At 43.9% G+C, this 144,179-nt stretch overlaps 1 protein-coding gene across 2 annotated transcripts; it reads right to left on the bottom strand.

Moving 5' to 3' along the window:
- Positions 1 to 47,048: 47,048 nt before the first annotated feature.
- On the bottom strand, positions 47,049 to 120,325 carry ST3GAL1 (ST3 beta-galactoside alpha-2,3-sialyltransferase 1). 2 transcript variants are annotated; one of them, XM_005143812.3, is made up of 7 exons: positions 120,261 to 120,325; positions 71,126 to 71,939; positions 61,267 to 61,463; positions 57,997 to 58,176; positions 53,749 to 53,794; positions 50,997 to 51,116; positions 47,049 to 50,490 (listed from the first exon to the last, which is right to left on the bottom strand). In XM_005143812.3, the coding sequence occupies exons 2-7, from the start codon at positions 71,435 to 71,437 to the stop codon at positions 50,317 to 50,319; spliced, it is 1,029 nt and encodes a 342-aa protein (XP_005143869.3). In that variant the 5' UTR covers positions 71,438 to 71,939; positions 120,261 to 120,325; the 3' UTR covers positions 47,049 to 50,316. The 2 variants fall into 2 exon arrangements, with proteins under 2 accessions (XP_005143869.3, XP_033921692.1); XM_034065801.1 differs by lacking the exon at positions 120,261 to 120,325 and adding an exon at positions 73,723 to 73,796.
- Between the last annotated feature and the right edge of the window lie 23,854 nt (positions 120,326 to 144,179).

Genomic DNA, 144,179 nt, shown 5'->3' with positions numbered 1-144,179 from the left:
CTAAAGTAAAATACCAAGAGACAAGAACCAGAAACTTCACTAACACAAACAAAATGCTTAATGACACACTCCAGCAGTCTTTTTTTCTCTGATGTGAAGATGTATATGGAGTAAAAACAATCAAGGGTGCTTTCCCCCCTCTTTTTTTAATGACTAAAAGGAGAGGCTGAAACTTTTCCCTGTGAAAGACCAGGTTGAAAAGAGAAGTGGTGGTTTGGCGTAGCAGAGCTAAGGCAGAGATCCTCAGAGAGATATGTATGTGAATAAAAATACCATGCTGAACACTGTATTTACTGAGACAAAAACAACCAGGCAATTCATGTAGTTGCCAATAAAGTCTGTAGCAAAAATAATAAATCAATTGTTCACCTTTAAGCACCCATGAAGACCAGGCACAGCTGCCCTTTAACGTATACAGGCTGTCTCAATGCCAAAATCCAGGAATATTAAGTCACATCCTTCACGTACAAAAAGATGCCAACAAGAAACCTTCTGGTGCAATGTGCTTGTTGCTCAGCTGTTTCCAAACACTTAATGAATTATTAATTTAAGGGATGTACTGTTGTTTGGTAGAGCGATGATTTGGAGACAGCAGATCCAAAGTCTTTCCCCAAACCTGCCATTGCCTTTTTTGGCCTTTCCTGGCAAGCAATTCAGTCTTTATGAGTTTCAGTTTGTCTATCCGCAAATAGAGTTAACATCTACACACTAATATATTAAACAAACTTAGCTTTTACCTCCATTCACAAGCTGTCCATGGGCAGTATGGTTCTGTATGTGAATCATCACTGGTGCATATATTTCTTTATATGTGCTGGTTACGAGCACAATATTGGTTATCTAAAACGGAAACATTGATAACCAGAATTGCCTTGGCTCACTAGTCCATTTTTTATGTACTTAAAGAATATAGAGCTAATCTTTCCTGAGCACATGGTGAGGGGGGCATGATGACACGTTTTTCGTTGAAAAGAAGATGTGCTTAACATGGAGTAAACAAAATACTTCCAGTAGTTTTGCAATGGGTTAGCATTGATGAATGAGAAACAAGTTAGTTTATGACTTCATCGGGGGCTGTACTGATAGGACAAGGGGTAATGGGTTCAAACTTAAACAGGGGAAGTGCAGGTTAGATATAAGGAAGAAGTTCTTTACTGTGAGGGTGGTGAGGCAGAAGCTGTGAATGCTCCATCACTGGCAGTGCTAAAGGCCAGGTTGGACAGAGCCTTGAGTGACATGGTTTAGTGTGAGGTGTCCCTGCCCATGGCAGGGGGGTTAGAACTGGATGATGTTAAGATCCTTTCCAACCCTAACCATTCTATGATTCTGATTCAGAGCTGCAAGCAGGGCAGTTTAGCATCACCTGGTTCCATTCACAGTTCAGTCCTAGTGTCACTCAGCATGTGACAGGCAGAAAGAACATCATAAATGCTCTGCACTGATTTTGAAGGATAATTACTAAAATCCCATTGGAGACCCGAATCCTACCTTGCACTGCACAGCAGTGGAGGAATGAAGAGTGGCAAATAGACAGCATTCCTCCCACCACACCAGCTGGAGACTTTCCAGATCTGGTGCTTAAAAGAGTGATAAGCAGAACATCAATTAAATAGGACATAGGCACAATTTGTACACCATGACCTGGAGAGGTCAAGCTCCAAGCCCTATCCTGAAGCTGAATCACCATGGTGCATCTTGCAGGCCACCCGTTGTCACCTCCCTAAGCAAAATGAGGGCAAGCTCTGGTTATGCTTTTCTGCCCATTTCTGTGTTTGCATTTTGTAGTGTGAGTAAAATTCAAGAGCAGTTCATACTGTGGCCCTGGGAGTTGTGGGAGTTGCAAACAGTAGACAATGGAGTCTGTGTTTATTTTGTGCCTCTGTGTTAATAAATCAAATCAACTGTACTCCTTCCACAGAGAGGGGAAATTTTCATCATAGCGTACTGTTATGTCTCACATTGCCATCTATTGCCATCTCTATCTTTAATGAAGATTTCTTCAAAGAAATTTAGTACTTAGACAAGTGTTTTAGCAGACTCAGCACTGTACCTGTTCTGGTTTATTGCACTTCATAGAAAATAACATCTGCAGGCTCCTACAGATGCTGCTTAGGTTGTACTGTTTCAATCGGAAGCCTCTTTTAGTAAACCACCAGAATAACCAGAGTTCTGGTTATTTATCACAAACATGCAGAAAACTGCTTTCACCTTATTTTAAGCTGAGTGCCTTAAACATATGCATCATCACAATGAATTTGTGAGACGGGAAAATATTGTAACCTCCATTATAGACTTAAGGGACCTTCAAACATCATCTAGTCCAACTTCCCTACAACAAGCCTTATGACAAAGGCTAGTGTCAGCACAGCTATAATTTTAAACCTGAGCATGCTGGTTTCACAGTTGGAGGGCTAGGAGGGGTAATACAGCTTCTTGTGCTGTCATAGAATCATAGAATAGTTAGGATTGGAAAGGACCTCAAGATCATCCAGTTCCAACCCCCTGCCATCGGCAGGGACACCTCACACTAAACCATGTCACCCAAGGCTTCATCCAACCTGGTCTTGAACACTGCCAGGGATGGAGCATTCACTACCTCCCTGGGCAACCCATTCCAGTACCTCACCACCCTAACAGTAAAGAATTTCTTCCTTATATCCAATCTAAACCTCTGCTGTTTAAGTTTCAACCTGTTACCCCTTGTCCTATCACTACACTCCCTAATGAACAGTCCCTCCTCAGCATCCTTATAGCCCTCTTCAGATACTGGAAGGCTGCTATGAGGTCTCCACATGTACAAGTTCACATTTTGCCCAGTGTCCCAATGTCAGGGTACATGGAGAGGGACCGATGAGCATCACTGCTCCCCTAGCCCAAGGGGACTCCATGGTCCCTGTTGAGAGGGCATACTCATGAGAGGAGACATTAAATCTGGGACCAGGGGAAAAGAAGAATGGGAGAAAAACTCTCTCCCCAATCCTTGCCTAAAATGCAAGATTCAAGGAATAACAGGGAGTATGAGAGAGCAAGATGCTCAAGCCAGTAAGGAGGTCTCCTATCCCTGAAAACAGATTTCAGTTTCCTTTTTGGATTGTTTATGCATTTTTCTTTAAAAGAGTCATTGGACAAAACAAACAAAAAGTGATAACAGGCACATAGGACCCATAAAGAGGAATTTCCAAGGGAAACTTTGTGTCAACTAGGAGCAAAATCCACGGGGGTTGGGAGGGGAAAGAGAAACCTCGGTAGGATTTTGTCGTTAAAAGCACCAGACAACCCAGTTTATGCTCAACCACAAAATATAGTGTGGCAAGAAGATTATGTCCCAGGGAAAGTCATGCCTCTGAAGGCCTTTTGTACACCCACAGTAGGACTTTACCCCACCCTTTGTAGGAAGGCTTCAAGCTTTCTTTAGGTGGCTGGTGGCAGCGTCCCAAGTCAACTGGAGGCCTTCAAGTTCAAAACAAAACAGAACAATCCCTTTCTAGGGAGTTTCTTCCCGTCAAGCATTTTTGTGAGGAGTCCAACCTCTCCCGAGAGATCTGGCAGCCAAAATCCAGAAACCAAATGTTTAAGAGCTTCCTTCGCCTCCTCAGTCGCCTTGGCTGTTCTGGAGGCGAGGCTGCTTTTGTTTGTGTCCAGGGTGACTTCTTGTGGAGGGCAGCAAGTCCCCTGGCTATGGGGCTGTATTTCCCAGGCCTCTTTGGGCTGTCAAAAGGAAGCATTGGCATATTTCATGGCTATCAGCTGAGGCCAGGGCTTTCTCTCTGACTACGGATGGCCTCCCCAGGACTGATTCTCCTTTGATTTCTTGCTCGTTGCTTGCTGTTGAGTGCCTCTTCTTACAGAGCAGGCTTGAAGGGCCACATGAACCTGGAGGGGTTTTCACACAGCACTACACTGTGCTAAAGTATCCTCCCAGGGAGGCATGTGCAATGAACTGCTGAGCGGGGTTTAAACAATGGCCTCGCCAATGCAGGGAATGGAAGCTGGCCAATATCTCTAGAAGACAGCTTTACTATGAAGAGGGAAAGTTTCCCATTTTGCTTCCCAGGACACCACAGGGGAAAGAAACCATCCCTGCCAAGGGCAGCCAGCCCGCCCCAGTGCCAGCTCTGGGGCAGGGACACAGCAGGGCTGGTTCTTGTTTTGGCTCCTCTATTGAGCTGGGAGACCACCACCATGCTGACTAAGGGTAAACCTCACCAGCTCTGAAACTGCTGGATTCACCATAAAACTGAAATGCCCAATGCTTCTAAATTTGCTGAACATCACAAACAAAGCCTTTTATCACGAGTTTTGTGATTTCTGTTACTTCGTGGTTTTGACCCTGCCTGCTTTAACCTTTTGATGCAATTCGTGACAGCAACAGGCATGGGTGAAATCCCAGCCCCACGTACCTCTGATCTTAGGAAAAGATCCATCATGGCACCTGTAGATCTCAGAGGATTTCAAAAGGATCTCAAGGACATTCAACCCTTATATCTGCCTTTCAGGGGGATACACAGAGATGTATAGCATCAACCCAAATGCTCCATGGACACACAAAGGCTGCAGAGACCTGACCCAACAGACCCATATGCCAGCCCACCTGCTTCTGCTGGGAGTGTTGAGCTTTCACAACACAGCCACCACTCCCCTGCTTTCCAGTATATTGGAATACCACTTACCCTTTTACCGGCATTGTCCTTTACCAGCTTGTATAAAGCTGGCAACAAAAATCAGTTGCTTTAACCTCACTGGTCTGACTGCTTATGAGGTCAAAAGTGTCAAATGATTTACATTTAAATTATAGTTAACACAAACTGAAAACTTACCAAGATGATAAAGACATCATTTTTCAAAGTATACGCATTTGTTCCTTACAATTATGTATGTATCTATTCTATGTGTGCCTGTTTGCCTATTATACATGCATGTAAATAATACACATAAATATATCCATGTGTGATGTACAACAACAAAATCTACTTCGTGAACATAAAACATTGCTATAACCTTGCATTGTCATGAGTCCAGTTATTGCAGTGAACTTTAGGAGGACATAAGTTTTGCCACTGCAGGATACTTGAGCAGCTGAGACTGCAGCAAAGTCTCTGCTTGCACGTTTTATTTTCACGGCCCATTATCCAAGGGTCTGCAGTACCCCATTTAGATCTTAACATTGAGTTTTATGGAGGCACTTGTATCTACAGACATTTTGCAGTCAAGTCTCTATACCGAAAGGAACAGAGCTGAAGCTCTTACAAAAACAGTGGACCTTATCCAAGCCACAAGCATGTCTACAGTGTAATATAAGATCTATCTGCTATGCTCTGATATTGGTATTAGAAAATCATCTCCCTGTCATGATTAGAACATAGAAGAAAAGGGGAAATATGGAGAGAATCTTAAGCTGTTTGAAGGGAAGTATTCTGCATTCCCTCTTAAAAGATTTTTGCTTGGCTCAAAGTATTATTTTGTTTTATTTGAAAGTTCTGTTCTCTTTGCCACAGAGATGTTTATTTAACAAGGCTGATGCTTTCTTTTTCTGAAGTTATATTAGCATTGCAGACTGAAGATTTAATGCAAACCATATTTTTATTCAGGCAGTGCTATATCCAAAGTTCATTTCTTGGCATCAGGTATAGCTCTTTTTTGATCTATGGGTCAGATTTTCAACAGATCTTTTATATTGATTTACACCTGCTGACTAGCAGGGCCATCATGTCTAACAAGCTGAGGCCTAAACTAAAGGCCAATATCTCGTTAGTCAACTACATAGACTGTCCAGTCCTGATGTATTTACGTGTTTGCACAGGTCTCAAAAGCAAGGGAAAAGAATAATATGACTCTTTACAATTAAATTAATATTGTGATTTCTCACAGATATATACTGAACCAGATGCTACAGGGTTTTTTTCTCCTGTTAGTAATAGCTGATTTCAGCGACACGGTATAATTCCAAAAGCAGAACCTCACTCATTAAGCATGAGTAGGGTGACCAGCACTGCATATGACACAGACAGTCCCTGCCCAAAATGCTTATGATCTCAACAAGACAGTCACAGAGCAGACAGTGAAAAACATGATGAAGGAGCTGGCTTAAGGGAAGAACAGCTATAAATTATTATAATAATAACAATTAGATTAGTTTTCTATAATTACACAAGAGACCGTTACCTGTTTGATGATACAGCAAGCATTGGTTTGTTCTCTGGTCAGAAAACAAGTTAGTGACAAAAGAGTATCCTAGCTGTCTTTCCTGGCTCGTAATGCCAATGGTATCTATCTGTTCAGCAGTTGACTTAATAAAGTCATCTGGCTTTTTGAAACAAGCAGGAGGGGAGGGCAGGAGCTTGATGGGTGACCTCAATTCGCTGATCTACAAGGCCAGTTTTTTAGACTCCACTTTTATAAATGCTGCAATTATCTTCTGAACATAATTCCAGTTACAATTCTGATTGGAAAATGGAGCTGCTTAGGAGAGCTTACAAGATGACATCTGTTCAACAACAGGCATCTGTGCCAGAACAACAAAACAGGGCTGCCCAATGCAGGGTGCTCAAGTGACATTCATGCACAGACCAATGTCTGTATGGCAGCACACCATGAACTAATACTGCTTCTTCTTCCAGCAAAAATTGTTTGCAATCCAGACCAAGTTGCACTCTGTCCCACCTCATAAGGCATCCAACTTCATAGAATCAGAATAGTTAGGGTTGGAAAGGACCTTAAGATCATTCAGTTCTAACCCCTGCCATGGGCAGGGCCACCTCACACTAAACCGTATCACCCAAGGCTCTGTCCAACTTGGCCTTTAACACTGCCAGGGATGGAGCATTCACAACTTCCCTGGGCAACCAATTCCAGTACCTCACCACCCTCAGCAAAGAACTTCCTCCTTATATCCAATCTAAACTTCCCCTGTTTAAGATTTAACCCATTACCCCTTGTCCTATCACTACAGTCCCTAATGAATAGTCCCTCCCCAGTATCCCTATAGCCCCCCTTTAGATACTGGAAGGCTGCTAGGAGGTCTCTACGCAACCTTCTCTTCTCCAGGCTGAACAGCCCCAACTTTCTCAGCCTGTCTTCATATGGGAGGTGCTCCAGTCCCCTGATCATCCTCGTGGCCTCCTCTGGGCTTGTTCCAACAGTTCCATGTTCCTTTTATATTGAGGGCACCAGAACTGCACACAATACTCCAAGTGAGGTCTCACGAGAGCAGAGCAGAGGGGCAGGATCACCTCCTTTGACCTGCTGGTCACGTTCCTTTTGATGCAGCCCTGAATATGGTTTGCTTTCTGTCATTAAGGAACGCTTTTAAAAGCACCTTATGAAAGAAATCTCCTTGACTGTGATGTCCAGCATTTCCTTAAGCAAAATGAGCTCTGCAGATTGCTATCCCCATGCCAGAGGGGCTTTTACAACTAGTTTTCAAGTATCTTTTGCTGAATCTTTGGACTTATTTTTTCCCCTTTTATTAAGAGATGACTACTGACGGAGTTGATTTCTCTGCTACCCCATCTCAATCCTACCCTTCCAGCCTGCACTTGCAATGTCCCTGTCTGGGTACCATCAGCAAGCCCACTAGTTACACACAGAATAGTAGAATCAGCTAGGCTGGAAAAGACCTTTAAGAAAATCCAAACATTATCCCAGGACTTCCCCATCCACCACTAAACCATGTCACTAAAAGCCTCATCTACATGTTTTTTGAACACTTTCAGAGGTGGTGATACCATCACTTCCCTGGGAAGCCTGTTCCATTACCTGAATGGGTCTATTTTCTCCATTTAGGCGAAGATGGAGCAAGAAACCCTTCCAGCCTAATTTTGCTCCTTGTGTTGTCTGTTGGGCTGCTTAGTGACTTACAGACATCTCCCACTGAATTTTATCATACTTTTGACTGTTCCTGAGGTTTTTCCCACCAGGGTTTTACAATTCCTGTCTTTTTTCTCCACTCCTGTCTCTCTGTTTCAGGGTAAAGTTCTGGTTAACAGCTGTGGATGAGAATCTGCATCTAATGACTCATATATGCCAGCAAACTGGTCAGTTCTGCACGTAAACAGGTATTGCAAACCATTGCAGTATGCACCCTAAGTAAAATGAAAACTATTCTCCTCTCCCCATCTTTCCTCCTCCATCCCCTGGCTCTTTCATTTCATTTCCTTTTCTGCTTGGTGATCATCCAACTAGGTAAGGACAGAGCTGTGGGACCAGTCTTTAACTCAATGTCCATGCTGTTTACGTGCTGCTGCTTCACTTTAACAACTGTCATGAAAAGGTCTGTTTGCTGTCATTCCCTTACTATTTACCATGAGCACTTCAACTGGCCTTAATTGGGACCAGATCCCATTACAGTGGGCTCTGTGTGAACATCTACAAACAGGACTGAAAGAATTTGAAATCTCTGCCAACCTGAATGCAAAGTCATCTGCTGCCAACAAGTTGTGAATTTCAGATGGCAGTGGTCTGGTTTGCAGGTAGATGTGGGCACATCCCCTTCCTACCACCTAACCAACCCTGCCAATACTACTCCCTCCAAATCCTGGGGCAGAATCTCCTGTGCAGGGAGAGCCCAAGAAGATGGGGTCTCTCTGAATCATACCTCTGCAAGAGACTGTAGGTTATCTGTGGACCTGAACTTCAGATGAGTTTCATGTCAGCCACCAGATTCACTAAACTTTTTGGGCTGGACCATTGCCCAGTTGCCTGCAAGAAACTGGTTATTATATTGTCCCCAACTCAGCCTCAGGAGTCTGGAGTGGAAGTGATTAGACATGTGAACTGTGGTTTGGGAGATGTACTCGCTGCCTGCCAGGGGACGTGCAGACAATCACGTAAAGCAGAAATGCACACACACGCACGCAGCACTGCTCTTACCAAAGGGATGAAACTCCTGTTGCAGCAGCTGTGACTCAGAGCAGCATTTGCATATCCTAGGTGAAGAAAAGGGACCAGGAGCTGAAGAAGGGCAGGATGATGAGGGACCTGCCAACAAGAAAGGCATATTCAGAAGTGGGTGAGGCTTTCCTCACCTGGGACGTGCTGCTCTGCACCTGGGAATGTCTGCCTGGCACAGCCCACTCTCCTCCCTACGTGTAGTATTCCCATGCAGGCTGATACAAGCAAGCAGGAGCTGTGGGATCTGGCTTTACCTTGTCTGGGTGAGGTAAGCCTTCTGGGGTCTGATTTCAGCCACTAGATAATGGCAGTTATCTACACATGTATTTTTACACCATTATACTCAAAGATCAATGTATAATTTCCTCTTTCCCAGGAGTTAGACACTATATGGCTGTTGGCTCTTTAGATTTTCTGTTAAAAGCATAATTGCTGAAACCCTGTGAAGTTTGAAACAAGATCCTGTATAATTTTCACACACCCACACACACACAAAGCAATTTTACTAACTGAAATTAAGGTTATTCCCCTTAGTTAACAGAGCCCATAAAAAGAAGGTTACTACATGAAGTGTAAACAGAGACAGGGGTGGAAATAGCCCCTGTTAGAGGCAGAAATAAATGTCACAGTACTTTTAAGGCAGATCATTCATTTAACAATGAGATCAGGATAAAATGGAGCATCACACTTTCACATGGTGGGAATTCTTTCCTTCCTTACTGCAGTGACAAACACATATGTCCAGCTACAGAAACATGTAACTAAAGGTGCTTATACTGAAAGAATTCATGAGGTGCAATGAAGCATGTTTCATTTCTGTTCCTAAACAAAGGGCCTGAATCCTACTTTCAGCTGGAAATCTCATCACCAGAGATGCCTTTTGAAGAAGGGTCAGGCCCTGCCCTGACAGGGGAGGGAAGGGATAGGGTGGTTTAACTGCCTTAACTAAAGCAGTCTTCTGAGGAAGGACAGGCAAACTCCCATGGAGAGGGCATCTGAGAAGTTTCTTTACGCTGCTGGTGTCTAAAATGCCAGGTCTGGTTGTACGTGTCTGCCCGAGGTGTCCCCACTAGTCTAGCATGTCCCAAGATGAAGCGCCTATGACTTGGCCAAGCTATGGGGTTTGGGGTGACAGAGTTTGCTGGGCAGCTCGGAAGGCTTAAGGACACCTGTAGAAGACCTGAATAGGTTGATCCATCTATGTGTGTCCTTCTGGCCTGGGTACTAGGACGGCTTGCTAGATCCCTTTGTAACAAGGGAAAAGGGGCTTGTGAAGTGCCTCAAGCCTGTAGTCACTGTCAGAAACCACATGGGTCCAACAAAAGGGACTCCAGTGTTACTGCAGACCTCTGTGCTGCAGCAGGTTTCATTCCTGCAGGATAAGCAGTGCTTTGCACATGATGGCAAAGGTTTCTCATCAAGAATGAGTGCTCTGTAATAAGGGTACCATGAGCAGGTTTCAGCGAGTCCACCTCAGCTTTTTAGGTCTTCTACAGAGATACCAGGAGACAAAAGCAATCCTGACATAAACTGGTGTTGTAGAGCTGCTGTGATGAAGGCCTCATAGTCAGGCAGCTTTCAAAGCGCTCTTGTCAAGAAATGTATAGAACAAATGTGAGAAGATGATTGTTTTAGCTACCCTCGAGATTCTGACATGGTAGTAACTGAAAACTGGCTCCTTTATGGCCTCACAGCTCTCCTGGGAGATACTGAAGGGTTTTTAGGTTATAGTCTGTTGTTTTGTTGCAGATGGCTTTCTCAAGATGATCTTACACATCCATGCTGGAGCATTCAATGAAGGTTTTACTATTCCCATATCTCCTTTTCTCTGTGGACACATTCTTTTGCCTCTCAATTTAAGTAGACTAGCTTTATTTCCTCATTGTTAATGCAATCTTTGCTCTAAGGGAATGTTGCAAGGGTTGCAGCTGGCTATTGATTTGTCTAAAAGAAATAGGACAGGTCATTTCTGTTCCTCATAAGCCTCGTGTTCCTTGTCACTCCAGAAGAGATGGAGAATGGAGGACCTCCTGTTTCTTTGTCTTACCATGCCATGTTTCTTCTTGGCTTCCTCCTGTAGCACGTCCTTCCCTTCATTGTGACCACCTTACTTATTTTTGGGGGGTTTTGGTAGTTTCTTCCCTTTCTGTGGGTGGCAGCCCTATCCCTCCCTGTTCTCTTTCTGTTCCTTTCCTTCCTTCCCTTTCTGAGGCCTTTGGGAATAATTTTGGCTGAAGACTTCTACAAGAAGCTCAAAGCCAACCTTAAACTGCAAGAAAAACAATCAAAATATCTCAAGATTAAAAAGGTTGAGACTCATTTAAGGTATGGAAACAACATGGAAAATTGCAGCCAAATGCCCTGAAATTTAGCAGCTCTCCCAGTAATTGGAAAGAAAGGTTTAGAGCCAAAATGTCAGGTCAGTGTGAAAAACAGAAGCAATCCCAGCTCAACCCATCACTGTTTCCATGCAGTTTGATGGAAATGTCTGCTCTGCATGGTCTGATCACCCATCACACACACTGCTTAACTTTACTTGGGAAGCTGAAGCAGAAGGTGTGACAATTCATTTCAGCACATGATCGTTGACATCCTGTACTTATAGTTTTGCTTTGATTTTTTTTCATATAAGACAGTTCTTTCCATCAGACTTTGCTGTTTGCCATGTAGGTACATATTAACCAGTCAAAGCTAATCATGCGGCTTAATTTCTTATCTTGAACATCTATGGTTCTCACATTTCACACATATATACAACAGAAAAGCAAATCCTGCTAAGTATGGGAAAAATACTTCCATTTGCAAGCAACATGCCTGCAGGCCTCCCTGCTAATGCACGTTTTCACCACAATTTCACCACAATTTCTCCACAGGAGGAGAAAAAGATCTAGGGCTGCTTCATTTTTAAATGAACAGATCCTAACAAAGACTGCTCGAGAGCCACAGACAGGTAGGTTGTCAGTCTAAAGGGCACTGTGGTTTGTTAGTGAATGTCTGTCTCTGTGCAAAATGCACATTGTAAAAATAAGACTGTGCACATGGAGTTTTGCCAGCAGATGTTCTGTGCTGTAATAGCACTTGCATGTTGGTGGTCCTCAAGTCTTTCCCATACTCCATCCAAATGTTCAAATCTCAGATCCTGGGCCAAGACTATAGGCTTCTCCCTTACAATGTCCCATGTTCCACCATGCACTGCAGCACTGTACCTTGTTCCCATCCTTTTATCCCATATGCCAAGCTAATGGATTCTGTAATCAGGTCCTCAGCCACACCAGGGAGCAATACCACTCAGTGGATAAAGAACTGGCTGGATGGCCGCACACGAAGAGCTGTGGTCAAAGGTTCAATGTCCGGCTGGAGACCAGTAATGAGTGGTGTCCCTCAGGGGTCAGTGTTGGGACCGGTCTTGTTTAATATCTTTGTTGGTGACATGGACAATGGAATTGAGGGTGCCCTCAGCAAGTTTGCCGATGACACCAAGCTGTGTGGTTCTGTTGATACACTGGAGAGAAGAAATGCCATCCAGAGGGAACTTGACATGCTTGTGAGGTGGGCTGATGCCAACCTCATGAAGTTTAACCATGCCAAGTACAAGGTCCTACACCTGGGTCAGAGCAATCCCAGGCACAGCTACAGGTTGGGCAAAAAGGACTTTCAGAGCAGCCCTGCAGAGAAGGACCTGGGGGTGTTGGTCAATGAGAAAATGAACATGAGTTGGCTTTAGTGTGCACTCACAGCCCAGAAAGCCAAGCGTATCCTGGGCTGCATCAAAAGGAGCATGACCAGCAGGTCAAAGAGGTGATCCTGCCCCTCTACTCTGTTCTTGTGAGACCTCACTTGGAGTATTGTGTGCAGTTCTGGTGCCCTCAGCATAAAAAGGACATGGAACTGTTGGAACATGTCCAGAGGAGGCCACGAGGATGATCAGGGGACTGGAGCACCTCCCATATGAAGACAGGCTGAGAAAGTTGTGGCTGTTCAGCCTGGAGAAGAGAAGGCTGCGTGGAGACCTCATAGCAGCCTTCCAGTATCTGAAGGGGGCCTATAGGGATACTGGGGAGGGATTCTTCATTAGGGACTGTAGTGATAGGACAAGGGGTAATGGGTTAAATCTTAAACAGGGGAAGTTTAGATTGGATATAAGGAAGAAATTCTTTACTGTTAGGGTGGTGAGGTGCTGAAATGGGTTTCCCAGGGAGGTTGTGGATGCTCCATCCCTGGCAGTGTTCAAGGCCAGGTTGGACAGAGCCTTGGGTGATATGGTTTAGTGTGAGGTGTCCCTGGGCATGGCAGGGGGGTTGGAACTTGATGATCTTAAGGTCCTTTCCAACCCTAACTATTCTAAGATTCTATAATTCTATGCTTGACTAACCAGATAGACAGTCACAGGTCACATTCAGGGTGTTATCTCTTCAAGCTAGGGCAAGACCATGGCAGTGTGCTTCAGGTGAGACATCCCTTCTAACCAAGCCTATTGCACAAGCCAACTCTTCACTCACATGCCTTGACATGTGGCTCTGTGTCCCACATGCCACTTTAGGTCCTTTGGCACCTTCCTTCAAACCCTTCTGCACGGTAACCAAGGCTGAGAAAAACTTGATTATGGGGGACAACTATAGAAAAGAGGAAGGTGTGAGGACTGATGTTCAGGATAAAGAAGGAGAAGTCACCAGATTGGAATGCCAAGCAGAGTATCCCAGACAGCAGCCACTGATGCTGGAAGGTGTCCAGAGATGCTCTGGCCAAAGACATGAGTGAAAGCAGACCTGTGGCCACTGCAAACACAGCTTCTGTTGTGATGGCATGGATGGCCAGCTCAGCCAGGGCTGGCAGGAGGCTACTCAGTAGGTTGTGAGTAAACAGAACAATTCAGTCTCTCTAATTCTCTACTAAGCTCCTCTTGCCAAATTGTCATTAAGAGTGGCAATGATTGGCTATCTGTATGCTTAGGAGGAGGTAGCCAGTGCTCTGAGTGACAGCAAGACCTGCTGGGGCATTGCAAACCTGCCATCACCCAGAAATGTTCCCTATAAGGGAGGGGAGATCTAATTGTGCTCCTGCTCTCTTATTCCATTTCCCCCTCAGTGCTGGTTCCTGAAAAGGGATCACATGTGTGTGGAGGTATTATTCTTACTGCATTTTTTTCCAGTGAATAGGTTCCATAAAACTTCCTTTTTTTCCCTCCCTCTCCGCATGACTTTCCTTGAAAAAATCCAATGGTTTTGTCTTCTTAAGTAGCAAAATACTTCATTTTCAATCCTGGAATCCCAAAGAGCAAATTTCCTGACATTATTAAAACAAATATGATAGAAAATAGAGATAAATATGGGGACCGGATCTGCTTTGTCAGGATTACGTTGTTTCTGTCCTAAAATAGCACATATATGATCAGCCTGAGGATATCTGTGAAGATTGAGACCGGCGGTCCACTTAAGCTCTTTCAGAGATGATTACAGCAGTGCTGCTGAAAGCAGGATAGAGAGGTCTAAACTAACAAAAACTCATTTGAGCAAAGAAAGGCATAAAGAGCAACGTGACACAGAGAGTGCTGTTTATTACCAGCGCTGTTCAGGCTAGTCAAGCATTCATATTTATGTGAGGGTGCAATGAAGACGGTGGATTCCTAAATCTGTAAACCAGAACTACAGGGGCAGGGATGGCTGCTGCTGGCATGATGAATCTGTGTCATCCACAGACAATTATCCACCTTATTACAACTTTCAGGATGTCAAAGGGGGGTGTAACAGAGTGCAAAATACATTGTCCATTCAGAACTAATAATAATACAAAGAACAAATGTTGACCTCATGTTTCAAACACCACAGGGAAAACTACTGGTGTCAATAGTGTCCGGTCGATAATGTTTCAAACACTGCACCACAGGGGTAAAAACAAATCCATTATATTTGCTTACAGCACAGTTAATCAGGATCCAAAGAATAATCACTTTCCACCTAAAAAGCCACATCATCTGTGACTGCAAAGACACACAGATGAAACTTTAAGGCTTGTGCTTTCGAGATATTTGGTGATTCCAAGAAAAAGCCAAGAGGACTATGTGATACACAAGAATTTGGTTCATTTAGCCAGTGAAGACACAGCTCATGTTGACAAAGGTATTTGATCAAATTTTCTCCCAGATTGGTCATCTATAAAAATATAATATAATATAATAAATATAATATAATATAAAAATCTGTACAAATGGACCCTTATTGCATGCATATTTCACCTCTCCATATATAGTTTTGCAGGAGATACTGCTATTTTAGTTCATATTATGATTCTTACCTACTCTAGATCAATACAGCAAAGTCAGCAAATATTTGTATTTTAGATCTGCCTTAACCTTGAAGTGCTGGGGAGCATGGAGATGATGCTTCTTGATGTGCTTGGATGCAACCCACATGTGGTCTGACTCCAGTTTAGGTGTGCTGGTCCTTCACTTCAGGCCCTTCAGTTGCCAAAACCAGGGTATGGGAGGGTGACTCTCAGCTGAATTGAAACATCACATAAATCTGTGCTGACAATTTCTGATGGTGTTTTTCTGTGCTGTATGGATCCAGGATGCTTCTGGCTGAAGCCAGGATGGGTGATGCTCAGTGTGATGCTCATCTGAGAGATGCAGATTTTCTCTGCCATAAAGGCAGAGTGAGGGGATCCCTGAGCAAGGGATTGGATTATGTTTTCTTTGTGTTTAGAGGGTCAAATGGTTGTTTGTCCATCAACAATAAACAAGGATATACCCAAGGAATAGCTGACTCCAGGTAATTTCTCTCCATATCAGAAGCAGAAATTGCAAGGCTCAAGCAGCCAATAAATGACATGCAACAGGGTGTGAAGCATTAGAAGATCATTGTTTTTATGCTTTTTAAAATCTACATGTTTGAACTTACCTCAGTTATCAGAACATAACTGGGAGAGGGACTGGAGCAAGCCAGTGACCTGCACTGACCAGAAGACCAGCTCTTGCACAGCAACATCATGACTTGGACACAGTCACTCAAATCAATCTGTTACATGAGGCATCAATATGTCATTGTTTCTTTTGGAATTTGCTCCTCGTACTGTTTATAATGAAGATTACAGAAAGCATATTGTTTTAGCCAGGACACAAGGAATCTGAGATGCTTATTTTTATCATAGTCCTCCCTACAGGTTTGCAATTATTTTTGTTGGCAAAAAGTGAATTAGATTTTCTTTTTAATAAAAGAAGGGAAAAGCCTCTTGCACTTCATATTTTTACTTGCAAAGTGTCAAAATCCCATTGTTCTGTTCTACCTTCCTGCTACATACTGAGTGTTTTTAGTGAAGAAGAGTTGCATCACATCAGATTTCTGGGAGGAAGTGAACTGGAACGCTGGAACAGAATCTGAGCATCCTAACACACTGAACCAACCTCCCAAAAGGATGCGCTCCATAGATCTTCAAATATAAAACAGCCAAATAGTGGACGAAAGACTACCAAACCAATGAACCATAATGTCAAACGCTCTGTTTTAAAGAAAGGAGTTGCCCACACTGTGGTTCTTGACAAGGCATAGGTTTGAAATGACACTGAGCCCCTTCTGAGCAAAAGATTAAATGAGACAGCAGATACAACACAGAAGTTCCATGTGTCTTCAGATGCAGAAAAGTAACCATGAGCTTTTTTCAGCACCTGGACTGTGGTTTCCCCTTGTGTTTATGATCAATAAACTGAAAGGACATCTAAGCTTTAAAAAGCATCAGTACCCACCCGCAACTGTGATTGCACAATCCTGGGGGCAGGCTTTTACTGCAGGTGAAATAGCTTTGCTAGCTGTAACCCTCCCCCCTTTACAACACAGTACCAAGAATTAACTGTTTGCGGCAGTTGAATCTATGTAATGAATAATCTAGTAAATTAAAATCTGTGTAATGAATAACAGCTATAAGTATACACTCAGCAAAATTTCACATAGAGGTAAAGGGCTTAGTCCTTTCAAAGGCAGAGGCAGTGGGAGAGTTGTCATGTTGACAGATGACACAGGGTCAGATGTTTTTCCTGTACACTGTTAAGGTGACTGAGTTGGGAGAAGTGAGAGCAGCTGAGAAGTGTCTCTTTTGGACCTCATCCTGTGTGATTTAGAAGCAGAATTCGTCTCTGCTAAGAGGCACATCAGTCATTTGCATGCAGTGCAGAAACACCTATGCAAGATAATCCATCCCATCCTTAAAGGAGTGTCTAAGAGGAGCTGAATTGTCCTCCCATGTGTTTACTTTCTCTACTGATTACAGAGGGAGAGTATGATTTTAGTTTGTGTTACACATCATATGTTTAGGTAGACAAAATTAGGTTATCTCATCCTTGAGATTCCTTCTATGAAATAAAGGGAGAGATAATCTGAGCACCTTTTATGAGACCATATATTGTAGTGAGACCTAGCAGCTAGCTTGTAAGAGGTGTGTGGAACAGGTGTCTGCTCTGGCTTTTAAAGTCTGAGCATCCCACATGGGGAGAACAGAGTGGAGCCAACCATGTCCTGGTCTGCATGTCCATGGTGAAGAACCACGCTGTGCCAGCTGAAGGGTGCCATCCTTCAGCATTTTGTCAGATCCTGGGCTGTGGCTGGGATTGTGAGGCTGACCACAGCGTAAATTAAAACCCAGGATCCAATTAGCCATGAGTTCCAAGTATTTCATAAAGCAACCGAGCATCTCTTTCATAAAATATGAAGAACAAAGAAAAGCCCTGGTGATGACATTAATCCTTGTCTGTGCCTGAATCACTGCTGCCAAGAAAAAAACAGAATCTACCTGAATGAGGTTGACAGAAATTGGACTGTTTTGTCTTTTTGCAGCAGAGAGGTGTGCAGATTTTATGTGTCTCTGCATGGAAACTGAACTCTACTCTCAACCCCCCCCAGCCTATTTCAGTTGTTCTTCTAAGTGCAATCCTACCCACCTTTCAGGAAAAAGAAGATGAGCTTCTGTTTATCGACCATGGGATAAGCCTCCATGTAGTTGTTGTGGAGGTGCTGGAGTTGCACCACCAACTCACACCTACATGTGCCTCCAGGTACCAACCTCATGCACCCATCTGAGCTTGTGGCTGCTGCAAGGCCAAGTGTCGGATGGGACCAAGGTGAGAAGGGCTGCCTATGGTGCAGTACATCCTGGGAGGGGTCTGTTAGGGAAATCTCCTGCCACATTACATTGAATGTGGCTGGAATTAGGTTGCTGAGAGTCCTTCAGAAACACTTTAATGTCCTTCCTTCTTGCGGGGAGCACAGAATTCCCTTCCCCTCCCACTCTCACTCTATGGCATTTGCACATATGCTTGAGATGAGGGTTTTGTTAGATGCAATCCTTATAAAAAAAACACCCAACAGTGCATGGAGGCTCAGTAAAGTTTAAAAAAGAGAAAAAATAGTAAGCCTTTAACTAGACAAGAACAGAGTAAGACATTCCTGTGTCTTATCTAAGATTGTATATAAACAAGAACATTCTTAATACTTTTTTAACAAAGCAAAGCAATTTGAACAATGGCTCTTTGATATTTGTAATGTGTAATGTTTTAGGGCTGTTTCCAAGCATCATAAAAGATAATTGTTTTGGGGTTTTTTTTTGACAGCAGATTTAGTTTCCAGGTACATTTTGTGTTAATAGCTAATTTGTTTAATATAAGTTTATTAAACATAGGATTCTCTAGTCCACTAGTAAAACCAAACAAGCAACAAAGTAAGTAAAATTAAAACATGGTAAGAATCCAAATGGCAACATTAATACTAAAGATGGACAGGGACTGAAATCTTACACGTAGTAAGATTTATAGTAAAACTCCTTATATTTATAGTAGAACTATAAGTATTTTAATTCCTTTTTTTTTCAATAGAAAAACATTAGAGCAAATATACTGAAATTTTAATTCCTTGATCTAAAATGATTGAAAACCCCTCATACCCCAGACACTATGAGGAAAATTTGGATTTAGAATCATAGAGTCATTTAGGCTGGAAAAGACTAAACCTTAACACTGCTGAGTCCACCACTAAATCTTGTCTCTAAGTGTCACATCTAGATGTCTTTTAAATACCTCCAGGGACAGTGACTCAACCACTTCCCTGGTGAACACCAACCTAATCAGTACAGCTTTTTATACCGAGTGGCCCTACTTTGATTTTGAGAAGGGCCTGATTTTGGCAGGATGAAAAGGGTCTTGCCTGACACAAAAAAAGGAGCAGCACCCTCTGCAGACTGAGCTGGTAGCCAGCATAGTGCCAAAACTGAGTGAATGTGGGGGAATAGGTACCTGATTGCCTGGGCAGAGCAGCTGAGTGCATGTGCAGAAGCTTGTCAGTAGACTGATTAACTGAGTGGTGCTCAACGGTTATTGAGCATCTACAATTACAGAAGTCCTGGTTTATATTTCTTGATCCTTTTTTGCCAAAGGGTCATGCGTAAAACATAGGTGAGTCACTTTGATTGTATCCTTGAAGCAGTCTGATCCTAGAAGGACAGTATGGCAGAGATTATGGATAGAATTAACTGACCAGGATGTGCAAAAACATCTGAGTGTCTGAGAGCTGCACAAAGACACATGGAGTAAACAATCTGTACTGAAGGGTGAGGATGACCAAAGGCTCCAATAAATGCCTGACAATATTAGGTTTGAGTTTTCTTTCCTGAGGTCAGGCTGTTCTTTGTTCTGGCAAATGTATTTAATGATATTAACTTCTAAGTACCCTCGCCACGCACTGCAACAAAGGCCAGGTCATCCTTTGATATTGTATCATGAATGGATACCTCCTTTTTTGACCAGTAAGTAACCTCCCACCCCACCCCAAATAAGTATGAAGTGTTCACCTCTGTGGCAAGAGCTTTTACTATTATTAGTAACTTAGAAAAATTGCTTTTGTTGTGTATTTATGTATATATGCAGACAGAAGGGTGTGAGCAGGTATGTGGATATACTCATGTATGTGCATGCAAGAAAACTCTGGTAAAATTAATTGCCTTGGCTCACAAACCCTTCTGGATCTGTTTACATTCCTGGGGCGAATTCCTTAATATATCTGTAGTTAAAGTGTTCCACAGGCTCTAAATGCATGGCTTTGCTATGCTACCTTCCCTGCACAGGGAATCGCTGAGAACATTTAGTGCCTGCTGAGAATAAACGTGCCCCTGACCCATGCACAACAGCAACATGTTAATACTCTCTGCTAATGCTACTTAATCCTGAGGATAATGGATTTCCTGCATATAATCTTTATATAGCATGGGTAGGGGAATTGTTTGGCTTGGAGAGCAGAGAGGTAGGCAGGAGAAGGAGGAGGGAAGGGAGTGGGAAGTGTTTAAATAGCTTCAGTAAAGGCCTCAGGGCTGATGGGGGACTCCCACTCACATGGGAAGTTATGCTGAGTGTTTGAATTGAGCGGGATTTGGCCCAATGTGTCAGATAATCTGTAGTGTTATGGGCTGGACAGAGCTCGATCAAGATAGCCTTAAGAAGCTGCTGTAGTCTTACAGATGAGGGGTGGGAGATTCCTTCCCCAGCCCTTGAGGCTGTATCAGTACCATTCCCAGTGGCCTTTCAAGGCCAAAATTATTAGCTGAAACACAAAGGTTTGGAAAACAGTAATCTGCCTTGCTCATGCATCACCAGTTTTCTCCCAGCAACCCACATACTGACCTTCTTCCATATGGGTTTGCAAATCAGGGCAGGTCAGCCCCATAAGGACCATGATTTCCTGTGGCCTCAGGTAACTGGAATGTGGACATTGAATGGCTGGTAGGTGTGCAGCACAGGGAAAAGATGCCTATGGGTCCTATCACTACCTGCCCTTGTAAAAAAACCATCTCTGGCTTTCTTGTAGCTCCCTTTAGGCACTAGAAGCTGCCCTAAGGCTTCTCCAGAGCCTTCTCTTCTCCAGCGGGAACAAGCCCAGCTCTATCAGCCTGTTTCCATAGCAGATGTGCTCCAATTCCCTGATCATCTTCGTGGCTCTACTCTAGATTCACTCCAACAGGTCCATGTCCTTCTTAAGTCGGAGGCCCCAGAGCTCAATGCAATACTCCTTTTATCTTGAGTATTTATAAGGCTAAACACTTCTTTACTTGGTGTTGGTTACTGCAGGGAGGGCTCTACAGTATCTCCCCACTCCTTTCTGGTTGCTCCATTCATTGTTGTGTTTGTAGCCACAACTCAAAGTACTTGTGCCATAGGAATAGGAGTTGACTGAGATGATGAATGAACCTGTGGAGGAGTGTCATGATTCAAACCCAGCCCACAGCTAAGCCCAGCACAGTCACTCACTCCCCCCAACCCCATCAAGATAAGGGAGAGAACTGGAAGAGCAGAAGTGAGAAAGCTCATGGGTTGAAGCAAAGACAGTTTAATGGGACAGAAAAGGAAGAAAATAATAATAATGGTAATAATAACAATAGAAGAATTAGAACATGCAGAACAAGTGATGCACAATGCAATTGTTCACCACTAGCCAAACGATGCCCAGCCAGCTCATGAACAGCAGCCCCTGGCTATTTTTCCCTCCCAAGTTCATACATTAAGTATGGTGTCATATGTTATGGAATAACCTTTTGGCCAGTTTGGGTCACTGTCCTGGCTGTTTCCTATCCCAGCTTCTTGTGCACCTCCAACCTCCTTGCTGGCAGGACATGAGAAGCTGAAAAGTTCTTGACTTAGTGTGAGCACTGCTCAACAACAACCGAAATATCGGTGTGTTATCAACATTACTATCATTCTAAATACAAAACACAGCACTGTGGCAGCTACTAGGTATCCCAGACAAAATCAAGACAAGGAGACAGTGCTAACTGCAGCATTGAGTCTCCTCCTTTTGTGACCGATGTCTACTGAATTCACTTTGTACATCTCCAAAATTAGAGCTGTTGTCTTGATACCAAGCAGGAGACAAACTAATACAAACTACTGTTCCTGCTCCTGTTCAGGAGACACTGCTGGCACACTTGGATGAACTTTCTTGCGGGTGTTTATTCAGAGCAGTCATGTGCTTGAGCAAAGATCAGTGATGATTCGTTGTTTCTTCTTAAAAACTCCTGAAAATCAGTTATTGATTAGATTCTCGTGATCACTTGGCATAGATTGCTGTGCTGAGGGAACTCCCACTTGATGAGATTTAGCTGGGAATATGTGAACAGCATCCTGAAGTTAAGCACTTCTTTACTGTACTTTGCTTTCTGCTCAGCAGGTGTTTATGAGAGTTCAGAATGTAAACATGACATTCTGACTTCAAAGAAGACCTATCCAGAAGTACATGGTAACCACTGAGCCATTTGTGTTCATCTGCCATCCTGTCCCTTTGCCACTTTGAAACATGTCTTTATCTCTCCTTTATATTTTAATAGTGGCCATAATAGTAACCACCCAGCTAGATAACCGCCCAGAGGTATGTGCAAGGAGTATGCTGTTCAGTGACGAAACACACAGGGTTGTGCAACTGCAACACTGAGAGGGATGAACAAGATAGCAGAAAAATAAAACTTTATGATGGAGTTAAAATGCCACAACTCAGCTGCAACTTGGACCTGTCACCCCAGGACCCGAGCTGGGAATGGATGAGGGAGGAAACAAGGTCAGATGGACTCCAGTGTGAGCAGAAGCCAGGTTCACATCAATCAGTGTCCCCACCACAATGCAAATACCAGCCCACATCACTTACCCAACCAAACTGCTCAGCTGCACTGTTTCTAGGGCAGCACTGCCCCCAAGGGCTTCATTGCCTGACCAAAGATAACTTTCCTGAAGGACACTGGTGTTTTGAAACCTTAGACAACCACTGTGTCTGCCCACTGCCCTTTGCTGAGAGGCCTGTTGGGAGCAGACACACATTTATTGAGACCTCGCAGGGCATTTCTCAGAAGCTGAAATGTCCGGTAACACGATTCACCATTCTTTAAAGAATCTGCCTCAGGCTGACTCAGTTAAGGGGAAGTTTTACTTCCCCCATGTTATTTTTAACCAAAGACAATGCACATTCTTGTACCCTGTGCTGGCGCTGGTAAGCGTGAGTAGGAGAAAGCAAGTCACAAGTGTTACTTACTAGACTGTTTGATTGTTTGACACCCTTAAAGCTGGGACAGCAAAGCTGCAGCCACAGCTAACTTTCAGGTTTTGCATTCCAGAAGGGGAATGATCAGTTGCACTAATGGCAGGTGGATGGGTGACCGCTGAGTCCCTGAGGACTACCCTGTTTGCTGTGTGTCCCACAAAGGCACAGGATGAGGAAGATGCTTTAGTTTTTAAAGTGTGGGTGTATTTTAGAGTTTAGAAAAGTACAAAGATGGAAAGAAGGAGGGAAGGACAGACAGAATGCAAGATGGAAGGACAGACAGAAAGCAAGATGGAAAGACAGGCAGAAAGAGAGAGAAGGATGGAAGGATGGATGGACACGCACATGGAAGGAAGGAAAGAAGGAATGTAAAGAATTTTGGGAAGCAAACAAACCAGCTGAAGCCTTCACACGAGGCCATGCTGCAGTGTTCACTGGAGTTTCTGTGGCTTCTGATGTCAATGTCATTTCAGAAGTGATAAGACATCCATGTAGGTCTTTAAATATGAATGAGACAAAGTCTGTGTGAAGAGTTTATGCTTCTATCTGCTGCAGCTAGGTAAAGCATACCAACCTGGGAAAGGGTTTGCAGTGTGTTTGCAGTCCAGAAACACCTTCTGCCTTTTCCAACTGTGTCAACTAACCTGATAAATGCCATTCACCCTTATGGTCCTTATCTCACAGTCTAGTTTTGTTGTTCCAGCACCCTCTAAACACAGCTGCAGGGTTGATCTTCTCTGTTTACTGATCCCTGCCCTTTTCTGCCATCCTTCACCCTATCTTTATGCTCCTGCTAGAGCAGGGCAAGCTCAGACAGGACCTTACCATGATACTAGTGGCAGTCCCATCTCTGATGCTTCTCTAGCTCCACACCAGATGCCTGTTTGCTCATGCTTCTTCGACACTAGCACTCTGCAAAATGCTTCTCTTCCTCTTCAACACAGTTTCTACCCAGAGGTCTCCCAGCCTGGAAAGTCTCTGCTAAAGTCTCAGTGATGAGTAACTGGCTAAAATTCAGCAGAGGAAGAGGTCCCTGGATCTCGGGAGACCTGGATCTCTTGATCTTTGAGGGCTGCTTCCTGCCCAGCTGCTGCACAAAGCAACCCCAGCTCCACCAAGCAACTCTGAATCAGGAAAGAAAAAGCAATTTGGAACTTGGAGTCCTCATTTTGTCATCATAAAAGAACCTTTTGATTTGATGTTTAAGGTGATCTTTTGGCACTTCTGTCTGAAATCACAGATTCTTTCCTAAGATAAACTTTGAATTCATTTACATCTGTATTTTCCCATGCACAGTGATTTCTCAGAGGTTTATCTCTGGGCTGTAATCACAACACAGGACACTAGGTTTGCAGCAGGTACACAGTACCTGCAGACTTCCCACAACATGCATACCCATATATACATACTCTTCTCTACCCCACCATTCACACCCCCCCCATTTCTTCTATACACTACAAAGAAAGATATTATTGACATTATTTTTTTATTAATTAACAACAATTAATATTTAATGCCATATTGTTGTGGGGATAGGAGTAACCTTAATAGAACCTTGGTAGACTGCTTGTGGTAGGCTGGATTAGGAGTCTGTGCTAGTGGACACATCCCACCCTTATGGGATTCATGGGGAGACACTACCCTCAGTAATATGGTACAAACAGAATCTTCCTGGCTGCCCTCAAAGAGTAGGACATCTCAGGTAAGGTATGAGAGGAGAGCACAGGCCAGTACCTTAGAGATACCATATCAGATAACACTGGAATCCTTTACATATTCAAACAGGAATAGACCCTGAAATAGGTTTGATCCACCCAACAAGTATTTCAGGCATGCATTTGGGATCCTGCAGGGAACAGCCCAGCCCTCAACAGGTGAGGCCCAATTCGTTTTTAATGGGAAAACGCCTGAGACAGAGTCCCTGGGTGGGAAGCGCTGGAGCCTGAAGAAAACGTTGCACTGAAATGCAAAGGATTGGTCTTGGTGAATAAACACTGTGAGGTCTGATAGACAATTATACACCTGAAAGGAATCACAGAATGGTTTGAGTTGCACAGGACCTTATGATAATCCAGTTCCAGCCCCACTGCCACGGGCAGGGACACCTCACCCTAGACTGTTATATCCAACACGCTGTCAAGACTGGCCTTGAACACTGCCAGGGATGGAGCATTTACCACTTCTTTGGACAACCTGTGCCAGTGCCTCACCACCCTCACAGTAAAGAACTTTTTCCTTCTATCCAATCTAAACCTCTGCTGTTTAAGTTTCAACCCATTACCCCTTGTCCTATCACTACAGTCCTTAATGAAGAGTCCATCCCCAGCATCCCCGTAGGCCCCCTTCGAATACTGGAAGGCTGCTATGAGGTCTCCACGCAGTCTTCTCTTCTCCAGGCTGAACAGCCCCAACTTTCTCAGCCTGTCTTCATATGGGAGGTGCTCCAGTCCCCTAGATTTTGAAATATATTCTAGGAATTTATCTTTTTATTGTATATTTCACAAAAAGCTGGATGTGATATTGCATTCTTACCTCGCTGCAGATAACCAAATTCTCTTGAAGTCTCTTGGAATTTTTTCAGGGAGGGCAAAAAGCCAGGACTTCGTATCACAGCATCATTTCTAGTGCACTACACAGTGTCCACAGAAATTACTTGTTCTAGCATTGCTGGCCTTAGTAGGATGCTCCATGCTATGAGAGACGGTAGCACACGCCTGCAGGTGCTGAGTAGGACTGAGATCAGTTTGCCTTCTATCCAGAGAGCCTGGATAGAACACAAACCTATAGAGGAGGATGAAGAAGAAGGATTTCTTCTTCTCCTGACACAGGTTTCAGTTTCTTTGGGCAGAGCTCTTTAGGAAGGATGAACGCAGCATGGCTGCCAGAACACTTGAGAGAAAGCCTGCTGTAGGCTACGTTTATTTGCTAGGTAACATCTACTGCAGGTAACTTGCAGCCTTGTTACACTTAAGTTTAAACATTTCCCTTCCTGTCACTGAAATTCAATTTACAGGCACATTAATTAATCCTAGCTGGGACTCTCAGTGCAAATTGAGAGACTTGGGGCTATATTTTATATCTTTTATCCTCACAGAGTGTATTTACATTGTAGAAAGGTCAGGCTTCCAAGAACTAACACTGAGGAAGCTTTGCATTTCTGAAGTGCTTGAATAGTACTATTCTAAGCCATTTGCTGCAGGTTTTGTTTCCACAAAAATGACATAATCATCATAAATAGCGTTTATTGTATGGCATTGTTCATGCCGTGGATTCATATGGTAATTCCCTGAAGCATCTGTTCCTCCATATTCATAGGTCCTTTAAAGGATCCCAGTCTACATGTATAGATCTTTGCACCCTAATATTTCCCAAATTCTGCCATAGATGAAGAGTTTATTTCTCATACACGTCAGTGAAATATGGAATACATTAAAGACACCTCAGCTAGATATCCTCTGAGTGATCTTCCAAACTCTGTCCTCTTAAAGGACATTTTGGAGGATGGGATAGAAGGAGGATGTAAAGTACTATGTGAGGAGCTAGGTGCTATTAAGTCTGCAGCTGTCTTGGGAAAATCTGGCATCCAGAAGCAGTGTTGGCAATGATAACACAGAGCCACACTCTCCAGAACCTGGTTAAGTGTTTTTCCTCTCCAACAAACCTTTTTCAGGCATAATTTAGACTGGAACTACTTGCTTATTTAAAAGAAATCAGACTGCTGTGTAGCTGTGGCTGTTATGACACCGTCTTTCAGTGCAACTTCTGATTTACAGCCTTTGGTAGGGTTTGTCTGGTCAGGAAGTTGGTCTGAGCTGGGCCCTGCAGTGCTTTGGTGAAGAAACAAAAGGAAATAAGCCACTTGGCAACTGATAAGCTCCTCAGACGTCAGCTGTTAAAACAGAAGTTTTATGCCAATAACTGAATAATACAATTTGTTGTCCTGGGATTTACAGAGTTTAGCTCTTCTTCGATGGAGTTGGTGCTGTAGTTACGTGTTAGGGTGCAAGGGGAAACTTGGGCTTCAATCAGTTTCAATTCAGTTTTCTATTGGCAGTTTTATATTGTCATTTGTGAATTACAGTAACATCCAGTCACTCAACCAGTCTGGTCACAAGGCCAAGACTTCCCATCCTAACTTACACAGGAGCTCTCCTTTTGAGTGTAAAGGACTTTTAATGCAGGCCAGCTAGAGTGGTAACAACATGAGTTTCATCCAGAGAACATCTGTTTTCCTGTCAACATGCAAAGAAATAGAGCTGGGATGTGAGAACAGGCATATCCTCTTTCTCCGTGCCTGGAGCATCAATAACTTTGTTATAATCTGTTTGAGGATGGAGCATATTCAGGAACTGGAGAAACAAAGAAGGTATTTTCTTGATACAGGCTATCACAACAGATGCACCCCAACTCAGAGAACCCCACTCATTCTGAAGTCAAATATACAGTGTATTACTAATTCTTCAGGCTCTTCAGAAATCCCTTATTTCTCTGTGTTGTGGTTTAAACCCAGCCACACAGCTTGTTCACTCACTTCCCCCCTTCATCCCCCAACTCCTGGAGAGTTGGGGAGGAGAATCAAAAGAATATAGCTCCCACGGGTTGAGATAAGAACAGTTTAATAACTAAGGTATAGCACAAATCACTACTGCTACTACCAATAATAATAACGATAAAGGAAATAACAAGTGAAGAGAATACAACACCTCACCACCTGCTGACCGATAACCCGCCCAACCGAGCACCGACCGATACCTCCTCCAACCCCCAGAGCACTAGCCCTTCTGGGTAACTCTCCGTTACATCCTGGTCATGACGTGCTATGGTATGGAATACTTCTTTGGTTAGTTTGGGTCAGGTGTCCTGTCTCTGCTTCCTCCCGGCTTCCCCTCCTCCCTGACAGAGCATGAGGCTCAGAAAGTCCTTGGCCAGACCAAACATTTGAGCAGTAACTAAAACCATCAGTGCTATCAGCACCATTCACAGGCTGAAAGTCAAAACACAGCACTGCACCAGCTACTAAGAAGGAGAAAAAATGACTGCTACTGCTGAACCCAGGACACTCTGCCATACTCTGTCTTCCTGCTGCTAAAGCAAGGCCTTTCTCCTAATAATGATCCATCAGGAAGAACTGTCTTCATGGGTGTTTCATGTCTTCACTCACTACTATCTATTTTCTGCTGTTCTCTGAAGATGGTGCCAAACAGAACCTTTCACCTTATTCACTTTTGCTCGACTGTTTTTGTACCCAGTGATTGACTGTAATTCTTTGTTGTGAACCCACAGCAGGGATTTCCCATTCAAATCCTGGGCAGGTCCAAGCTTAGCTTCTAATAGCAAAAGTTTTCAGTCCATTAAAGACAAGCTTTTCTCTCATTTTGGGGGGATGTTATAAAGAGCAGCAAAAAAGGAGGTGGCACTGCTATGTCTGTGAGTGAAGGACTATACTCTGCTTGCTGCTGGCACCTGTACAATCCCTATATGACTAAAAAGCCTATATCCTGGTCCACACTCATTGCCTTAAGAATCACTTTTGTTCCCCTTTGTCATGTGCTCATAGAGATTTCTTTCTCTTCTCACCCCAGACCTGCAGCCTTCAAGGAAGTGATTTTCAGAAGTGATTTAGAAGAGTTTATCACTTGAATAATCCGAATCTCTTAGCTCTGAGTTGCATCATGCTGTGCTGCTGTATCAGTATATGCATACTGCATAGATTAGGCATGGCTCTGGTATGAGGAAGCTGATGCATTAATCAAGATTTGTCATAGCCACCCTTGATGACAAAAGAGTCTCACCTTGCCCAGAGGAGCAAGATGAGTCATCAAATGTGATGACTTCACTCTACCCACACATGAGGCAGTGTTAAGTAGTCACATGTCTTTTCCTTGTGTGTTGGATGACAGTTCGAAAGGTGAAATACCTCCCATATGAGTTCAGGGGAGTACAGGGAGTTTTAAAGCAGAAGAGAGAAGAAACTTAAAGAGATTCATAGGAACCACTTAGCAGGAGGAGGAAGAGATGAGCATTGTTTTATCCAGACAAAGAGCCAATATTAAAGAAGGCGAAAGGCACATGAGAATTCGGAGAACTCTCATGGAAGACATGACCTGAAGAACCCAGTTTTTTATTTGGGTCTCAATTTGTGGTTTTCATCATAGAATCACAGAATCATAGAATCAGCCAGGCTAGAAAAGACCTTTAAGGTGATTAAGTCCAACCTCTACCCCAGCACCGCCAAGACCACCACTAACCCATGTCACTGACAGCCTCACCTACATGGTTTTTGAACACTTCCAGGGACAGTGATTCCAACACTGCCCCTGGAAGTCAATCAGCCAGCACCTTCAGGTCCTTTTCCATGAGCAGCTTTCCAACCACCTTTCCCCAAGCCTGGAGCATTGCAGGGGGTTGTTGACTCAAGTGCAGGACTCCACACTTTGTCTTGTCAAACCTCATACAATTGACCTCAGCCCATCAATCCTGCCTGTCCAGAGCCCTCTGTGGATGCTTTCCTACCCTACAGCAGAGGAGGGTATCATACCTATATGTGAGGAGAAATGATGAATTTAGAAACCTAGTGTGACATTCCTGTGTGTTAGTGCATGTGCATGTATGTGTTGCATATGCCCCTTGTGCACCTCCCAGAGTGGCAATGGTGATAAATGCTATACTGAACATACAGGATAATTGGCACGCTCCTCACCAGGCACAGGAGGTGGTGTATGTACAGATACTAAGTTTATATTAGGCCTTTACAGATGTGTCTGGAGTCCAAGGCAAGCCTAGTGCTGGATTTCTGCTGAGAATCCAATTAAAACTGAGGCCTGAGGATGCCTTGGGTCTGCTGAGGGTCTGATCTGGGGAATAGGATGAGAAAAATGAGACCTAAAAATGCTTTTCAGGTGGTTAACAGGAGTAGCCACCTCCAGACTGCTGTTCTTGGACTTCTAGTCCTTGTAGGTGGAAATGCACAGTAGGGATTGACATTGCCAGGAACTGGAAACTTGTAGCCTGATGGATCAGTTTTTCCCCATGTCTGGTTTCAGCTTTCCAGAAACAAAGTGATGAAAAGAAGCAAGGAGGAAAGTGCAGGCAAAGTTGAAGGTTAGCAGATTATAAACCTTGCTATGTTTGGTAAACTCCAGGCTGAGCTGTGCAGTGTTAGGAAAGTGAAGTCAAATTTTAACCCAGACAAAAAGCACAGTGGTGAATCAGCAAACAATTCCCTAAAATCGTGTCCCTGTGAGCACGTCCAGCTGAAACACCCCTGCAAGCACGTCCATCGTGTCTCAGAGGGCTGGGTGATACCTTTTCCTGGGACACATACCTTTCATGTGATATTTCTGAGTTCAGTGCTAAAAGAAGAACAATGCTGCCCGGCATGTTCCAACCTGTGTGAGCTCTGAACGTCTCATTGCCTCTGATGAGCTCTCCTATTTCATCCTCCCTTTCCCCTTCTTGACTGTGTGAATTAATATCTCTGTCCATATAAGGTGCTTCTGCTCATATCCATTGACTAAAGGTAGGGGTGTGCTTTGTTGCCATGTGAACATGTTGATATGTTCCTGGAAGAGAATGCCTTTTCTTGAAATGCATATAAAAAGAGAACCTGTCTCCAGGCAAGGCAAGCTATGAATGAACACTTCCTAGACACAGCAAATCAGATACGTGCCCATAGTACCCGGTTCTGCCGTGAGCACTGTGTATCAGAGGATTTCAGGAGAGGTTACAGTGTGAGGACATCTATTTGGAAAACCTTAGTGGGAAATCAGTGGGAAGTTATGACACTGGGAATTTACAGTCCTGACCCTTGGCTGTTGCAGCCATCCAGCCATTCTCCACTGACAGCAATACAGTCTGTGTGCTTATCTCACCTGCAATCATATGACTGAAGGTTCCCACCAGAAGTAATTACAATTAGTTCAGCAGCTAAGCACAAAAGGTGAATTGGTTGCAGAAGCATTAGCTGAATGTAGATAGAAATGTACCAAGTTGTTACTAGCTTATCAGCAATCACTGAATAGGGTAACACGTTGGTGGTTCAACCACTGTCTTTTACCAGCCACCAGGTTGATGCTACACACTCATTGTCTGAGCACCCGAAGGGTCCCCACAGTTACAACCTGGAGTTTCTCTGTGCCCTTGGGCCAGGTTCTCCCCTCACTGCTGGTCCTCTCACTTCCTCCTGCAGGTTTTACTATGGGAAAGGAGAATGAATGATCAGTCGTTCACCATCCCTGCACAGAAGTGTAGCCTCCCCTTCTGCATTCAAGTCCCAAGGATCAAGCAAGCTGCAGCACTGCAAGAGTGACTTGTGCACCATCACCCTCTCTTCAGATGCTCTATAGATTTCCTTGCATCAGTGTCTAGCTTGGACAAACACAACAGACCTGGGAGCCTCCACAGTAACCAGCAGCTGCAGCCACTTGGGATGAGAACTGGACACCTGGACAATACCTTGGCAGAGAATATGGTATTTTATAGGGGAGCACTTCGCACCTGCAGAAGGCTGGTTCCCTTGATTGCTTGAAGCCTCATGGAAAATGCTGAAGAAAACTTTGCATCAAGGGATGACTTTAGCTTTCTTATGAAACTTGTTTTTTTCTAAGACCAAGGTCTTCAGTCTGATCAATGACTTTGTATGGTTTTTGGGTGCTCAACAGGAAGCTTTTGGGTGCTATGGAAGAGCAATCTATGCAAGAAGACCATTAGCCTCTCATTGGGGTCACAGGTTTTCTCGGCACATTCTGTGGAGGCTGAATACTGTTTATGCTACAGAGCATGGACCTCTGCTTTTCTTTATTGTTCTGTTCTCTGTGACTTGAGTTAGAATTGTAGAATCATAGAATAGTTAGTGTTGGAAGGGACCTTAAGATCATTCAGTTCCAACCCCCCTGCCAGGGGCTGGGACACCTCACACTAGACCATGCCATCCCAGGCTCTGTCCAACCTGGCCTCGAACACCACCAGGGATGGAGCTTTCACAGCTTCCCTGCGCAACCCATTCCAGTGCCTCATGACCTTTATAGAAAAGAACTTCTTCCTTATATCCAATCTAAGCTTCTCCTGTTTAAGTTTTAACCCTTTACCTCTCGTACTATCACTACAGTCCCTACCCCTCAGTTTCTACCCTACCTCTGCCAAATGGAAAGTGGAAAATGGTTGACCCCTTTTTTTGGTGACATCTTTCCCTCTTGCTTACTCCTTTCTTTTGCCTCCTTCACTTCACTGCATAGAAGTAGCAGAGTTAAAGACCTGGTAACATAAAAATGTTGTTCCCTCTTCTTTTACTAGGGAGATGGGGCTTTTCAGGCAGCTTAACAAATAGCATTATGAACCTAAGGCTGGTTTTGCAATAGGTGGCTTTAATTTAGACTGGCTTTAATTTAGGCTGGAAAGAGAGGGAAATTCCAGAATCAATGCTAGGAAACTAATAACATCATTGCCAGGTCAAGAGAATTACTTCTCTCAACAGCAATGGCAAAATTTGTCCTGCAGAGCTCCACTTCTGTTGTTTCTGGCTGTCTGTGGTCAGACTCTTTCAGTTTACAGGAAGAACGTGTTCATCAAGCCATCCTTCCTTTCCCAGTACCACTCCTTTAAACTCTGCCATTCAGCTTTCAGGTTCAGTCAACATCACTAGGAGTAAAGACTGTAGAAGCATTGCTGCCCTTTCCTGGCCCTGGCTTTTACTTTGAGTGTGTTCAGGGCCATGTTCACAGTCTAATTGTCTGCTGGAGGTGATGTAGGTGAGTGGGGGCTCTGGGGCAAAGGTGGGAGGACAGAAGTCAGTTAAACAGAGCAGATGTAGCATTGCTTCTGGGCAAAGAGGATTTAAACCTGGCAAAGCATGTTCCTTATCAGTAGTGAGAGGAGGGGATTATGAATATGCACAAAGCTTTGCCACCGTGAACTTTTTGAACAGTTCCTTTAGGAGCTGTATTTTGAACACACACAGAGAAAAGCAACCAAACACAATGAGAACCTGCGGGGAGAGATGAAACACAAGAAAGAATCAGTGATAGGTGAGAAGGGGCATGGAGAGATCAGTACATCCCTTGTACAGAAAGAACCACGTAAAAAGATAACAGTGCTTTATATTGCCTTAATAACACACTTTTATAGCTGTCTAAGATCTGCATACTCAGCTGATTTACCATTGCAGTGCTCATAGACCACATTGCTTCAGGTTACATGTGAACAGGTACAGTTGACTTGCTCACAGTCACACATGTAGCAATGACAAAACTGGGAAAAACAGCCCTAAATCATCCCCTATAAAAAGCACCTAATCCAAAATGCCCTCTACAACAAGATTTGTTCACCTCCTTGCTCCTCTCCCAGTAAATGGAAGCACTTGCATAGAGCACAGGGAAGATGTATAGGCCACAAAACCTCCAGAGATCCAGTTTTTCCTGTGGTTCCACGTGAGCAGGTGGGATGGAAAGGAAGCAGGAGAGGTTTAGGGAGCATACAAAGGGTAAAGTGATACCAGGGTGGCATGGAGATGCATGCCTGCAGAACAGCACTGAAGCTGGGAGCATGCCAGACTACTTGGTGGGAGGGACTGTACTAAAAGGGTTGAATACTTTTTTCCTCTAGAAACACCTGAATTTTCCTCTCTAGGTGCCAAAGAATGTTGGGTAAGGCTGCTTATAGTCAGAATGGTCACAAGCAAGAAGTCCCAGTAATTTGAGAGAACAAGTGTATTGAATCTCCTTGCCAGTAGTTACCCATTAGATGAAAGTAAAAAGCCAAAACCAGGCAGGTATTGCGAGGGAGGAATAAATAGTTAAACAAGCAGAATGATAAACATCTGAGTTACTTATTAACTTCTGCCTTCTGTAACCCCAGCAGTCCTTAAGTTGGTTTACTCGGAGATCAAAACACAGAGCTGTGCCAAAAAGTCCTCAACCTTTGATAACACTTACTACATCTCTCCTCTCAACACGTGTCCCTGGGCGGAGACAGTGAGGACAGCACTGCCCTCTACTGATGGGTTCTCTGTTATTTCAATGCCTGCAACATTGGAGTACAGGTGGGTCAAAGAGAAATCTACACAGATGGAAATAGAACCTCTTCTTTGTGTGTCAACTGCCACAGGTTGAGAGAGAAGAGGAGGAATAATCGACTTGCTCTGTGTGCACATCCTCAAGCATCTGCTCCAGGATGTTCATTACAGATTGGATACTGGAGCAGCTGAGCCTTTGATCTTGACACTCCAGGGACACACTTATGATCTCAGGGCAAAATAGGGGCTGGAAGGAAAAGAGGGGACTTAAATGTTCCAGGAGCAACCACAGTGAAAGCAATGCAGCATGCTTGGCAGGGTGGAAAACAGACTGATGCTCATCTGCTCATCACCCTTTTCTTAAAGGGTGATTTCAGATATGTTCTTGCATCTGGTGTGGCTTGTTTGTCTTCCTGCACTTGGCTCCATCCATTCTGGAGTGTCCCCTCAAGCAATGTCTCTCCCTTGCTGCCATTCTTGATGTTGTTACTTGTTATTGCATCCTGTCACTTGGTTTAACTGAGAACATGCTGGTTGCCATCTTCAGGAAAGACTAAGTAAGGTGGCAATAATCACTGCAATTGGGGTTCAGCTGAGCTGCCCTAGAAGCTGGTTCTTCTTTATGATGGCTGACTGGAGCATACTGAGGGATGTGAGAAAACTCCTGAAGATATGTGTCTTTGGAGAGCGACAGAGCTGTCTGAAGAGGGACAGCTCTGCCCTGTGATGCACATGAAGCTCTTCCTAAGTTTAATACCTGTGTTTTTAACTAATATAGCTTATGCATAATGAAAGTTGCCCTGGCAAGCAACTCAGCCTTCAACACCCCAATCTTTGCTTCATTCAGAGGAGGTAAATATGAAGAAATGAGCAGAAGCACTCAGCACCATCAGTATGGATGGACACAGGCTCACAGGAGGAACAGGGTGTCCAGTGCTGGTGAGGGCCCAGCAGACAGAGAGTCGATGATGGACCACAATAACCTAAGCCAAGGAAAGCGTAGCTGTGCCTCTGGGGATAAAGGCTGCCCTGTGAATAGAGCCTGAAAGGATGCAAGTCTGGTTTGTGTTCTGTCTTCCTTCTGCTCAGCCTCTAATAATACCCCTAGTTGCTAAGCCAAAAACAACAATAACCATATAAAAATACCAACTCTTGTTCATCACCATCAGCTGTCACAGAAGTCAGAAAATGTCCATTTTCTGGGACCAGCTTGTTCTGCTTCTTGACCTGCCTTTGCTATGCTCAGCTTTAGTGTTTTTCCTTAACAATTCCACAGTAAGGCTTTATTTTCCAGGCCCCAAACAAACAGCAGGGAGCATGCTGAACAATAGGAGGCTTTGGCAGCACACAGGTTCCTCCTCTGTGCCAGAAAAGCTTCTCTGATGGCCCTGAGTTCCTCTTTACCCCCCTCTGCCAGGGGCTGACATCAGGGAAAGAGAAAATACAATTGAATGCCATCAAAAGTAATGTCCTGTTTATTTTCCTGCTAACAGAATTATTTTCAGGACATTTCAGAAATGGGAGCAAGGGGAGGGGTGGGAAGATCAGAACAAGCACAAGTTTGGATTTCATGAGCTGTTAGCAGAGAAGAACCTAGAATCAGCACCAAAATGCAGGTCAGGGACAGGATAAATGAAGCTGTACATATGTCATGTGTCCTTGCTTACCCTTCTGGGAGAAGACCATAAAGAGCTGGAGAGGTTTCTGCTCCAGAAGCAAGATGACGTGATCTGTTAACTATGTTTGTGACCATACTCCAGTTTAGTTATTACTGTGTGGGACAGCCTCTCCAGAGCAGTACTAGCACCAGCATGGATTTGTCAGGGGAATAAAAGTGGATTTGGGCTCCTCATGAGCGGTGGCTGCTGATGTTTGCCCTTGTGTCAAATGATGTGGTTGTGCAGCGGCACAGCCTCTTCCTTGCTCTTCCTAGGGTTAAGTTAAAGAAAATGGGAGAGTGAGGCTGGCATGCCTGTTTTCTGAAAGGGACAGGTCCTACTCCATCTCTTTTCACCTCTCCTCCTTCCCTACCCATAGTTGCAGCAGTGAAAATGAGGTGGCCTCTGTCCAGGCATGAGTGGAAATCAGAGGCCAAGTATGCTGCTCCTCACCATGTGGTCTCTGGACCACCTCTGCCCACTGCTGCACGAGTGATGTGCCTCTTCTGGTAACCACTACAGGCTACCCTGTTCCCACTGCTCTAATTCAACTCCCATCTCTGCAATTACAACTGCCGTAAGTGACGTGGATCAATAACGAACTGATGAGCCAGAGCCTTTCCCGAGGCTACTGCATGGAGCAGGGGATGAGGAATGGAACAGGGGGCTTCCCAGCTTTCAGTTCACCACCTCCTGCCTAGCCAAGGTCAGTAACAACCCAAAATTAAGTGATGCAAAGGGCTGATTCAGCCAGGACCTCCCACTGGGGCTGCTGCCTGCTCCCAGCTGAGCCCTATATGTCTGCCAGGCTGAGCTGACCACTCTGGAGATGATGGGGAAGGGAAGATATGGGGAGTGGATGGCTGACCTGTTACCTTCTCCTGACATCAGGCTGATATCGACCTTAACTGGGGATGGGGTCATGGGTAGGATGGGGAATTGACCTTTCTCTCACTTCCCCAGGCCAGTTCAGGGGTGTCTTACAACAGCTAAACGTGCTATAAAATGAACAGGCAATTTTCCAAGAGAAGGAGTCCTTTCTGTAGGTAAGAGTGAATGAAACCATGAAACATAATTTCTGTCCTTTAATACAGCACTGAGACCTACACTTCAACTGACCTTTTAACCCAGACAAGCTACTTATCTGTGTACTGTCAACTCCCTTCCTTACCTATTCCCATTTTGGTAGGGACTGCATTCATAGTGCTTTATCTCTCTACAATTATTTTCTAGCATAAATGGGTTTCCATTGTTCCAGTCCAATCACCTAGTGGAAAAGCAAACATGCACGACCCTTGATTTCCATCTCTCTTGCTAGTAAAGGAGAAATGCAAGACCTGGTTTCTGAGCCAAAGTTAACAGTAGATGACCAACACCTGCTCCATGTAGGGGAAGAACAGTGATGGTGATGTGAAAGAACATGGACAGGCTCTACCTGCCCTGGCAGAGTGCCCTTTCCCATTGCCCAGGAGTATGATGGTGGGATTTGGCTTTGAGCTGCCTCAGGTTGGGCCCATACTGATAAATAGAACAAAGCACAGGCTGAAACCTTGTCCCACGGTTGTGTCTTCTGCTTAGTTGCTTATACATGTATTTGCCTGGGTTTGGAGGCCATTCTCATGGGGCAACATGGGTCAAAGTGCAGTCAGATGGGTGGATGTGAGCTATGCTGCCTCATGGCACCAGCACCAGGGAAGGTCCATAGAATCATAGAATGGTTTGGATTGGAAAGGGCCTTAAGAGCATCTGCTTCCAACCTCCCTGCCATGGTCAGGGATGCCTCACACTAGACTGTGTCACCCAAGGCTCTGCCTAACCTGGCCATGAGTACTGTTCACTGCTGTGGACATCACCTTCAGCCCTAATCCAACCCCACTAAAGAAAATGGAAAGGTCTCCTGGTGGCTTCAGAAGTCTCTGTGTCATGTCTTAAACTGAATCCAGGCCAACATGGGATCAGACCAACTTCACATAAGCAGCTTTGGAGTGATGTCAGAGGAGCTATTGATACCAGTTTCAATAGCATCACAGGGTGAGGGCTGCTTGAAAGCCATGTCTGCGTGTCTTATATCAGGTCGATGAACTTGTAACTGTGAGCATGACACAGTCCAGTCAAAGTAAGATTAGAAATGTGGCCCAGACAATGGTTAATGACTGACCTATAGGGCACAAATAAACTACTGCAGTGTGAAATCTGTTAAACCTATGCTTAAAGCAGCCTGCTTGTAGGCTTCCTCCACAGATAAAGATCCTTTCAAAAGGGAATGAGACTTCATAAATCATTAATTTTTCCAAGGAAAATTTACATTTTGCTCTAGTGCTTTTTGTTATATTTTAAAGAAGGTACTTTCTTCTTTTTTCCCACTGCCAAAATTCTTCCACAACTCACAAATGTTCGGAAGGAGGGAACCAAAGATTGGGATAACACATGGAAAAGAAATCAAGCCCAAAAGGTAGGTGGTCATTGGACGTGTAAATATGTGCATATGTTTGAATGTCTCACTTTTTATATACATAAATGGTAGGTGTAAAATAATTTGGAAAATTGGCTTGTAATAGATGCCACTTCTTGACTGTTCTTGGTAGCACAGTGAGCATCTTTTGTCTTGGCTACAGGGCAGACCACAACTCTGATCAAGGCCCAGACCCTCCCGTACTAAGCACTAGACAGAAGTCTGACAAAAGAGTTGAATAGAAAAGATGCCAGGCTATGGCATATCTATACATGCTGTATGGCATTTCTATAAATCCACATCCAGAAAGCGAAATTCACAGAATGAGAGTTCAAGTGATGCCTTTTTTCCCCCGTTCTTTTTCTTCTAGGATGTGACAGAAAATCCTACTGACTGATGCAAACTGCTGTAACTTCAGCCTCTGGAAGTTGGAGCTGACCATCCGCTGAGAACATGACCAAGTAATAATGTGCTGCCTTTATCTCTGCACTGAGCAGGTTTGCAGAGCTGATGAATTTGGTTTGTTTAGGGGATTGGTTTAGGTGTGCTGTATGATTGCACAGGAGATGAGGGTCTGAAAGGCACTGCTATCAAAGGAAGCAAATACCTGAAACACAAAGAACTGAAGCTGCTCGGTACCAGCTGTGAGGCCAACCTTTGCTGTTGCAAACACAGTGATGTTTCTGTCCTTCCTGCAAAATGCAGCTTCTCCCAGAGCATCCAGCTGTTTTGGGAGAAGCTCTTTGCTGATGGGTCCTAAGAAATCTCTGCCTTCTGTCCAGAACTCTGCCTGGTGGCTCAGTTCAACAGGGCCATCCCTTTCCCAAGGCTGCCCAGACATAACCCCAACATTGCAAATCAACAGGAAAACACTGCAGAGCTGCAGTTCACTAGAGATTCCTAAAAGCTTTGGCTGAAAGAGCTCTCTAAAGGTGTCTAATCCAAGTGGGAATTTCCACACCAGCCGTGACTTTGTCTAGCCAAGTCTTGACATCATCCAAGGACAGAGGTGCAATTCCTTTCCTTGGCTGACCTTCCCACCCTCCTAGTGAGACAGTCATTTTCCCTAATGTCGTGTCTGAACTTCCCAAGCTGCAATGCATGGCCATTGTTGCTTCTGCTGCCATTTGATACTATGGAAATGAACTTGTCCCAGCCATCTTCACCTCTCCTTGACACATGGGCAAGGATATAAAAGCCAGACAGTACTTCTCAGCATTTGCATACATTGCTTGCTCTTATTGTAGAAAAGAAGGCACAGGGTATACATGCAGACCAGTTATTAACTAGGACCAAGCCATGTTCTGTGTTCAGTCCGTAGTCCATTCCCTGGCACTGTTTTAGCTCATGGCTTCTGATCTCCTCCCAGAGAATGCTGATGCTCAGCATGAGCCAAGGACTGTTCCCAAAAGACAGTATAGATGAAGCCATCCAGTATCTTTAAGCCACAGAGTACTGTACAAGCATACTCCATGGCACATCCATGCCCTTGGTCACAGGAGTGGGACTTGACCTATTTCATCACATCCTATTTTGATGTTTATATATATATATGTATATAAACATCTCCCAGAACATGCCTACTCTTCAATGCCAGCTGCCGCCTCACCCTTTGCATTCTCCAACATACTCTTCATGCCACCTCTGGGGATACAACATAAACATCCATGTTTGTGTCATAGGAATCCAACTCTGATGGTGCTGGTGCAGTACTCCCCTATTATTTCACATAATATATGTAAGGCTTAGTAATAATCCTTTTTTAGGTCACAGATAGAATATTTGGAGCATATAAGAGATGCCAAGTTAGGTGACAAGCAGCACAAATATGGTCAGTCTGCTGGGAAGAGCTAGTCCACAGCAGTGTGGGTGAGACCACCTCCAGTATGAGGTGTATGAGCAGTGGTGATGTAGCTACAGGAATGAATAGTGGGTTATTCATGGAAGGATGTCCAGAATTGATGAGCTGAGCCTCAGTGTGTTTTCTGTTACCATGAAGGAAGAATTGGGCAAACAACTCAGTCTCTTTCAAGTGCAGGCCAGCATGGTCACTGTAATCATCCTAGCTGCCGCTGAATGCAGGTGATCCAGGGCAGGTTTATTCTTAATGAGGTATACATTCAAGAAGGAAAGTCCATTTACAAACCTCAGGACATCCTTTCCCCACCTGCTCTGGGATTTGCCCACTCATGAGTTATGAGTAAGGACAAGCTACCACACCACTGAAAACAACTGAAAGCTGAACAAAGCAATAGAACCTAGGGCATCTGCCAGCCAGGCTGGTGAATTTTGCCCTGGGATACAGTCCTCCATCACCTGTAGTCAGGAGATAGCAGTCACTGGGCTCAGTGAAGGTCATCACACTCAGAGAGGGGAAAAGAAGAGCAAATAAAAACTCTTCAGCTTGAAAAGAGTGGAAATGGAAGCATTTCCCTCAGTTATATATTTTAATGGTGGCAATCCTGGAGTAATTGATGGTTTAAAAGGTCTTTTCCAAACTAGTTGGTTCTATGATTCTTTCAGCAGAAGAGGTGAAGTGGACCAATTGTTAACTGTAGTGATACCTCAATATTTGAATCTTGGGTACCTAATGAAGTGTTTGGATAGGAAATTTAAAACTGAAGGTAATAGGTGGTCAAATAGCACAACTTTAAACAGTGGAGCCACAGGCCTTGGGGAGGGTTCAGCATCACCATGGGAGACATATCTTTCCTATGTGGGATGAGTGTGCTGCACTCTATCAGTCTCTTTTATTGATCCTTTGGGCTTGGCACAAGCATCTCCTCCCATGAGCTGTGTGGGAGGAAGCTCTGCATCCATTTGGGGGAGTGATGGGGGATGCCATCATGCCCCACCCACTGAGAGCCCTAAGAGTGCCTGAGACGGATGCAGTTCTCCCTGCAGTGAACAGGCAATGGGCTTGGTGCAGCCACCCAGCAGAGCCTGAATTGGGCACCAGGACCCTGCTCAGCACTTTACCAAGTGGTACTCACTGATTCCCATGGGATGCTTGCCTCTGCCTTGGCTCTGGGACATGGCCAAGCATGAGCATATGCACTGCTGGCAGTCAGAAGTCAGATAGGCTTTCTGCTCTCATTAAACCCAGCTAATTAATTTGCACCATTGATTGCTTTCTACAATATAGCTGCCCCTCATTTAACATTTGGGTGCCACAACTGAAAGCAAATAAATCCAAAAGCTATGCAAATTGATTATATTGGTAGCATAACATGTAAGTCCTGTTAGAAACAACTGAGTTGCCTTTATGGTCCACAAAGGACATTTTGATCTGCTATAACTGAAGCTTTTTACATCCACAACTAAAAAGATTCCAGCATTACCACATATGAGAAATCCCAAATGTTTGTCCCTGGTTGGGAAATAAAGTTTCAAAATAATTAGTTTTGTTTTCTATGTTTGTTTTATTTATTTCTTTTTCAAATACAAGCATTTTGAAAGAGTCAGTACAAGAGAAAACACACACATAGCTGGGACCCTCGTCCCTTCTAAAGCAGGAAAGGAAAACTGCACAGATGTAAATCCTCAGGGTGTGAAGCCTTGTAGGACTTCTCCCATGTCGTGCTCCCCATCACTTTCATGGCCAGTGAGCTCCTGCATTTAGGTCTCATCCAGAGACTAAAATAGATAGATTTAGCAAATAAATTCCAAGCCTTATAGCTGTGAAGATAGCAATGTCAGGAGGGAAGAAGCTCTAACCTGCGATGTACACACAATGCTATAAGAGAGCTGTATGCTCCCGAAGCCACTGGATAACTCATGGGAACAGGAAAACAGCACTCTCTAGTGGGGAATTTATTAATATCTATTAGAAAACAAATCGCTGTACTGAATACTCCATGCTGTTGCTTTGTATCTCTGTCCATGTTTATTCTCTCATTGTTATGCATCCCCAGTCACTTGTTGCCCCTCGTGCCCATTAGCCAAGGAGTGAGCTAGTACCTCCAAGGCTGTCCCATTTACTGTTAAACAGCTTGGTCCAGTATCTGTTTCAGGAACCTCTCCCTCTGGCTTGCTGAGTGCATTTGGCATATTGTATGTTCACCCACGCCAGTGTGGCAGGGTGCAGGGAGGACACTTGGGCTAGTGACAGCATCGGTGAGGTGCCACATTAGAACAAAATTGGAGGGCTCCTTTCCTCTCTCCCTTTCTTTGCCACCCAGTGGAAAACTCCCATCTCCATTAAGAATGAGAACTCATTATTGGTGAAACAGAGACACTAATCAGCCATTAGTTGTAACCATTAATGAAAAAACTAATGAGGTGCTGAGATCCCCAGCACTGACTGAAATGAGTTAAGCACATCTCGCTGCTAAGAGACCCATTAATCTGTGTGCATGCTGATGTTTCCCATTCCTTTGCTTATTATAGGAAATAAAAACATTGTTCCAGCTTCATTTACTTGCATCTGCTGGATCTCTCTGCTAAGCTGTGAAACCATGTAGCTGTGAGCCAGATTTGCAACCAGTGACAAACAGCTAAGCTCCCTTGGCCTCCAAGAAGCCCCATAGAGAGAACTATCACAGGTAGAATGGCACAAACACCATGGGAAGCAAATACCATGCACACAAACACAAAACAGTGATTTCTTATTGCTCCTGACTGCTGGTTTAAAGTATCATTCCAGCTCCTACAGCAGCAAGAATTGAAGTGCCACCAGTGCACCTCACTCCCCGTGAAGCAGGCTTTTCACTTTGGATCATGTCATTCCTACTAGCGGTGACCAGTAATGTCACCTGGTTCCACCAGGTTACCTGTGGGATGGATGAATAATTGGGAGTAATAGTAACTGGTGTACATTTGAGCTACAGGTTTATTGCAGGTGCTGTTGGTATTGCCTGCTCTCAGACTTCTGGAAAGGTCTTAGCACCCCTTGAATCCATAGACTTAAGTCTCTATTTTAGTTTGGATGGAGTGGAGTTAACATTCTTCGTAGCAGCCCATATACTGCTGTGTTTGGGACTGGTGGTAAAACACTGTGTTATCCCACACCAGAGTTTTAGCTGTTGCTGAACAACATTTGCAATGTGAAGACCTTCTCTGTGCCTCACTCTGCCCATCCCAGCAACTCACCTGGGGTAAACAAGAGGTTGGGAATGGACACAGCTAGAACAACAGACCCAAATTGCCCGGAAGGTTATTCCATCCCATATAACATCAACCTTGGCAATAACAGGATGGAGGGAGGAGTCTTTCCAAGGTGAATGTTGCTCAGGCATTGTCTGGGCATTGATCTGCTGGTGGGAGGTAGTGAGCGATTGATTGGCTTTACATAACTTGTTTTTTCTTCTTGTTTCACTGATTAAACTCTATCTTGACCCATGAGTTTTCCTGCTTTTGTTCTTCCTGTTCTCTTCCCCTTCCCACACAGGGGAGAGGGGGAAGTGAGCAAGTGGCTGTGTGGGTGCTTGGCTGCAGGCCAGGGTCAAATCACAACCATATGTGTTCCCCAAAGCATCACCAGCCCAACTCACTCCTGGCTCACCTACTTTGACGGACTAAACACATGGTTAAAATGCTGTTTCTTTCCCCAGAGATTTCCAGAAGCTCTATTGCCTTTATTTCTATTTAGCTTGTCTTCACTTTTACTTCTATTTATTTCTATTTCCTCACCTACCTATTCAAATCAAATCCTCAAACAACAGAGCCTGTCAGCCTACAGAGCGTCACAACCAGCTCTTTGATGTTCCCAGTGATGAACCATCGTCTGCCTGTGCCTCCACTCCTGCAGGCACAAGCTTGGTGCCTCATCGATGTCTTGGGGAACTTGCTCACACATACCCACCCTCTGACATGTGAACATAAGGATGTGTTATACAAAGTCTTCCAACGCTCAAAGAAGAAATAGGAGTGGAAATCACTTTTTCCACTGTTTTCTACCACTCAGGCATATGCGCAGGCTGAACATATGCTGTGGCTCCAAACTGGATGTGCTTCAAAGCACAGCTCAAGTGTGGCCAGTCCATTCAAACACCCAGCCCCAGACTGCAGGTTTGGGCTGAGGCAGCAATGTGCAGCTCCCCTGGATGGTGACAGCTTTTTGGGACCAATCCCAGGAAGACAAGGAGGAAAACACAAAATTCCACATGAGATGAGATGCTGTAAGGTATTTTGGAGATTTGGTTGGGGTATCTTTGGAGGATGCCCTTCGAGGCTTGGTTTGGACATCCTTGGAGGATGCCTTTGTAGGCTTGGTATCCTTGGAGGAACATGATGGAGTTGCAGCATTAGTGGCATAGGACGGGATGCTTTTCTTACTGATTTAGTGTCTCTGTGGACAGGGAGATGGCTGGTAGCTGCTGTGTAACTCTGGAGTCTGATTATGTGGAAGGAGTAACTATTCTGGGAGATGTCCTGTCTTAGTAGGAGTGTTAATGTCACAGACACAGACATATTCCCATATGGATGTATTTATATTCTGCCAGCCAAAGGTTACCTTAGAAACTAAGGAGTAAAGCAACACAGTGAATTTCCTATATGAGAAAATTAAACTGAAAGCAGTGAGATTTACTTCTGCATAGAAGTACCTAACCTTGGAGAACTTTTCACATTTCATTTCATATTGCCTGGAGATAACAAGAGGTAATGAGATCTGCTTCCTGAAAGCCTGCAGGAAAGACAAGTGAAAACAGAGTTTTAGAGGTGGCAAAGGACTCCCTTGCCTTTTCATTCGTTGGGTTTAATTGCTATCCTGAATGTGAGCCATCAAAGGAACCTATGCCATGAACTGAAGCCATATTGTTCCCCTGTGGGTACTTTGTTTCTTCATTTGATGGTATAAGCAACGTCCCTTGTCCAGCTCCTGTGGTCAGTCCATCTGTCTGAGTGTTGCTGTTGTCGCTGAATGTCTTAGTGGTCTCGGGAGGTCTTCAGATGGTAATTTATGCAAATTACTGTCCTGATGAAATTATGGCAGACCTGGAAGCTGCATTTCAGTGCACTCCTTGTGCGTGGACCTGAAACCAAAAGTGATTTTTCAACAGCAAGCTGTTCCCTTTATATACAACACTTTGTTTTGCTTTGCTAAGGGTGACAGAGAAGAGAAGGCTGCGTGGAGACCTCAGCAGCATTCCAGTATCTGAAGAGGACCTACAAGGATGCTGGAGAGGGACTCTTCATTAGGGAGTGTAGTGATAGGACAAGGGGTGATGGGCTCAGACTTAAACAGGGGAAGTTCAGGTTAGGTATAAGGAAATTCTTTACTGCAAAGGTGGTGAGATGCTGGAGCAGGGTGCCCAAAGAAGTTGTGAATGCTCCATCCCTGGCAGTGTTCAAGGCCAGGCTGGATGAAGCCTTGGGTGACATGGTTTAATGTGAGGTGTCCCTGCCCATGGCAGGGGGGTTGTAACTGGATGATCTTAAGGTCCTTTCCAACCCAAACGATTCTATGATTCTATGAAATTCTTTGCACCTTCTCTCCACAGTGGCAAGTACGAAGGTACAGAGCCACTGTGAAGGACAGTCCAGTTCAATAGCCACCCCAGGTTAATACTGCTTTCTCTGTTTGGAACAACCCCGTGACCAGCCTGGTTATAAAAGCTCTGGGCAGAAAGGCTTTGGGACCTGGGATGAATGGGATAGCTTCTCAGACTTCTGTGCTTCTGCTTTCCATTCATTTAGACTGGATATAAGGAGGAAGTTCATTACTGTAAGGATGGTGAGGCACTAGAATGGGTTGCCCAGGGAAGTTGTGAATGCTCCATCCCTGGCAGTGTTCAAGGCCAGGTTGGACAGAGCCTTGGGTGATATGGTTTAAGTGTGAGGTGTCCCTGCCCATGACAGTGGGGTTGGAACTGGATGATCTTAAGGTCCTTTCCAACCCTAACTATTCTATGATTTTCAACAAGTGTGATGCTGGCTGGGCTGTATCCATTAATGGTGGTTAATATCTCACTTATGCAACATGTTTAGAGCCTGAGTTTAAAAGTAATATGTGAAGCAGCTCCTGAGGACTTGGTCCTCTGAAGGTCCCACCGGAAAGCAGCTCTTACTGTGACCATTACACCATTGCTTTACCTGAACAGGAGCTTCCTGAGCTCCTTACTGTGACCCTTACACCATTGCCTGTATCTGAATAGGAGCATGCCTGCACTGACTTCATGAGTTTCTACTGCTTATCAGCCAGGTTTGTCACATTTCAATGGGCAACTTGCATCACTGCTAGGCCATCTATCTGACTCATGCCCTTAATGAATGGAAATAGAACACAAGGCAACTGAACAGTTTATGACACCCACAACAAATAACTACATCTCCCCATGTAAAGCTATGGTCATACAGATGAGGTGGTGTGTCATGCTAAAGTGATACCTGATCAAAGACGTCCATCTCCTAGATGGGTTCTTCTAATGGACAGCTTAGGCCATTCATGACTAAAGTGCCTGTGTTATTGTAGCAGCTAAATTAGGCCCTTGAAACAGGGACCTTGGGTGGATCCTCAGCATCTCTCCTATGAAGGGAGCCAGGTCTGTCAAGAGAACAGTGAATTGAATTTCTTCTCAAGTTATGGCTTTTTGAGTCTGCCCTGGTTTCCCTTATACATATCACCTAAATAGAGCATGATCCATCAGGTGACCATACATGCATAAAGCTTAAGCGTTTTATCCAGAGAGTCCTAGAGCTGACATAAACTATACAGTGTAATGCCCATGACCACAAGCTTTCCAGCAGGCTGAAGCATGCTGATGTGACTGAAGAGGTACTGGAATGGGTTACCCAGGGAGGTTGTGAATTCTCCATCCCTGGCAGTGTTCCAGGCCAGGTTGGATGGAGCCTTGGGTGATATGGTTCAGTGTGAGGTGTCCCTGCCCATGGCAGGAGGGTTGGAACTGGATGATCTTAAGGTCCTTTCCAACCCTAACTATTCTATGATTCTGTGACTCTAAGAGTTCATTACACCATTATGTGACAGACGAGGTCCTCGGAGCTAATGTGAGTATTGTGGGAAGAAGTGTGCACAAACGCCTTTATTTTGGTTACAATACAAAAATTTATTTCAATTCATATCATACTGAAATATTAAATAAATAAAAAGTCAAAGAATGATTGAATGAGACTCCCCATCATCAGAGAAAAAGAATTTATTATCATAATCGATTGTGTAGTCAAAGAAAAATAGGAAGAAAATCTGGTCATGGGAGAAAAAAAGTGCTCAAGAGATTTGGCTTTGGTAAAAAACATAACACATATTCCAGGAATGCTTCAGAAACTGCAGTGGTGGCAAATACAGTACAAGAGTCTGAAACCTTGACGCATTGCTAAATGTTTTCCATTGTAGCTCTCTTAGACAAAATAAACCCAGGGAGTTTCCAGCAGGAACAGAGTCTTCCACATTGGCAGTGGGAATTAAGTCTTCCCTCAGCATCACCTGTTGGAATCCCCTTATTCTGAAGGCATTTGAAAAAGCAGCAAAATTGTGGAGGAACTGAGACAAACATCCGACAGAACAGTCAGTTGCCTTAAGGACTCTAGAAAATGTTCCTCTGGAATAGAAATGTGATGGCACAGACTATCCCTCATCCTGCAGCTGGAGAGGTTCACTCTGCTCTCCACATGCTCTGAAAAACGGGCATCAGTGGTACACAGTTACTGCTTGCTCTTGGCAAGAGAATTAGATGGGAATTGCCACTTATTCCATGATGAAGATACTAAATCTGCCCATGATCGTACAAGCCATGTTGGTTTACATCTGCTGTCAGAGGGAGAATATTCAGGGAAAACTGGAAATTTAATTAGGACAGCAAAAGGAAACGTTCAGAACAGCACAGGCTAGAAGACAGCTGATTAATTTACCACTGTCATTGATCCCAAACTGTCACCTGTGATAAAAAAACCCCAGATCAATAGGATCTGGGTACCAAACTACCATGAGAGATACCACTGGGATCTTCCATGGAGCCTTTTTCCTCTTATAGTTGCTTTGCTTGTATTACTGTGATATCTCACCAGAAGCACATTGATTAACAACAACTAAAACAGTGGGAATGCTTAAATCAAACAAACAAACATGGTTCAGGTAGAAATGTTTCACCCTTTCACAAAGGACATGTAGAAGACAGTAAGCCCATTGAATTTGCTGCATCTGTGATATGCAGGTGAGTTCTGCTGGCCACCATACTGGGAAAGGGATTCTTGACACGAGGATCATGAACAGGTCTCAGCATGAAGATGTGAAAATCCTGCCTTTTCCATATTGCAAACCTGAAGGGTTCTGTGTGTACAGCAAAGGAAACCCAGTTCTCTGTGCACATGTTTGGCATCCTTGGCTCTTTATATGTTGCGAGTCCAGTAATACTCATGTGGGCAGTTCATGTTGGCAAGTGGTGCCCAAACTAAGGATATTCTAGGATATTCTTACTGATCATGCCATTGTGCCATGAGTTCCAGTGCCTTTGAGGGGAGCTCACTGTTAGCAATTGGCACGGAAAAACAAGGGGACAAATCTTGGCATGAAGCACATCCCTGGTAGAAGGGCTGTGCTTTCACTGAGCTCGAATACTTATCTGCTTGGTCATACTGCCACAACTGGTGCATGAGAGAGGAGTCATTTAGATCATGATTTCTAAATTGCCACACAGCCCAACCACTGTAATATATTAAAAATGAAATATGCCATACATTAAAAATGAAATATGTCATTTTTTTTTTCCCAAGCCTGATTGAAAGTCCCTTGAAGTCTGTGGCAAGAACTCCCCTGGCCTCACCAGAGGTGAAAATGGGTCAGTAATCCATGAATCCTGTTTTTCATGATATCAAGAAGGATAAAAACCTGTTCTCTCTTCTTCACTACCTGAACTCTCTCCTTGGATTCATACTTTATCTGTCCTTGAGGATTAAAAGCATTGATTCCAGTGAAAATCAGGAGATACAAAATCTCTGCTGTCGGTTCCCTCCTCTCACTGCCTACAGGTACTGACATTAATACACTCCTTCCTCCAGAGATGCACATGATTTTGAAGTCTGGCTTACACTGTAGGATCAGCTTGTGTAGATTGTGTTCTTGTAGACGCTGCTACAGGGCAAAAGATTCCTGGTGTATTAGTAGCTGATATCCCAACCCATGATATTTCTTCCACTTTCAAATAGAGACTTTGTAAAGAGATATCACTTTCTAGAATTGTAAAAAAATAAGAGGAAAAAGTTCCCTTGGAACTTTTGGGATATTTTCCCGTAAAAAAGGTAAAAGTTACCTTTAAAAATGAGTCTTGTTTGTGTTTGCTCAGACACGATATAGGAGCTGTTGCTATTGGTTTTGACTACAAAAGTATACCACATGGAGGCTACACTTTGGTTAATTCCCCCCCCCTTATAAAAAAGTTTAATTTAGGGTTTCTCATCTTAAAAAAAGAAAATCACATCTGTTGCACAATTCGAAAAGGCACATATGAATGACTGAAAGAAAACAGTCCACATTCCAACCTTCAATCGATTAAATAAAAATGAGCATTCCAGAGTTATTTTCCACCAAATAAAAAAGGAATAAAGATTATATATAACCAAACAAGACAAACAAGTGGCTAAAAAGGCCATTTTTTTTGCTGGAGTTTTCAGTATTGTTTTCTGTCTCATTATGGCTGTATAGGAAGCAATATTAAATAATATATGATCGGGCATGATTTGATCCATGTTTATAAACATTATCAATGCAGAATGAGGCAATGGTTGAAATATTTACTACTCCAGGCAACTTCATCATGTTTTTAACTTGACACAGCATGAAACCAAAAGTAGTAACAGCAAACAGCAGAAACAGTTCAAAAAGAAGATCAACAGCAGAAGTGAATTCATTTCTTTGAGGTAATCCTTACTATGATGTTCACAGCTGCCCTAGCAGGTCTCAAGTCCCAGAAGTCGTTTTCACTCTTCTTCAAGGATCTCTTGCCTTACTTGAGGAAAGAATGGACACACAACCAGCAGCTGCTGTGCCCAGGTTTCCCCTAATGGCAACAGGCAGATCTTTCGTCAGTCATTCAGGAATCAAGCTGTAGAGCCTAAGCAGAGATTCATTTATTCCCACAACTGATTGGTAGTTCCCAGCTATCTGTGGATAGGAGATCAAGTGCAGCGTGAAAGCCGGTCCTCGGCAGGCTCCCTGCGGTGAGCATTGCAGCAGTGAGATGCTCCGAATCCACCGCAGATTCACGCGTTCAAACCTGGCTGGAGCCCACATCATCTTCACCGAGCCTTGTTCTGCTGCATGTTGGAAATTGCAGCCTCCACTTCTCCCCATGGCCAGGGTCATCTGCCCTTGAAAAAACTTATTTTTTCAATGGATGCGAGAGTCAGAGTTAAATTGAACTCAAAATCCCCATCATGGACACCTGTCTTGCGGAAAGCCCCGGCTGAAGCGTTGTTTTCCCAGTAGTGATGCCAATGTCCTTTGCTGTCTGCTCCAAAACCATACACATTCACCTAGGAAGTAAGAGGGAACTAGTGTTAGCCTGGGAAGCAATTGGTTTTCATCTGGAATATTGAAGAGACTCTCTAGATTCTCAGTTTATCTATAGGACCAGGGTGGTGTGCTAAGCAATTCTGCTGCATGAGATGATGCAACCACAGAATAATGGCTCAAGGCCTACTCAAGGGACATTACATCCTAAGCTATGTTGAGATCACCACTACACCTGAACTTGCAAAGAAAAGGAAATTTCTATTGTATTTGTTTAGCAATACAAAAAACATACTTCTGTCCCCTGAGTATGATGTTTGACCTCAGGTGATCCAAACACCATAATCCATCACTGTCATTTGAGCATACATGCATGTTACCGAGTACTCTGCATCTGTTCAAAGTGAATGGCAGAGAAGATGGAGGGTGGGAAATGAAGGCTGAGTGAAGGGCAAGGGCATGTTCCTGGCACTTCAGTATGAAATGTCCTGAGTTTTTATCTATATATCCAAACACAGACAGACTTTACCTCATCGCATACATGAAGTGCAAACATCAAAGACAGAAGGCCCGTGGATGGGTATCTTCCATGATGCTCGAGCCAGTTTTCATAGACATATTTCATAAAAACTGGATTATAAACCAGGATCTAGGCAAAATTGGAGAGAAAGACTCATAAATAAATACCCTGGGAAAAACAACAGTGGTAGCATGTCATCCCTAAAGGACATTGGGGTAGGGGAGTGCAGAAGAAAGGAGTAATAGTTATTCCTTGAGAGAAGGTGAAAAGGAAAAATAAAGTCCCATAGTTAAAATGCATTCAGGAACACTTCCCATGTGCAATTACACATGGGAAATGTGAATGAGCACGAATATTGAATTACACATGAATATTCCTTCCTTGGTCTTGATACCCTACCTGTTTACACTAGTGTAAATCCTGGGTGATTCCTACTGAAACCAATAGGTATGAAATGGAAAAAATAAGAGGAAAATTAAGCATTTATCAATCCCTGCAGCATCCTATTGTAATGCAGGTGAGTTGTGGGGAGCTGGAGGCCTGCAGTGTTCAAGACCAGATTGGATGAAGCCTTGGGTGATATAGTTTAGCGTGAGGTGTCCCTGCCCATGGCAGGGGGGTTGGAACTGGATGATCTTAAGGTCCTTTCCAACCCTAACTATTCTATGATTCTATGATTCTAAGTTTAAGATGCCATACCAGATTTAATAGAATCATAGAATCATTTAGGTTGGAAAAGACCCTTAAGATCATTGAGTCCAACTATAACTTCGGTGGGAATGTAGGAGCAACTGCATCTTCTGCACAGTATGTCAAATATATCTTGGTACCTCTGTAGATACAGATCTAAGGAAACCAAGGGTCAGGTGTAAACTTTCAGGTTGTATAGCATCATTTCCCCTGTTTTCCAAACATGCTGTTTTTCGACACATAAATTGCACTTGGTTATCCCCTGGGGAAACGATGAGATCAGCTAATGAACAGAGAGCACTTAAGATCAGACCTGAGTGTACAATAAATCCAAGGACTGGTGGGAGCCCTTGGTTTCAACACCCTTCCCTGAATGAGGAGGTTCTCTCCATGCTGTGTTTGCAATTAAGTGATGGCTTTCAGTGCTATCTCGTTAGCTGCAAGGCTCTTCCTTTAGCAGAGTCAGAGGTTAATTGCTGATACTGTATCTGTGTGTAATCGCTTCTCACAGGGTGTTCTGCATTGCATAGTGTGGGAAGAAATACAAGGCCCTCATCCCCCTGCTCAGAAAACTGCTGCATATCATCAGCCATAGCCTGGGCTGGTGCTACTCGACTGTGACATGAGTTTAACAACCTGCCACAGTGCATCTCACACAGGTTTTGCAGAGGTTACTGTGTTCCTCACAACAGCTAGGGATGTGCTAAGTGATTATTCAATGCCCTGTATAGGTCCACTGTTTGAAGCACAGAAATATGAGCTGATACTGGCTAGAAATCTCATTTGAAGACTTTGGAAAAACCTGGACTCCTTAATGGAGAACATGTGCTTTAACCTGTAATTTCAATGCTCTGGGGCTAATGACATACTTTATCAGCCCTTGAGACATTAGGAGCCTGAGCTCCTTAGAAAATCACCCTCTTCAAAGGCTGAGAGAATTAGATTTGTATTTTGCTGGAAGGTCTACAGAAGAAGAAGTGGTTTTCCCCTCCCTACATAATCTGTCTTGGTTATGTCCTCAAACCATGCAGCTACAAAAAAGTCTTTGCTTGGGGGGTAATGGTCCAACATGACCATTCTGCCCCATGGGAAATCCTGCCTCCAGCAGTAGGACGTGTCTATTAAACCACAGCATAGTTGGGCAATGGTCAATATGCATGACATGGACTCTCTTCTGACTGCTGTAGGGTGGGCAAAAGCTTTTTCCATCTTTCTTCGAGCTTCTCAGAGAAGTGAAATCCCCTGACTGATTGCCTTCTACACATCCACACAATGAAATCAAATGAGTCAGAAGTGTTTTGTTAGCCTTGAGGGAAGTGGCACGGCACAGATCATGTCCACATTGCTCAGTTCTGTCCCTGTGCAAAACAGGGAATATTCCCCGGTCTATGCTACTTGAACATTGCCTGGGAGAGTATTAATTCACCTGGGACAAAACCAGCATTGCCTTGGCCTAAGCCCAGTCTCCAAGCTGTTTAACTGGGTACAGGTAGCTATTACAGCTGTGGGCTATGAGCCTTCCTCAAGAGCCACTGATACCATCATGAATTCTCTCTCCACTGACTTGAAAACATGCAACTTTGTTCAGAGTTCACTTTGCTCCTTGTTATAAAGAACTGGACAAGGAGCGTGAAACATCCTTAGTTTAGTCAAATTACTTAAACCCTCCCCAAAGGCTCTCTCCTCATTAGTATATGAGCTCGAAGTGTCATTACATGAAGTGGGAACAGAGCAAACACTAAGGAAGGTGAGCACTGTTGGCCAGCAGTGCACCTTAAATGTCTTTGAGCAGTCCTAGAGGAAGCAATGCCACCTTCAGAACAGCGGTAATGCAACAGCATAGTCAGAGCATCAGTTTCTTTCCAACCTCAGTTATTCAGTGGTTGATCTATGACCTGAATGGCATACAGGAGCTAAACCTTTAGCTTAGCTGAGCCTTGTAATGTGTGTGGATTTTGGTTGCAGTTTTTATGAGTGTCAAAGGGGTTCCTTGGACTCTTTCAATGTCCCGAAGAGGCAAAAGACCTACAAGAGGATTAACAGAACAAAATCATAAAGTAGCATTGCTCACCTTTTCTTTTTTGACTTTGATTTTCCGTGGAACTGGAACATATGTACTGTTAAAAGAAAAAACAAACACAAACCACCAAGATTAGTAAGAACCCAAGGTATTAATATCTTCATGTATTTCCACAGAAGGAAAGAATATTCTTCAAGCACAGCAATAAATTCGACTTATTTGAAAGTAATAAATACAAGAAGTTGTTGGAAAATGAGGCTGCAATTAATAAATGCAGCATGAGAACTGAGCTGTTGCTGAAGCAGGTTTATAGGAAGTCATTCCATTTTTTAATATCCAAGTTAATTATTGACAGGAGGGCATCAAAGATTCAGTTGCGATATACTGTAAAATCCATACTACTTGAAACGATGACTTCTAACTCTTGGATCATGACTGTTGCAGTATTTGCACTCTAATGAACAGAAGGGTTTTGCGTTTGATTTCATGGCAGAAAAGCCTTTTCCCACCAGGGGGAGACTTTTCCCCTCCTAATCCCTGTAGCTCTTACATGATTTTCAGAGTAGGTGGTAGTAGAGCTCCTCTAATTTCTGTGGCTATTGCAACTCCAGCATTGCCAGTACACAGCCCCTCACCAGCAAGCTATTCCCTTCCTCCCCATGAGGACACTGAAGGCTTTGTGCAGTTCCCAGCATAAGACTTCCAAGTCATACCTTATGACTAGGTTGAAATCACAAGTCATGTCTCAGAAACAAAGTAAGTCTTTTTTTCCCCATATCATGCCCTGTGCATGCTGGCATTGCACAGCTCATCACGAGTGCTGGAAAAAGAGAACCTCCCTGAGTCTGTTTCAAGTGAAAATGTTCTAGTGAACTGGCCTTGTCATTGGAGTATATCCCAAAATATACTCTACATACTCTGTAGATGGGCTGTATTAAATTGCCAAAGTCCTCCATTAGTTCAGTCTAAATGTTTTCACTTGATTTTTTAACAGCAAGGTTCCTGTCATTAGGGTTTTGTTTCTCCTTCAATCACGGATCATCAGCAGTTTGAAACATTAGCCTAAGTCTTCCCAAACCAGTGGTGACCTGGCAATGTCCTCATCTGCTTAGGTACTTCTGAGCATCCCTGGCCTGCAATTGCTGCTCTGGGCTGGACGCAGTGTTAGAGGTGGTGGGTGGGTTCCAGCTCTCCAGAGATGTGACACAAGATGCTAATGGGGAAGAGACACCCATGCAGACTTCTTGATCTGCTCTAAGCAAATTTCCCTTGCATTTGCTTCCCACACCTGACCTTGATTAGCAAAGTCAGTAGGCTTGGTGACCCCATGTCCTTATTGTGGTTATGAAGACAAAAAAGGCTTCTTTGCTGGTAAAATCTCCTCATTATTATATAAATAAACTGCCTATCTTTTCTAATGAGGTGATATGAAGCAAACACTGGGTCCATATTTCACCGACATCTGGCTAAGGTACAATAGATGACCAGAGAATGGTATGCAGTGCTCAAGACAGCATTTGGACACAGCTCTGATCCAACCAGGAGACTACTCCAGCTCTTGCCAGATGATGTTAGTCACTTTAATCATGGGGTATTTAATTTTTCAGAAGCAATATCCAAGTCTTGCTGTCATTTGGCTGTAGAATTTCATACAACCACACAGAAACTAGTGGCACACTGGTTAAGACCAATGGAGACCTGTGTAAAACCTGGGCTACACAGCAGCCAGGGAGTCAGTGACCCAGTAAGTACCATGGGAGCAGGGAAAAGACTGAAGCTTGTGATGAAGGTGGCTACAAGTGGGAAACATGGAAAACACTTTGCAGGGCTCTACTAAAGTCTGCCATCATTACTGGCTGCCTTGTACAGGAGATTTACCCAAGCAGATGATGTAGAACATTCTAAGGAATACCCAAGTTGCTCTTTGCCAAATCAAGCGGAGATACGTGGAATGTTTTTCACTGAGGAGATTCCTGAAAGACTTGCAGAAGGCAAGTTGAAGCAACTGCACTAAATATGAGTGATGAGGACCTGAAGTTTTCTGTCCCACGAGGCTTTTCTTGGTCTTTTCTAAGATAATGCTCAGTCTTAGAGAGACACTTTGAAATCGGACATCCATCACTCAAATGGGACATGTCTGAGAGAATAATTCAGCTACCAATTCAATCTACTATTAAGGCTATCTGCAGTCTGGCTTTCATTTTGAACCGTAAAAATTACTGAATTATAATACTACGGGGAGAAGAATATGATTAATTTACAGGTTTTGAGTCTTAGGAAATTATTGCTTCATTTGAACGGGATACAGAAAATCAACATTGTGTAAAAGTCTAACCAATACAAGATTCTTATCTTGCTTATCTTGGGATAACTTATGTCCTTCTTAACCTAACCTCACTCAGTTGATCCTATGCAGCCTCTGCACAGGGCATAATGTCCACGCAGGTTGGGGTAAGGAGGTATTTCTTCTTTTCTAAAATACTGTATTTTAGATGTTTTTTATTTCATGCCTTCTCCCCTTTGAAAATGGGCAACCAACAATTTCCTTATATACTGTATCTTACATTGTGTGCTTAATGCGTGTTCACAGGTTTCTTCTGCTAGCTTCAAATCATGTGACATTTACTGTTATGATTCGTGTGTTTATGGTTTTCTGGTTTTATTATTCCAGCGTACGCCAGCTTATTCATTATGTAATTTCCTTGCTTTGAATGTGGTATTTCTTTCATATGGTTAAATACTCACACACTAATGGATGCCAGATGCTTACCAAGCCCATGTATACAATCGAATTATAAATATATAATACATCCTGTAGTTCATTAAGCAAAGATGTTTTTCCTTTCCTGTGACTGCCTTGTGGTCAACCAGCTCTATCTTCCTGACAGGCTAAGGGCTCACGCAACTTGCAGTGTAGACCTCAGGTCATAGGAAGAGCCCAGACCTTTCTCCTAGTACAGGGACAGGCAGCAGACCTGCTTAGAAGATGTGTGCCCAGGTGCAGAACCTCCTATACCTAACATAAGTATAGGCAGCAGCAGGTAGCTGAGCTGTAGGAGACAGTGAGGAGGATGCGGAGCATCAGGGAGGCTGAGAAGGAGCTCAACAGCTGGTTCAAAGTGCAGTCTGCAGTGGACCCATGGCCAAACAGATAAGAACTGCCCCACCAGCACACAAAGAAGTGTGTGTGAGGGGCAATAATGCAGAAGAAAGGATGCTTGCAATGGCAAGGACCTGTAGGGGCAAGAGCCTTCCTCCAGAGCCTGGAGTGCCCTTGCAGAACCACTTCACTGCTCTGCAGACTGAAGAGGAAAGACCTGTCATACCAACAGCAACACTGGGTATTGTTTTAGCCAGCTTTCTGAGTGGGCTTAGTTTTCTTCCAAGTTATGAGTAGATCCTGAAGACAGATGTTTTTCAACACAGCTTATGACTGTATATGCGAAGTGGCAAAAAAAAGGTAAAAAGACAATAAACCAGATTCATTACAAGTTAAGAGAATAAGAAGTGAAAAGAATCTAAAACACAAATGCAAAGAGAGAAAAGAATAAAAGAAGTAAAATTCCATTTGTTGTCCCATCAAAAAGTTTTCCTTAAAAACATGAAGCAGAGCTTATTCTCAGTCAACAGGGACTTACTTTCCCAAGTTTTTAATCTTCTGAGACTCTGAAATTGGGAAAAAAAATTGAAATGACTTGAAATAGTTCTCTCTGAATAAAGTAATGTGACCTGATGTGTAGGGTGCCACCAAGCAATCCTGCAAGACTGTGGCTTTACATCCAACAGATAACCTCGTACACGGTACAAATGTCACATATTTCATTCTCTGGATTAGGAAAAGCCAGCTTACAGGAAGGGAGTGAATCTGCTAACAAGGGTCCAGAAGAAACATGCATTTTGTTCACATTATGTGCTGCCATAAATGTATTAAATGGTGAACAGTGAACATTTACTTCTGAAAGCTCTCATAAAGAATTAGAAAATAAATACCAATGTGTCCCATTATTGGCAGTTAGAACATGTGAATTTAAAGCTAAGACACACAGGTGACACGCAAAACAAGTCTTCTCTGCACGTCTCTCTATCACATTCCATCAGGAAAGACAGACCAAACTTCTTTGCCTCAAAGAGTGCATCATCACGTTAAGCTGTTCCTAGAAAGCAAGTGTTCAGGTCTAAACTCTGACCTTAGAGGGTCTGTAAAGCTCCCCTAGGCCTTATTAGAAGCAGGGATTTGCCCAGTGTTATCTCCTAGAGCAACATGAGGTGCTCCCACCCCTTCTGCCTGCCCTTACTCACAAGTTGATGGTGCCTGTGGTGAGTGCGGTGACAACCCAGTGCAGGTCCAGCGTTTTGAAGGGGATCAGGATCATGCTCACGTTTTCTGCCAGCTCTTTGTAGCTCTCAGGGTAAACGAAGTGGTGCGTGGTCTTGCTCCCAACATCCGATTCATAGCCAGCTGTGGGGGCACGGTTCATTCTGCAGCCAAAAAGGAAGAAGGGAAGAGAGTGAAGAAGCAGGACAGGAATTAGGTACAAACATGCGCAACTCTTCCCCAAACAATTTGCCTGGGAAAGGCAGGAAAATGCTCCCATGGCTAAGCAAAGTGCTGTATGCAGGTTCTTCAGACACCCTTGACAGGGGGTAGGGGTCTTCAATGACCATCACCCATGTGGATAAATTAACAGTAAATGAAAGCTCAGCTGCAGTGTGGTTTTCCTTGGACTGAATGGGAGTGTCTACCAAGCAGATGTATCTCTGAGCACTTCCCTGAGTTCCCTTTGCAGTCAGCAGAGAGCTGATCAAAAAGGTGGTGACCATGAGAACTCATTTCCTTTAATCCTAAAGCTGCAGCCTTCAGTAGATAGGAAAACCATTGTCCTGAAGTCTATCAGCTTGACTTTTTGCAGCTTCATCCCCTCCCCAGTCTGGATGGGTATATTTATATGTCTAGGGTAAAGGTAACGAACCATGTAATGTGAGATGAAGCAAATATTCCTTATGGTTCTCTCATTAAAACACATCAAAGCCACAGTGACAAATCCAGGACCTGCTGCTGACACTTCAACTACTCAAATCTTACTTTGCAGTAAGTCCTCCAACTTCAATTCATCTACTTAGGGTAATACTACATACGTGTGGTGTGCTTTAGGTAACCCTAGGGTCACTGCATGGAGATCTGCTCAGGACCCACCAGGGCTCAATCAAAATGAATTGGCCAAACAGGGCTAGCTTATATTGGGTGTATCAGAGAAGAGTGTGTGTTTCTGAACTCAGGGCTGCAGAAATGTCTCTACCCTTGTGTACACTTCCGAATGCAAATCTGGGGACACACCAGCAGTTCCCTTCCTGATGCATTAGCTCCAGACAGGTGGAGATTTGCCTGTTTCTCTGGTGCAATGTAATGCAAATCAGAGATCCCTGACTAACCTTGCATGAATTCATGGTGCTGTTTAACACCATGGTGTAACCCCCAGGCTGGCTCAAACCAGAATGAGTTTCCCTGCAGCCCAGTGGAGTCTTCTGCAGAGACATTAGCACAAATCCTGACAGAAGTGCAGGGAGGACAAGGAAGATGTAGCTGACAAGGTGATGAGGAGCATCATACATTGCCAGACAACATGCAGATCTGGTCACTGATAACGGGAGAGGTAAAATATGATTACCAAGCCTGTTCCAGGCTGTGTTATGGCAGTGTTACCCCACATGAATTAGTTAAGTTTCTTCTAACTTCCACAAGAAGAGTTACTAGCATAGGCAGAATAGCCTACCAGACTGCACGGACTTGTTATTGAGTTAGCCTCTTCCCTGCCAGCCACCCACATTGTATTGTGTAGAAATACTAGCAAAGGAGGAGATGTACTATGTTTTATCTTGAGATTAGTCAGTCTAAGGTTTACAATACGGGGTTTGCTTTCCATCAGGACAAAGCCAAGGGTGGCATCTAGGTTATCTTACTCACAACCTGCCCTCAGGTCTATGTACCTTCCCCACCAACTTTGGTAAAGCTGCCTGTGTGACGTGGTCTAAGGCGCCGCTCACACCCAGTCTCAGCAGGAAGGAATGAGCTGGAACATCCTTCTCTCATGAAAGTAGACAGTTAAACAAAAAGCAGTGGGCTGGAACACGGTGTGTGGAAGGAAAGGAGTCCCCTCAGACTCACTGGCTCTTCTCAGTGCTTGGCTTTATTGCCCAACATGTGGAAGTGAGTATCAGGTCACCAGAGATTTTGTCTGTTGGATTAGCACACAGAGGGGTCACCTCCTCTGGTCACAAATTTCCACAGTGAATCCTAAAGCTTTGTGCCATCCCTTCAGACCAGGTTTGATAAATCCAAAACTGGCAGGGGTCCATTCCAAGTCACAGAGAGTTTCTCCCTTCCCAGGGATGTAGAGCTATGGAAAAGGCAAAGCCTTAGAGCAGAGGCACTGAGTGGGTTACTCTTTGGTTACTACTTACAAATATAGCTTTTTGAGCCTAGCAAAGCCTTTTCTGCATGAATCTGGAAACACAGGTCAGGTAAGATAAGAAAGTCCACACAGAAATGGAGCTGTCTCCATAGCAAAGGACACAGAGCATAGATGCACCTCCGCTGCCTCAAATTTGCAACCTGTAGGACTAAGGTCAAGGGCTCTTCACTTCACAGATCTGAAGACCAGGTTGGCTGCCTCTGCCTTCAGGAGGTTCTTTTGGCAGAGGACAAGGCATGCAACTGATGGAAGCAGGTCCCAAAAGGATTACTGTGAACATTTAGATGTCATCAGAAGACTCTACAGTGCGTTCAAACCACACTGGAAGCCAAGTGGCGTACGGTGGCTTAACAGTTCAAATACTGCTGATCTGCGGCTGCTTCTCTCTTGACATCAATGCACAGCATCCTACTAAAGATCGTTATTTCCCAGAGTATTTTCAATAGCAATTGCTCCCTTCCAGGCCTTCTGACCTGCACTGCATCACTCCCCAAACTGTGCTGTATTTACAGATGTGGTGTGAAAGCTGGACAATGCATTGGAGATGAACTTAGCCCTCACATCTTGGCTGCCCTCTGGGTGATTAGCTCTGTTCACCTGGCTCCTGCTTGTACTTCAGTGGGACAAAATAGCCAACCTTCATTGCTTGGAAAAGAAGAGGTGACTCAATACTTCACAAAGTAACTGCAGCTAACCAGTTTATCCCTGTCCATTGCAAAGTGACTTTGTCTTTCTTTGCCATCATTGTCTTGAGAATGAATCAGTGCAAGAGGTCAAATCTGGTACAATCAATAAGTATGTAAAAGAGCACTTGTGAGTACCTTCTGTAGTAACTCTTACTAGATATTTTGTGATTTTTTTAACATAGGAAATTATGGATAGTGCAGAACAAGCTACAACATCTATTCATTGTTCTTTTCCAAGCTAAAACATGATGTTGTATCTCCAACACACATAGTTTACATCCCTGGAACTTAGATTTGACCTAAGTACCAGATTTCACTAGATAGCCCCTGAAATCTCATTTGCTCACTTGTCCCCCAAATCACCAGTGATTCTAAAACACGAGCCATGTGGGGCTGGGGTGGTGCCTACTCACCTGAGCACAAAGTCATGGGAGTCAATTTCTTGGCCGTACTGTGACTGCCGCAGGTTCCCAGAGTTGCCCACAACAGCGCATCGTCTGCATGTGAAAGTGCCTCTCTCCTGCAGTGGGTCCCCATCCCCAGGAATGATCCCAAACAATTCCTTGAGGGTATCATTAATATTCTTTGGAGTTTTCTCTCCTTGCAGTTTCTGTTGGGAAGAAAAATCACTCCAGGTTACTAATACAGCTTTTATGTGAGCAAGATGTAGCTTCAAATGTCTGCTCAAAGACCATTCCATACCTACCTGCAGACACTGTCTCCTGTGCTCAGCTGGGAGCTGAAGTGTTAAAAAAACCCCAAAACCTAACAGAAAAGTGGAAAATCCCTTCTCATTAACTTTTTAAACTTGGTTCCTCTTTTTCCCTCTTTCTCCTTTGATCCCTACACCTCCTCAGTCTCTTTCTAGCTATGGTAGAACAGACAATGAGTTCTCCCCAAGGCTGACCTCAGCAGAATAAATGTTAGCCTGGTGTCTATAAACCTAATCCCACTTTGGGACAGATATCTTTTATTAGGACAAGTATAAGGTTTCTTTTAACCCTCCTAGGAAGGACTGCAGAGTCTCATTGAACCTGATAGAGCACAGACACCCCTTCATCAAATTTTGGCATATGCCAGAAGTAGAATTAGGATATCATATTGCTGTTGCTCTGTACTGCAGAGGAAGCAGCTGCTAGTGAACAGGAAACTATGGCAGAGTTAGCCCTGAGGGCTGGAGATGTGAAAGCATCCCAAAAATTCTCCAGGATGAAGAAAACCACCCGGACCTTGGTCATTGTGCCTGTTGCCATGGAGGGAAACTCTTTTGTAAGCAGCTCTGTGGTGCATGGTGGAAACAATGGCTAGGTCAGGAAGGTACAGGCAAGGTGCAGGGCAGGTGATGGTCACATACTCCCTGTCTGGGGCTCTGCTCTCTGAGGGCTACTACAGAGGTTGTGGGTGCTGGCAGAGAGCACTGCCCACCCTTGTGGTTCTCACAAAGAGAGAACGGCTCCCAACACAAAACCTGCCAATAGGCTCTGCCAGCCCAGGGCAAGGAGAGGCAGGGAGGGAGCGAGGAGAAACACCTTTTCCCACGACTCCCAGCAAGGGCCTGGGGTAATTTGGCTTTAGTTTCCAATGTGCTTCCCTCAAGGGCACCAGGAACTGTTAGTTTTCCCTGCTCTTTCTCTCACAAGCAAACACAAACAGATGTATTGCTGTATTTTTTGCTTAAATCCCCTGCTGTCTCTTTGCAGAGCTATATAAAGCAACCTTATTTGCACTCAATTCAACAACAGGTCTGTGGAGCTCTGAGCTACAAGGCAACACTGGGGCTAAGAACTTGAAACCAAGAAGACAAAGAAATGTGGCATACATAGGCTTACTCTTCCTGCTAATTCTTCCTAGCGTATGTATTCATGTATGGACTGCAGAAGGTGATGGGGATACAAAGTAATCAGGATGCCCTATCCATTGTTACAGACATGCTATGAAGTCCTTAGAATTTCTCCGGAGAGATCTTGTTAACAGTATTCCAACACATAAAGGAGGCCGGCAAGAAATGTGGACAGAGACTTTTTACAAGGGCATATAGTGATAGGACAAGGGGGAATGGGTTTAAACTGACCGAGGGGATTTAGATTAGATATTAGGATAAAATTCTTTACTGTGAGGTTGCTGAGGCGCTGGCACAGGGTATCCAGTGAAGCTGTGGCTGCCCCATCCCTGGCAGTGTTCAAGGCCAGGTTGGATGGGGCTTGGAGCAACCTGCTCTAGTGGAAGGTGTCCCTGCCCATGACAGGGGGTTGGAACTGGTTGAGGTTTAAGGTCCCTTCCAATCCAAACCACTCTGTGATTCTGTGATTATCACCACATTATTACACATGTGATTATTCATTTACCTAAATTCTTGTGCATTCATTACAAATCTAATCCAACCTGATTTTATTCTGAATATATAAAAACCACCTAATGTTAGAAAGTCTGCAGCCTTCCAAATAAGTGGAGACTTCATAGATGCCGCAGAGCATAGTATCAGTGGATAATGTAGAAAAACCTGACCCTTTTTTTAAATAGGAACTTGTTTTGAGTTATTTGAACACATGTGTGCATACACCCAAACTGTCTCTGTAAAGGTGATCTTTCTACTGCCTTTAAGAAATCAAAGGGAAAACAACCAAATGTGCACCAAAATATTAAGAGCATAGTTATTCTGCAGGGGGAAAAAGCAGGAGACAGACCCAAAACCAAACAAAAGAGCCAAACCAAAACCAAACAACCCAAAATCTTATTCTTGAACTGATTTTCTCTGAGAAAATTCAGATGAAGAAGGTAATTTTCAGAAAATTCTGAGTACTCGAACCCTTTTTTTAAGTTAAATTGCCTTTTCAGCCTGGATGATAGCATCAGGAAAGGAAAGGACATGGTGCATTGACACGTTTAATGCATTAAAATGATAAGAAACATTATCATGGATAGATACCTCCACTTACACAGAACAGGGATCTGCTTTTTCTTTCTGTTATGCTGCTCTGTCAGTCTATAGTAACTGTATAGCAACCAAGTTAAAACATGGGCACCAACACCAGGCTGAAAGCAGGACACCATCATCCTGTTGCTTGTATACAACTTCCATAGCAAAGATTATTATTACAGAGATTCCCTCAACGATTTCAAACAGGATGATGACCTGTGCACTGTGATGATGTTATTGCACTGTGCCCTTACTGCACAATAAGACATCTGTCCTTAACTCAGGAACAGAACAGAAATGCTCTGTTTTAATTTCCTCAATGATTATCTGATTGGACCACACTTTTCAGGCCTAATCTCCAGCCAGCACTGGTTCTAATCTTCAGTCTCTGACATCTCAGCAAAACAGAGCAGAGACAATGAAGCTGGTTAACTCCAAGGCAAATACAGCTTTTACAAGTACAGACTTACTGTTTGCCAGCTCCTTATTGCACAATGTTTACCTGACTTCCTGAAAAAGACTGTCTTAACAGCATCACAATTACAAGCCAATTATAGTTCACTTTCCCACACCAATTTTTTGTCCTTTTTTGGAGTAATGTGTCTATATCTTTACTTTTTAGTAAAGTAAAGCACTTTCTTTAGTTCTCACCAGTACTTTTTTAGCTCCCACCAGTCTGGCCTTTGCCATAAGTCAACTAAATCACTGGGTGATTTAGTGGTGAACTGGTGAACTAAATCACATGTTGAGCAAGGCAGAGCCATAGCAGTGCCACATGGCTCTTCTGGAACAGCATCCTCCCACCAAGTACTTTAGATGTGTATCAGGGATATGTGTATGGATTCAGCAGCTACAAGAGGGCTTAAATATACTGAAATACCTGAACCTTGTGTCCTCAGTGAAGTGGCTGCTCTTCTCAGAGACCCGTGCAAGCAATAGATGTGTCTAAAGATGTGGTTTAATCTCTCTTTCTTGAATACAAAAGGTATTTTAACCCACCTGGTGTCCACATATAAAACACCGTTAGATCACTTAACAACCCAGCAGCCCTCCATAAAATATCTGTCTGCCTCTTGGGAGTCAAGTCTTCACCTTAGGTTGTTAAAAACTGCAATTCAGAGCCCAGATTGAGACATTTCATAGAACCATAGAATCACAGAATGGTTTGGAGTGCAAGAGACCTTAAATCTCATCCAGTTCCAAACCCCTGCCATGGGCAGGGACACCCTCCACTAGACCAGGTTGCTCCAAGCCCCTGTGTCCAACCTGGTCTTGAACACTGACAGTGATGGCACATCCACAGTTTCTCTGGGCACCCTTTGCCAGTACCTCAGCATCCTCATAGTAAAGAATTTGATCCTCATATCTAATCTAAATCTTCCCTCTTTCAGCTTAAATCCATTGCTCTTTGTCCTATCCCTACATGCCCTTGTCAAAAGTCCCTCTCTAGCTTTCTTCTAGGTCCTTTTAGGTATTGGTAAACTGAAACCAGAACCTTTGAATTAGAAGTTATTATTAAATGACAAGTGTCCTAATCATCTTCACAGGCAAACTACCCTGTCCTCCTCCCAGCCTCACAAGCTCCCCACTTCACACACAGAAGTTACTAGCTGATTTTGCATTTCCTTATTTAAAAAAGCAAGAAAAAAGGCAAGTAAAAAGTTTATGCACTTCCTTTCTTTACCCATGAATGGCTTTCCAAGGAACAGCCTGTCGCTCATTCTCTCATCCCTGTGTGCACACCTCCACTAAGGGGACTTTGCTGCTTTTATAAACTTCCCTGAGCTTGCTGGTACCATCACATTGCCAGTGATTGCCAAGAAGCAATACCCAAAACTCGGCTGAGAGGATGCAAAGGGTGAGAATTCATCCAAGGCTGTTCAGAGCTAATAGCTTGGAGTGGTGAGGACACAGCTATAGGCAGGGGAACCTCAAGGGAACTCTCTCCTGGTACCTGTGCATCCTGCATCTATGGACAAGTTTCGCAGTGTACTAAATACACCTTCATGACCCCAATTTATGAACAGGTAGGAAATATCTTGCTTAACCTGTAACCACTGGTGTGATGTGGATGCAGATGGAGCGTGGATCGAGACACAACCTTTGTAGTGGACAGGCAGGTATAACTGTGGGTCCTGCAGCCCTGTGAAAGTACAGCCAGGCAGCCTGGGGAATTTGGTGTAGCAATACTGGTTTTTTGTGTCTTTTCTAATTTTTTAACTGTTTTTTAAATGATAAAGAGGGAATAAAGCCCCATGAGAATCTCTTTTACATAGCTACTGATTGCCTTGCTGCAGCAGCTCGGAGGCATTAATACTGATGCAGTGCTTCCCAGCTATAAGGCATTGAACAAAGATTAATCCTAGCAACAGCCTGGTGGGGCAAATCCAGGTAATCTCCATTTTGCAGATGGAAGGAGAGGTTAAAAGGAAACCATCAATTTTAAATATGCCTCCTTGGTCTGGAAAATATGGCATTATTATTGTCATATCTAATGTCCTGCAATTACTCTGCATCAGAGAGATTAAAGGGAAGAATATAGAGGCCTTCAAGAGTTTGGGGTTTGTTTAACCATTTGTGTCTGTCAAAACATGCATTCTCATACATGAATGTAATGTGCATACTTTATGTAAATATCCTACGATGATATGCATATATCAAATTGTATGAGTTCTGACTTCCATGGCTCATAGGTCCCCTCCATGCCACTCTAAGGAGCAAAGACCCTTCCTCCACCAGCTCTGTGTGCCTTTGTTTCTGGTTGCAGGATGCCTGCAGCTCTGCAGAGCACACTGCAGTGCTCAGAGGGACCCATGAGCCTGGATCACCTCCAGATCCATCTGTCCTCATGTGCCCGAGGCTGGTCTAAATGCCTTGCTTGCACCCTAGCAGTACATCAGGTAGTACCAGGTAGTATCAGGTAGTACCAGGTAGTACCAGGTAGGAGCGGGCATGTAGCAGGCACTGGGACTAGTGCCTGGGATCTGGGTTGGATTTGGTACCACCTTCTGCTACCTTCAGTGTGCTGAGCCCTGTGTATTCCTTTCAAAGTGTCACGGACAGCGTCCCAGTTTTAAAGGCTTCTGGTGATCCAAGAAGTTGGGCAGATTTCCTACAGAGAGCATTCAAAACGCAGGACTCAGGTGGCAGGTAGCTCTGCTGCTGTCCTAAAAATCAGTGCAGCACATGTATTGGGAATGCCCTCTTTGTTTGCCCTACAGTTAACAAGTCTTTAAGCTGTATATTGCACTTTTCCCTACAAACACAATGAGTAAAACCTAACATTTTGTTTTCAATAGGCTGATCGCATGGCCCCACGAGCTGAGCTTTCTTCCTAAAAAAAACCCAAAGCAAACCCCTCAAATATCATAAGACTCGAGATAAAAATTGTTATAATGTTTATGAACAATGTGCTACAGATAAGACTGCCAGGGAACTATGAGCCTGATTTCACTTATGACAGCTTTAATCCATCAACCTCAACAGGTTTATTTTGGATTTAGAACATCAGGTTCTGATCTCGTGTTTTTAATACCTTCTGACCACCAAAAACAATGCCAAAACCCCTGAGAATGAAACTAGAAAACTATAAATAAGTGCTATGCTGTGTTACAGCAAAGTTTCTTTGTTTGCCCTCGTTCCTTACATCCACAACACTTGTGTCATGGAACAACAATGAAAAGCTTGCAGGTGAACCGGCTCAGGGAGGTGGGGATGATAACATAAACAGCAAGAAATGTGTCACATAACATAAGGTGCAAAGCACCGAGACTCTCCCAGTCCCTGAGCATAAGATAAGGGAAAGCAGATGCATGGGTAGACAAGAGACATGCGAGTATAAGAGAAAAGAAAGAGAGGAGGAAGAAAGGAAAAGAAGGAAAGGAAGGAAAGAAAGCAGACTGGCAGCCATGTGAAGAGCTGTAAGCAAGTGAAACCACCCCATCCTTTAGCCCTAAATGTCACTTCATCTCAAATACTGGCTCTGAAATCAGTCCTCGCTTTCCTACAAGTGGAGGGATACTAATGCTTCTTACTAATACTAATGTTCCTTATTCACATATACAACAACAGGGTTAATGGGAAGGGAGGTCATACTGAGCCTGGTGACAGACAGCTCTCTGGCAAGGATTCTGCCTGTGTTTAGTCCAAGTGTATCACATGGGTCTCCCTGTGACAGGAAAGTCACAGCCTCATTGCAAACAGACCCAGTGCAGTCCCCGTCATCTCAGTTACAGCATAACGAAACCAGCACACTGTCTGAAGTCAGTTCCTCAAAGCAAACACAGTCATTTCTTGCATGAAATGATGTTTAAGAAATCTCAGGTCTCCTCACGCCTCATCTTATAAGTACAAATACAGTAAAAAATCACAAATTACTGAGTTGGCAAAGCAAGTGAGAGTAACACATGGCCATGAGCAACGTTTCATTTAAGACCGGCTGAAATCTCAGTTTCGCTTTGAAGAAGAGCCTAAAAATGAACAGTGAAAAAGGGAGTGCAAACAGGATGCACCTGGGAATTACTGTAGAACTGACACTGACTGTCTTTGAAAGGCTTACCCAAAGCAACATGTACATAGGAAACAGGCTGCAATGAGGAGCTGGGTTTACCCAGAGGCATCTTTCAGAGGAGTCAGGGCACTTTCTCCATCTACCATAGATTAGGGAATGTATTTTCAGTAGGGAACTGATTTCCAATAGACAGTGAAGTTTTGGGGGACACCAAAATATTTCACACAATCTGGTTGAAGGCAAGTTCTGGCTGAAAAAAAATATGGTGGGAAATATATAGAAATCTTATAAGTTTTATTTTTACCATCTAAGAAAAAAGTGCTTTGATTTTGTGTTCCAAAGTGGTGCATTTCCTTTGAACTTGACCTGAATTCCAAAAAAAAATAAATGAAAACAATAAAAATAGGGTCAGACAGCCCTGAAAATTAAACGAAAAGCTCTTACTTGGGGGTGGGGAGAGAAAAGAAAACACTTTTGGCAGTCCTGAAAGTCACTGTTTTTTAGTTCAGCTGAAAAAGAAACAACCCTCCCCCCCAAAAATCTGTTTCGGGTTGAGCTGAAGTGAGGTATTTGTGCCTTTCTGTTTTTTTCAGCCCCATTACAAAGAGAATTAGAAATTCAACGTTCTGTACTAGGAGTCCCAAGCTTTTTCTTCCTTTTTAATGTCTTTTAAGAGAGGACGCATTCAAACCTCATGTTTAAAACCCAGTGAGGTCTGAGTGCAGAATGCAGTGTGGTTTTGCCCAAGGGCGATGCGCAAGCCCTTGAGGACAGAGCAGAGGCACTGTGCCCACCAGCACAGCCTCTGCCCTAATGACAGGATTTAGGCTTGACTATCCGATACATCCTGTCTCCAGCACTTCCTCAGGGTGCTGAGTGATCCCCGTTTCTGCATTCAGAGGCACTATCAGGAGGCATTTCACAGCCAGCCTGAACACTCATGGTGTTCACCAACATCCTTGTCCTCTGGAACTGGGGTATCACTTAATCCCCAAAACCTGCCAACTGTTAGATCAGCTCAGGTCCCTGGTAAAACCTCACCCCAGGGCAAGTGGAACTAGGACCTGAGCTTGCCATCTTCCCTTCTCATGGCTCCAGCAAAGTCCAGCTAAGAAGTCATGAAATCATAGAATCAACTAGTTTGGGAAAGACCTTTAAGATCAAGTCCAACCGTTAGCTCAGGACTGCCAACACCACCACTAAACCATGTCACTAAGGGCTTCATCTACATGGTTTCTGAACACAGGAAATGTGGGGACCAGAAGGAAAAGTGTCTGGGGGCTGCAAGAAAAAACACAAATGATGGGAAATCTGAGTCATGGTCAAGGAGATGGTGAAAGGATAACATGGGGAGTATGTGAGACTCACAGCAAAAAGGAGGGTTTAATTTTAAAATGAGGGTATCATTTATGCAACAGTTAAAGCTGTTGTTTTGTGGCATCTCTTTTTCTCTGCTGTAAATGCAACAGCCAGCAGAGTGAGAAGTGATCAGATACAGCCTCATTCCCACAGCACTTAACACCTCCTCCAAACCTAAATGCCCTCACTGCAAAAGTGGGTGACTGCTTCCCCAAGGTGCCAGGAAAGGGCTGAAAGCCCCAAATTCGGTATCTAGGGTTGCTGTGCTCATTGCAGGCCATTGTGTGTTCAAAGAAAGGCACAGGGACACTGTTTTTCCAGAAGGAGAAAGCAAGTCATAATGAAACTGAGATTTGACTGGGGTCACTGCAGCCAGAACCTATGTGTTAGCAGCTCAGCAGCACTGGCCATTAGCAATGAATTTAATCAATGTCTTGTTTCAAGAGGGCATAAAAGGGGCTTTAATGAGGCAAAACATCGGGATACACCTTATTCCCTTATGTGCTTTTTGAGGAAGGCATCCTTAGCTTTCACGATGCGTGGGTCAGGCTCATTGAATCACCCTGCTCAAGGATAAGCTAGAGCTGCTCCTTCCCAGTGACCCACGACTGCCCTGGAATAATCAGGGACATCTTCAACTAGATCGGGTTGCCTAGAACCACATCCAGCTTGGCCTTGAATGGCTGCAGCGATGGGGCATCCATCACCTGTCTGGGCAACCTATGTCAGTATTTTAACCAACTTCACATCCAGCCTAAATCTTAGTTCTTTAAGTTTAAAAACTAAAAGAACCCTCTTTTAGTTTAAAACCATAACCCCTCATCCTATCACAAGAGCCCCTGCTAAAAAGTCTCTCCCCATCTTTCTTATAGGCCCCTTTCAGGTACTGAAACGCTGCAATAAGGTGTCCCCAAAGCCTTCTCTTCCCCAGGCTAAACAACCCCAACTCTCTCAGCCTTTACTCATAGCAGAGGTGCTCCATCCTTCGCATCATTTTTGTGGCTCTCCTCTGGACCCTCTCCCACAGGTCCATGTCTTTATTATCCTAAGGACTCCAGTGCTGGATGTGATACTCCACATCTTATGATAGGGAGAGCCCCAAGGGAATTACACACTTCATGATCTTGCTTTGCTACCTCGATAGATGGCAAAAGCCCTTTATACCATCTGAAGACACACAAGGTGGCTTACAAAGTCCAGTGTTTCCAAGGGAAGGGAGAAAATGGCAATATTAACATTTGCAAATTATGGATTCACCGCCTAAGTCTGCCAGGGACTTTTCTATCTTGGAGCAAGTGAATGTGTTTAGCCTACAAGCTAAACAGCAGCACAAACACCCACATTCTTCCACCTCTGCTTCCTTGTCAGCTTGAGATGGCAAAAGCTTTTGGCAGGAACCAGCTCTCACGATCTGCTCAGCATTGCTCGAAGCCTGACACCACAACCATCGCACAAACACCGAGCTGCATCCACACCTCCCACTTACCAGCCACCACCTGTAGCTGTCTTCTGGGATCAAGGCATTTTGTGAGGTCAGGAAAGGTTGCATAGTTGAATTAAATCTCTGATCAAACCAGAGGGAACGTCCCAGCTCCGAGATGCACGTGCGACAGCTGCAGGGTCTCTTGGGGTACTTCAAGAGCTTCTGGACTTGCTCTGAAAACTGCATGATGAGGTGCCTCGGGTCCCATGTGTTGGTGGTCACCTGGTGTGTGTAGTTCAGCAGAAACGACATTATCGTGATGAGCAGAAAGGCAAAGGTAAACACTTTCACATTCCTCCTCCTTACGAGGACCATCTTTCCCACTCAGGTTCTGCCGTCGAGCACAATGTAGGGTCCAATGTAAGGCAACAAGGAAAGGATGCTGCAGGCACCTGCCAGTTACCACCCCAGGCTTAGGCTGAACATACAAACTCCATCCATATGGGAAGAAGCTACATTTCCCCCAAAATAGGCTTCAAAAAGGCAAAGCTGGGTATTTCCTTTCACGTCCTCACAGTGCTTCCAAGTCTCTTCCACGGCTGATAGCTTCTCCCAGTAAACGTTCAACAAAGATGGACTCTTGTCCTTCCACGTTCCAGATTTAGAGGAGAGCAATATCAGCATTAAAATTTAGGTTTTCTGTGTGGGAGCAAGCCATAAATCAAAGCAAGCAGATTGTAGAAAGAAAAGGGTGGTTATTTATTTTGTATCTCGGAAGTTAGCTCATGAAGGATCGGATCAGATCATCCAGGGATGTACATTCCAACAGGCAGACATGCTTTGATGTCCATTTAAGCCATGGAGGGCAGTTTGCAGCCTGGAGACACACAGAAAAAAAGAAAGAAAAGCTATTGTCAGAATATTGCATTTTGCATTCCTCCCAACTTAAGTCCTCTGCTTTTCTCTGCCCATCCCCAGACTTGCCATTAGCTCAGAGAGCCCTTGACACAGCCACACCGGCTGTGATTTCTGCTGCGGTATTTGCATACGGGGAAGTTTCAGGGTGAACTTTCCCAAAGGGCAGAGAACAGACCTGTGGACACTGAGTCCCCTTCTATTGAAACAGCCTCGTCGCTCTGGCTGTATCTGAATTACAGTTTGAGCAATGACTCACCTCCTCCCCTTACGCTGACCTCAAGAGCCACAAGATACGCAGCAAAGTATTCATAACTCAAAGCAGCTGAACAAAAGCATTCGTCAAAGAAGGAGGAGCAGGATTGGGAAGAAGAGGAATTTGTTCCTCTCTCTTCCTCCCCACAATCAGCTTAATTTCTTAAGCAATGGGGCTGGACTCGTGATTCAAAGAAACCTTATATGTGCTGGGACAGACAGGGGAAATCAAAGTATAAATGGCCTTTGTTTCACATGGATTATTGCTATTTTTCCTGCCAAGGAAGGGTAGGTGAGGGCAGCCGGTGATCTCAGAGAGATCTCATGGGATCCTGAGCCAGGCAGAGAGGCAGGAAGCTGCTTTGCCTCAATGAGCCGGGGGACACAGAGGGACCCGGAGCTGCTCTCTGTTCCCCTCTGGCTGGCAGCAGTGATTTAAATGAGTTTTTAAAGTCAAAAAGTGGATCACTTCCTCCCACGATGCCATTGTTTTGTGGGGAAAAAAAACATGTTGTGGTTTTTCAAAGTTCGGATGTTTGCAAAAAGCCCCCAAAGTGCCATTGGTTAAATAACACCCTTTTGATTAAAAATAAAAAGAAGGAAAGCATCACAGAAGCATCTGTGTCAGAACACATGTAGTTTATGAACAAGCCCAGCAATAACCTCCTTCACTGCTCAGCTGCAGGCTTCAGACCAGTAAACAAACAGCAAAACTACAACTGTGACTGTTAAAACCCAGCATTCCAACCTATCCTGTGTGCCACGGTGATGCAGGATCCAAATCTAATGCTTATGCGGATATGGAGAAGTGCATCTGGTGGTCACAGCTCTGAGCTGGGTACAACATCCCCAGCTTTGCTGCTGAGGATCTGCAAGGCCAAATGGGGTTGGTCAGGGTGTCCTGGAGACAGCACAGGCCTGGTTTGTAGAGGCAGCATGTATATATTTACTGAGCCACATAAAACCAAATCCAAAGGCAGGAGCCTCAGACAGTGGTTTTAAGCCTTTGCTCTCCTTCATGTTTCTCATCCACAGCACATGATGGGTAGTGTGTGCTGTTCAATTAGCGGCTGTTTGCCAAATTCCTTGAGATTTCTTTTAAGTCTGGCTCTACAAATGCATTTACAGGAGCTCAAGGGCTGACAAGTGGGTCGGGCTGGACAACAAAGGGCTTTATTAACCCCGGATGCTTGGGATCACCTGCACCAGTAAATTAAACAGCACCAGGGAACAATCCTGTGCTCACTTTAGCTTTTTAGAAGGAAGTTTTGGGGCTAACCAGAAAGCTTCCAAACTGCTTAAGTTGGGAATCACAACCCAAAAGGTGGTGGGGATGCTGTTACTGTGCCTTGGAGAGGCAGAAAGGGAGCTCAAGAGCACAGTCCCCATTCACAGCCTTGTCTGCTCCAGCTGGAGGGCAGCCCCAAACACATTTGTTTTACTAACCTAGATGTTGTTACTCTAAACAAACCCATAGCCTCCAACCTTACCAAAAAACAATGCCAAATACGAGGAGCAGATTGATTCTCCCTTTATGAAGCAGATAATTCAAGAGCTGCGATGCTGGCAGGTGGAACTCCTACTGCTGTTAATGCTGGGCTAAGTCAGCATTTGTAAACACAGCTCCTGCTCTTCTATTATTAAGTGGAGGAGAGAGTGGGACTGTCCAGCCTTCCTTGGAAAAGCCTATAAAATGAAGTAATGTTCATTAAAGAAACAGTTCTGGCTTCCGAAACAAACATTTATTTCACCATTTGTTTTTATTAGTTATCTTTTTGTAAGTGAACTAAGGTTAAACTTATTTAGAATTGGGCAAAAAAACAACAACCAAAGCAAACCCCAAACAAACCCGTGTTTATGCAGCGGACTGCAGTGTCTCCAAATTCCTAATCATCCTGCCTTTTATAGCATGTGATGGGAAGGTGAGAAACCAGAAGAACTCCCAAGGCCCTTTTCCAGTGCGGAAATAAACACCGGATACTCTATTTTAGTGCTTGTTGCTTACAATTTCCTATGGATGCCAGTGTTTCCTACAGATACTCATGGTAGAAATAAAAGAATATATATATAACCTGACAGAAAGGTTCTGGGGACTATAAATGTGATTTAGGGACTGAGAAAAAGGAAGGCTGAAATGAATGGAAAATGCTTTCATCAAGTTCACTGTAACTTGGATCAGGACCATTCTTTTCCCTTCTTAAAACATACACTGGATCCAACCCAGACATCAGTACTTTCACTCTCCCCAGCATCTCACACTGCACCTCAGACCATCCCTGTGTCTCCCTCTGTTCACATATATCCATACATTTTCACAAAAGGGATTCCATGGGATTTGCCAATGGGAAGTGGGAAGGGCAGGGATGATGCCAAAGCAGCAGCTGGTGTGGGAAACCAGGCAGAGCTGCCAACTCTAGCTGCCGGGAATGTTTTACCTCCTGATACTATCTGCGATAGTTAATTTAAGTCATTGCACGTGAGCAGTGTGATACGAGCCACGCTCCTTATCAACACACCTCTGCGTGACCTTGGCATTGGTACATCTCTTAACAGGCTATTTTGGCCTCGCACCCAGAAAGTATTCCTGGGGACCTCACGTATGGAGATTTAAATTACGTGCCCAGCTCTCATCCCAGCTATGGTTCCCTGAGAGTTAAACAGAGTTACAGTACAGTGTGCAGCGACTCTGTGTCTCCAGCCTAGGCAAGCAGCAGATTAAGCTACCTTAAGTGATTGTGTGCTTAAGGTGTTATTTGTGGTCTGGATTTCTCCTGCAACATTCCCACCTCCTCCCCCTTCCTACATATACCCTTGTCCCCATGTGTGACATCCTTGTACACTACAGGATAACTAACTTATGCCAGGCTTAATAATAATAAACATTATAATTAATAATAATAAATATAATTTATGTTGCCAGTGGCATGCAGTGCAGAGAAAATGTGAAATGACAGTGACACAGGCAACAGCAGAGAGGGGCAGGTTCAGAAGATGGAGCATGTTCCTCCAGTATCTGTCCTGAGCATAACAGTGGGTCCAGTGTGATTAAATGGTCTTAAAGGAAAGCAGAGCTTAATGTTTTATATTATAAAATATATCAGGATCAACACATTGGCTTCTCACATTTTAGAAAGAAGGAACAGAAAGAGCTTTTTTTCCCTTTTTCTTTTTTTTTCTCCAGGGTAGATCTTTATTTTTGTTGTAAACTCATAATCTGAAGAATGTCTCTGGTCCCTTGCCAATTCAGCAATTAACAGGCAAGAATAAAACCCCATCAGTTCAATGGACTAACATAAAGCAATCCTTAACACCTTCAGGAAATATTTTTTGACAAATCCACCTACAAATGCAGTGAAATCTCACCGCACTTGTTCAGTTATGTGATAAAAGCAAAGCTGATCTGCACACCCACAGAGGAGCACAGAAAGACAACAGCAGGAGGGGCAGCCTAAATAATACCCTGTCCCAAAGGCTCCAAGGCCCATCCCAGGAGCCATCAGCCCATCAAAGTCTGCACCAGCCCAAAGGAGCACAATGGCACAAACATAGTTGGGAACCTGAAATAAGGACTCAGAAGAAGGGACATCCTGTCTGGGTCCCTCCCAGGGCTGGTCCAGGACAGCCTCAGCCCCTGTGTCCAGACATGAAGCCCACCCGGATGCTCAACACCAGAGCATGTTTGGGACGGAGGGTAGTTGCTGCCTGGGCACAAGGGACATGTTATAGGATACAGGGGAAAAGCATTTGGGGATTGCACACGACCTGTGTGGTCAGTCACACAATACTAGCAGAATGATTTATCTCTCGATTTCTCTTTTTAAAGAGATAGGTTTTAAATGGAAAAAAAAAAGGTAGAAAATAATAATGAAAAAACAATAAGAAATCACTGCACTCCCTCTCATCCCCTAAAGTTGTAAATATCCCTCTATACTAAGGTATAGTTTGCCTACTTTGCCAGCATCACTTTGAGGAGATCTGTTAGCTCACATTAGATGCTGACAGTTCAGGATCCAGCTTTTGCCTTTTGGCCAGTAACTCACATTAAATCCCCAGCGTGAAACACACTTCACTAGTCTGAAGTTGCCAGCATTATCCAGACACAGCGCATCGGGCAGAACAGCACAGAGGCAACACAGAACAGCATCCCTATACAGAGATATCTCCAGCTTTCTATTCACTGCCTGAATAGTCCAGAGGTCCCAAAGTCCTTTAGACACAAACCCCATCTACCTACCTTCCCCGATAGAAGCTGCGAAGGTCAATGCGATTAGCTGCAGCTCTCTCATGACTGATGGTGGCCATCACATAACCCTTCTACAGTCCGCAGTATTTTACAGCTGGAAACTGCATACTGCAAGGAATTGAGTTTTGCTGGAATTCAGCTTCAAGAAGTGCTGTGCTAAAAGGTCTTGGCAGCAGAACTGTTGAGTGCCCATTTTTCAGAAGCACAGCTCAGATCCCGCTCCCCTTGCAAAACCTCCAAAGACGAATTAGTTTCCCAGCTAAGCCACTCAGAGCTATGTTGTTATAAAGCCTTTTGGCAACACAAACAGTACAGCCTCAAGCATCTTTCCTTCTGTTTTGTGTCTTTCTTTCCACCCGCACTCCTCGTGAGTAACTACTTGAGCAACCCTCGGTCTGAAAGCCTTGGCCTCGGAGAGGATGGAAGGTTAAATCTTGCTTTACTACATCCACAGAGGCCCAGAGCAGTCTCATCCTGGGGCAGCAAAAAGCCTGTCCCTGGAAAGATACACATAAATTTCCGCCCCAGGTCTGTGCTTAGAGGAACAATGGAGGGGATTGTCTCACTCCAAACCACAGGCTTGTCTGCCCTGCCCTGGCTCATCGCTGGCTGCCTCCCACTGCCCGGAGCTGGCTGACATTTAGACAGAAACACTTCATTGGTCTGACACCTTGCCAGAGACCTCTGAGCATGAGGCTTCTGCTACGTGAGATAGACTGTGCAATTATGAGACAGCCTGGCAACCCGTCAGAGTTAAACATAGGGCAGAAACGTGAATCACACTTAACCAGATGATGCTGGGACCCCCTGCAAGACCTCTGTTGCACCTCCTCCAGCTCCAGGAGATCAGTCTTACCAAGCATAGAAGGCTGCATGAAGGCTGGACACATAAGAGGATGCTGCCTGTGCCCCAGCACAATTCCTGTGACTCCAGTTTGTTCATGGTGTGACTTCTCACGTGCTCCTGGCACCATGGGACAGGCAGGCAAAGGTTAGCCCCATCCTCAGACACAGAAAGCCACCACAGCATGCAATGCTGGAAAAGCACCAGCTGCCACATGACTTTCTCTTTTGCCATCCATAACTTAAACAGAACTGTGCTTTTTCCTTGGAGCTAACTGGTTCCTCTCTTCTGTGCATCATTAAATGCTCAAAGGGATGTCATAGGTGCTGTTGTCCCATGTGCCTACAGCCACACAAAAGCAGCCCCAAGTCTCACCAGTCATTTAATCAGGGAGAAAATGATCTGTAACTCTTCTACCCCACCCCTGATCATCTAAATCTGACTGCCACTATCAGGGTCACAGCATTGAAGTCAGGCAAGACAGCTGATGTATCAGTCTTTGATTTATTAAAATGCTCACCCCAAGCAAATCCAACTCATCAAGAAAATAAAACCATTCAGGGACATCTAAGCCATGAGGAAAAGTAGCTTTAGACAAATCTGAAGACAGCAACTCCTCCATGCTCCTTGGATTTGGAGCCAGCTACTAGTCTGTGTTTCATCCATCACAGTGAAGAAAAATAAAACTGGAGGTGGTTTATGGAGCATAAATGCATGATGTTTTAGGTGCCAGCATCTGAAATGAAATCATTACCTAATTGTGTCTTATCAGTGAGCAGGCTCGGGCTGGCCAGGTACATGGGAGTTCTCCCTGGTACTCTAACACAGCCTGCCCTGCCCACATGCATAACAGGTCCGTGCAGCCAGGGTAAGCAAACAGCTTTTTATATAAGATGTGTGTAAGATTAACAGAACCTTGGGTGGGGAATCTGCATTCTGTTGCCTCAAAATAAATCTTTATCTTGGCAGACATTAACAGGCATGTTGCTGAGTGGTCTGGAAGTGAAAACTCCTTCACAACAGTGCTTGAGGAAAGGGCTTTCTGGTTCAGAAAGGGTCATGAGCCTGCACGTACCCTTGAGCTGCCATTCCTGCCTCCTTCCACCAAGATGAAGATGTTTTGTCCTTCACTGCCTCCTCCTCCCTCACATACCAAGAGTCAACTCCTGTAAAGGGTGTTTGGCCTACAGCAAATATTGGTTTTATCCTGCCTGCGTTGAGCAACTTGAGCTCTAAATCACATTTAAAACCATCAGTGTTATGCAGCTCCAGCCCTGCTTTGGAGAGGATGAGGTACCAGTAATACCCTAGGGCCTGTAGTGATAGGACAAGAGGTACTGGTTTTAAACTAAAAGAAGTTACAGTCAGACTAGATACAGAGAAGAAATTCTTTACTGTGAGGGTGGTGAAACACTGGAACAGGTTTCCCAGACAGGTGGAAGATGCCCCATCCCTGGAAATATTGAAGGCCAGGTAGGATGGGGCTCTGAGCAAACTCTTCTAGTTGAAGATATCCCTGCTTATCACAGTGGAGTTGGACTAAATGACCTGTAAAGGTCTCTTCCAACACAAGCTATTTATGATTCTATGATCAGAGGGCTGGAGCACCTCTCCTATAAAGACAGGCTGAGAGAGCTGGAGTTGTTCAGCCTGGAGAAGACTCAAGGAAGACCTTATAACAGTCTTCCAATACCTAAAGGAGACCTACAAGAAATCTGGAGAGGGACCTTTTACAAGGGCATGTAGTGACAGGACAAGGGGAAATGGGTTTAAACTGACAGAGGGGAGACTGAGATTAGACATTAGGGAAAAATTCTTCCCTGTGAGGGTGCTGAGGCACTGGCACAGGGTGCCCAGAGAAGCTGTGGCTGCTGCATCCCTGACAGTGTTCAAGGCCAGGTTGGAAGGGGCTTGGAGCAACCTGATCTAGTGGAAGGTGTCCCTGCCCATGGCAGGGGGTTGGAACTGGGTGAGCTTTAAGGTCCCTTCCAGTCCAAACCACTCATGGATGACTGGCTAGAGAGATAAACTCAGGGTCAAATTCTTTCCTTCCGGGGGCTATAATGTAAGTAAGTCACTGTTTATGCAATAACTCTTTGTTACTGCGGCCAGGCTTGGTATCCTGTCAGACTCGTTGAAAAGTCCTGCTGATAATGTACCAAATGTGCCAGTCTAAACTTCTCCAGGTCATTACGGTGCCAAGGGAGTGCTCACCTTAACATCTGCAGACCATGAAGCAACCACCCTTTGCAAACGGGTTCATTGGTGTCTTCTTCATGGGATAAACTGGGAGAGGCCAGTGAAAAAGATGGTGAATTCAAACTTAATGGGCAGCTCCACTGCTGACCTGTTTGTGGTCCATTCCTTTGGCTCAACTCTCAGATCAAGTATTTTCGGATCAAGATACGAGCCCAAGAACAAGAGCAATGTCCATCCAAGCTGTGAACAGCAGTGATTACAGCTGAGAGGGTGGAGGCTGCCAGGTCTTACCAGGGATATGCTGAAAACCAACAGTAGGAAACTAAGCTGCTGGTAGTAACATCTTCCACAGCCTCTCTCTTGCCAAGTGATTTTGGAGGTGCTCTCCATCCTTGCACACAGTCTATTGTCAAGAAATGGCACCTCTGCTTCTCTAGTGGTACTTCAATTTCATTCATATCTTCCAACCTCCCTTCCCCACAAACACATTGTTGTTTTAAACAGCAAATATACTCCTACAAGCTCTTAAAAATATATTGTTTTCCTTTTTCATCCTGTAGTCTGCAATGCTGGACAGACACACAGGTTTAACCTGCTGGGCGACTATGGGAGCTTTTCTGTGGTAGGTCAATATCCACAAATGGGTTGGGATAGGACTTTTCGTGTTGTTTTTATATATAGGCTGGAACACTGAGAGTCTAAAGCTGGGGCAATGAAAACAATAACTACTGCGAAAATCCTAAGCTAAAATGCACTCACTAAAATTCATTCACTCTTATCTCTGTGAATAGCTCTACTTTGAAGAGCAGCTTAAAAACATGAAGCAGAAACTGGACACGTAAAAACTGCTGTTTGATCCCTGTTGACAACCTTTGATGGCACAGAGTCCACAGTGAACAGAGTGCCCTTGTAATCTCTCGACCTTCCCATGCCCTTAGGTTATTTGTAGGCTGGAATCAAAGCTCTGCTACCCTGTCCTTGGGAAAAAGGAGCTATCAAAGGGGTTTCCAGGACACCTATGTGTGTTTGCACCTAGCTCAGTTTTTAAATGGTTCATGATAGGTCAAATGTAGAGTTGGCAAGGAGATTTTCAAGCAGAGTTTACTTGATGGGGCTTTTGTGAGCAGATTGTCAAAACTGAATCAGTAGGTACAATTATTTTCTACTTTGATTTTCTGTTTCAAGTAATTTTCAAATAAGAAGCATCTTTGACATTTTAAATGCAAAATTCTAGTTTTCATTTTGCAAAAAAAAAAACCCAACAACCTCCTAGAAAATGTCTATTTATGGTAATTACAAGAAAGCAAGACACTGAGCAGTTCAAACTAAACTACAATTGTAAAGAGCTCTATTTTCACTCCTGCTAGGAGAAACGTGAAGAAAAATGTCACTTCTTTTAGGTTTTACCTTCATATTGGGCTATGTTTCTTTTAAAGTCTTGCTAATTCCCCAGAGACAATAAGAATGCTACTTTCAGGTAATCCAAATACAGAAAGACAAATAAAGGATGGCAACAGCAGTAGTAGAAATAGACGCAAGCTCTAAGTATTCTAGAAGCAAATTCCTGTGTGTGCATTAGTTTCAGTTTTATAGGATTACAGGCAAGGATACAGGATTATATGATATTATAGAACACTGGGAATGAAAGGTGGGAGGTGGTTTGACCCTGGCTGGACACTGGGTACCCACCAAAGCTGCTCTGCCACTGCCCTCCTCAACTCAACAAGGGAAAGAAAACACATTGAAAGGCTCATGGATCAAGATAAGGACAGGGAGAGATCATTCAGCAATTACCATAATGAGCAAAACAGATGTGATTTGGGGAAATTAGTTTAATTTATTACAAATCAAATCAGACTTGAAAATGAGAAATAAAAACTTAATCCTAAAACACCTTTCCCTTCTTCCTGGGGTTAACTTCTCTCATGATTTTCTCTACATCCTCCCCTCCAGTGGCACAGGGGGATGGGGAATGGGGGTTGCTGTCAGTGCATCACGTATCATCTCTGCTGCTCCTTCCTCCCCATAGGAAGGACTCCTCACACTCTTCCCCTGCTCCAGCGTGGGTCCCTTCCACAGGGTCAGTCCTTCAGGAACAGGCTGCTCCAATGTGGGTCCCTTCCATGGAGCGCATCCTTCAGGACTTCCTTCAGGACTTCCTCTGTGCACTACCACTCTTGTTGACTGGGCTGCCCATTGTATGCTGGTTTCAGCTGGGACAGAGTTAATTTTCTTCCTAGTATTTGGCACAGTGCTGTGCTTTGAATTTAGGGGCGTAATGTTGATAACACACCGATATTTCAGTTGTTGCTGAGCAGTGCTCACACTAAGTCAAGGACTTTTCAGCTTCTCATGCCCTGCCAGCAAGGAGGACAGAAGGGCACAAGAAGCTGAGAGGGGACGCAGCCAGGACAGTGACCCACACTGGCCAAATGGATATCCCACACTATATGCTGCTATGCTGAACAGTGAAACTGAGGTAGCTGGCTGGGCAGTGGTGACCCACTGCTTGGGGACTGCTGGGCACTGGTCAGCAAGTGGTAAGCAAATGCACTGTGCATCACTGGTTCTGTATATCCCTTCATCATTATTAGCTTTCTTTCCTTTTCTGTCATATTAAACTGTCTTTAACTCAACCCACAAGTTTTACCTTTATTCTAATTCTCTCCCCTGTGCCCTTTCCCTGGGGGGAAAGCGAGTGAAAGGCTGTGTGGTGTTTAGCTGCCTGCAGGGTTAAACCACAATTGGATAGTGCTGAGTCCATCTTGGAATTAACTGGCATTGGGCTTATCAGACATAGGGAAAGCTTCTATCAGCTTCTCACAGAAGCCTTCCCCCTGCTACCAAAACACTGCCATGCAAACCCAACAGGACAGAACTCAATCACATTGACAGCAGGCACTTTTCTAGACTGTCTATGAGTATGCAAAACATTCACCAATTTCTTGGTTAAAACTGCAGGGAAACATATGTCTATAAATACAGTAGTTCACATGGAACATACTTCAAAGAATATGCTGTAAGGAGCTGTGATTTCTGATATTAAGAGAGTGATTAGTACACTGCAGAGACCCTCATGGCATTATAATTCTAAATGCAGAAAAAGACTGGATGATAATGATAATATTGATGGCATTGTCAATAATCCCTAAAATCTTGGGAACATATTTCTCTGCCCATGTGAGCATCTCAGACTCTCTTTGCTGGGATTCCTGCCCTGAAGCAATACCAAGCAGCTGCTGGCAATGTGAGGCTGTTAACTGGAGTTCACACTGATGGGCTCCTCATTAAACCAACAGCATTTCTCTTACAATCGATGACACCGACTGATACGGCTCTGCATTAAACATTTATTCATCAGACAGACTGAATCCATTCTGGAGAAGGTTTAATGACACCACAGGGATTTTCTCCTTCATTTACCTGGGATTTATGTTTAGTCTTTCTAGGGCTACAAAAGCGTCAAACTGCCCACAATTAAATTCAGAGGTGTTTTAGCATCTGTGCATAGGTCTGGACACAGCAGTTGGGGCAAGCCATGACAAGGAAAAATAATACTTAGTGTTTTCCATTTATTGTTCACACTTGTGAGAGTTTGGCAGCCACAGTAAGTTTATAATATCAATAATACATTAATAATATATCACAGGTACAACTAACACATTTGATAACTACTATACTGTGCTACAAGCCAGAATTACAAAGCCGCAAGGCACGTACTTTGATTGATCACTTATACATCACTAATAGGAGTACTTGACCTATTTGGATCCAAACGTACTGTGTGCTCCTGCTCCCAGCCCAGGTGTCACCCTGCCTCTGTGCATATGGCGATGTTCCCATTCCAGCTTTTGTCCTACATCTACAAAGGTGTTGGCAGTCAAGAATGAAATGAATTGATTCAGATTGCCTTTTATCCAGAAGACTATCAGATCTTTAATACCCAGAGGACAGAAGTAGCTGCCCAGAGCAGGCAATATGAGTATGGCCTTTTGGTACCCCATCAGTGGGAGCTTTGCTTTAGACTATGTGGTACCCTGGGTACAGAAAAAACCCACAGCATTTCAGTGAGGAAGATATTTTGTCTTTTTGTCTGGACTTTCAAAGTGGTTTTGGAGAAACAAAGATTAGCACACATCAGAGGGGCACAGAAAAGTCTTCCCATAATCCTGAATATGAAAATATGTCAAGAGCCGCATGCAAAATGGATTTGCATACATCAGAGCTGCACATACAGCTGTTGGACTGGGCATCCTGAAGTACATTAAAAATGTTAATGCTGAGTTATGCGGATGCTGATAACTGAATGCTGGAGAAACACACGCAGACATGCACAAAACTATGGTACCTTTTCCACTTGTCTTACTTAGATTGTTCAAACACGAAAAGAGAGACTGCTAAGGTAGCCAGCAATCCTTGAATATTCAAAGGCTTTCTGGTTCAAAGAGAAATTCAAACTATCACTCATCCATACAGGAATAAATACCAGAGGAAGGGTTTGATTTATCTAGTGCTAAAATTTCAATTCTACAAAGTCATCAACACTATCAACCACTGATTCTGTAAAATCAGGAGTTTTAACACAAGCAAGCAGTAATCAATTTGATGTTACCTTGGTCTTCCACTCTGTGCTGCTGCCAACCACATCCTACCTAGTATATACCAGGTCACAGCAGGCCAGATGCTGAAAACATCAGCCTGGATTTACTCTTCTACATATGATGAAGACTGGAACAGGGAAGACCACTGTTCTTAGGCTCTGATTATCAAACCACGATGGGAAAGCCTATGCTGCTTACATTCCCCCAGCAATAATTCCCAACATCCGCCCAGCTGGTGGTACATTAGAAACTAAGAACTTTTAATCCTGCATCAATGAAAGATTAACACCCATCCCACATGGGCTGTTTCCTCACATCTTCAACCTTGGGCTCACCATCCTTATGCAACCATAACAGCACTGCGGCAGCACAAACCCCACAGAGCAGCAATATCCAAAGCTAAATTCTGTTCTCTGGTTCAAGATCACCTCTCCCTTTCAAACACTGAGAATGGGATCCCACATTTATCGCAATAGCCTTTCTCTATCTGAAACATCCCTCCAGTTTAGGTGGTACAGATAAGCTTTCTCTTTCTGTTGCAAGCTTTTGCACATACTATGTACTGCAATGAATATACGATACTGTTCCCACTCCAGTGACAAGTTTCATGATAACTTTTAAAACAGGCCTTACACAAATATCACCACTTACTCTAGCAATAAAGCTCCTGGCAAGTTTTAATGGGCACAGTTGTTAAAGGCTGACAGTCCCCACTGACTGCAGGCAGCAGAGCCCTGGGGCTTTGGGTTTTCTTTTAAATGAGCCACCAATTTGTGTCAAAAAGTTTGCTTTGTAAGTGGAAGCTACAGGATTTTTATTTGTGTTTTGCCTTTATTAAGCAATTTCACCTTTAATTAAAACCTCTCAAGGATTTGCCAGGAACTATACACCAAGAAACTCTTTAAAATGCACTGTTGCCCTTGGCTTTAAACCGGGTAAGATGAGTTTGTAATCACTTTTATTACATCCCTCTTCCCTAAAAAAAAACCCCATAAAGTAAATGCTGAAAAATAATGACTGCATCCAAGGGGAAGTCATTACAAATACAGCTTAAACATTCCCAGAGGAGAACTGACCTATGACTTCTTATGGAGGAGCTGTTGCATGAGCTGAAGGGTATTGTTGTTTTTAAGATGCTCTAAAAGGGGAATGTTGAACAGAACATGGTAGTTGTTGTTGCTGGGGTATTTGCATCCTTAGGAAAAGATGGTGGAAACCAGGGCATCCTGTGACTCAACAGACTGATGGATTGCTCCTAGGTCTTTGTTTAGAAGATCAAGTTCCCTGTGACTGGCATCGCTGCTGCAGAGATGTTTCCAAACTTTCAGCTGATGTAAATGGTTCTCATTTTACAGCCTGTTGTATTTCTCACTTCTGAATTCCATTGACCCTGCTCTGATTTACGTGCATGGCAGATTTGGTGCATCACTGATTTGTCTACGGAACAGTGAGGAAAGTGTGGGAGAGAGACAACAACAGGGCTCACAGTGACAGCAAATGGCATACAGAAGGATAAAGACTTTGAGATTCACAAATACACACAGTCATCTCTGCTCACAGAGCTACTGTCAGCCAGAAAGGCAGCCAAGGAGAGGAGTGCTTACTTCTCAGGCAGCCATCCAGTGAGGTGCATCTCCAGCCTGACACCCGAAACTGAGGTGGTTTGGCTTTAGTTCTGGACATTCGTTCATAGCTGGGTGAGGTGCTGAGAGGTTTCCACTCATGCAAAGAAGGCATCCACCAGTTACATGTGACTGTTTTAACATGTTTGTCTAACTCTGCCTGAAAACAGCCTGTAAAGGAAATTCTCCTGCCTCACCGAGTGATTTAAAACCATCCCTTGCTTAGAAAACAGCTAAAAGGAAAACCCTTCCCCAAACTCTCTTTTAATTGTTAAAGAAAGAAATTGAACCAAGACCAGCATTCAGTTATAACACTATGCTGTGAACCTTTCAGCTCTGTATCAAAACCAGACTCTTTGGAAACGCTCCAGAGCATCGCCTTATAGTGCTGATCAGCATCCACATGTGCTGAAGCTGCACCCTGGCTTGCACAGCCATGTAGGGGTACAAGTATCATAGAATCATGCAATATGGAATCATTTAGGTTGGAAAAGACGTTTAAGATCATTGAGTCCAACCACTAACCTTACACTGCCAAGTCCACCACTAAACCACGTCCCTAAGTGCCACATCTATACATCTTTTAAATACCTCCAGATGACTCAACCACGTCCCTGGGCAGCCTGTTCCAGTGCTTGACAACCCCTTCAGGGAAGAAATTGCTCCTAATATCCAATCTAAAGCTTCCCTGGGCAACTTGAGGTCATTTCCTCACATCCTGTTGCTTGTTACTTGGGAGAAGAGACTGATCCCACCTCACTACAACCTCCTTTCAGGTAGTTGTAGACAGCAATAAGGTTCCCCCTGAACAACCTGAGAAATAAAGTCCCTCAGCTTCCAGATACACATGGCCTGGGAAACAGCTTCAGCCTGTAATCCCATCCCTCATTTACAGGCCATGACACTATGCTGGGAATGATAGGGAAAGTCCTGGGATGCACTGGGCCAGGTGGGGAGGAGGACATAGACTGAGCAGACTGCGCACAGCCACATACATGTAGCCCGTAGGGACAGCAGGGGCTATGCTTTACCTAAGGAGACTGATTCTGCTCTTTTGCACATACTCAAATGGTTAAAGCGTTTCTGTAACTTTCCTTTCTCCTCACCTTTTCACCCCAAGGTAGAGGAAGAAAGAGGAGAAGGTACTAGGAAAGAGGATTTGCCTGGATTAGCTGGGGGCAGGAAGGGTGTGGGAGCAGGTTTACTGCCCTGCTGACAGGGCTTACAGTTGGAATTAACCCCTTATATGGGTCATGTTGCTGTGTGCAAGGAGGTAGGGGTCATGCAAGGATGTATCCACTGTCCAAATTTCTGCTGCTCTGAACCAAACCAGCCTCTCACAGTGATAAAACCCTTTTCTATAGCAAGGGCTGAAACAAATGAGAGGGATATTGCCCCTCTTCCTCCTCATGGCCTGTGTTAGAATCACAGAATAGTTTGGGTTGGAAGGGACCTCTGAAGCTCAGTTAGTCCAAACCCCTGCAATGAGCAGGGACAATCTTCAAGTACATGAGGTTGCACAGAGCCCCGTCCAAACTGGCTTTGAATGTTTCCAGGGATGGGGCATCTACCAACCTGTTCCAGTGTTTCACCACCCTCACAGTGAGGAATTGCTTCCTTATATCTAGTCTGAATCTAACCTCTTATAGTTTAAAACCATTACTCCTTGACCTATCACTACAGGCCCCAGGGTATTACTGGTGCTCTCTCCAACTCATCCTTTGCAAAGGGCTGGAGCTGCATAACAGTGATGGGGCAAAACATGATTTTCAGCTCAAATTGCTCAACACAGGCAGGATAAAATCAGCTTTACATAAACAATGGGGGTGAGCTCCACATTCAGTGACCCGGCTCCATAGCATCATTACAGCAGACAAAGGGAATGAAGAAGTTTCTGCAGCCCCATCAGTGCTACTGGAGAGGAAAAAAACCCCTTTGCTGCCCAGATGCCCATCAGCAACATTCCCCCATGTGCAGGTGAGGCTCCTGCAGGCAATACCTGCCCCAAGCCCAGAAAACATGGCTTTGTGAGAGTGCACATGGCATGCAATGCCCTCCTGTCCCCAGGCTATCTAGCCCTGATGTGTAAAGTCGGCTTGACAGGTATTGCACGTTGCTTCAAATTGGCCAGACATCTTTAAATGACTGTAGAAATACCAAGCTAATTAAGAAATGAAGACGGAGCTGTCTTCCTGATGAGCAAGCAAAAGAAATGAAAGACACCAATAGTCCCAGACAGTCAAGAATTAAAACAAAATTAAGAAAAATACAATAAATCCCTGCCAATGCCACACTTGAAGTGACAAAATCTGGGTGGCGTTTGAGGCTGCACGGTGACAAAGCACACAGTGCTTTCATTTGGGCTCTAAGTTCCCACAGATACTGAGCATCCACCCCTTGCTGGTTTCCACAGTTTTAGCCACCCATCACCTCCATGAAGCAGAGCAAAATCCCTCAGGATTGCTGTTCCTCAAAGGGAGAAACCCCCAATCTACCCCTGTTTTCAGCTTTGGCTGCCAGCATCTTCTGTCACACTCATACACAGACATCGCACACCCCCAAAGACAGGGCTTCAATATCACTTTTGAAGCGTGTTGGGAAGGTATTACAGAATAGAACTTATCATCATCACTGCTGGTGTCACCTCCTGACCCACTAAGGCTGGTTTGCTGCGGGAGGATTAACCTGGGACCAAACCAAAAGAAGAAGGTGGCACATAGGGAGCTGCTTCAAGCCCCAAGACAACTCTTTACCACAAGCCTTTTTGACTGTAATCTCTCCAAATACCACCGTGCACAAGACATGCAGCTGCCAGCTCTGCTTTATACACAGAGAAGGGGTAACCAAGCCTGCGGCCATCCATCTTTATCACCCTTACAGAGCTTGAGGCAGAGACGCAACATCCATCCCCTGCTCCTGGCTCCACTCCTTGCCTTTCCCACTGCATTCAGCATTTCAAAGATAAATCATTCAACCTGGGACAATAACAGAATGTTACTTTGCCCTTTGCAGCCCCCTTCACACCTCTTTTTCAGGGCTGTGTTTCAGCCTCCAAGCAGTTGTTAGGCAGCTGTCCCTGGCAGGGGTAAGAATTAGTTTAAGATGGAGCTGGCTGCTGTTCCCATAGATCTCTGCCAAGTCTCTATGTGCTCCTTCCCTGATGCTCAAGCGGAGCAGCCGTTCGGGGTGGGTGCTTTGTGCTTGCAGCAGGAGGAGGGGGTTATTAGGCAGCCTTGTAACAGATTGGGTTCTGGACAAGGGAAAAGCTTGCTGGCACAGCGGTCAGCTGTCAGGGACATCGCCTGTGACATGACAGGAGGCAGTGAGAGCCTAAAACAGACTGGGGGAAAAAAAGGCAAAGTCCTTCAATGCCATCTGTTTAAAGGCAAGGAGGGAGAGAGGAGGGGGAAACGCATGTGGAACTCTTTATGAGATACAGTAAACCACAGACAGAGCGAGCATTACCAGCTGTGCCAGTGTCTGCAAAGGGCTGCAGGGCCCCCCGGCAGCAGCAGTGCTGGTTTGCCTGGCACCAGCCACCACAGTTACCTGCTGCTTCTACCTGCACCTTGGAGACACCATGTTATTGTCACCCACCTTGTTATTGTCACCTGTCCTATTCAGGATCATTTTGTGAGTGTGACAGAGGTACCTATTATCAATTTAAGGTTTTAAGTTGTTTGTTTTCTAGCTATGCCTCTCCATGTGGGCATATAAGCCCAGATTTCACATACTGCCTTGCTATAGGGCATAGAAGCCACACAGAATAATAGAATAGATAGGGTTGGAAAGGACCTTAAGATCAGCCAGTTCCAACCCCCCTGCCATGGGCAGAGACACCTCACTCTAAACCATGTCACTCAAGGCTCTGTCCAACCTGGCCTTGAACACTGACAGGGATGGAGCATTTGCCACTTCTCTGAGCAACCTGTGCCAGTGCCTCACCCCCCTCACAATAAATGCATCTACTCCTCAGATTCACACAACACCATGCTCACTGAGGTTGCAGAGATGTAAATACGGTGCTTACTGTGACATTACCCACAGGTTCCTTATGCAGATAGTGGTGTTCCTGCAGAGGGCAATACAAGTCACCTAGGGATGATGGAGCAGGTGAATGGAGATGGATAAGCTCTTGAGTTGTTCCCCACAAACAGCTGGGACGAGAGCTAGGACACACACCTCGATCCCACCCTTTCAACTCATACTTGTAATTTCAAAGTTAAATTCATCCACTGAGCAACCATGGGGCTTGCTCCCTCCATTGGCAATGTGGGGAGCCTTGCTGCGGTGGTTTGACCCTGGCTGGACAACAGGTGCCCACCAAAGCTGCTTTGTCACTGCCCTCCTCAGCTCAACAGGGGAAAGAAAATATAGTGAAAGGCTCATGGGTTGAGATAAGGACAGGGAGAGATCATGCACCAGTTACTGTCACCAGCAAAACAGACTTGACATGGGGAAATCAGTTTAATTTATTTCCAATCAAATCAGAGGAGGGCAATGAGAAGTAAAAACTAAACCCTAACCTCACCCCTCCCTTCTTCCAAGGCTCCACTCCTGATTTCCTCTACCTCTTTCCAGCATCACAGGGGGATAGGGAATGGGGGTTGTGGTCAGTTCATCCCATGTGTTTCTGTCCCTCCTTCCTCCTCAGGGAGGGCTCCTCATACTCTTCCTCTGCTCCAGGGTGGGTCCCTCCTGTAGAAGACAGTCCTCCATGAACTGCTCCAATGGGAGTCCTTCCACACAGAGCAGTACGTCAGGAATAGACTACTCCAAGTGCAGGCTCCACTCTCCATGGGGCCACAGGTCCTGCCAGGAGCCTGCTCCAGCACAGGCTTCCTACTTAAATACATTATCCCAGAGGAGCTGCCACCATCACTGATGGGCTCAGCCTCAGCCAGCAGTGGATCTGTCCTGGAGCTGGCTGGTGTTGGCTCTACGAGACATGGAGGATGCTTCTGGCACCTTCTCACAGAAGGTGCCCTGCCACCAAAGCCTTGCCACACAAACCCAATACGTTTGCCTTCTCATTTACTGAGCTCCTAATGTGGACACAAAAATTAAGCCCCTAAAGAGAGGCAAGGTGAATAACCCAGGGTGCAGGGGAAGGATACAGTAGGTGACAACAACCACAGAGATGTTTTTCACTGCTGGACCTGTCAGTGTATTTTGAGCCTGCTCCAAGTTCCCATGAAGCCAGCTGCGCCTTCCCAATGATTTCCACCAGCTGCTTTTATCTGAAGTCCCTGTCTGAAAAATTCAGGATTGATTTTAAGATTGCATCTGTTTATAACAGGGAACATTAAATGCAGGTCAGCTCCTATGCACAAAACAATAGGGACAAATAAATGCAAAGCAACATAACGGGGGCAGGCACTTTCTCTTTAGATCTACTCCATTCCCTTCAATGAGAGCTCCAGAAGCAGGTCCTGCAAGAAGGATCTTGCTCTAGCTAGAGCAAGGGTCCTGTGAAGGACTCTCGATGTGCCTTGTCAGAGCTGGTTCAAAGCACAAAGCCAACAGAAAAGCTTCTAACAACGTGTGCCAGCATCTTTTATCAATCACCAAACTGCAAAGAGGAATCAAAAGGCAGAACACTAAATTCTGAGTTCTGCCCTTCATAACATTTCCCTTTATAAGAGAAAAAAAAACCCAAGCCTATAATCATCAGGATAATTGCTGACTTGGATTTGAAAGCAGATAATAAATGGTACGTCCATCTTTTAATTATTAACATAACTAGGCTTATTGCATAATACCTGCTTATTTTTGGCAAGCAGCCCTGTCTACCTGTCTCAACAGCACATTACTGAGTTGGCAAGAGCAGGAGCTTCTGAGTGAATAAGAAAAGTTCTTCAGATCAAACTCTCTTGCCAAAAGTTTCATCTCAAAAAGCTGGGTCACCAATAACAAAATGTTTTGAAGGAGAAAGTCCCCTTGTTACAGTCCCCTTCACTGTAGCTTCCATTCCATTTGGCTACATGTGATGCTTGCAGTTTATTTATCCCACAGATGATTACAAAGAACATTTAGTAGAAAGGATTCCTCTGCCACATCACACACTCGGGATGCTGAGATGACACATCTCCTCCCCCTGTCTTTGATCAAGACAAGACCTGTTGTGCCAAACCTGGGCTTAGACTCTCAGAAAATGGTCCACTATGGCTATGATCCTGTGCCCTGTGCTGCTTCATGGAGCTGGAAGTTTGATCCTGGACCATGCAGAGGAAGAATCCCTCCAGAACACCCTGATTGGGCTTGGCATCCATTTCATCCCACCACCAGATCTGCAACACTGAGGACTTCTTGCAGCATCTGGATGGCTTCTCTCTGCTGTTCAGTGCTGATTGTCAATAACTGGATAGACTGCTGGTATAGTTTGAACAACCAGTCCCACTGTGCCTGTCATCCAGTGTTTATAATCCTAGTCTCATAAAGCACCCAGCTGCTGGTGTTGGAATGATAAATCAGCATTTCAGAATTTACTACTGCTTCCATGCAGTGCTATCAATCACATCCAATATACATTTTATAGTGCTTCCTTTCGACTTAACCTTAACACTGTACAAAGCATAGTGTTGGGGCTGAGAACACCACCAGCGTGTATCTGAATGTGAACAACTACAATTGAGTTTAGGGCGATGTGCTGGATCTGTATCTCTGAGTGGAGCTCTCAAGCTTTTATGAAGACAACAAAGCTCCTGCTCCTCGCCTTGTGATGCCTTAGCCACTTGTGTCATAAAGCTGATAGAAAGAAAAAGACCAAACACATTAACCTTTCTGACTCTGCTTAGTCTAGTTTTCTCCTAGCAGGGGAGAGTCAACACTGCATGAATACATTAGCACAACAAATAAGGCACTAGTTGGCACTTCAAGTGGCTCCTAAAATCTCTTCACAACGGTGCAATATGCTGTCAGCACGACAAGCCAAGAACCACATGCCTTTATTCCTCATTCACTGAAGAGATAGTGGGCTCATCGAAGGCTTTGCCCAAAGGCAAGAGTGGTCATAGCCCCTCCCTAGGCAAGTGCTGCTCCAAGATGTCCTTTTCCTGTGCTCTGAAAAACATTTCTACTCCATAAATTTATGCTGTGGGTTCAAATGTCTCCCAGAAGCTCTTCCAGCTATAAATATGATTTCACCCTTCAGATGCTGCACTGGCAGCAAAATCAAAGCTTCACCACTGCCCGGACGTTCCAGTTTGAAAACAGTCTTTTTGGCTAAGATTTCTCCAATCAACCTAATTCCCACTTGTCAATCATGATGCTCTGCTCACATGAAGGCAGCACTCTTCATGCTTTGTCTACAGAGAAGCAATCCCATGATTTTGATGCTCTAGCCAGCTTTTCCTCAAAGGTAGATTTCTCTGCGTGAATCATTTACACAGGACTGTTCTCTCTTTTGACTTGCTATTGAACTGTCTAGGAGACAGCATTTAAATGCAAGAAGGCAAAACAATAGTATTGACTGTCCGTTGTCCGGGTTTATTTAATTCTGTAAAGCAAACAGCTTGTGTGAAATGCACTCCAGGTAATAAAATCGTATTGCACATTTGCTTATAAGAGGGTCACCAGGGAAAGCAAATGCGCCTATACTCAGCAATAAATATTTGATTCTGTGTTGCACAGCAATTATTCAAAATGAAAGAGACTATTGGATCCAAGACTGCTGCCCTTTAGGACTCAGCCTGTCAAGTCGCATTGCTCTGTACTTTTTATCCAAGTGGATTTCATCTCCACGCTATTATTGCTGGGTAATATTCAGGTCTTTAAGTCCAAGCTGCACCCAGCTTGAAAAGCATCATTTGACTACCTGCCTGCCCTTTCTTTGTTATAGGCAGAATTGCTTTCTTAGTATTACTTTTAGTTATCAATATGCCATAGAACATTAAAGGAGCAAAATTTAAAACACACAGATGCTTTTTTCTAAGAGGTCAGAGAAAGACTGAGATTTCAATTTAATCACCCCTAAAATTGCTTCTTCCTTAGCTTTAAAAATGCCACAGCTTTAGTCATCACAGGGAGGTTATGATCCTATTCTATATTTATTTTCTCTGGTTTTTGTGCAGACTTAGAAAAATACCAGATTCCTGACAAATTTCCAGTCGTCTGAAATTTAACAAGGAGTCATTAATATATTTTACACATACATCTCTCTAGAGAGATATTCTCAACGTTTATCACCTATCTAGCCTGCACTTGACAGACTTTTATATAATGCTCAGCCTAGGGAAATGTAACGAAATTCCACAGAGCTTAAGCGCATGCAGAGATGTGTGCCATTTCCCCTTAAAGTAAGATTTAATCAACGCAGTGCCACCTCAACCCTGACCAGATGATCAGTCAAAGCAGCTCTGAGTAATATCTTGGGAAGTCTGAGCCTACAGACAATTACAGACCACTTAATCACAAAATTTAATCAAGATAATAATTAGGCGCTGCATCCTGTTTAATGCACGAGGATGTGAGCCTTCCAGCTCCCGCTGCCAGATCGGAACTGAACACAGGAATGGGGGGAAGAATCAGCAAAGTCAACAGACTATATCCTTGATGACAGAAGGAAAACTGAACGCGAACAGCTTGCCAAATCCTTCAGAAGAACTCCAGCACTTTGTGCCAGTAGAAAACTCAATCCTACAGGATTCTTTCATAGATCTATTTAGAATCATAGAATAGTTAGGGTTGGAAAAGACCTTAAGATCATCTAATTCCAACCCCCCTGCCATGGGCAGGGACACCTCACACTAAAGCATGCCACACAAGGCTTCCTCCAGCCTGGCTTTGAACACTGCCAGAGATGGAGCATTTCTTCAGAAGACCAGCTTAATACCTTTTATTTGACCAGGCTTGAGAGATAAAGCCCAGGGTCCTGGCACAGTCACTGCTTTACTGATGCTTAGCAAGCACTTTTTGCTCAGATAAACCTTGCCCTGCACAGTGGACAGGAAAGGAAAACCTCTATTAAGTGGCTTTTTCAAGGTCAAAATGAAGACTACAGATCTGCCAGCCATCTCAGCCACTGTACTACACTGCCATGGTTGGGTCAGCCTTGTAGGGCAAGCAAAGAGTTACAAGACTCTAGGTAATGAATTGTTTGAGGTACCACATATTTACTGTAAGCTAAGCAAAGTCACTTCCTGGGATAGATGCTATTAAGAGGATTTTTCCTTATTTTCCTTTAACTTCAAAGTGCCTCATCAGGCTCCTTGTTAGAGCCTAGTGACATCCACCCATCACTGAGCTGGAGAAAACAGCAGCAGCAGCAATGCATCTGTAAGCATTATAAAGCTCAGAAACATGAAGGCTTCGAAGAAAGAGCAGAGGGGTGTAGAAAATGGACTTAATGACTCAACTCCCATTTCCAAATTATACAAACTCCCTGGGTTAAAAATAGGATGAAAAGGAGATTTATCTTCTCCCCCCTTTAAACCCAGTGGGGATACTGGCTAATATTTAAAGTGAGTAGCTTCTCATAGCGGGCCGCCAAAAACCAACTCTACAGAGTGATAGGGCGGTGAAATCTTTTCTTTACACATATAAGACCTTAACAAAGAAGGAAATGGAAAAGAAGTAGAGCTGAATGATGGTAACATTTCAATCTTCAGAGCCACTGTTAGCTACAATGAGCCTCTTTTGTAAATTCAGCGTCTTGAGCTGCAAATACTTATCAAGAGTGTTATTATCAGCAATTGTGAGCCTGCGAACAAGAATTCCCACTGTATTTTAATGGCTGCTGGCCACATCCATCAGAAAGGGGACTCTAACAGACATACAGTTATCATTGTTCAATTTTTAATGAATATATGGCATTCCCATTCATTATTTAAGTGACATTCAGATGTAGTTTCAGTCAAAGCTGCCTCTTCATAAATGTTATTAGCTACAAATGTGCCTTTAGTAAAATATTACACTGCGCTAAAATAAAGCGTTGTACTGATAATCAAAGGAAAATGAATGGAAGGAACTAAAATCCACAGTGATGCAGTCTGAATCCATGCACTAAAAAACCTCCTTGATTTTAATAGGCAATTTCTCAGAGCCCAGCACCGGAATGCAGAGTCAGGCACACACTAAGACACAAGAAACACCTTCTCCAAACTCCTGAGGCTCACACACAGGCTGCTACCCGATTATCTGAGTCAAAACAGGTCTATCTGTGGTCAGTTTGACCACAACTCAATAATACTGTCTGCACATCCAATATACATGCCCCTCTGGACAGTTTTACATTCATTACCCAACAGTTTGCACCGCACACTTTGGAAAACACAGTGTATATTGGTGTTCGGGCTGCTGAATGTGGTTCAGTGCGGTTCAAGCTCTGCTTTTCTCATGGGTGCTTGTATATTTTGATAAACTTGTGTGCTGAGGTATCTCAAATTAAGCCCTCAAATGAAACATTCCAAATCTCATCAGGTTGCAGATACTGGCCCCAGTCTGCTCACTATCCAAGCCAGGAGCAGCTATTTGTTTCCTCTAAATTAATCCCAGCTCAGCAAGACACTTAGGCACACATCTAACTTTATAAAGACAGAGTGGGTTTCCCACTCACTTCAATAATGCAGATGCAAATGCTCTGCTGAATAAGGTTTATAAAAACCCAATAGCAGTCAGTAATAAATACTGTGACACACAAGAGCTGCTCCGCAGCCAGGAGGTTGGAGCACTCTGCTGGGATCTGTAATGCAGTGTCCTCACTAGAGCCATGGGATTATACTCATTTCCCTGCATCCTGCTCTATTCCCCAGGCTGAGAGTCACACACAGTCCTCCTCCTCGCTCTGTCTGGGAATGTGTCTTTATATAGAAGGTATCCATTATACAAGATTTATCTTGGGTTTCCCTGCCCTGCTCTCCTAACCGTGCATTTGAGATGAAAATACTGTCAGTGCCTCAGCTGGGTGTCTGAGACAGAAGGGGCAGAAGCAGGGATAGTTTATTTGCTAGAGCAGGAGGCTTTCCTTCTGCAGCAACTCTGTATTACATTGGGTTTATTTCTACCAGGACAAAAGAGCAAACCCACACTTCATTGGAGTTGTGAACCTGTCCCCACTAACAGTATACATAGAGCAGGCCAAAAGCAAAGGTGAAATTGGGCCCTGCTAAACCTGGCCAGCTCTGATAGATGCTGCTCCAGGAAAAGGGCAGAGAGATAACAAGGATGCCTAAGTGCAAACCTGTGTACCTAAGACCTTCTGGTTAGCAGCCCTCTTTCCACAGCGGAACCTAGACTCTGCAGGGACTTTGTCTTAAAGGAAAAAAAAGACAATAACAATAATGATAATAATGTGCCCAGAGGTAATAATAATAATAGCAGTAATGATGATAACAATAATAATGTTTCTAGAGTTACTTGGTGGTAGTCATAGTAGCAGTTGTAGTAATAGTAATGATAATGTTCCCAGAGGTACCTGGGGTGATGTCCCTGCACAATGCATCTTGGCAGGAGTGAGTATTTGACATCTATCTCATGGCTGCACACAACAGGCACCTAAGCATAAGCATTCATTTCTGCTTGTGTTTCTTTGGGGTCTCCGCATTGTATGTGTTGTGCCCAACGCACGTGGACAAGACAGGCTTTTGCAGAGAAGTCAGTCACAAGCATCAGGTTTTATTCCTTCCCACCACTGAGTGTGATGATCAGGATCTCACCTGCAGGACCAATAATCTATGCCCTGAAAGAAGATATCCAGTATTGCTTGGGTTTTATTTGGAGGGGAGCAGAAGCTTGGGAGGTACTTTTGGGTGAAGTATGCTCAAGATGAAAGATCTGGAGCACAGGAAAGTAGCCTCCATGTAGCCTTGAATAAGGCCTTCAAAAAGGCATGACTTCATGCACAGAGAGGTCCTGTGGAGGATCTGGCCCTGGCTGATGTACAATATATGTGATACTTAGTGACTGAAGGAAAAGAAAACAAGCAAAATAATCCCCTAAAATTAGCCATTTTATAGCTTTAGGAGATGGACCATCAGCATCAAGAAAGACAGGGACATGGAGAGTTGCTCTAGAGCTGACTGCAGTTTTCTTAGAGTAAATCTGGATTATTGCAGCCAGTTTTGGTGCATACTCATCCTAAAGAAACACATCAATTTCTCCATGCACAGATAATGCAGCTTTTCCTACACTTCAGCCCTTCACAGATACCCACTGTGTGATCCTGAAGGTTTAACTTCATGAAGAAGTTGCAGTGGGAGGTGGTTATCCTCCAGCCTGGTTGGAATCTATCACTGCTGTCATTTTAAAGGGCAATTGTGAGAAGGCATCTCATCCAGGCTGAAAGAAACAGCATCTTCATCTTAAAACTCCTTCTGTTCTGCAGGATTATTTCCATGGAGTCACAGGTAAGAAGCATCCTCTCCACCGCTGCTCTCCACCAGTTAAGATGCTCTCCAAAATTTACATTTATATTTCTCAGTGCCTTTGCTAGATTTAGAAAGGAAAATTAAAGCATTATTAGGGGCTACAGGGTCAGGTACATACCCAGCCAACCAGCTGGCAATGACTCCACATGGAACAAAGAGATCCCAAAACAAACTTTTAATGAGAAGGATGGCCAAAAGCCAAGCAGACGTTGCAGAGGATACCTCATTAAAGAAATTGATAACCCTAAGTCAGGTCAATCTGTTTAAGTAACTCAATGGCTTCACTCAGATAGGAATAGATCTGTTTAATTTGCCTTCAGAAAAGCAGCAGCACAGTGGGAGCGGAGGAGGAGATCTCATAGAGAGCCATAAGCTTTCCATAAAAGTTGGTAATCAGGGGAAGTTGCATCTGTGGTTTACTCACTTGGAAGAGAGACATCTCACACACAGCGAGCTGAAACACAGTTGTAGGCAGTGAGAGCAACCACACACAAGGAGTGGATCTGCACTCAGCAGCATGTGCTAATACTGTGGGATCTTCCCTGCACAGCCGCAGCCTGCATGGGGAACATGGGGCTGACCAAAAGAGCCAATCTGGCAAATGGGAAAACACTAAATATAAGGTGTGAGCCAGAAACTGATTTCTTTGTACAGCTTTGCAGCATTTTGGTGAGCTTCAGCAGGGAAAAGCAAGATGATTTGTCCCTGGCCATGGCAGGGCGATTGGAACTAGATGATCTTAAGACTCTTTCCAACCCAAACCATTCTGTGATTTTCTTCTGGAACAAAAAGCTCAGAATATGGTTCTTGTTTGGGAAGTCGAGCCCAGGGGCCCCAAGTGGGAAAATAAGTTCTTACAGTTTAAAAAGACCATGCTGTGAACCAAACAGCACCACTTTGCCTCCACCAGGATTTCCGCTCTGCTTTTATTCACCCTTGCTGACAGCACGGTTATCACTTCAGGATTTCCATGATGCTGAGTACAGCACAGCAACCAGTGCGCTGTGCATCCAGGCTGCAAACTGCCAGCAGCCCAAACAGCATCTTGCTAATGACTGCTCCTTATAGGGCACCGTATCAGCAGTAATTAGCAAACTGCCGCTAAGCTCAGACCTCTCATTTGCAGGTATCCGGCTCACCTCACGGATATGACTATGGGGCTTATTTCATCACTAAGCAGACAATAATGCCTTTAAGTAATTGCATGGTTTTGTAATAGGTAAATAAGGACTTTGCTGCAAAAAAAAATAAAAATAAGCCTATCCCTGCTTTTGTCACCAGCAGATCTCAGCAGTAACCCAATAGGAGGTTTTGTCATGCTTGGACTTAATTTACCTTTTAGAGATAATGTATAATAAATTATCATAATGATTAAGAGCCAAACAGTGTAAATTGAGTCCCTAACACCCAGGCTTCAAGTGAACCTTGAGCTTTATTATGTATGAGCATACACAGTGATGAATAAGTACGGCTCTCACAGGCTTTTGTTCCTTGCAGGCATACTTTGAGAGGTCTGGTGCATGTCAGCAGCCCCAAACATTAAATACCTTTCACTTGGACCTCAGATATCATAAGGTTTTGAATTCTTTATATAGACCTTCTGGTCTCAGCACTGGAATCACACCTTGAAGTTTTTCTTGCTAATAGGGAAGTTAGAAAACAAAACGTGAAGAGAGAGACTCCCACATTTCTACCCAACCAGAAAAGGAGGCATTTCAGTGAAACACCATTAAGATAACCATGACATCATTAATCTTATCAACACAACAATAATCCACAAGACTAAAACTGGCAACTACAGTACCAAGTGAAACGCATTTGTCTAGAACAGAGTAGGTTATATTTTAACCCTGGGAAAAGGCATGTCATCCCAATTGAAGGCTCTCCTGATTTTTCTAGAAAGGAACCTGATAGGTACATGCTTAACCAGGGATGTGAGGATCACAGTGGTTGTGGCCACCTCCTACTGCACCAAAATCACCTGCCTCATGGGCATAGGATCACAGAATGGTCTGGGTTGGAAGGGACCTTACAACTCATCCAGTTCCAACCCACTGCCATGGGCAGGGACACCTTCCATTAGACCAAGTTGCTCAAAGCCTCATCCAACCTGGCCTTGAACACATAACAAGGACCTCCAATACCCTACCACACACACAAACGTCCCCTTGGGGATGAAACGAGATCAACCCAAGAGCTACACAGGCTGGAGGGATGAGGATATTACCCAGGATTTTGGTTACATGATTACTATTGACCATTAAGCTGTTCTCCTCTGGCTGGATTTGTTGTTGACTCAACAAAGGAAAGCGCAGAGGGCTGAGTACCTGCCAAGCCTGTGCAGAGCCATTGTGCCAAATAAGAAAGAAAAAGGCAGTATAAAATCAGAAGGAATCCACAGACACTTGCTTTCCCTTACACCTGCAAACCCAAAGCTCTCTTCCCTTTTCTCTCAATGGAAAGCCTGAAAATGCAGAACCTTGGGAGAAAACTACCCCCCATGCTGTGCGTACATAGTGGATGTTTAACAATCCTATCCCAAACTTCACTGCCTGAAGTCCAGTATAGGTTGATTCACCCTCACCTAGGAACTTGCACTTGTTCTTATATGGAAAATGAATGATAAAGCAATGAGAAAGGGGAAAAATCAAACCTGATGAATGCCCACGTTCCCAGGAGAGCCAGCTCTGAGCAGGTGGACACAGCAGGAATCGTGTCTCAAGAGCAGCGAGAGATGCATGATCTGGATCTGCAGAGAGCCTGGGTTAGTCAAATGACTTTTTCAGGGCATTTTGCCAGAATGAAGCAGAATGAAGCAGAGATAATCTGCTGAAAGAATGCCCCATACAGCAGGGGAACAGACAGATGCTTCCTGTGCATGAGATTTCAGGGCAGCATAAGATCTGTATCAGGACACACATTCAGCTTGGTCAGCAGCAGCAGGTCAGAGGGGGGAAATAAAGGTAAAAATAATGCAGAACATCACAATGCAAACACAGAACTACAGCTCAAGTGCTTTGTGTTGGGAAGTTGTCACTCCCTGAGGGCTGGCACGGAGAAACAGCAGCAGCCAGAGCACTTGGAGAACCATCCCAATGCAAAGCTGCATGCAGGCAGTGAGTAACCTAGGGGACTGTGCAAACCCAGGCATTCCTGAAAGGCTCAGTACAAACCTTGGAAATAAGGAAAGCATCACTGGGAAGCAGACTTGGCATTCCCAGCAAGTTGAAATGCAACTTTTGGTTTCAAAGCTACCAAAACCAACCCCAGCCTGCTAACATGCTATACAGCAGAGGTCTGTTCTGTTTGTCTTTCTGGAAGCATCTGTATTTTGAAAGCCTAAAGGTCATCCATCACGGTCATTTCAGACCTCAAAAGTACTGCCTGCAGCTTAGGTTTGGTTTGCTGGGGGCTTTTTTAAGTAGTTCCTTAAATGCCTCAAATTCAGTAACTAAGTAAATAGTGTCGCTAGCAGACTTCTGCCTTCCTGTGGTCAGACTTTCCAGTTATATCATGCGCTCTGTAGCAACATCGTTCCTTGCCTTCAAGTGTTTCAGCATCTCAGAGGATTTTAGATCACATCGTATCTAGGGCTATAGCTGTCCATTGAGTCACACATACTCAAAACACAATGAGTTGAACACAGAGACACACAGAGAGGAGTGCCGTGCGACAGAGGTGTGATGAAGAATCACAATCCAAAATCATCTGAACAAGGAGCATGTTTTCACATCCCACAGCTGCATTTGCAAGGCAGTGGTCATAGAATCATAGAACAGTTCTTTTAGTTCTCTACGGAATGAGCAACAGAATCACAGAATCATAGTTTTGGTTGAAACAGACCTTTACAGGTCATCTATTACAACCTTCCTGCAATGAGCAGGGACATCTTGAACTAGATCACACAGACCCACATCCGGCTTTATTCTTTCACATATTTAGTTATTAGCAGAGAACAGAAATGACGTTTCTATACTAAAGAAAATTCACTTTTACATCCTCTCATCCCTTCGTGAGAAATGCCAACAAAAGCACTCTTTTCACAGTGACAGTGAGCGCGTGTGAGGGCAATGGGCTGTCAAATTCAAGACAAACGTGTTAGAATACCAACGATGACTTGCATACACAGCAGAGCTATTCTACTGAAAAAGAGCTCACGAATCTGCTACTATAAAACATCAGATAAAAGGATCTGGACAGTGGGAGCAAAGGGGAATTGCCACAGAAATTACAACTGATGAGGAAAAGCTCCATCCCCAGGCTATCACCAGCAACTGGGGCTTCAAAAGACCACCAGAAAGTTGTGAAAGGCTCTTTAAGATACAAAAAGACATTCTCCTCCTCAGCCTTTTGGAGACAGCAATACAACCCAAAGCATATAGAAGGTTCAATACCTGGCATATCAGTAACCCTGCTTTCCTGGGTTACTCAGAACTGTAGCACAGAGGCAAGTTTCAAGGTCAAACAGACTTTGACAAAGCAGCAACACCTCACTGGAACTTAAATCATAAAATCACACAACAGTTTGGGTTGGAATGGACCTTCAAGGCTCATCCAGTCCATCCCCCTGCAATAAGTAGGGACATCTTCATTTCAGGACATCTTCCATTTCAGGTTCCCCATGTTTGCCCTTTGGCATCGGGCTCACAGCATGCTTTCAAGCAGGGGACAAGGCCAAGTATTAAATACTTGAGGCAGTTGTTTTCTCATGTGGAAAACAAGCACTTTGGGGTTCACTCACTGCATGTGAAAGCACCTGGGTCTGAGTCAGTCTGGACCTCTCATCCATGAAAGGGTTTGCAGGGGGAAGACACCAGCTGGGTTAGTTTTTGGCTAAGCCATACATCTTAGCATGAGTGATTATCTGGGGTTTGATTCAGGAATCCAAATCCTGGGGTTGCAGGGCAGCTCTGAGTCAATTAGGCCAGTAACACATTTTTATCTTCTATGAAAAGAAGAGCAGATCCTATTAATTTTGAACCATAAAGAAGCTTCTCCCTCTCTTTCACACTCATCTACAAGTGACAACACCTATCTGCTGGATGTTTTTTTCAGTAGATTATCACCAAAATATGTATTTTTTCCTTTTTTTGTTTTATGGGTTAAGAGAAGCTTGCAGGCACAGCTCTGACTTTCAGTGAGGTGCACAGAGCCCAGTGCTACTTAGGCTATGAAAGCCTCTCATCAGCTTACGTGATGGACACAGCCTCAGGGCTTCAGCTCTCCCCAGAAGAAAACCACAAAACCACTATCACCTCTCTTGATTTAGATGCCCCAGCTTCTACCCTCTGGCACTTGCAGCCCCTAGCAGAGAGGTTAATGGGATCTCACTCCTATCCACGCTGGGACAAGACCCATGCGATCTTATGTCACACCTCAATGCCTGAGCAAGCCACCAAGGCTTCTTTAACTGTCAACAGGGATGAAGTCCCACCTCCGCAGCCCGTTTTTTCTGCGTTTCCTCTAAAATGAGACAAATCACATGCCAGAGTACCTATTTGTCTTTGTGACCTATAAAAGGAGGACAGATATCCAGCTCTGACAGCAGTGCATGCATTGCAGATGCTTGTGCTCAGTCAGATACATCCCACACTGCTCTCCCGCACTCTAAGCAAATTCCCAACACAGAAAAACACTCCCTGCTCCAGAATTGCTTACCCCTTCCCCATACTCTCATTTCATAAGGTGAACAGTTTGTTTCCTATTAAAAGAAACCGAAGTATTCTTCAAAGCAAACGAAGCCACAATTCCTTTGGCAATGCCAGAGAACACCCTTCTGCGAGGTGATTCCTAAATCATGGGGTCTCAGCAATGTATTAGTCCCAGGATCAATACTGACAATAGCTCTATCAGCCAGCACCACTGATGATGAACAAGATTGGCCCACGAGAGCCACACATGAGACCTGCAGAGACACAGAAACCAAAGCCCTACCCTCAAGCACTGAAAGACAGGGCTTGTTGCCAAACATAAACATGATTTTCCTTCATATCTTAGTCATGCCACATGTTTTTGCTCTCACTGTACTTCCTAAGGAAATGAGTCCCAGAAGCCAAGCTTTTTTCCTTGTGGTTTGTTTTCCCAGCTCCTCTGAGCACTGACTCCATTTGATGGCTTTCCCTCACCCATTTTGTCCTCTCTGCCAACCCAGGACACCCACAAGTACAGTGTTCTCAGCACTTCCTCACCTGAGAAGCCACAGAAATGAATAATAAGGACATGCCTGAGAACAAAATGTACTGAGCTGCCATGGTTGGGAAGCCCTGAGAACTCAAACCCCCCTTTCCCCAGCACAGGCACCATTTCCATACCTCCATATATCCCTTCCGAGTGCTGCAACCAAGAGGAGACAGAGACAATGCTGCTCCAGGTTTCATCCTACTAGAGAAGAAAAGACAAGTGTTGTGGTAGCAGCTCCCTTCACTCTCCATAACAAGTGATGCATGAGAATAACATCTCTCTGGTAGGTACCAGAGTAACTGCAGTCCACATGGCACCTCAGGTTACAGAGATGCCTGGGCAGCAGTAATTCCTCTGTGCACGAGTTTTTCTGCTTGAAAACACCTCTGCAGCTACTTTGGGCCTGGCAGCCCTCCAAACTATGATCCCATGGGGTGCTACTGCACACCTGGACTGAGTCAATCCCATACCCATGCATCTTTCACTGTTCAAGGGTTACCATGGCTGGACATTCAAGGACACCTCTTTACCAAGCAGGGCTACCAAATCCTGCTGAGGGACATGTACACTCACCACACTGCCAACCAGATGCTGGTTACAACGAGTTGCAACCATGTCTACTACCTATCATAGAATGGTTTGGGTCAGAAGGGACCTTAAAGCTCACCCAGTTCCAACGCACTGCCATGGGCAGGGACACCTCCCATTAGAGCAGGTTGCTCCAAATGACATCCAAACTAGCATTGAACACTGTCAGGGATGGGGCAGCCACAGCTTCTCTGGGCACCCTGTACCAGCACCTCAGCACCCCCATAGTAGATGAGCCACATTCATTCTTGTCATCTAGCATATGATGGGTTTAGAGGTTGTGGAAAACAAAAGCCATTTAGTTAAGACTCTCATACAGAGAGAATTCAGATATCATAAACTACCTGTCCAGCAAAAGGAAGCATCCTTTCTTTTTTAAACAGGTACATTTAGGATCAGGTAAACATTAAACACTCATTTCCCCATCCAAAACAGTGGAGTATCTAGGAACATTACTTAGGCATATTTTACCATCACATCAGTCATGTTTGCACAACACGGGATATCATATGGAGAACCCTTAAAGGAAAAAAGAGCCCATAAGCACTATTTATCCTACTGGAGTCTCTTTATACTGCAAATTCAAAGGTTCCCCATATGTCCTCATGACTTTAAACTTCTGGTGTCTGTGACTTCCCCATGGAATAAGCCCTCTGCATGTCAGCTCTTTAGCAGTAGATGCCTAAGGAGTGCCAATACTTCAAGTACACTGTGCAGGCCTATTCAGCTCTCATCCAAAAGTTTTTAGTGTGACAGCACATTTATAAAGGATAGAAAAGACACATTAATTAAAACAAGACAAGCTCTGAAAGAGGTGCAAAGTAGCAGCTACAGTCTACAGCAAAAACCACACTAAACTGGAGTTCCCAGCTGTTCTGTTGTAGAGAAACAAAACCCTGTCTTCAACCCAGTGTCCTATCCAAAGTCTACCCCCTTTTGCTCATGTTAAAAATGAGCAGTCTCTATTTACCTAATGTCTATCAACAGGATTCCCCAAAAGGCTGGGATCAGAGATAATATCACAGACTCTTGTTGGAACAAAGACAAAGTAAATGTTATCTTGTTTCCCTCAAACTCTAGGCCAGTGCTCAGCCTGTGATTATATAGTAGGAATAAGTTCAGATCAATACTGTCACCGAAACCCATCTTTTCAAAGCAGTGCCTACAGCAGCATTGCAGGTAGAGGGGCCAGCTGTTACCAGATGTTGGGAAGCACTTGTGCTTGCATCAACAGAATGTGCTACAGACATATTCTGGATATTTCATAAATAATAGACAAGTCAGCCAGGAATGGTTTTCCTTCATCATGGATGGGTTGATAGATAGTTGTGTGTATGTATGTATCTTTATACAGATATGTCTCCAGGTGCATATATATATCCAGGTGCATGTGTGCATATATATATACATATATATAATATATATATTTCCAGGTGTGCATATATATACACACACAAACACATGCATCTGCTTCAAGAGGTACCTTGTGTAGGGAAAATCTGGGCTCAGCTTGCCCAAATGCTCCATCTAAACCTGCTTCTATTTTTCTTTCCCATACACTAAAAGGTAAGAGAGGTGTTCCCATTATTTCTTGTTGTAATCTGGGACCTTGCAGTGTAGACCTTGCTAGTTTTTATTATTCCCACATGTGGCACAGTTCCTTTCCCATTGTTATTCACTGACATATTGTCACTGCAGGGGATAAAGGAAGGAGCAGGCAGAGCAATGACACGAAACACAAGGTTTTAACCTGAAGTTTATTCCTTTTTGGCTGTCGGAGGCTGCTTGAAGCATGAATCCACTTCTGCTGTTTAAAACCGGAATTACCCAAGTGACTCACCTCTTGCTGAGAGAGGGAGCACTGGCTTGTTCCACTTGTCTGTGCTTACAGCAAGAACCTGATTCCTGCAATTTATTCCTGGGCCTGCCATGGACTGCATTAGGGGAAATCACAATAAAACCTGGAAAACTTGACAGCTTTAAACTGCTGCTTCCCTTCCCAACAGACTCTCACTGTGCAGACTTGTTTAAGTTCAAATACTGAGGCTGAGACTTGTGCTTACACTGTAAACCTCATTCACATAGTCATTAGCAGCACTAAATTGGAAGAGAATCTGCTATGAAAGTTAGTCATCTGGTACCCTGAAAAAAGTGCTGGCATGGTTGTTTGATGTTCTGAGAGGGGCTGCTACTCCAAACATGGAGATACCAGAGCTTTTCAAGTCCTGCTCATTATTTGCTTTGCAATGACAAAGGAAACAGTAAGGGCTTTAATCTGTAAATAATCTTTCCTTCGGGGATCTGGGAACAATCTACAGGACAGAACATTTCCTCCATGAAATGTTTCATTAAAGTGCTGCTCACTTAATAACAAGTTTGGGGAGACAGAAAAAAAGAAAAAGGAAAAGAAAATAAGTGATGGATTTTTATGCAAAGCCACAATTCCTGCACCTCTTTGCTGCTGCTCTGCTACAAGCAGCTTGCTTGAGTTTCAGATTTGGCTTTGCATAAGAATGTTTCACAGAACAAGAGGGGCGAAAAAGATACTTAAGCACAAGGGAAATTTTAAGAGGGAAAATACAAGATAAGGTGGCCAGATGAGCAGTTAAAAGCTCCAACACCTTCATCTTGGAACATCAAGTAAAATGCATCTACTTCCATGCAGATTGTGCCCCTCTCCTAAAAGTACACCCCTCCTTGGTGCACAGATATTCAACCTCAGATCAAGGCATTCTCAAGGGTTCTTTTTCTTTCAGCCGCTTTCAGTCACTTCCTCCACTCACCCTCACTCTGTCCTACACCCCTTGATACATCCGATACAGGGCAGCACATTGGATTTGAGTTTTAGTGCTGTACATCACCACAATTGATCAGATTTCAGCAAAAAGACTGTGTAATGATGATTTCAGAAAGAGGGAGGATTCATTTTTCTGTGATATTGCAAATCAATCTTCATTTTAGAGTAATTAATTCCAGCAGCTACGAGACTGGCAGCACAGACGCTATCACTTCAGGTACCCAGTACTGCCCAGGTACCCTGCAGCAGTGCAAGCTACAGGCTTTGTAACTAAGATTTATGATAGGACTCTTCTGTCCAGTAACCACCACGAGTGAGACAGTACAGGTTGCCCAAAGAGGTGGTAGATGCCCCATCTCTGGAGACATTCAAGGCCAGGTGAGATGGGGCTCTGAGCAACCTGATGTAGTTGAAGATGCCCCTGCTCATTGCAGAGGGGTTGGACTAGACCTGTAAAGGTCCTTTCCAATCCAAATCATTCTAAGGTTCTTTTACCCCCAAGTTCAGAAGCAGAGGACTATGACTGCAACTTACAGGAGTAGCAAATACAAGAACAGCACCTAAGGGAGCCCCACTGCTTGTCCAGGCAATATGGGGTGAAATCCTGGCTACAGCAAATTTGGTAAAAGCAACATACAGAGGAAGGAGCTCAACAGTCTGATTTGCAGTGGCTTGGTTATATTAAGGATGCTGGAAAATGCATTGATGATTCTGGCTAATAATTAAGACCGTCAAACTAAAACTTTGGGTCAAATCATGTTCCCATTTTAGTTCATTTAGATCTGTGAAAATGAACTGAATTACTCAAGATCCTTGTTGACGTAATAAAGCTGGTCATTTTGGCATTGCAGTCCACGGGTACTCATTACAGAAGCTAAACCACAAGCTTGCTCCAGATGGTTTGTCTCTATAACACAGCATATATCCAAGGCACTTCATAAACTAATCACCTACTGATCATATCCCTTCAATTAAAAATTACTCAATATTTCCAAGTGCTGGCAGTCATTTCAGAAATACCAGAAAATTATGAAGTGCTTGGCCAATAATACCCAGCTTTTCCTACATTATGGAAATGTCAACTAAACAACATTAACCAGTTTGGTAACCAGTTTATATCTGCCGCATGGCGTATTTGGAAGTTCCTCCACCTCTACATCTGTTGTGGCCACAGCCTTAGTGGGACCTGCTGAAAGCAGAGATGAATAGGGAAAAAATGTCGTTTATCCTACAGTGGGGGTACAGATGGAGAGAACTTTTAGAGCAATCTGATTCAATCAGATGGCAAAAGCTGTAAAGGAAGCTCCAGCATCACTCCTTTGTGATGATGCGGGCCTAGGTTGATGAACACATTGCTGCTCAGGAGAGAACACAGGAGGGGAAAGGTTTGCTGAGCAGTGCAAGGTTAACCAGGAGCTTTCATTCCCCACCCTAAATCGCACATTTCCTTACTTGGCCATGCCACTTATTCTGATTTGTATCAGGTGAATATAGAAAAGTAGAGAGATGTGGACCTGAGATTATGAAGATCGCTTTTTTTTTGTGGAAAACAGAAAAATACAGAGGGTTCAGTGCATGGCTTTACGAGTTCCTTCTACAAGGTAAAGACACAAAACCAACTAGGGTTTTTATTCTTAACTCCTCAGAGCATAGCTCACCAGCTATTTCAGTTTGAATCAATGAAGTCTCTTCTCCAGGAATGCAGTCATTAGCTCCTCGAGTCTCTGCTGATAGGCAGGCAGGGTTTACATTACTCAGGGCTAACAACCTGGGGTAACTAGCAATAAAGCTAAATTATGCCTTTGATGAAGTAGCACACTTCCTTACTCATTGTAAAGAAAATGAAGTGTATTCTCCAGTAAAATGGTTGTGCATGTCAAATTTAGCTCAATATACTTAACGCTGTAGCCATGCTTTCAGCCAGGAAAAGGTGGCTGAGCTTCACAGAAGGAGCAGATGTTTGTATGGGATAACTGAACCAGTGCGAGCAAAATCTTCCTGTACTGCTCCTTTTTGACAAGAATTCACTGGTTTTTCACTATGCTGGGTGAACTGTGGGCTGTAGGTGTCTCATGGTCCACAAACACAGGATGCTCCATGGTCATCTAAACAAACTTGCATGCACCTTGTCATTCCCTTTGGAACTACAGCTTGCTTGTCTGCTGGGACAGCTATCTACAATCACTTCCCAGAGACTGTAATTAAGGTATTTGATTCAGTCACTCATGTCCCCTATGCTTTTAGTGTTTAAAAGTATTAATAACCCTAATTGCTATATAGCTATGTAACTAGTACTGTAGTTAAAAGCTTAGAGCATCTCAAATAGTTATGGCAAAGAGACAACTAGCTATTGGAAGATCAAAGTGGATAACAGAATTCAAGGATAAAATGTTCAAAGGGAATAAAGCAGGCCAACACATGAGGCCACCCATCTTGCTCCCCGACATAGCATGGCTGCCTTCAGGAAGTTCAAACCCTATGCAAGTGTGTCACTACACCAAAACTGTGTTTTGCAGCAAAGACAAATGTGACTTTGAGAATATGCATATGTAACATACATATATGTGTATGTATGCAAAACAACATATATAACATACCAGTTTCCTTTAGAGCAGTCCTGGGAAAAGGTGTATTCAGCTTGCATTTTACTATGTCATACAGACAAACATGACATAAACACAGCCTTAAAAATGATCATGTAGACAATCAAAATGCAAACAGAAAGTGTATTAATTTGGGGCTGTAAAGAAGTTGGCCATCACAGTGCTTTCCCATCCCAAACCTGTACATTTGCCTTTGGTACTTCTCAGTGTGCACCTGCTGAACTTGTGCTAATAAAGATGGATTTTCTTCATAGCAAATAGATAAGCCATAGTTTTTCTTCCAGAAACCCCAGTATTTTCAGCTAACAACTCCCCCTTGTTCTAGGTTGCAGACCTTTTCTTACAGATGCCACTCGTAACTAGAGGCCTGGGTGTACTGGCTTATTTTCACTTCACTGCTAGCAACTGGAGTCACTGCAGGTCATTAAAGAGACTTGTCTGGCTGAACAGCTTCCAGAATTGCAATGAAGCAGTTACCCGATATCTTCAGGAGAAAAGTGCTATGCAAATAAAGAGCACTGTGTTTTATCAGAGGGTCCTCTGATTACTATCTCTTATTAGTCCAGTAGAGGTAAATGGATTCTAACCTGAGTTTTTGCAATAGTTTCCTGGACAGAAAGCCTTTAGATCAAAGTAAAGAAGCTATAGTTCATTTAACTTGACAAATTTAAACAAACTGTAGGAAGCCAAGCTTCTTTTCTCATATTTACAGGTCAACTGCCTTGAGACAATGTCTGAAGTACAAACAGACTTTCAGGGCCAGATTCTGACTTCATTCAGCATAGCATAAACCGGGAATAATCCCTTTAGAGATTAGTAGGAGCGAGATCTGATTCAGGCTCTCGGAATTAAGCACAAACCATGTGCTTGCTGGGTTTATTCTAATTCTGCTAAGCACAAAGCAATTCTCCTTCAGCACGTCCCTCTTACTCTGTATAAAGCTCCCTGAGCTGAGAAGCACAGGAAGCGCTACTGATAACACCCAACAGAAAATGTTTGTTATTGCAAAATGCTTCTGCTTGCAAAGTTATTTAATAATGCTTGCAATTAAACAAAACAACAGCAAGCAAAACACAAATGAACAGAAATCACCAGAACAACCAACGCTTCAAATGACACAGGCAAAGTTGTGTTTAGAGATCCCTCCAGACCCCCAAAACATGAAGTGAACTACAGCTACCCTCTTTTACAAGAAACCAACACATTTAATTACTCTGATTTACAGCATCTGTCTCTCATTCTGGGTATAAATCGAAGGAAAACATAAGCAGAGCTTTTGCCAGATGCATTGCATATATCCTTAGGAAGCATCCCAACAGGAATTCCAGTATTGGTACAAATGAATGCAGTATCATCTTAAAGTCACTGTGTCCTTCCCCTGCCACCATCTCCTTTGAAAGTACAGGCAATAAAAAGACAGACACGCCATGAAGTCCCTTGCTTATTTTTAGGTAAGATCAAAAACCAAGTCACCACACTGATGAAACTGTGCATCACTGTGCAGCTATACCAAAAGGACAGATTTTCCATTCATCGTGCTTATGGTACATCCCTGATAACATACCAGTTTGCATGGGCACCTAAAGAATCTTGCTGAAAGAGGCTAAGTCTCTATCCTATTTAGATCAAGATACAATTCTCACAGGTGATGGGGAACTATGAAGTTACGCACTGAGGATAGCATGAGCCTGCATAAACACTATTCTCATTTGATGTGGAGTAGTTTAGTCTCTCTGCTATGATGGTTGCACTGTTCATGCCTCCCAAAATAGCCTTCTGAGCAGAGTGAAGGACACCTTTAATTCCACATGCTAGCTGTGCTACTCTATTCTGCACAAACAGCTTTAACTCTCCCAACACTCAAGTTGCTCTGCAGGTTCCCACTGTATGCCCTGAAGATCACTCATCAGGGCATGAAATCTTTCACCAGGTACTGTTGACTAGGATCCCCTGGCCTTTGAAGAGGAAAAAAAAGCCTTGTAACTATCTCATGTCCCAAGAATTCTGGGCAGGAAGCTGAAATTCAATAGGAGCTATAAGTAGACCACTAAAGGCAGTCAGACCTATGAAAGCATTTCCCTTGGGAAGGGGAAGCTAAGTTTGTAATGAAGAAAACTTCATTTACTTTCCACTGGACTTTGGGACAGAGATGACCAATGGCTCTGTTAAAAGTACTCTGCTATGATGATTGAACAGTCCCATTTGCTTTGCTTTAGGTAAGAAAACCATCACCCACAAGCCCGTTCATACAAGTGCAGCGTGTATTAAAGTTTATAAGAAGGCACAAGCTTTGTAAGTCTCATTAAGCGGATGACAGCTTCAGCAGTTGATTCGAACACACGTGCCGAGCACCATGCCTGTGCTGACTCAGAAGGAAGCATGCTTCCCACTCTATCTCTGCGAGGTATTTCGGGCTTGACTTCAACAGTCTCCAGGTAGTGAGCGGATCAAGACCTAATGAGCTCATTAGATATGACAAGCCTATGCTCAAGGTTACTGTGCATGACCCTGTTCTTTCTTGGAGAAAGGTGAAACCGTCACACAGCATTTGTTACTGATGGGAGACAGGATTAAACCCAAAGCACAGCACTTGGTACGAGATGCAGAAACACCTTAATTTCCTTGGAAGTCAATACTGTGGGTGCCAGCCAAAGCAACACTGCCATGTACCTGCTCAAGATAGCAATCAGCTCACAAGAGAGTATGGCAGCTGGGAGACCTAAAAGATTGGTTCCGACAGTTATAAAAGCAGGAGGGATTTTAATATTCAGGTAGAGTGTCAGTGGCCAAATAACAGAGTTTCTGCTTCTAAAAGCCACACCTGTCAAATGAAACTTGATTAGATACAGAAGTAAAAATGGTATCCAGGTTTTGACAAATTCAGAACAGTTCCCTATGTAGAGGTGAAGGAGATGCTTTTCAGGATGAGCAAGTCTCTCCTGGTCCTACCCTCAACATGACCCTCGGGCACCAATGGCAGAATGCCACATCTCACAGTTCAAGTGAGGAGGATGCCAGCAGCACAGGAGCAAGTGGCACCAGTTTGAACAGCACCAAGTTTCACCCTGCAGAAGAGGTGCCTTTCTTCCGAGAGCTAGGTTACATGCCAACCTGGTAATCCCACCTTCAGTGTGCACACCTCTGCCAAGCAAGCAGGGAACTCCCATAGGAAGCACAACTGGATGCCTTGAGGTCTCTTGCTCCATCTCCAGTCTGTTCCACGAGAAGCAGTGTTCAAGGCCAGCTTGGACATAGCCTTGGGCGACATGGTCTAGTGTGAGGTGTCCCTGCCCATGGCAGGGGTTTGGAACTGGATGATCTTAAGGTCCTTTCCAACCCTAACTATTCCATAACTCTGAAACTCCTCACTGAGGATGCACACAGATACCTTCTGCATCCATGAATCACAGCCAGTAGATTTCCATGCAAGACACTACAGCATGTAAAAGCTGTCCTGGCAGGCAACAGCCAGACTCATAATGCTGTTTTCCAAGTTCAGAGACATGCCAAAAGTGTGGTTAGTGGCTCTGAGAACAACCTCAGGGAAGAGCTGCACCTTGATGAAATGCCATTTCCAAAATGAAGCTGTGCTGGGGTTTTTTCTTCCTAAAACACAGAGACTCTCCAACTTTGTGTGTGGTAAAACAGATCAGAGAAATGGCATTTTGAGCAGAGCTTCTTTAGGAATTCACACACACACCAAGAAGAAAAGCTGGATGTGTGGGTCCCTGACAGCATGCCAGAGGAGGATCCAACTGCTTTCTGCTGCACTAACATCTAACTCGTGGTCAGGCCTGTTCCCACAGGACAACTGTTCTTTCTTCCAAAAGAACAACTTGAAATGGGGCAAACTTCTCAGGATTGTTTGTCGATTAGTGTGATGACAGTCCCCACAGAGAGCACTGGGGTATTTTAAGCCACAGAGACAAAGGACTACTATCTAAACTGGGGTGGGCGAAGCTCTTCTCCAAGAAACAATAGAGGCAGTGAGCACTTCTGGCTCAATCTGGTCAAACTTCAGCTTTAGATAGCGGGATTCACTCAAAGCTTTTACAGGTAATGAAAAAGTGTGTGAGCTCCTTTTAAGCTGGCAGAAACAAAGCACAACAAATGAGTTCCTCTCCTGTGCCAGCAGCAGGTCAGATGGCAGCATAGGAAACAAGCAGCCTTTTCTCCTGGTGCTCTGTAAAGCAGACAACCCCGCTCCAAACAAGCTGGGGTGATCATAATCATCATAACCTATCGATTCTTCTCCTTCCAAACCTTCAGTTTTCCCCCTCTTACCTAAATAAAAATCCCAAAACGACTTGCAGTTACATAGCAACACGCTCTGCAAACACACTCAACTCAGTATTGACAGGAGACTCTCACCTTGCAGAGAGCAACATACCCTCAACTCCTTTGTTTCATTGCTACCAGCAAACATTTTAGCCACTTTTGCAATTACTGTATCACCTTGTAAAAATACAGGATTGTTGGAAAACACAACAGCAATCATCCAACTCCTCCTCACAAACACTTACATAGCTGCTCGAGGCTTGTTTGAAGTACTGGTCATTTTACAGGGCAGTTACAGGGCTTTTGGAGGAGCCCAGGTAGGGCACAAATCAGTATCTTAATGGGTATTCACACCGGCTCTTGTTGGTGTAACTTAACTGTCTGAAGGCACTAGAACAGGCTGGATAAGGGAATAGCGATTGACGCAATCTGGATTTATGCAAAGCATGTGACACTGTCTCACATGACATCCTTGTCTCTAAGCTGGATGGACATGGATTTGATGGATGGAACACTCAGTGGATAAGGATTTGGCTGAATGGACATGCTAAAAAAGTTATGGACAACAGTTTGGTGTCTGAGATCAATGACAAGTTACATTCATTAGGGGTTGGTATGGGACTGAAGCTGTTTAAAATCTCTGTTGGTGACATGGACAGCAGGATTGATGCACCCTCAGCAAGTGTGCTGATGACACAGCTGTGCGGTGTGGTTGACACACTGGAGGGAAGGGATGCCATCCAGAGGGACCTGGACAGGCTCGAGATGTTAGACAATACCAACACCATGAAGCTCAATAAGGCCAGCTGCAAGGTCCTGAATATGAGTTAGGGTGTGATAAACACATAAAATGTATTGGCTTCCACAAATTATAGGTGTGGTTATGTGGATACAACTATACGAGTTTACAGCAACAAAAACAAAGCTCCATAAAGACACAACATCAGACAACAAGTTAAAAAAGGCTCAGAACTCTTGAGCAAAACAGAGTCACATAGTAAAAGAATCTGTAAACGTAAAGAAAGAGGGGGCTTGTTATGAGAAAAGCTAGTGCCCGGAAAATATAGAGTTAAAGTACTTTTTAGCTTAAGTTAGGTTGTAGAAAGAGAACAATATTTATGTTGTAAGTCTGTGGAATTTAGTGGCCCCACTAAACGTGAGTTAATTGTTTCACACCATCCTTTTGCTTATCAGTTAGTTCAGAGACAGAGCCTCCCAAACATCTGCTCGCTTGGGACACTCCTTGTCTGCCCATCCTGCAATAAATTTTGCAGGAAGGTCACACTGGTTTACATCTTTGCTAGTTACCAAAATAATTACAGATCTGTCTGGTTTTAGTGAGTTGTGTGATTACTGAGGCGTCCAACTGTGCCAAAGGTGAAAAGGACACTGTGAGGAAGACTGCTTACTTCATCTTGAAGACCCCTACTCATAAGAAGAAGACTGCTTACTTCATCCTCAAGACCTCTGCCCACAATCATCGGAGAGCAGTGCGCAGACACCAAAAGGAAGATACTTATGACAAGAAGTTCCTGGAACTAGTTATAACATTCCCCACCTATATGTAGGAATTATGAATACGTATGTGACTAACGCAATAGTGAAGGTATATAAACCTGTAACAAATACTAATCACTTGTGCCTCTGGCTCCGGTTATGCACCCAGCACTGCTTGCTTTTACTTTATTGACTTTGTCCCTAAATAAAGCCTTGTTATCTCCTTTAGAGGGGTGAATTCGTACCTTACAAGGGCAATGACAAGCACAAATACAGGTTGTGCAGAGTCCAGACTGAGACCAACACTGAGGGTAAAGACTCGGGGGCATTGGTCCACAAGAAACAAGACATGACCAGGCAACATCATATCTTTGTATGGGAGAAGGATGTTTTTCACTGTTGTAAGTAATTCACAAGGGGTAATGGGTTAAAACTGAAACAGGGGAAGTTTAGATTGGCTATAAGAAAGAAGTTCTTTACTGTGAGGGTGCTGAGGCACTGGAATGGGTTGCCCGAGGAAGTTGTAAATGCTCCATCCCTGGAGGTGTTCAAGGCCAGGCTGGATGAAGCCTTGAGTGGTACGGTTTACTGTGAGTTGTCCCTGCCCATGGCAGGGGGGTTGGAACTGGATGATCTTAAGGTCCTTTCCAACCCTAACTATTCTATGATTCTGATTCACCAGCTGACATGTAATTTTGAGTTTGCGTATCTGACTTACTCAGACGTCTATAATATAAACGTGACAGACAGGCTGTGATGTAGTGAGGCAAGATTATCTCAGAAAGGGACAAAGGTAACTCTGCTGCACTTTGCTTTATTCCATGGAATTTACACCCATGTTTTGACCTGTATCAGTTATCCCAGAGCAGTTTAAAAGGTTGCTGCTTCTCTTCTCCTTGTAAGCTTGATTGTGCACAGGCTGCTTCTAATTCTCCTAATAAGCATTAAACTGAGAAGCAGGGAAGATCCTTTATTTACTTGAAATGCACAGAACTGTCCCTGAAGAGAAAATCCGAGTGAACCTTCCAAAGAATAACAACTTCAATACAGAAAGAGTTTCAAAGACACCGGAAACAAAGACCCAAATTCATGTATAATATCAGTATTGCCATCGGCCAGCACAAACTGTCTTGATGCAGGTCACATCAAATTCACAGGAAGTTTCTGAAGGCAAACTTTCCTCTCAGCTCTTTGAAAAGGAGTAATTCTGATTACCTGGGAATCTGAACTGAGCTGGAATTCAGTAAACCAAAGAGCAAGAATACCTCATTTGATCAAAACCATCATTATCTTGACCTGCCGGTGTTTAATTCAGGTTTGCTTCTATTTTTTGGTGACAAAAATGAGGAAAAGTTTTGTTTCCATTGAATTGAAGCCGTTTAGCAGATATTTTATGGCTTGTGGATGCCCAGGTTACAGTCCTGCTCTATGCCAGCATCATATTGTCTTTGAAAAGAAATAAGCAGGCTGCAAGGAAAAGACAAGGACAGGAAGGAACGAAATGTATCTCCTACTTCACAGATTATCTATGGAGAGGTGGTGTTTCAGATGAGACACTGACAGTCCTATGCTGCCTCCTGCAAAGTACAGAGTACGTAGAAGATACAGAATATGTAGAAAATTAACTAAGTTTGGTATGAGAAAAGGAAAAAGTTAAAGAAACTTTACATGCAGCATCTGGCAGTGTTAAAAGAAGACAAAAATTGCATCCTTATTCAGAGTTCCCAGTGCTGCGAAAAGCTCCACCAGGTGGTGGGATTAACAGCACTTGAAATATGCTGTGGAGCTGCATTTTTTCTTACTCCTTTGCTTTTAAAAGCACGTTTCTGCTTCACCACGCTTTTGAAGATACTTCCAACAGAAGCGCCTAATAAAAACGTATTACTGCTATCATTTAACAGCAGTGTTTGCAATGTGCTTGGCATAAAAGATGCTGTTATAACCTAGAAGATGGGACTGCCATCTGCATGACCCTGATTTCCCCTCATATTGCTCCCAGTTTTACATAAACAAAAAGCAAACTGATAAGCAGATACAAAGTCATATATAGGATTATGTTTAGCTTTAAAAGCTACTTTCCTCACTTGAGATGCCATCACCATTACTGAAATCATCAAGGTTGGAAGAAAAACCACAGACAAGGCTGCAAGTTCCTTTCTGGCTGGGATGCGTGAAAAAACTCACTGCCTCCACAGCACAACCAGAGTGTGCACTAACTGAGTGACCAAAATAAGGAATCAGGGTTTTCTCTTCTTTTGCTCTTTCAGAGACTGTTCTCTTACATGCTATTAGCAGAAAGGTAAAATAAATGTATATTAGACAGAAGAGGACTTTAAAAATCTAACTGTTACTTTAAAGCTGGTTTGGCAGGACCGCAGACTAAGACTTTGTTGAGGCACAGGATTTAAACCTGCTGCTGCTGCAATGTTACCCTACAGCCACACCAAAATAGAGTAAATGAAGTGAGAAACTGGCAGAGGAACAGAGCACTAAGTTCACCATAGACCTCCACCGGGGCTTTGCCGTTTCCAGGATAATCAAGGAAACAAATGCCTTTAACTAACAAACAAACCCACCTTTTTTATTCACATCAGCCATTCCCACCCCTATCCCCGACCACCACCTGAGCATGCAGTCAGATTAAAAACAGTTCGGGTTTCCAGATAAGCCCAGAAGGAAACCCCAAGCGCAGCTGTACCCTGCAGATAACCACCCCACCATTGACATGAGCAGGAAAGAGGACCCAGGGCCAACCCAAACTTCTCCTAATGTGAGAGCAGCTCTGTGAAGGCATTATAAACCATGGACTGAGCACCACTGGCTTTGGATTGAAGCATAAACATTTAGAAGGGGTGAATGCAATGGCCACATAAGACATTGGAGGCATGGGACACAATGGATGTAGCGATTCAAGTATTTCCAAACAGATGCTTCACACAGTGCCACCTCCTTCCAGCTAAAGCCTTGTAAATAATATACAGGAGGAGTGTGCTACTAATTGAGTATCTGATGAACTGCCAAGGAAGACTCCAGTTAGAGGTGACTCTTCATTTCAACTTACTATACTGAAGAGCACCAACATAAATGAACTCATGAGGACAGGATCAAAGTAGAATTGAGACTTTTTTATATCCTTGAATCTCCTGTCCATTTTTCCACACCAAAATTTAATTTCCTTTTCAAAGAGAGCTTCTGGAGCTTATGAAAATTGACCCAAAAGATTACAAGGGCTTTGTCACCCTTCCAATCTCTCTGAAAGATCCATAATTAGGGAGTTTTCTTCCTCTAACACGTGTGCCCTGCAGGCAAATATACAATTCAGACTTACAATTATATGAATGAGTTATTTCAACGTACTGGATACACACAAGCCCAGCCGCTACAAAGAGTTGAAAAATCTCTTGTGTCTCAAAGGAGCAAACATGCATCAAGGCACTTCTTCTACCGGTTTGTTTTCATTTATGCTAAGACTAAACACGGTCACGGCAAGGACTTGGGATGTACGCTTGCCACAGAGATAAATATACCACATGCAATAAAAGCACACCTAAAACCCAAACTGCTGACCTCAGAGAGTAGTTATTTATACTCCACTTGAAATTAATTCTGCAAGCAGAGATGTGCGAGTACCTAAGACAGCAAGTCTGCTCTTTTCTCTCTAACGGAGTAATGCTGGCTCTTCCCTCCCTCGGAGCACAGCCTACCCAAGGGGGTAAAACCCCAAATACAGCCACGAAACCCAGGGTACAGGACCCGGCCAGGCTGGTCCCTCCTGCCGTTCCCCGCTTCTCAGCGCCCACCCTGCATCACAGCGGGACACGACTGGTCCCCAGGGGATGCTGCGGGACCGGTCCCACCGCCACCGCTGCCCCCCAACCCCGAGCGCTCGGTGTTGTGCGGGTATCGCCTCCCTCCGGAGCTTCCTCAGTCCCTCTCCACCGGGGAAATCCCGACTGGATAGAGGGAAGCTCCCCGCTCCGAGCGCCGGGGCACCCGCCGGAAGATGCTGCGAGCTCCGCCAGCGCCGCCGCTGCTACATAATCATAATGATTTACGAAAACCCCAACAACTTCAGAGCCGAATGAGGAGCTGGAAGGCAGGGGGGAGGCTCCCACCGCGCCTTCTGCAGCCGGGGAGGGGGGGAGCGGGAGGACTTCCAGGTAAGCGGGGAGGAAGGAGGAGAAGGAGCGCAAGGGGGGCCCGGTACTCACAGCAGAGCCTGGGGAGCCCGCAGGGCACCGAGCCCCATGGCCAGGAACGGGCGGGCGGACGGACGGACGGACGGACGGACGGTCTCTGCTGCCGCCGCCGGAGCCGCTGCCTCGCTGTCTGCCTGCGGTGCCCGCACAGCCTCTCCGGGTGCCCCGTCCCTCCCCTTCCCTCCGCGGCGGGGCTTCCTGCCGCTCATATAGCGCGCCCTCAGCCACGTGGACGGCGCCGGGGGCTCCGCCTGCTCCTCCTCGGAGCCGGGCAGGGCGGTACCGGGGCGGTCTCACCCCCCCATTCACTCCTGGTTCTTCTCCATCCCCTCCCCATCCACCCCAATCCCTTCCCGTTCCCACTCCATCTCCTCCCGTTCCACCCGCCGGGCTGCGAGCCCGAGCGGCTCTCCTGGGAGCGGCGCAGGGATAAATCCGGGCTCCGAGGTGCGCTCCGTGGAGGGTCACCACCCAGGAGCACCGCTGTTCTCTCCACCCCGAAGTCCCCCTAGCTGATAATGGACTTTGTGGATGCTGAAGGTGATCGCAGGAGGGAAAGTGGGAAGAAATTGCATGCTTCTCAGAGCAGAAAATACACGGTGCATCATTAATCATAATAAAACATAGCACATAATCGATAATACCTTATTTTGGTCCAGGTTCAGACATTAAGGTGACTATAAAGCACCGTGGTATTAAAAAGAATGCAGCATCATTAAGGAATTCCCCCAGACAGAAACATTCCACTGATGAAGTGTCTGCTAAAACTATTTAACAACATAATGCTGTTTTTTTTAGTATCGATGTGGAAAGACTGAAGCTGAGACAAGAAGTGGGAAGGTTATAACACCTCCAGAGAAGCAAATGATCTCTCTGGTCTTCTCCCCCGCCAGCAGTGTAACATGCACAGTGAATATCTACAGCACATGTCAGAAGGGAAAACCTATTCCTGAGCTCCGAAAAACATGTTCCTTAATACTGGACAGCCAGTGCGTAACTCCTTTTGTGAAGCAGATGAGTCTATAGGCTATTAATCTACTTACTGAAACTGCCCACGTTGTTGGTTTATTACATCCATGACAACATACTTCCACTGGAAACTGTAATGTGTTACGTAGGAGCTGTAAGTTGTCAATCATCACTCAGCCTGTTTCCATAGAGTTATATTAGCAAAAGCTTAAGTGTGAATTCAGGCCAGTGTCACAGTGTGTGTAGATATTTGCATCCGGGTTTGAGTACCTGGGACAGGCTCAGCTTTGTGCTTAGGAGCATGAGCCCACACAAACCATCACTAAATCTCATCCCTGGATACTGCAGAGCAACATAGTGTTGTACTCTTCATAAACAGGGCTTGGAAGGGATTTAATCTAAAGTAACGAGGGTAAAAAATAACCAAACCCTAGTCTTCTTGTGTAAGGAATATATCAACACAAGGAGGTAGTGTGTGAAGGAAAGAGTGCATTAAATAGCTCTTCACTGCTTTTTCCCAGGAGCTGCTTGCCACTTTGCTGGAGGTGGGATAAGGCTCTTGAAGAACTCCAATTTGATCACCTGTGGCAGTTTCTGCACCCCTTTTTGACTTGATATTTGCATACTTTCAGGTAAATAAGTTGAATTTCCTGCTTCATTTCTTTCCTGGTGATTGTTGGTGAGTGGGACTCTTTATGGAAATATCACTCACCAGCTAAGGCTGTACATCAAGTTTGGAGATCTCTCCCAGTCACTTCTGAGGTGATGGAGGGAGTGAGAGAATGATGTGGGCTCAGAAGAATATCCTATAAAAGCAACAGTGCTTGGGGAAAGGAGAGTCTGAGCAATCTGCATTTCACTACCTGTTGTGTACACATGGTCTGTCCACGAGATTAACAGAGAAAAAGTTGATCCTAGTGAAACAGGTGATTTTCCATCATACTGTACATAAAGCTTTCTGACTGTGTCCGTAGGTTGTAGCAAGGGAAGCACCCTGCAGTCAGGAGCATCCTGACTGATAGTTAACCAAGACGACAGGGTGCCCAGAGAAGCTGTGCCTGCCCCATACCTGGCAGTGTTCAAAGCCAGGTTGGATGGGCTTGGAGCAACCTGCTCTAGTGGAAGGTGTCCCTGCACATGGCAGGGGTTGGAACTGAGCTTTAAGGCCCCTTCCAAACCATTCTATGATTCTATGACTGAAGAAATGGAGCAGGGGATAATATGAAGCTTTCTCTGCATTTTCAGCCCTATTTCTCTGGAGTACACAAGGGGTAAGTTATGCTGCACCCCTCCAGCCACCCCAGCCTGGGTTACAAGTAGAACATATGGAAGCAAGCTCTGCAGTGGCTGCTTTCTGTCACAAAACCTCCTTTCTGCAGAGCAAGGCAGAAAAGGAGGGTGCTTGCCCCAAGGGTGCCTCAGGAGGTATGACACAGCGATACAGATGGAGCACAAGGATGCACAGTTCACAGAGGGGTTCCTCAAGTCTATGCTAGTGCCTGGCTCAGCCAAGAGCAAAGACCAAGACCAAATCCTCCTGAAACAGCAGGTATGGAACCTATTTCTCTTTGTTATGTTGATGTTACGCTCAATTAACCCCCATGGATGCTCTCAGCTTCACTGATGCACCCAAAATGAGCCTGCAGGTAACAAGTGCTCTCCAGTAATGCCTTAGTAATTACAGCAGGGTCCAACCTGGAGGACTGGATCCGCTCCCCTTTATACCATATAATTTCCCTAGCAAGTGTCATTTAGATGTTTTGGGGAAAGAATCCAGGATTTGTTTCACAGGCAGTATTTCCTCAACAGCTCAGTGAATATGAAATACTTTGAACTAACCATGCAAATCTCACTTGTCTTCTTATGAGGAGAAATGATATATATTCTAAACTCTGGGCCAGGGCTTTCAGCTGTTGATAGGGGATAACTATGCAGATATCAAAGGAGCTGTATCAGCTTTCACCAAGTGGGGATCCAGCTCTTTATTCATATTTTAACATTCAGAAGCTGTGCCTAGGTAAAGCATTTTTTTCTATGTATTTTTAAGTTCCAGTGTTCAATTTTATAGCTCTTCCCTCAGTAGCAGGATTGTTTCTCAGTAGTCGATGTTTAAAGGCCCTTCAAGGCTGAAGGAATTAAGAATGAATAATTTAAAGCTGGTCTGTGATGCAGACTTTTTTAACATATGTTTTACAGGCCACGTAGAACTCCTTTTTTTGTCTTGTCAGTAGATATTTTACAAACATGCTGTGCTGGAACCAAAACCCTTTCTTATTTAAGACTCAGATTTGAGCCCTCCTATGCATCGGCACAGCGGCGTGCTGGAGTCTACAAGCCATAACAAGGAAATCATTATCACCAGCACTGATCAGAAAAGACAAGAAATGAAGCAATTTCACTGTTATTTCCTCTTAAACATACGGGTGAACCAGGCATGGGCAGAACTATGGCTCTTCCATCTCAGAAAGCCTCATCCCAAGGCAAACACAGATGAACTGCAGTTTGTTTAACCTAAAGCTGCAGAAGGGCTGGTCCCAGGTGGTGCTGGAGAAGGAGGCATGAGACACGTTGGTTTTTGGCTAGCTCTTGAAGGTTGTCTGGGCTATTGCTTTGTCAGCATCCTGTTACCTTCGTAAACAAGGTAATGCTAAGAACGTCAGCTTAGTCACTCTTGCCAGTTTTAGTAAGCAATAGTAATTGGTGTTAAATGATTCACTAATGATTCACCTTTTATGGATTTCATTTCTTGTCCCTTCCTAAATCCTTGCAACAGCAAAGGAAAAAGGCGCTTGCTCTGCAAATGCTCAAAATCAGCCAAGGTTTCAGCCTTATGGACTGGTTTCCATACTCCTCATTGTTTCCCTGAATTGTCCTGTGTTCCATTTCTATTTTATTGTTACTCCAGATTTGCAATTAGAAAGAAATTGTTTTGATCATTTTAAAAGCTCTTTGGGCCCCAAACCAACTTCAAATACTTCAGCAAGACGTAAGGGTAGGCACTGCACTGGGAGAGCACAGATTTGGGCTTGTGTTTGCTCTCCCGTCATTTGCTTTTCCTTCAGTAGGTAATCTGTCATCTTTCAATTTAGCCAATTGCCATTGTGTCTAGGCCAAGAAAAAGTTAAATAGAAAATCCACATTTGGTGTGTACATGGTTGCCAAGAAGCCATTTCTTCTCGTCTGTGTAAATAAATAGTCATTCAGAAATGACTGGCTTGTTCTAAGAGATGTGATAAGTGCTGCCACTGCACCATGGGAGGAAAAAGAAGAGGACCAAGGAGTGTGGCCAGCTAGTGCTCCATCCCCAGCTTCGCCCACTAGTTCTGTCAAAGGGGACCATTCTTTGAACAGGACAAAATGTCATTGGATAAATACTGACTCAGTTAACATAGCAGGTGTGATTAGTGACCTAGCTGGTTATGTCCCCAGTCCAGGACCAAGCTCCATTCAGTCAGCTCACTTTATGAAGCAAAGTGATTTACTGGTCGCTCTGTATATTCCTAAGTAGCCAATAATTCATGTTTATTATGTATTCTACAGAGACACACCTAGTGATTGACGTGAGTAACTGTGGAAGAGACTACTTCCAACAAAACTTCATGAATGTGAAACTTACAGTAGTGACCACAGACTCCACACAATTTGGTTCTTCTCACTGGCGAGAGGGACAGATGGACTACGTATACCTTATCTCCACTGAAGACATAAAAGATGTTCTGTATTTGAGTGTTTCAGAGGCACTGCCCTTATTTTACGTAACTTCCTACAGTTTATACACAGTGAGTACAAGCTTTATAATGCTCTCTGATGGCAATGGACTTTGCCACGAATGATTGATAGACAGTTTTATCTTGTCCAGTTGAGGTGGTTTCTTGCTTTTGGGTTTTTTCCTATTGCAAACAACACCCTGCACTTCTGACAGGTGTCACAAAACTGTGATATTCTCCCCTGAACCAAAGCCTAAAGGCAACTAGTACAAGCTCAGGTTTAAAATGGGCTTTTTAGGTCACATCTTTAACTTCTGCACTTCACAGAAGCAGACTCTGGCACTGAGGTGAGATAAAAGCAAAGAGAAAAGAAACAAAAAAGCATCCAACATCCTCCTCTGCTGTCAGAGTTCAAATGGCGAGGACCTGTAACAGCTCAGTGGTACTGGCATATGGCTGGTGCTGTCAGCATCTGCTTCACAGCACCCAGCTGCAGGACCACATCTGAGATAGCTTTGACATCAGAGCGGGATTTCTTTTGGGGCCAAACTGTTACACAGAGACAGTTTTTCACCCTCTAGAACTCACTAGTGCTGTACACAGGAGCATCAGCTGTTGGTGAAGGTTGTGATACGGCACAACCTGCTCTCAATAAATATCTGAGCAAGCCAGAAAAACCTTGCAGTATTGCAGCGCATCAGATCACACAGCAAACACCACAAGCCTGATTTGCAGAGATATTCAACAGATCCAGAGCTCAAGCAAACTCAATAAAAAACAATCCAAGCTATGAAATATTCCTTTGCTGTTACGCTCTTAGATAAATGTGTTTTTTTGCTATAAGGACAATATAAAACCTGAGAGGAACAATAAACAGTAAATAAGAATAAAACACTGTGAGGATATTAAAATAGATAAAACTATAGTACCCCTGTTCAGATACAGGAAGTTAAATTCATGTAGGAACATTCATCAGCCATCAATAATTTACTGCAGAACAAACAAGCGGCACAAGCAGGATAAAGGTAAGTAGCTATATAGCAAAGAGAGCCAGGTATGGCATGCTTTGTAGGTGTTTCATACATATGTAGCATGTTCAGTCTCCCCAACATACATTCATGGCAGCTCAGGCATCACCTACGGAAAGTCACAACAGTAAAATTCACCTGACTTACCTTCATGCATCTTGATCTCATAGAGCCTTGGGGATCATCTATTCCCAGCCGCTTAGGCTGAAAGTCTCAGCTTTTCCCAATGCTGTGGTTTAGCTCCAGCCAGCCACCAAGCCCCACACAGCCACTCACCTATTCCCCCCTCTGTGGAATGGGGGGAGAAAGAAGTATAGAAGTGAGAAAACCTGTGGGTTGAGATAAGGGCAGTTTACAGTAAAGCAAAAGCTTCACACACAAGCAGAGCAAAACAAGGAATTCATTCACCACTTCCCATCAGCAGGAAGGTGTTTAGCCATCTCCAGGGAAGCAGGGCTCCATCACACATAACAGTGACTTGGGAAGAAGAGCACTTTTACTCCAGACATCCTCCCTTTCCTTCTTCCCCAGCTTTGCATGCTGACCATGATGTCACACAGTATGGAATATCCCTTGGGTCAGCTGGGGTCAGCTGTCCTGACTCCATCCTCTCCCAGCTCCTTGTGTACCCCCAGCCTACTTGCTGGTGGGTTTAGAAGCAGAAAAGGCCTTGGCTCTGTGTAAGCACTTCTCAGCAATAACAAAAACACGAATTATCAGTACTGCTTTGGTAACAGATCCAAAACACAGCCTCACACTAGCTACTATGAAGAAAATTATCTCAATCCCAGCCAAAACCAGCACATTCTCCACTTCTTATTCCATACTGTTGACATCATGCTCAAGTCCCACACTATCCAATACAATCTCATTAACAGCTACTTCCCATCCTTCCCATCCTTTGATTTAACGCACAGATAACATTCTCTTTGCCTGTGGACCACCCCTGTGAAATGTCTGAAATGCAATGTCCACAAAATGTCCATTGAGTTCCCTTAGTGCATGACTTTTGGGTTCCAGCTGTTGTGGTGGTCACTCAGAACAGAAGAAGTGATGTGTTGCATGGAGTTATTGAGCATCAAAGCCAGCTCAGGTTGGGTCAGTGCTGCAATTGCACTGCTTCTTGTCCTCCATTGGTTCAAGGTGGTTCCTGCTATAGTAATTCTTAAAACATGCAACTCAAATAACAGGTTACAACAGTTTAAAGATATTTTCCATTACAGTCTCTACCCCTGGTCCCTTTGGGCCAGGTTATAGGGTTTTACATTGCAATGAACTTCCCATTGCTTCTAGCCTGATTAGCAACAAGGGGTTCCTGCTATGGTAATTCCCATAACATGCAGCTCAAATCCTGGTTACGATAATTTAAAGCTATTTCCATTACAATCTCCAGTCCCAGTACCTTTGGACCAGACCATAGGGTTTAACATAACTCCTGCCTTTGCCCCTGCTCCAGCTTGAACTTATCCACAGACTGCAGTCCCTTAGGGGTGTACCTGCTCCATTGTGGGCTTACTCATATCCACATGCTTTGAGGTGCTCCAGCACAATCTCATGCACAGCCACAGATGCTTGAATGTGTGCCTTCTCCATTGTGGAGATGCCTTTGGGCCACAATGTCTTCAGAGGTACATCTGTTGTGGCACAGACATAACCACAGCCCCAGATGCTTCAAGATGTACCTGCTCTGGTGTAGACACATTCACAGCCATGGATGCTTCAGGGTGTCCTGGACTCATCCACAGGTCACAGACCCTTTGACTGATGCTCACACTGAGTTCCAGCCTATCCAGTCCAGCAGCACAGGAGCAGCAGTGATGCCCCAGCCATCTGCCAGCACAGGCACATCACCACTGCTGTTATCAGAACATACCCAGCAGAGAGGATGACAACCATCATAGCAGTGCAGTGAGCTCTGAAAGCAAAAAGCAGCCACTAATGAGCACTAGACTTTAATGCAGAGTAAAGCAAGTAAAGCAAACAAAGCAAGCCCCATGGCAAGCACAGGAGCCAGTCAATTAATAGAGAAACAGCAAAATCAGCTATAAATTTGATCTAGCACATTGCAATAAAATCTGTTGTTATCTCAAACACTTTGAGCCCCACGTTTCAAACCAAAAAGGACTGTTGTGGCTTAACCCCAACTGGTAACCAAGTCCCACACAGGTGCTCATGAGAGGGCGAAGAGAATCAGAAGGGTAAAAGGGAGAAAGACAGACGTTCAGCCATCCCTAGGAAAGCAGGGCTCCATCACTCTTTAGCTGGGAAGACAAATGCTATCACTCTGAATGTCCTCTTCCCTCCTTCTTCTTCCCCCAGCTCTATGTGATGCCATATGGTGTGGAATATCCCTTGGGCCAGTTGGAGTCCTGATTGCATCCCCTCACAGCTCCTTGTGCCTCCCAGCCTACTCACTTGTGGGGTGAGCAGTAGAAAAGGCCTTGTCTCTCTCTAAGCACTGCTCAGCAGTAAGGAAAACATCCCTGTGTTATCAACTGTTTCCAGCACAAATCCAAACACAGTGCACACCAGCTCCTCTGAAGATAATTAACTCTATCCTAGCCAAAAGCTGCACACTCGAGCAAAGACATGAAATTGTGTGCATTGTGCGTTTACTGATGGTGAAGTTATGAGCACCATTAATTTCATTTCAGCTGCTGCCCAGGAGAATCAGGGGAAAAACAGAAGGTGAAATTAGACTTAGAAAATAAACATTGTTGATTAGGTTGAAGTGTCTATTAGGCTTGTGTTTGAGTTTCCAGCCCACAAGGAGGATGGCAAGCAAAGCCTGTTAGAGACACGTTTTGACAAGAATGCACTTTTCCGTGGCTTGAACAAAATAAATATAGTAATGCAGAAGAACCTTTTCAAAGTCAGGCTTATGTGCTTGTCTGATCAGCACCGTTTCATCTCTTCTGAATGTCACAGAGGCACACAAGCTGCACCAGCATGCAGTTCTCAAGATAAATGTTTTTCCTCAAAGGACAACTCGCACATACCAAGGGCTGTACATGCTGCGTTAAGTTAAACACACTAACAAAACACTACTTGCATGTGGAAGTCATCCCATGGGAAACTTATGAGTAAGCCAAGGAACCACACCTGGCAGATGTTAGTCACACGGCTTAAGTTAGTATGGAATGCATTTATGTTGAATGGTAGAAAAGGAATACAATACGTTAGAGTAGAAAAGGGTTTTTTCTTGCCTGATATATAGGTTAAAATCACATTCTGCCATCCTTTCCAACCGGTGGGACACAGGCAGGGATAAATGGTGTGGGTGGAATCCCTCCAAGGAGAGATGGTGAGCTCATGTGCTGGGGTAGTGCTGATGATCTGTTGCTAACCCACAACATGGAGCTTGGTGTAGGACAGAGCATCTGAGATGTTACCTTGGAAAAGAATAGGTCTAGAAAGAGATTTCTCTGATGCAGACTGGGAAATACTTCGGTTGCATCATTTCTGTGTGCAAAAGCTAGAGAATCCTTAGCTAAAGCAGTGCTAAGTCAGCTGGGACGGCTATTTTAGGTCTGGTATTAAGACATCAGTAATTAGAAATGAATTTATCATTGACAGAAGGTTTTTGAAGTAACTGATCATGACTTTTTTTTCCACTGATGTTGCAGGGTGAGATAAACAAAAGCAAGACTACAAATAGAGTTCCCTGACTGCAGAGGAGCAAAGTTGGGTAAACTTAGGAATTGCTTTAATGATTAGAGATGAGAGCTGGACAAAAGATTTCAAAGACTTGAAAATGGTCTTTCTGTACCCCAGGTAGGTGCTACATTCTGAACATAACCTACATCTGAGAAATTGGGTGGGAAAATGAAGTGATATAGAAAACCAGAGAAGAGCTAATCTAAGCGTAATAGAGTGAGATTTATTAAAGTAGATTTAGGAGGAAGAATGAAGTTAAGATCTTGAAGGTAAATACAAAATGGGATGAAAGGCAAACCTGTGTTTACCAGAGAGAGATTAAACAAGATTAATTTGTAAGTTGATTTGAGACCAGAGGCAATTCTCAGGAAAAGACTAATGTAGTAGAGTGTGCTTACCTGGTGTTTGATGAAGGAGGTGAAATGGTGCTGCTCAGACAACTGGCTGTTTTCTTGGAAGCTAAAGATGGAATAAGACCACTGGTCCAAAGTCCATGTGTGCTGAGCACAATCTGTTAGAAGTTACAAGCAGAGCATTTGGTGCTTTATGTAACAGTGGATTCAAAACAGCTTTTTCAGAAGATATGGGAATGTTTGCACTTATCCCAATCTCCTACCATCTCATTGGATGTACTGGTGTTAAAGTGCTCACCTTCACCACTGCAGCAGCTCAACTGTTCTACAAGGTTCTGCATGCAGCCAGGATGCAGAAACAGGTCTCTCTCCAAGCAAGGAGCATGTCCAGTGTAGTTTAAAATGCTGCATAGCACTTCTCCATGCTATCACAGAAGCAGAAGGGTGTCTTGTCACCAAAGTCAAACTAAAAAGATAAGCCCATCACTCAGGAAGAGGAGGTATCCAGCTACTCTTGGATGCATAGGAAGAGTTACCTGGACTGGGAGGTTATCTGCTTCACAGCTGGCAAGCACGTAGCAGATTTGAGGGAGTTGTTATTCTAGACCAAGGTAAGCAAGGTGAGCCTCACCCTTAGGAATGAATAAACCCATCTGCCTTAAGATAAGAACTCTTTACTTCCAGTGAAGGAGGGGAAGGATGTGGTGTACAAGATGACTCAGCTGCCAACAGGATGAAGCCATGAAATGGGCAAATGAGATTTGCTCAGCCTTGCAAAATTAAAGCTGAGGGGGAATACGATTGCTGTTGATTGATTGGGAAGTGAATGTCAGGGAAGGGGGGAATATACTGCAGCTGAAGGAGGAGTGGGGATCAGCTGCAGGTGGATGTATTCAGGCTGCAAATTAAAGTACTGTTACTAACTATCATACAAGAAGACAGAAAGAGGCAAGAAAGCCTCCAGAGGAGAAGGGAGAATGACTTCTCCAAAGTTTACATATGGGAGTTGATGCATTCCTGTGGAATATTTCATATGGTTTGCTGTATGAGAAAACTGCCTACCTTAATGAATCAGACCTATACTTCATTGTATAAGGAAATGTAGCTTGATGTTGCATATGCTGAAAGATATCCATTGCTAGCAGGTGGCACCAGTCATATTGTACTAAAAGTAAGAAACACAGATACAGAATAGTCCGGTCCCAGCAAAGGCAACCATCCAAGACCCTTACCTAACCTCTCTGCCTGGTTTGCTGCTACGAGAGTGCTGAGGTTATGATCAACTCAAAGAAGGCTGAAAATAGAGAGCTGTCTATCATGGGAAGTGCTGTTGAGATCACAGAATCATAGAATGGTTTGGATTGGAAAGGACCTGAAGATCATCTAGTTCCAACCCCCCTCTGCTATTATTAATATGTTCACACAAACAGTCATGAACTATGCAAAGTAAAAGTTTCCCAAAGATAAATAATACCAAAATGCAGTTTTTAAAGGTTTGCTTCTGGGCAAAAGGAGGATTTTTTCATTTAAAGAAAGAAGAAGCTAGCTGGTACAGCACGGTAGTGTTTCCACAGTATAGTATGAGCTACTGTTCCATTTCCTCTGTTACAGCTAGTTTGTGTCATCAAATGCACTTTTTCTCTTTTTCCTTACTTGCATTATACTTTGAGCAGTCTGAGAAGTCAAATTACATTTTGATCAAGATACAAGGCAAAGAAAACCCCAGCTGTGATTCAGGTTGATATTCCAGTTTCATCACTGTTCATTAAATAGGATGTGTTTCAAAGTAAGCTTCATGAATACATACAAGGTTGAGATGCCTTTGCAATTGTCACAGTCTTCCATTATTTCTTCTAGAAGACATTTTCCCCTGGTTGAGAACTCTCCTACATGGTGTGCCTGAGCATTGAAACTTGATCTATTGATAAGTTCAGACACAAGGGCTCCATCCTCAGCTAGTATAAGTCAGCTTTTTGGCGCCTTCCATAGATCTATGGTGATTTGTATCATCTAGGGATCTACCTTCACCTTTGATTCTGTAGAACACTCATATCTTTCCTTTTGCATACCATTCATGTAATTAAAAGTTCCATCTAACCCTATGTAAAGTATATATCATAGCAACATAGAAGCTGAAAATGAACAGTTGACTAAGAAATAAGCCACTGGGCTGTTACATACCCTTTTTTTCCCCTGGTATCTTCATAGATCTTCTCAGTGATATACTCTGCCTCTCTTTATTTCAGAAATATACCCACCTTAGAGCATATAAAATGCTGTTTCTCTGTTGTTCCACTTCCCTTCTCTTTATTGTATTAAAGCCTGTGTATTGTCTTTATTAGATGATATCTATACCATTTACACTGTCATTATCCCTACGGTTGCCATCAGGGGTCAAGGACCTATTTAGTGTGATCACACTGGCTTATACTCCAGCCACTCCTCCCTGAAGAGCAGCTGCAGCAGGAGCTGAGATACCATCCTTATGGGATGCTTTTATGTCTCTGAGCCCTGCAAAACTGTTTCTTGTTTTACACCAAGGAAAATGAGCAAAGTAGGAAACAACATGTATAAGGACACGAGGACAGAGCACAATACATACACTACTTCCCAGCTGCCCTCATGGTGCATTAACTGCTCCACAAAGGAGTCAGAAGAGCTGGTTGCCAGCAGTTCGTGAAAGGCAGTAGAACACATTCTACTGAACTCTCTAAGATCTGAATTGAACCTGAAATACAGAAAACATTTCTCTCTATCTCAGAAACTAGAAGGTTATGGACATTGGTACCACCTGAAAATGGCTAAACAAATTCAATCTTTCTTATCTTCATTTGTCACTTGAGAGAGGTATAGGACTGAAGAACTGTTGCTTCCTGGGGCAGCAGCTCAGAAGTCTTGTCCTATTTTGCTTACAAAACTATTCTTATCTGTGCAGACCACATCCTTGCAATCATTCCCATGACTATGTAGCATGTAGTTATGTTAAAAAAAGATTAGCTCTCTTTTTAGCAAATAAAACAACCTGCTGTATTTTTATCTATTTATTTATGTCCTCTGCAGAACAGAGAATGTGGACTTTTAGGTATAGAAAAGTACATGAAAGCTTTAAAATGAACTTAATATGGGGATCAGCCAAAAGATCTGGACAAATATCTGATCCGATGTGTGTAGCAATGCAGTCCACAGGGGTTTATTCAGTTAACCCCTATAAGTGGAACAAGAAGCATTTGTCTGAAAGATATCTAAGGCTCCCAAAAGCCAAGAAGCCACCACTTCTACAACTCTTTGGCAATAGTTTGTCTCACTTATTACACAAAAACCCTCATTTTGTATTTTCCTTGCATGCATCTGGCTTCAGCCTTTAGCTGCTAATTCTTGCTTCTCTCTGCTGGATAACAATGCCCATTGGAAACAGAATTGTCTTTGTTGAAGGTCCTCCATGCCGTAATCAAGTTAGCACTGTGATCTGCTTGGGATTAATTAAATACATTGAGTTTTTCCAATCTCTCACGTGGGATATATCTGACCAGATGTGAACTTCTACCCAACAGATGGCTGTACAGCAGTAGTCACCATCTCTTTAGAGTCAGCACAGAGAAATGAGCCCTTCCAGGGTGAAGTTCATATCAACATGTATGCTTAAACCAGAGCAGATAAATGTCCCTTTAAGCTTGCCTATTTCTCTCCAGCAACAATTAAGGAAGCCTGTGCTGACTGGCTTTTATGTCACTGCCTGCATTATAGACCTCTGAATCTTACTCTTCGACTAAGTCATTTTCACAGCTTTGAATCATTTTCTTGCCTTCCTTCTCTACATATCACACTGATAAGACTTTGCAGCATCTCCAGCAGATGCATGATACTAACGCCTAAATATGAGAAGACCTCACTTTAAATACTGGGAGAGAACACTGGCAGTTCACTGAAAACCTGGCTGGGGAGATATGGCTGGTTTTCAATATGCATGCTGTTCACAGCCTCTACTTTCTATTGATTGTACCTTAACGAGATGCATGTGACACTGATGAGGAAACACCTTAATAATTATGGTCCCCCTGGAAAAAGACCAGATGATGCCTCTGTTAATATTTTTGTTCCATATCTGTTCTCCATTTTTCTGACACTAACAACCCCTGCAGCATCACAGACTTCAGCTCCTTCCATCCGTCTTGGTTTCCAGCATTAGCCATTGAGCTGTGTCTAATGGCTCAGCCACTAGCCCTGCCAGACAGCTGCCAGATGTTTTATTTTTAAACAAATACTTACATCTGTTGAGTTATAAAGCAGAGAGAGATGAACCCATTCTTGATGGGGTTTTTTTTCTCTGCCACTTGAAGACAGGCTACGAATTGCGCAATCTCTGCAACAAAAGACAAAGGATTCATACATCTGGTCAGATCCCCTTTCGTTTATATAAAGCGTGTTTAAGTGTTGGTTTATTAGGTCCGAAGGAAAGAGTTGTAATAAAAATTCTTTCTCTTGCCCAACACATTATCCCTGTTTCAGGCATGGCTGGTTGTAATGCTCTCATGTGATAAATATCACAGGTATAATATATTTATATATTTCTTCATCAGTGACTAAGGCGATAGGACAAAAGGTGATGGGTTCAAACTTAAACAGGGGAAGTTCAGGTTAGATATAAGGAAGAAGTTCTTCACTGTGAGGGTGGTGAGGCACTGGCACAGGTTGCCCAAAGAAGTGGTAAATGCTCCATCCCTGGCAGTGTTCAAGGCCAGGCTGAGCACAGCCTTGGACAACCTGGTCTAGTGTGAGGTGTCCCTGCCCATGGCAGGGGGGTTGGAACTGGATGAGCTTAAGGTCCTTTCCAGCCCAACCCATTCTATGATTCTATGCTTACTTGCCTGGGTAGGAGGCATGGCTGGGTAGGAATGTGTATCTCTTTCTGTCTGGGAGAGATTAGAAGTTTTCCCATTGGAGTCCTGCTGCTCACTTTGGGGTCTTCTACCACAACCTGTAGGAGCAGGCAGGCATGCTATAATAACCCCTCTCTTCTGTCTTGCCTACTTTCCCTCCATCCCTATCTTCTTCACTCCACCACATTTACTAGCTGTGATTGCAGGAACTTTCAGAAAAATACCCTTTTGGACAAGTGTTGCCACTTTTTCTTACCTGTGGCTGTGCCCCCACAGATGTACAGACTGTGTTAGAGAACCAGGTTTCAGCCTATGCTTGCTGTATCATCTCATGTCAACCTCATCCTTACCTATAACCTGGTCCAATAAGCATCACGAAGGCAGATTGTACTGGCTGTTCATGACGTTCCCTTCTCACCATGGCTTTCTTTTGGAGAAAGCAGGAATAAACTGTGGTAGAGAAGACATTCCTCCAAGGAATTTATTCTTATTGTTAGATTTTGCTGTACATTATTGCAGTCAATGAGCCAAGACGATTCAGGTGAGACCACAAAATGCCCCTATAGCTCCCTCCACATTAGTCTATAAGTGATTTATATCCGTTTAGTTTTAGTTGTTAGGAATCAATGTTAAGTTAAATCAATATAATGTGGGATTCTATTGATTTGAGAAGGTCCACACAATGGGTTTAAATAACCATTTTCAAAGTGTTTCATACCTTTACTTAATAAAAGGACACATGAACCAGTCTGAGAACTACAAATAGAACAACTATTTTTAGTGGTGGTTCATTGCAGGGGTAGTAAAGACTAGGCAAAACTGAAACCCTTGTGGGATAAATGTGGAAGTGCTGGAGACATGAAATAATTCCATAAGAATTCAAACCATGTCTGGTATTTTGAAACTAATCTTTACTCAGCTAATATAATCCTGCTTTAGAAAGAAAGAAATAACATGGAGGGTTTTCATTTCTTCCCTTATTTTCCTGCTATTTATATCAGAGGATTTTTACAATCATCTGTTCACAACATCACACAAACAACCCTGTGACAATTGGAATAATGTTTGCTAGAGGATTAGGGGAATGTGTAGAAAGAATCATTGCTTCATGTGGGGACAATCAAACACCCATTGCAGGCATCTTTGTTCCTTAATTTCTTTGTGCTGGTACCTTGATTTGTTTCTCAAATTTAACAAAGAAGGGTATGAAGCCACTAAAAAATCTAAAATTACAATGGAACCATATGGAAATATTAAGTTTAGAAAGTCTGAGCACTTAAACCAACTGTTCAGGGTATTTTCCCCTTAATGTGCTTACATAAATCACATTAGTTTTTATGAGAGTTATTTTTCAAATTTATAGACTTTTTATTGGATGGATCTTCATCTCCCAAGGTAGCGTATGCAGAGCCTGAGTGTGCTTCTGCAAGTTAAAGACTACGGAGCTTAAACTGTAACTCTGACACTGGATTTGTGGATGTCATTGCATACAACGGTTAGCCCAGGACTTTTGGGATAAATAGTATAATCATATAATAGTATTTTAGCTTTTACTTTCTAGTGCTCATCTTTAGAAAGCTGAATTGTCACTTCTGAATACCCAATATTCACATTACTGATGTAGCAGGCAGAATTTGTGTGGCAGTTTTAGAACTGGCCTGTGCTGTCTTCATCTATAACAAAATCTGGAGAGAAATCACTGCCACTATTTGAGTGAACAGGTCACAAAGCTGTCTATCTTGGGCTTCTCATCAATGTTTCACAAAAAATCCCCCATTCCTGGAAATAGATGATTTGGGGGTGTTGTGGTTTAACCCTGGTAGACAGCTCAGCCCCTCACAGTGGGATGGGGAGAGAATCAGAAGGGTAAAAGTGAGAACACTTGTGGGTTCAGAGGAAGGCAGTTTAATAGGTAAAACGAAAGTTAAATGCCCAAGAAAAACGAAACAAGGAATTTGTTCACCATTTCCCATTGCAGGCAGGTGTTCAGCCACCTCCAGGAAAGCAGGGCTCCATCATGTGTAATTGTGACGTGGGAAGACAAACACCATCAATCCGAATGTCCCCCCGTCCTCATTCTTCCCTCAGCTGTTATTGCTGAGCATGGCATCGTATGGTCTGGAATATCCCTTAGGGTGAGCTGTCCCGGCTGTGTCCCCTCCCAGCACCTTGTGAACCCTCAACCTGCTCACTGGTGAGGTAAGGAGCAGAAAAGGCCTTGGCTCTGTGTAAGTGCTGCTCAGCAACAACTAAAACATCTCTGTGTTATCAACACTGTTTCCAGCACAAATCCAAAACACAGTGGTATACAAGCTACTAGGAAGAAAATTAACACTAACCCAGCAAAAACCAGTACAGGGGAATATCTCATAATTTAGAAAAATAAAATGTCTGCTTTTATGAGTTATGATTATATTTATGTATTTAAATTTTGTATTTATCTAATAATATGTATAATGTAAATGTATATTAATTGTATTTTATTTATATAAGCTTTTTCTATTTTTCATAAGCACATGTACTGACTGTGCCCTGAAGGTTCAGAAAAGCAGAAGACAAATCAGATTTTTCCAATATTTATTATAATATTGAATGCAGAGTTATTTTAACATTGATTTGAACCTCTTTTTTTTAGCTCACCCATTTTGATTCTGGCATTACTGTGAAAATCAGTGAGACTGCCTTGAGTGTATTGGGCTACACTAAACCCAAGAGAAAAACCAACACAGAGCAAAGCTTCCTCCCCATTCCACTGCAAGACTGCCCCAACGCAGGTTGATTCCCAGCCCTTGCTACTATTTTGAAGCTGTGAGTGCTGACTGATCGCCCTGCACAGTGCTGCAGAGCTCACATAGAGCAAGCAGTGCTCTGTGCCTGCCTATCACAGCACGTGGAGGGTCTAAGGAGAGACTACAGATGCTTAGCTTCCAGTTGAGCAGCAGAAACCATGTCAGACAAAGCAGAGCACCTCAAAGATCCTGCCAGCCAAACCAGATTTTGTCTTGGAAATCACTTTAATCCACCCTTTTTGCATACTCCCTTGTGCAGGTATGGGTGTAGATTTTGGAGGCATAGCTCCAAAACCCTAACTCTAGCTCAATGTACAATCCCACCACTTCCTTCACTCTGGCCAGTGTCTGGAAAGTGAATCTAAGCATATTTACAACATATATAAGGTAAAAGGTGGTCACGACAAGGATAATGAGTAAGTAGGACAAAGAAGGGATGTATTCTGCTAGCTAGATCTGCCCTTGGGACAGAGTCTGGATTCTGACTCATGTTGGTGCTTAAAGTGTCTTTGAACACTGGTTATAACACTCCATCTTGCCCTAGTGAGACTTGAAAGTTCTTCAGATAAAGGAGAACAAAATCTCATCAAAAGGTCAAAATAGTCATGGAGAAGGTTTTGTTCCACCTTTGATACTGACAGTGACTCAGCAGCTAGCAGCCCTGATAGGATGCCATTAGCTGCTCCCCTTAGAGACCATGCTGTCTTCCTCTCTTCCTCCTCTGCTCTGGAACATCCTTCTCAAGGAGGATTAACTCCTTAGGGTTGGGCTGCATTGCATACTTGAAGTCTTTTCTCTTGGCTAAGAGACTTTAACTAACAGCATAACTTCCGAACAAGTTCAAGGCCTATGATCTTCTCTTCCCAGGAACCAGGCTGATTTTTGTGCCAAGAGGTGGTTAGTCCTAGTTAGGACATGAGAGCAGTGGACTGAGGGTTTTATCCAGGCCAAAGCCAAGCTCACCCTCTAATGTCTTCCTGAGGGCAGTGGGATGTTATCCATCACTTGACATCTTTACCCAAGGCTTAGAGTTTTAGATGTCTCTGTGCCATTCTAAAAAGACGCTTGCTTAGCCATGAGCCATGGGCTTGATATGGGAAACATTGGTGAAACACTGGTGAAACACTGGTGTACATTAGCCAGTCACAGAATTATACAGGAGTTCAGTGGTGATGACCCTCTTACTGCCAATATCACTCTTCTTTTTGCCCTACTTAATGCTTGCTGCCAGCTACGTTTTCACTGACTCGGGCTCCTCAGACCTTCTTGGTTTCTCAAGCATCACAGTCCTATCAGCCTTGAGAAAGCTTTAGGACTGCTTGGATCTGGGTTTCGAATACTTTGCCTTCTAGCTGTAACCTACTTCCTGCACCTCAAGAAGGAGCATTTCCATTTATATTCAGGCTTTCATGGCTTTGAAATGTTGTTAATAACCAAACCCTCACTTGTTTTCTTCTCTGACATGGGTGGCTTGGACTAGTCACTATGCATGAAGAGCCATAGTTACCTAATTCAGTGTATCAGTGACATGAGCCAGCACTTGTGCGACTCACTCTGAGACAATGTGGACATATAGAAGTAAGGGGAGAAGCACTGAGTGGTTACACAGGATGGGTTTTTCTTTGCCTGGACATCCAGTCTTCTGCTTATTATTTATTTTGGGGGAACATTTCTATTCTCTTTGTTTGCCTAAGCAGTAAAATACAGCTGCAACTCCTGCTCTGCAGTGCTGGGAGCAGGCAGACACATCCTGAACCAGGCAGTTACCTGCATTACATTTCAGTGAGACAAAAGTCACTGCTGTGTAACAGAGAAAAGAGAAAATTCCTTTCCTGCTTCAATGGCACCAGTACTGCCAAAGGGACTGCACAATGAGCTTTATAAAGCATAGCTCAGATCCCATTCCCATCGCCTTCTTGGGTTCTTTTGCTGACACAGATTGTGAAGAGCTGTGCTGTGGCGTGAGGGCTGGTGATTTACAGTGCACAGTAACAGCACCAGGTTCCTTCAGCTTAAATGACATTAAAATAAATGCTTTCATTGAAGGAAAAAACAAAACAAAGAAGGATGGAAGGGGGTTGGAACTGGATGAACTTAAGGTCCTTTCCAACCCAAATCACTCTATGATTCTGTAAGAGGTAACCCTATGTGAAGGAGCACAACATCTTAACCAGCTGGGTCTGTTCCATCCTGCACAAGGGGAGGTTTCACAGGAATCAGTTCATTTCAAAATGCAGAGATGTGGCAGAGCTGAAGGCTGAGATACATCAGCGTGAGTCCCTGTGGCCTTCTTGTTTGTCGTGGTTTAAACCACACACCTTGTTCACTCACTTCCCCACTTGCTCCCCCAACTCCCAGACAGTTGGGGAGGAGAATCCAAAGAATGTAGCTCCCACGGGTTGAGATAAGAACAGTTTAATAACTAAGGTATAGCACAAATCACTACTGCTACTACCAATAATAATAATAATGATAAAGGAAATAACAAGTGAAGAAAATACAACACCTCACCAGCCACCAACCCATAACTCACCCCATCCTGCCCAACCGAGCACTGACCAATACCTCCTCCAACCCCCAGAGCCCCAGCCCTTCCCGGGTAACTCTCAGTTACATGCTGAGCATGATGTATGGAATACCTCATTGATCAGCCTGGGTCCGGTGTCCTGTTTCTGCTTCCTCCCAGCTTCCCCTCCTCCCTGGCAGAGCATGAGGCTCAGAAAGTCCTTGGCCAGAGTAAACATTTGAGCAGTAACTAAAAACATTGCTGCTATCAGCACTGTTCCCAGGGCGAAAGTCAAAACACAGCACTGCACCAGCTACCAAGCAGGAGAAAATGTGACTGCTACTGCTGAACCCAGGACATTGTTGCATGATCAATGTGTTTTAGACTGGTTAAAACAATCTGAGAATTCATCCTGAAATAGCTGGCTTGCTGTTGCTGGAGAGCTTGATGTGTTCCGTCTGTGCAGGCTTTCCACTTTCTTACCCCTGTCCCATCTTGAAGAAACACCTTCAAAACAGGTCAAGACATTCATTGCTCTTCCTCCCCATAACCACAGATAAGCATTTTGTCATCCTCACAGGTCTCCACAGAGAGCTGTCTCTGTAACTTACAGACTCCTCTGCTCTCTGTACTGCATGTTGGAGAGCACCTGAAGAGTTTTAGACTCATTGGGAATTGGAAGAACATCCAATGATACAATCCTCCATAGATGGAGTCCTCAAATATAACCAAAACATTTCAGTTGTGCTTTTTGAAGTTATTTAATACTTAAAAATACAGAAAGAAAATGGAAATTTTAAGATCACCAGTGACTTAGGCATCCAGATCCATTATAGAATCATAGAATTGTTTAGGTTGGAAAAGACTACTAAGATCATCAAATCCAGCTGTTAACCTAAAACTGCCATGTCCATCACTATACACCTTTTATATACCTCTAGGGACGGTGATCCCACCACTGCTCTAGGCAGCCTGTTCCAATGGCTGAGCACCCTTTTGGGGAAGGAATTTTTCCTAATATCCAATCTAAACCTCTCCTGATGCAGCTTGAGGCCATTTCCTCTTGTCCTACTCCTTGTTACTTAGGAGAAGAGACCGACCACACCTCTCTTCATCCTCCTTTGAGGCAGCCATAGAGAGCAATAAGGTCTCCCCTGAGCTTTCTCTTCTCCAGGCTAAACACCTCCAGGTCCTTCAGCCATTCCTCATCATACCTCTAGATTCATCACCATCTTCATTGCCTTTCTCTCAATGTAACTCAATGTCTTTCTACACTGAGGGGCCCAGAACTGAATACAGTAACAGCAACAGCAATGGTGCAGTGAGCCCCACCTCCCTTTCCTTCTCTGGGCACCATACATGTATGAGTATCATACATGTATGAGCTGCATACAGAGTAGTTTGGTAATGATAGAGTGCTTCTGCAAACAGCCTGCTCTGAAGCGACCCAATCCTGTCTGTGTAAGGCTCTACAGATGTTCCCTAATCTCTGAGGAAAGTAAACATTTCTGTGCCAACCTAGCAGGGAGACCAGCCATTTATAGTGTGTCAGAGCTCTGTCAGAACTACCTTTGTTCTTTTCCATAATATGCTATGGCACAGCTTTGTGAGCTGCACCAAGCAAGTGAATCTGTTGAATGAGCCATCAACGGACACAGAGATTTATGTCTGAAGAAAGGGTGGATAAAATTGCCATGGCAATGTTCAGGTGCCTGAGGCTTCTGAGATTAGGAGCAAGCAGCATGGTAAAGCCAGACACCAGCAACAGCTGAGTGGGCAACTCACAGCAAATCATGGTTTTGATTAAGTTCACCCTTTTCCTAGCCACAGACAAATCGTTAAAGCTCCTGAAGTCCTCTACTTGGTTACGGTCATTACAAATTGAGCCCTTTGTGCAGAAGGCCACTGTGAGTACTGATACGTTAAATCCCCTGAAGCCCTGGAGATAGAAGGTGTTCCAGCATCCAGGGTATTTCAGAGACTTTGAGGATCTTGTCACCTACTTCCATCTACTCTGAAGTCTTGCCTTTTGCAGTGAGAGAATAACTCAGAAGTAGACCTATCTTTTGTGTTTAAGGCAGGCCAAATGAAAACAACAATTAGGTGGGGAGAAATGAGTCGTTTCTTCTTGTCCCCTATATGTACATAGAGCATAAAGACACCCAAACAAGTCTGTAGCTACAGAAGAGCAAATGTCTCTAATCTATATTCACATTCCCTGATCATTCAGCCATTCTTTACATGTTGGCTTGCAGTCTGGTTGTAGTCAGGAGCCAGCAGACTTCAGGCACAGCAAAAACCAGCTTACACACGAGTATGGATGTAGCCTAAGATAGTTAAGTAGCCCACATCACCATAGTAACTGCATGCTGTTGCATTAATTTCAGCGGAATAAATGAAGCTTGTAAGTCAAAGTTTGTCTACACAGAGTAGTGCAATAACACATAAAGAAACTGCAACAGGCTTTCCTGTATGGTTCATCCTGCTTTCCAGGAGGGCCAATTGCCTGGTTGGAAGACTTCATTAGCATGGTTAGCCTGCTTTCAGTATCAGAGCTGGTGTGTGGCTTGAGTATATCTGCACAGCATGGCACCAAGCTGTACAGCACCAACCAGAACCATGGAGAACCCTCTACATTACTGTAGAGATTATCAGAAAGTGTGGTTGTGATAGGGGAATTTAGCAGGTTTCAGTATCCCCTGTTTTTTACTGGTGAGTTTTGCTTAACATTATTTTACATATTGGTAAAGACAGGATTAATTGCTCTTTATGGGGAAAACGAGAAGCGCAGATGGGCTGGGATCCTCATTTTGCTGCTATTGCCAAAAGCCCACCCTTTTTCTTTAAAAAATTAAACAAACATACCATGAACATACAAAGGTATGAATCCCAGTGCATCAGAGATGAGTTCAGGATAGCCTTGCTGGGAGGGGAGCAGGCAAGCACATGGCTATTGGCCACTTTATCTGCCAAAATGCATCAGTGTTTGGCAGGATCTTGACTTCCCCTTTACTCAGATGCTTGAAGAAGTGTTATAAAAAAGAGAGTCTGACTAACGCAAGAACTTTGGTGTAAGAAGGAAGAAAAGGAAACCATTAAAAAGAAGGAAGAATAAAATGAATGGAATATCATGAGACAGGGGAAACATCTGAAGGCGCTGCTAGTGTCTGCAGAGACTGAGGGTGTGTGATGAGGGGAACAACACAGCCATGCCACAGGGCAAGAAACACAGGGATATTTTCATGGATCCTCAGCGGGGAAAGTAAAGTGAAGGATTACATTTCCTGTTGCTGCCCCATTTGCATGGGGCTTGACAAACATCTGGCAATAATTTTACGGCAAACATGACACTTTTCAATCACATCATGATGTTTCAGCCCAGAATCACTGCATACGATGGCTGTTCTGTTAGCAAATAAACCCAAAAAAAGAATTCAAATGAGAGTCAAAAGATAACTTGACAAGAAGTTCTGTTGTGCACTGATTTCAGCATCTGTGTGAGTTTTCCAGGAGCTCTGGGCTGAGTTGAGGCCACAGATTCTTGCAGTGTCTATTGCTGCAATGTCATCTCTATAAATCAGTTATATCTCAATTGATTTCAGTGACAATCTGCTGGATTTATACCCGAAAGCAAGCACTGACCTTAAGCACATGGTCTGAATGGGGCACAGTCCTACTCAGCCAAAGCCATTTGGAGTTTTTCCAATGCAATTTGATTGGCATTAACTCTACATCCATAATGAAATAGTATATAATAGCCTGAGAATTGAATCAAATATATCTAACCTGGGTCAGATCCTCAGACAGGAATGTTGATGGATCTTAAGCCAGCTCAGTGCAGCTTTTAACCAAAAATAAGGACATGGCTCTTTAAATGTCACTGTGAAAGGCTCGTGTTTGATTCCATAATAATACGTTTTAATTTGAGCTTGTTCCTCAGCAGCACACACATTGCTTGCTCATTAAAATTAATACGCTATATTCTCTGGGAAAGACAATGCCCACACCTCTGTTTCAGTAAGAAGGTGACAAGAAAACAAGGGCG

The sequence above is a fragment of the Melopsittacus undulatus genome, chromosome 1 (assembly GCF_012275295.1).
Source record: "Melopsittacus undulatus isolate bMelUnd1 chromosome 1, bMelUnd1.mat.Z, whole genome shotgun sequence".
NCBI lineage: Eukaryota > Metazoa > Chordata > Aves > Psittaciformes > Psittaculidae > Melopsittacus > Melopsittacus undulatus.
Note: the sequence above shows the minus strand (reverse complement) of the source record. Positions and strands in the feature narration are given on the sequence as shown.

Bases quoted from the DNA above. Each gene is read 5' to 3' on its own strand.
- ST3GAL1 (XM_005143812.3), bottom strand. From the start codon at position 71,437: ATGGTCCTCGTAAGGAGGAGGAATGTGAAAGTGTTTACCTTTGCCTTT. The intron at 61,464-71,125 runs GTAAGTGGGAGG...TCTTCCCAACAG, and splicing joins ACAGCTACAGGTGGTGGCTG to AAACTGCAAGGAGAGAAAAC. The intron at 53,795-57,996 runs GTGAGTAAGGGC...TTCTTTTAACAG, and splicing joins ACCACAGGCACCATCAACTT to TACATATGTTCCAGTTCCAC.